The sequence below is a fragment of the Amia ocellicauda genome, chromosome 7, assembly GCF_036373705.1.
Source record: "Amia ocellicauda isolate fAmiCal2 chromosome 7, fAmiCal2.hap1, whole genome shotgun sequence".
NCBI classification, from domain to species: Eukaryota; Metazoa; Chordata; class Actinopteri; order Amiiformes; family Amiidae; genus Amia; species Amia ocellicauda.
In genome coordinates this window covers 2,706,234-2,847,968 of record NC_089856.1, presented here as the reverse complement: position 1 = coordinate 2,847,968, position 141,735 = coordinate 2,706,234, and the positions used below count along the sequence as shown (strand labels likewise).

At 48.7% G+C, this 141,735-nt stretch overlaps 6 protein-coding genes across 13 annotated transcripts; 4 read left to right on the top strand and 2 right to left on the bottom strand.

Moving 5' to 3' along the window:
- Positions 1–46: 46 nt before the first annotated feature.
- On the bottom strand, positions 47–4,868 carry ecsit (ECSIT signaling integrator). The gene is made up of 8 exons (XM_066707900.1): positions 4,738–4,868; positions 4,038–4,191; positions 3,352–3,757; positions 2,587–2,810; positions 2,444–2,501; positions 1,528–1,676; positions 1,313–1,418; positions 47–673 (listed from the first exon to the last, which is right to left on the bottom strand). Exons 2-8 carry the CDS (start codon positions 4,176–4,178, stop codon positions 462–464), a joined length of 1,296 nt encoding a protein of 431 aa, XP_066563997.1. The 5' UTR covers positions 4,179–4,191; positions 4,738–4,868; the 3' UTR covers positions 47–461.
- A 4,808-nt stretch (positions 4,869–9,676) lies between these two features.
- On the top strand, positions 9,677–11,422 carry foxd7 (forkhead box D7). Its single transcript, XM_066707901.1, has one exon. The coding sequence runs from the start codon at positions 10,103–10,105 to the stop codon at positions 11,150–11,152; it is 1,050 nt and encodes a 349-aa protein (XP_066563998.1). The 5' UTR covers positions 9,677–10,102; the 3' UTR covers positions 11,153–11,422.
- Positions 11,423–42,065: 30,643 nt separating this feature from the next.
- On the top strand, positions 42,066–52,169 carry lyl1 (LYL1 basic helix-loop-helix family member). 2 transcript variants are annotated; one of them, XM_066707898.1, is made up of 4 exons: positions 42,066–42,223; positions 47,005–48,587; positions 50,470–50,564; positions 51,154–52,169. In XM_066707898.1, exons 2-4 carry the CDS (start codon positions 48,013–48,015, stop codon positions 51,777–51,779), a joined length of 1,296 nt encoding a protein of 431 aa, XP_066563995.1. In that variant the 5' UTR covers positions 42,066–42,223; positions 47,005–48,012; the 3' UTR covers positions 51,780–52,169. The 2 variants fall into 2 exon arrangements, with proteins under 2 accessions (XP_066563995.1, XP_066563994.1); XM_066707897.1 differs by having other exon boundaries at positions 51,139–52,169.
- Positions 52,170–57,636: 5,467 nt separating this feature from the next.
- LOC136754010 (uncharacterized) lies at positions 57,637–59,890 on the top strand. The gene is made up of 3 exons (XM_066710377.1): positions 57,637–57,704; positions 58,004–59,351; positions 59,619–59,890. The coding sequence occupies exons 1-3, from the start codon at positions 57,678–57,680 to the stop codon at positions 59,735–59,737; spliced, it is 1,494 nt and encodes a 497-aa protein (XP_066566474.1). The 5' UTR covers positions 57,637–57,677; the 3' UTR covers positions 59,738–59,890.
- Positions 59,891–63,218: 3,328 nt separating this feature from the next.
- prkcsh (PRKCSH beta subunit of glucosidase II) lies at positions 63,219–83,770 on the top strand. Of its 2 annotated transcripts, none has more exons than XM_066707895.1 (18): positions 63,219–63,295; positions 64,170–64,279; positions 64,925–65,041; positions 65,817–65,912; positions 66,072–66,129; positions 66,212–66,329; positions 67,488–67,617; positions 67,772–67,856; positions 69,237–69,315; positions 69,747–69,833; positions 70,344–70,508; positions 70,598–70,688; positions 74,611–74,680; positions 76,061–76,150; positions 80,173–80,247; positions 80,361–80,460; positions 81,066–81,215; positions 81,941–83,770. In XM_066707895.1, the coding sequence occupies exons 2-17, from the start codon at positions 64,189–64,191 to the stop codon at positions 81,204–81,206; spliced, it is 1,593 nt and encodes a 530-aa protein (XP_066563992.1). In that variant the 5' UTR covers positions 63,219–63,295; positions 64,170–64,188; the 3' UTR covers positions 81,207–81,215; positions 81,941–83,770. The 2 variants fall into 2 exon arrangements, with proteins under 2 accessions (XP_066563992.1, XP_066563993.1); XM_066707896.1 differs by lacking the exon at positions 63,219–63,295 and adding an exon at positions 63,353–63,683.
- A 1,739-nt stretch (positions 83,771–85,509) lies between these two features.
- elavl3 (ELAV like neuron-specific RNA binding protein 3) lies at positions 85,510–122,812 on the bottom strand. 6 transcript variants are annotated; one of them, XM_066707889.1, is made up of 7 exons: positions 122,248–122,812; positions 104,443–104,662; positions 103,890–103,993; positions 99,732–99,885; positions 98,583–98,811; positions 95,665–95,703; positions 85,510–92,333 (listed from the first exon to the last, which is right to left on the bottom strand). In XM_066707889.1, the coding sequence occupies exons 1-7, from the start codon at positions 122,254–122,256 to the stop codon at positions 91,985–91,987; spliced, it is 1,104 nt and encodes a 367-aa protein (XP_066563986.1). In that variant the 5' UTR covers positions 122,257–122,812; the 3' UTR covers positions 85,510–91,984. The 6 variants fall into 6 exon arrangements, with proteins under 6 accessions (XP_066563986.1, XP_066563989.1, XP_066563988.1 ...); XM_066707892.1 differs by having other exon boundaries at positions 85,510–92,312; XM_066707891.1 differs by having other exon boundaries at positions 98,583–98,808.
- Positions 122,813–141,735: the final 18,923 nt, after the last annotated feature.

The window sequence follows — 141,735 nt, the reverse complement described above, 5'->3', positions numbered from 1 at the left end:
ACGGCACCGGCTTCTCAGATGGTCAAAGAGAGACACACACTACATGAACAGTAAAGACATTGTTTATTCCTCGAGGCGGAAATGCAGATGCTGACACGAGAGTCCTTGAGGTTTGGAGGGAGACTTAACTTCCAAATGCCGGCAGTTATTATTCTCTGGATTGGACCTGAAATACGGAGAAAATCCAGAGAAAATAAAGCCAACCGTCAGATTATTCGTTACTTATTGGCGATTAGTTCCAAATTGTTATCAAGGACAGCGGACAACATGCACTACAGAAACCGTTTTCTCGTGTGGATCTGAGATGGGGTTATTTTATTTACAGACCCCTTAACTGGGGGTGTGACAAGCTGCACAAATGACCGTTGTGATGCTGCCAACACACTTCTGGGCAAATCATCCTGCTCCTGCCGTGAGAGAAGCCAGGCGATGCGAGTCCAGCGCTGCTCGGTCCCGTGCTCTCACTGCTTCATGCCCTGGCTGCGGGGGTGCTCCTCCTCCACGGCAGCCTCGGCGGCGCTCTGGATCTCTCGCGGGACGGACTCCAGCCGGAACACCGTGGGGGTTCTGCCCAGCACCGGGTTGGTTTCCTGGAGGCCGGAGATCCACTTGAACAGCGTGGCCTGGTCCCCGGAGCCCGCCATGCACATCGCGAACACGGGGCCCTCCGCCACTGCCGAGCACACAACGACACGACACGGGGTTAGCTGCCCGGACTCGCACACGGGCCTCGTACAGGAGAACAGGGCCCGGGAATTCAACACCAGAATGCAATACAATTAAATACATATGTTGGGTAGTTCCGGAATGCCCTCGATGTAATATATAAATTAATAGCTTGTGTGAAGTGGGGTTCTTATTGGAGAAGAGATGTCACCTCATGCAGTTTGAAAGAGACTCTGGCTGCACAAACTGCACAAAATATACAATAAGAAACACGTGTCACACAATCGATTAACTAGTTATAAATCACAAGTAAGGGTTAGACATCTTTACAGTGAAAACATGTATAGATTTTTTATTTAAAATCAACCCCCTTTCTTTGTCTAATGGTGTTTTGGTCCAGATCCGCTGGTTCTGACCCACAGTAGGCGATCGGTGTTGTGGTTTCACGCCGGTTAATCGTAACGAAACCATTAAAAACACACGTACAATGTTCTCACTAGAATGCGGGGGAAAGAATGTTGAATTAGTCGCAGTTCTGGAATCGACCCGGGTTCTACGTTTATCATTTTCCCCTCCCGTCTCTCCTCCCCACGAGGATCGGCTCGCCGATAGTTCATCCCCGTCTGTCCGTGCCTCGGCGCCTCACCTTCGTCCACCTCGAAGCGGTCGTCGTCCCCCAGGTGTCGGTCCAAGTCCAGGTCCAGCACCAGGGGGTAGTAGAGGCTCCTCTCGGGGTCCAGGGGCTCCTCCACCTGCCAGGCGACACGACAGCCTCACACAGATGGCCGTGAAAACTAACCCTGGCGGACGTTATTCCTCTGAAAGGCCGGACGGCCGATCTACTCGGACGTCTCTCCCCACCTGTTCCTGGGGCGGCGGGGGGTCGGCCCGGAGGACGTAGTAAAACACGCAGGTCTTCCTCAGCCACAGCGGGAATGGGCCCTCCACGAACACGGGCCGGCTGGGGTTGTGCCTGGCCAGCAGGGAGCGCTGCTGCGGACTCTGAATGCCTGAGAGAGAGAAGGAGGAGAGGAGAGAGGCAGAGAGACAAGGAAAGGAGGAGGAGAGGAGCAGAAAGGGAGAGAAGGAGTAAAGAGAGAGTGGGAGAGGAAGGAGAGAATGGGAGAGAGACAGACAGGAAAGGGAGAGAGATGAGGAGAGAGGAAAGGGAGAGAAGTAGGAGATGAAAGGGGGAGAAAGGAGAGGAAAGAAGAGTAAAATGAGAAGGGGAAAGTGAGAAGGAGGAGAGACAGGAAAGGGAGAGATTAAGAAAAGGAGGAGAGAGGAAGGAGAAGGAGGAAAGGAAGAGGAGAGGAAGGAGAGAAGTAGGGGGAGAGGCGAAGAAGAAAGGAGAGGAAGGAAAAGCGTAAAGGGAGAGGAGGAGGGGAAAGTGAGAGAAGGAGAAGACATGGGAGAAGGAGGCGAGAGAGAAAAGGAAGAGAAATTAGGAAAAGGAGATGAAGGAGAGGAGGAGTGGAGAGGGGGAAAGGAGAGCAAAGAAAAGAGGAAAGGGAGAGAAGGAGGAGAAAGAGAGGGGAAAGTGAGAGGAGGAGGAGGAGAGAGAAAAGAGAGGGAGAGAGTGTCAGCTTTCGCACACTCTGAATTGCCTAACTGGGCCATGTTGGCCAAAGACCTGTATGAAGACGAGGCTGCCGGTGAGCCACTGGATCACTGGCCAGTAAACCTGCATCCAAGTGGCGCCTCTTGTCCCAAAGTTCAACCCAGACGCCCCACCCAGACACCCTGACCAAAACAACAGAAAAGCCATCGGCCGTACCTACGATGTGCGGCTGGGAGATTTCTTCTCCCGCGTCGGAGACGTCGCTGTAGGGCATCTGTGTGGACAGGAGGGAAGGGACACGTTAAGGGTGAACGGGCGGCAGGCTGGGCGTTGACCCGCGCTGTGACCATGGGCCCTACCTGGTACACCGTGACCTCGGCGTCCAGGTTGTCGGTTATGCGCGCCAGGCTGAGGCGCGCCAGGTCCAGGGGGTCCTGCGGGAGCTGCTCTGGGAGCGGGTAGGGGTTGATGTTCTTGAACCGTGGGAACCAGTACAGGAGGCGCTGGTATTTGCGTACGGGGTGGCCCTTCAGCCCGAAGATCTGGACGAGGAGGACTTTGGTCTCCACGTTGGGCATGATCCCTGTGTGAGAGAGAGAGAAATAAAACAGGCAAACGTATACCTTTCATTAGACAAAGCTGTAGGCTATAAAATGTCCTACAAGGATCGAGCAGCGTGTTAAACCGGCCGGACTTATTCCAGGTCTGAAGGGAATGTCCTACTGAGAGACTGAGGAACTGAACCTTTTCACCCTGGAACAGAGGAGACTACGTGGGGACTTGATCCAAGTCTTCAAAATCATGAAGGGCATCGACCACATCAAACCAGAGGAGCTTTTCCAGATCAGCAGGGACACACGCACCCGGGGACACAAATGGAAATTGGGCTTCAAGGCATTCAAGACAGAAAACAGGAGACACTTCTTCACACAGAGAGGCGTCACAATCTGAACAAACTCCCCAGCGATGTGGCTGAAGAGACAATTTGGGAACATTCAGAAACAGACTGGATAAGATCCTTGATCACTTATATATTAATGGACACCAAACGAGCACGATGGGGCGAATGGCCTCCTCTCGCTTGGACACTCTCTCATGTTCTTATATTAAGACGCAGGACGCACCGTAGTTCTCCATCTGCTCCAGCAGCTGGACGGCGCACTCCTGCTGCCGGGGGTAGTGGTTGAACATGCGCTGGATGAAGTTGTGCGGCACGAACACCTCTTTGGGGAAGACGTCCAGCAGCTTGTTGTAGACGGACAGGTCCCGCTCCACGCCGAACTCCGGCATCTTGCTCAGCGCCGCGTAGATGAACTCCACGTGGCCCCGCCGGCGGACGTCCCGCTTCACGAACGTGTCCAGCACCCGGTTGAACGTGGCCTTGGTCCTGGAGTCCCGGGCCAACCGCTCGAACAGGTCTTCAGGGGTGGCCAGGGATCTGCCCGTCTCAATTCCCGATTGCCCGCCGTCCGTACAGGTGGGTTTCATCTCCGCCAACCTGCTGCTCCTGTGGAAACATCTCAACGCCGACTGTGAAACACAACAAGGAGGTTTGAAACACCGGACACTGAGCGTTTACTATGAATTCACTGCAGATGCATCTTTTTGAGGTTTGGCTCTGACCCACCCGTCTAATTAACAACTCTTGGTTAGTTTAAATAACGGAGAGCCTGCCATCACAATCTAGAGACCGGGTGTCTCGCCGGGACCAGAGCCGGAGACCCTAGCAGTGTGTGCCTCTGCAGCGGTGCTCCCAAGATCGTGGAGCAGAAAGATGATAAACCAGGGGAGAAGGTGCGAGATCACTCACCGGGCCGTAGCGTGCGTTTCCTGTGTTGGGGAAGGCTGCTGTGGGAACTCGGTGTGGAGCTGCACTCAGAGCAGCCGCCCTGGCTCTGGGCACCAGGGTGCCGAGCTCCTGCGCCAGCGTCAGAAACCGTGCGCGGCTCATGGTTACACACTAACTGAACGACACAAAAACAACAACAAACAGAATGAAAAGCGTTTCAATTATCAATCAGCTATCGGTGTGACGCATGTGAACTAGAAACGAGGTTCTCAATGGTTGATTATGGCAGGTTGGCTCAGGTTGACCATATTGTTTATTTGGTTGTTCTGACAGTTCAGTAAAACACCTTCACTGTTTATTAACCTGTACTGGTCTTACCTGTACTAGGTTACTAATTAACCAGGTGTAACATTAAGGGAAGCTGATAGACTATATTCATAATTGTCTAAGTCACGGTGCCGGCATTGCAAGGGTAGTTAACAAATCACAAACCATATTCTGAATTGGTTAACTGGTGAATGCATTCCAGTGGCATGCAATGCTCTTGTCCTGTGGAGACCACGCAAGGACACCCGCCAGGCTCTGTCCGTCCCTGCAGGTGTCGCTCAGCCTCGTTGTTGCTGCACTTTTAAAGGGGGTCGCCAACTTAAACAACCCCACGTCGTCAAACGAATACCTCATTGCAACGCGGCGGCTGGTTTTCCACGAATGAAATACTCACATAGTCGCAGACATGTATCGGCCGCGATACCCGCTCTCCTTCAGACGCGCCTCACTGGGCGGCGCCATGTTGCTCGTTCTAGAACGCCGGCCGCTCTTCCGGGTCCCCCTCGACCGGCTCCGGACTCTTTCCGGGAAACGCCGCCCCGCTCTTTCGGTTCCGCCCGCACTGCGAGGCAAAGCGCACGGACGGGTTGCGGTAATACACAAGCTCGCCACGGGGTGCCGGAAAAGTTCCCAATTATTGTTTTATTTTCATTTAATTCGTGTTTGCTTCCAGATCTAGAAGGGCTGAAACTGAAACGCACAGCAGGATCCATCTCTGATCCCTTGCGACGTGGGTTTCGTGTCCCTGTTGGACTCTGGGTTAGCGGGCTCGTCCCGGTTCAGTTCTTGAAATGTCATATTTGGTGTTTGTTGGTGTTTTATTGGAAACCAGAGAATATGACACGCAGCGAGCAAACTGTGGTGCATTCAATATTACACACAATATGTAGACGTTTCCAAAAAGCGGCACTGCATTTCGTATGAACTGCTGCAAAATTACAATAATAATCGAGACAAATAAGTCAAAGCAGTAGATAACAAAGCAACACAAAGTCAACTTCACACATTAAAATAAGACGGTGATTTATACGTTTTATTATGTCTGTTCAAAGTTTTACTAAAATATAAATCAATATTATTAATAGTATTGTAGTGGTGCTGTAATATTAATTTGTCTACGTCGCTATTAAAATTTTTTAAGAAAAAACTTCAGCCAAATTACAAATATAGTTTATTATATGATGACCATATTACAACATATACATTAAATACTATATATACTATATAATTAGAATAATCATATTTAAATGAAGTATAAATATATAAAGTATACATTTAACGAATACAACTAAATTACAATTAAATGTGCCTATATCAGTCAGACACTAATACAAACAATATTTTGAAATAATAATACTGTTTAAATGAATAAAATATACACATTTCACAAAATGTAAATATTATTATTTCCAAATATTGCATGTATTAGTGTCTGATTGAGTGTCATAGTCTAATTTAATCAATGTCGTACTGTATTATTTTCTAGTCGCAAAACACAGACTTTCTGACTGAGCAGCAGAAAAGCAGAGAAAACAAACCCGAGGCTAAATATACATTGTGTGTCGCTGACTGCGGGACCCGCGATATTAATACAAATTCTATTATTATCCGTTTCATTATTGAAACCATGAACTCCTTTTTTCTCGCCCGGTGTTGGGGCTGTTTTCAATCAGGGAGACATGCGAGATACATTTGTGAAATCATCTGCAGACTGCCAGTGTCGCGGGCCACCCACCCACCTCTGTGCCCCCCGCTCTGGGGTAAAACACGATTAGAGTCAGGAAGTGCGGGGATCCCCGACAAAGAGCTTCATCAATGAATGCAAACAACCCTGGGCTCTTTCAGATGAATAATCCCCCCCACTCTCCTCCCTGGAAATGTGGAACAGAGTCGGTTTAATAAAGTCCACAGTGTTTTTTTTCCTAAAACAGAGGTTGTGGATTGCTTTGAGAAATTCAAAGTTTAAATATAAGACTGTACAGCCGATATATATATATATATATATATATATATATATATATATATATATATCGCTTGGCCAATAAATTAGAACGCCACTGTGACATTTTAATCCGAAACGGCATTGGCTGAAAAATTATATTTCCACTCGCGTCTTGATTATTTTTCGTTAATGTTGATATACATTTGCGTTATGGGGACCCCTCTATTAAAATGTGATGACAAACCAAAAACGCACATATAGAAAATTAAATCTCTCGAGTTATTTCCATTAGTTGTTGTAAAACTATTTTTCATAATTTAATAATTTTTATTATATAACAATTCACAGTTTTGCTGCACGACTTGAACCATTTAAACCTGACCAGGTTCTGCACCACAATGCTTTTCAGGTTCCTTCTGGGGTTAAAGTGATATATTCTGGTCAGTATATTTGTTCTTGTAAATAAAATTAAAAAATAATTAACTTATAGCTAACTACTTGATTGATGCATATTGTTTATGGGTCGTTTTAGAAAGTTATCATCCCAGGACTACACCTGCTAATGGCATATTGGGAGAAATAGCTTCATGAAATAAAACTTAAATTGCGTAAATTGCGACTGCATGCATGGCTCCTGACATTTTGATTTAATCCAGACTTTTACATGGAAATGAACCTGCCAGTGTCATCTCCAACGCAGGTCTCGCTATGTCGCCTGCTTTGCTCCAGGACTGTCCAGTTCGAGGGTCCGCTGATTTAGCGGATTGGGAAAGTGATGGACAGACAGACGGGTTTGAAATGAATTATTCAATCTACTGATCTCTCTACACAGAGAGAGAGAGAGAGAGAGAGAGAGATGTGTCAAGGATCCAGTTACACTTACAGGTTAATTCTAGGCTATATATTATTGCAGGTAGCTTATATACGCCAATTCCAAAGTATTAGAAAGAAGCGATATCCATTCTTTAAAGAAACTGATGCAAACAGTCTGGAGTATATTTTAATGCAAAACATCGATTTATTCATTTAAGCAGGATTACACAGACAGACTTCGCTAATTACAGACTTCAGAAAACTGTTTCCCATTTACAATTATTCCTGGGGTTCGTGCAATTAGAATGGCTTATCTTCCGTCGCTAGAGAAAAAGTGAACATCTGACAATGGGAGGAAAGAAGCGGATACGAGGCATATGCTATCGTACTTTCGTCTAGGAAAATATTAATTGCCACTTCTCTGGAGTGAATCAAACTTATATTGAGCATCGCAGTCGCCTCTCCTAATCCGTGTCTCTTTCCTCTAAAGCCCCCCTGTTATTGGCGCTGATTAAAACGGTTCTGGTTCGTTTCCCCGTGTTTATAATGACTGGGGTTAGTCCAGCGCAGGGAAGGGGGCTTTGGGGTAATTACAGCGCAAACAAGGAAGCGCAATCATTCCCAGTGATGCGCTTAAGAAGAAAATGAGTCGCCGCAGGTATAATGTTGCTCTGTTGCGGGCTGCGTCCACCGACATGTGCGGGGAGTGGGACTACATGTGCAAAATCTGTTTCTGAACCCCTGGGGTCTGATGTGAAAAGATAACTTATTGACTACGTGCATCAAGCTTTATAAGGGCCGAATTTAAAGCCAATTTACATCATCAAGACACCAAGTTTAAAGCATTAACGTAAACGGAGCAACGTGAGCAGGACAGAGTGTAAACTTTATGAACTCCACGTTAAATGCGTTAAGTTTAGCTTTGTGTGCAACTGGACAAAAAAAACTAAAATAAATAATACAAGTGCAAATATTTCCCAAATACAATCTTACATTACATTTCATATATTGTTTTGCTGTTTTTCTTAAATACCAAACTGTGTTCCTGTTTGAACAAAATCACACAAAAGTGGTTTATAGTTTACATGTATGTATTTATCATTTTACAAAAGCTCGTTAACTAACAAGAGAGGCGCAAAACCGCTCTGAATTAAAGTGTAAAGATGCTCATCGGGATTGAATCAAAGCCTGTTTATAAAGTCCCCGCTAGTGTCTCATTTCAAACTTGATGCAATTCATCTCGGGATATATTTAATAGGAAATGATCGTGTTCAACTGTAATAAATGTGCAGCTAATTCATTCAATTCGGGCAATATTGAAGCGTTTCAGTCAGAAGAAATTATTAAATTTAACGGCTTTCCCTCTAGTATCCACAGATTTTCTTTGTGACGATGGCGTCAGCGCTCCATGTGCCAATTTCCCCCCGATTAATTTAAAATATCTGGAGAGACTGGAGACCGTTACCCTACAAACGCACTTCATTATTATAACTATAATACAATAGTAAACCTCTTCCAAAAGGACGTGTCCAAGCTGTCAAAAAGCGCCCGAACAGCGGTTCCTGTCCAAATCATACATGATCTAAATCGACAAGGAAGGAATTACAATGATGTGGCAATTAAAGTAATATGGGATGAGTTTTTAAAATATGCATTGCACTTTGGTTCGTAAATTGCATTTATACCCAAAAATGCTTGTCCAGATTGTATCAAATGTCACACATATTTAATATTTATAAATAAACAAACCAACGGGAAAACAAAACTGTATTTACCTCTTTACAAATATATTTGTTCTCCAATATCTAAAATTTTTACGTCCAATATATGTTTTGGGTTAAAGAAGAAAAAAGGCGAATTTAATAAAGGCTAAGTGTCACGATCTGGACACAGGGAATGCAGTAAGATTCACGGACCAGAGTTATGTATATTAGTAATATAATAATAATAATAATAATAATAATAATAATAATAATAATAATAATTGTAATAATGTGTTGGAGTATATTTCAGTCTTCGTTATTTTTTTTTATCAAGTTAACGCGGTTGGCTATAAAAATACCGGGATCAGCTGCCTTTAATCCTTGCAATCCAACATATGAATACGATCTAATTCGCTCAAGTCTCCATGTACCGTTAATTAGTGTTAAAACATAGATAAACACGCCTGCATATTGCGCGCAGACCTTTTTAAAAAGAATAATAACCTGCAAATGTATATAATTCTAGCGCTTGTCAAATGAAGCAATGCAACAATTCTGGCGGGGAAATAACATACAATTATGTCCTAAAGTTAATGAATGCAATTAAACAAACGCCTGTCCGTGTTCATCTAATCTTATCACATGTAATGTGTTGTAACATTAAAAATCTTCTGAAAAGCCATATCGCCTAAGGGTTTCAATACTTTGCCTTTTTATGGGACAATTCGTATAATTAGTTGAAATCAAACACCCTGCAGCCGACCCACGCACGGCGGTGAAAGGTGTGTTATTTAGGGAGAGGGTCTGGGAGAGGAGCGGGAGGAGACACCACTTCTAATGCGATGTGTGACGTGATCTCATTGGTGAAGAGCCTGCAAACTTGTGCACAGCGCCCGGATCCACAGTGACATCACGGTCACCTGACCTCAGCCCGGTTACAATTACAAGAAAACATTTCTCCCCATCTGTGAGAGAGGGATGCTGCGGACGCCTTGGAACAGTATCGTGCGTTTTTCCCTTTGAAGTGTTTTTCCCCCCTTTTCGTTTTGATTTTCGTTTCATAGCCGTGTGAAAAAAAGACGTGTCTCTTTCTGTCCGGGAGAGAATGGTGGCTTTTACAGTATACATTTAGAAAAGTGCGTTTTTGTCTGGTTATGGTGTTCCGTGGGAGTGTACACTTGACCAGCTGAGATTTTTGTGAATGGAAATGTAAAGGCGGCGGCTACTTGTGAAGATTCAGTCCTGGTTTGGCTTATGTCCTTCCCGCCGGTTGGCGCAGGTGGCCCGGTTCCTCTCCTTGGATGATGACTTTGGACACAGAAAGCGCCTCGGAGCTCATGGAAGAACCCGACATTGACGTGGTTGGGGATGGCAACAGGGACGCCAAGAAGCAGCAGCTCTTCTCTTTACCTTTGGTGGTGGAAGCCACAGGCAGTGTGGACGGCGAACGGGAAGCCCAAGCTGCGTCCCCGACGTGCCAACGCGCGGCCGACGGGGACCCAGAGACGCCGTCTTCCAGCTGCAGCCCCGGGACGGGCAAAACCCTGGTGAAGCCCCCGTACTCCTACATCGCCCTGATCACCATGGCCATCCTGCAGAGCCCCAAGAAGAGGCTCACCCTGAGCGAGATCTGCGACTTCATCAGCCAGCGCTTCCCCTACTACCGGGAGAAGTTCCCCGCCTGGCAGAACTCCATCCGCCACAACCTGTCCCTCAACGACTGCTTCGTCAAGATGCCCCGGGAGCCGGGCAACCCGGGCAAGGGCAACTACTGGACCCTGGACCCCAATTCGTCCGACATGTTCGAGAATGGCAGCTTCCTGCGACGGAGGAAGCGCTTCAAACGGCAGCACTTCAGGTTCGGGCTGGTGAAGGAGCCGTGCGAGCCCGGGGCGCTGCCCAGCTTCACCTACGGCACCTACGGCCTGGGAGCGGCCTGCCTGCAGCTGCCGGGTCTGGAGCTGCACCCCGTGGGCTTCCACCCCCGGCCCTCGCACTGCCTGGCCCCCGGCAGCAGCAGCATCCTGCCGGCGCTGTCCACGCTGTTCTCCAGGACCTCTCTGGCGGCCGCTGGCAAGGCGTTCCTCCCTTCTCAGTCTGTCAAACCGGAGTGCGCCCTCCCGGTGCCCCCCTTCCCCTTCGAGAGCCTCGGCAGCTGCCCTGGCCTCGCCTCGGCTCTGGTGCCGGAGTCGCCGGGCGCGCCGTACCTCCCCGGCGCGGTGCTGCATCCCCCGGGCGCCCCGCACCTGCTCAGCCTGCAGCACGACTACCACAAACTGCGCGCCCTGCCCGGCGGTGCCAGCCTGGCCAACAAACTGCTGCAGCACCTGAGCAGCGCCGGCCACTGCTAGCTCTGCGCCTCCGCGGCTCGAACATGTGCCGGTTAAACTCAGGTAAAAGGAGCCGTGGAAACATCCAGTTCACTTGTTGGCGTTGGGTATTGATCGGTGTATAAAGACTTATTTCATGAATTATTTTTCTCTCTCTACATGTCTATGAAATTGTCGTTTTCCAGCTCTCCTCCTGATCGACAGTCATTTGACTGGATTGTATATCTTCGCTTATCATGAACCTTCCACCCTAAACTAAATAAATAATAAAGTGTTATTTTATCAAAGGAATCATTAATATTTTAAATATGACCTGTCGCCCGTGACGATTTTCTTACACATGTTTTGTAAGGAATGAAATGCTTTGTTTAAAATATATACTAATTAACAAGATCTTGGTACTCTTACTTGAACATCTCAATTATTTGATTTCCGTCGATTCTGAAAGAGAATGAAATGCATCCTTTAACCCATAGTGCAGGTTTTATATGCTGACAAACTAATCAAGGTTATGGGAAAAACTCAACTAAACTGCTACCATGGAGGGGTGTCTCAATATGAATACACCTATTGTTACCGATTACATATTTCATTATTATTACAGCGTTTTGCTTTTCTAATTAATGTAAATTATAGTAGAAAAATACTTGAAAAATGCCCAGGTGAAAGAAGCATATGCCTATATATATTTGATTTTATTTATAATATGGTACATATGTGACTTCATATGTTATGCGTTCACTTAATGAATCTCAATTCTGTCTATCTGACAGATGCTTATAAATACATATAATTTGTGTTTGTATCAAATTATAATTTAAGGAAGAGATTCAATACTTTTATTTTCGCGCGAAAGGTTGTCAGGTTCGTGCTAAACGCTGTTGCCTCCTAATTGAATGAAACGCTTGGATTAAATAAAAACTTCGACCCACCCTGGTCTGCTAATAGAAAACTGCAAAACTGTACTCAGTGACGACTTAAATTTCTGTAAGATGTTTCTTTCTTCTACCCACAGAAGTTGCCGCTATGCAAACATTGTTCTGAAAGATCCCAGAAATAAGCCCAGTGTAAAATCAAGGACCAGATCTTAAGAAAACGAAAGAAACACGAACGTGCCACGTCAATATGTTATGATTCATACAATTATTTTTCAAGGGAAGGACGACCGGGCTAACGCTGACTGTTGTCCACCTTATTTAACTTGCGAAAAATATTTTACATTTTGCAACAGAAACATCAATCGTTTGTAACATAGACTGTTGATGTGGAGTTTCACGTCTCCTGACTCCCAGAGTCTTTGCTATGGCTGCGTTAACGAGCCCGTTGAGGCGCTATATACATTACATTAGATTAAACATAATCCTAAACCACAGGGACAAAGAACGTACCGTGTTCTGTATGTATGTATGTATGTATGTATGTATGTATAATATATATATATATATATATATATATATATATATATATATATATATATATATATATATATATATATATTCGGACATTGTAATGTTTTAAAATCACTCAGGCGTTATCACCACCAGCGATGATATACTAAGCATATTAAGCATAAGCTATGCCATTATAGCACACACCTTTGGAAAAACACAGACCATCCCTAATTACAACTACAGTTCCCACAGGCTGTGCTTCTGTGTACAGAGCTGTCACACTCGTCGTCCCAGGAGGTGTGTGTGCTGTGCGGGTCTCAGGCAGGTCTTCATCGGTCACTACGAGTCGTGTGTCCAGTCGCACGATAACAATAACAGAGTAACAGCAGAGACGAGATGCCTGCTTTCACCGCGTCGCTCAAACATAAAACTACACAAAAACGAACGAACGGCAAAACACTAACGCACATCTCTGTATATATATAATTATTATACACAATTATTATAATATTCAGTTGTCTCAATCTTGTTTTGACGCACACACACATGCATATAAAATATTGCATAGTCGACAACTACATCAATTGTGTAGCCTATAGTAATAAATACTGCATTTTGTTTTAGTTTCTTCGGAATTTGTTTTCTTAAGGTTTGTTCAAATTGGTAACAAATTAAAGCACACATTTCTGTCAACAAAATTTTGTTAAAAAACAACAACAATTGTATTAATTAATTTTATATTAATATTATTTTATTTTGATACAGGATCATATATAAACCATGCATGGTACAGAGCGCCTTTAGGAAAACCAATAATTGTCAATTTCAACAAGCTGGCGGTACCACAACAACGAGTTCAACGTCAGGGGCATAAATACTACTAATACACCAATTTATACCATATTTAATACTGTGTTTTGTTATTTGCGTTTCCATGCATTATTTCTCGGGAATAACCCAATGGACCTAAAGGAGTGTTGTGACCGAGAAGTGTTTGGTGTTCGTTGGTTTTGTGTTAACTCTCCTCACACTCCCCTCACAAATGTTACCACTGTAACTCGGTTAAAATGCAAATTTATTGCAATGCTTTTGTGAGCCACGTAAAGTAACGGAAAAGTGCAGTTCAAGGTTAAAGTAACACATTTAGTCATTTATATTAATAATCACATACAGCCATGCATACACGCGTTTTTACTAATAAATAGAGCTGTCAGAAACCTATTGGTAAAATATGTATGTAAAAGGGTTTATATTATATATTTAATTGACATAGTTAATGGTTTAAATTCCAATTCTATTGGTGTTTCTGGTGTATTTATTTATGTAGTCGTTGACGATTTCCCATTTTCTATTAAGGGATTGTGTATTTATTTAATGTCTGTTTATACATTATCATTAAACACAAAATAACTTGTACTTATTATTTATAAACAAAAATACATAAATAACATCAATTACAATGCCAAACTGCTCCGGTATGAATCAGCAGACCTTCAGTAGAAATCGGCCAAATGATAAATGAATTTGTCAGGTCAGGAATTCAAATTATTTGCTTATAATAATAACCCACAAACACATCTGAACCTCGGAGGCAAGCCGGTGCCCCTGCGATCAGGCCACACACAGCCGCGCAGAGCTGGGCTGCAGATCTCAGGGGGCACGGAGGATAATACCCCCACAGCAGCAGGCGAAAGAAATCTGCAGCCAGATATGTTTGTGCATCTTGAAAAAGTCACATTTCATGACTTGCTCATTACAGGCGGACACGTTTGCTAACGACCCCATCTGTTATATATCTCACTTAAATGTGGTAATAGGCTAGTTTTAAAGAAAACGCGTCAAAAGACTTTTTTGGTAAAGCAAGCTCTCAGTAAAGTATCCATAGATCGGTGTTTTGTTAACAGGCCGTGTTGTTTCAGCATCTTTAGCGGTGTTTCAGTTCAGGCAATAGGCCCCATATTCAACCACGCTGCTTTGCCGACCGCAACATCACATTATTAGTCCCAGATATTTATTTTAAAAACAGTCTCACGTTCTCTACGAAAAATAAATGTAAGCCGGGGAAGGATTTTAAACTGAAACGATAAACTGCCAACTTCCATTCATTTAAATGATATTAAACATGGATAGTGCTGTCTGGCACAAGAGACAATCCCGGAAAGCGGTTAAAAGATTCCCAGTTTAATCTGAAAGCGAAACAGTGAATGGCAATGAGAGTGAAGTGTGCTTTCAGTTAGCAGGGCCCGGAGAGCAGGGAGCCAACAGGCAAACAGAATCGCCCTTCGTTTCAGATTAGTGTAATAGATGGTTTCTGTATTTCTTGTTAATGCAATATGGCCAAAAATATTAAACTCTTACTCAGTCCGTGTCCCGTGGAAATATCCATGTTTCAGGTTCTTAAACACATTTTATTAATTAATTGCTTTTGTCAAAAATTGCTTCCTCTGGCCTTTGTGCCAGAACACGTTTTATTAATTAATTAATTAATTAGTGTATTTATTTGAGCTCTCTTTGTTTATAGCACTTATTAAAATAATTTGAGAGAATAATTCTCTGGGGAAAAAAGGAACAAAAAATGTGAACATATCTGGCCCAATAAAGGCCTAATTGAAAGTGAAGGCCAGCGTGCAGACATGCACAAGGGCTGTACGTGTAGGGTGTTGTCGGCATTTGTTGACATTTATGACTGTTTTGGATGTTTTAAAGCAATATTCCAGTCTTTCAGGACTTTTGCCAAAGTCCTGTTTATTTTCCCCTGTTTCTTTTGGTTCTTTCGCCTTCTCTGTCCAAACTGTCCCGAGTGGATGTTGTGCACGGCAGGCTAACACAATCCAGTGCATATTAATGAGGTCTGTGCTTTTACATCTGCGAGGCAGTGCTGTGGACTGTTACTGAACAATATACTGGACAATATAGGCCTACCTATCTTTACATTATTATACAAGGATGATTCATAGCACTTCCTTATGATTATTTTGCTTGTTTATTTGTATTTTCTTAATGGGTAAAACACAGCAGACCTCGACTTTGTAGATCACTTCAAAAACAACAAACTATGGAAGGAAAAAAGAATGAGTATCAGTAATCAGTAGCATGGCTGAAATTCTCTTCTGGGTTAAAAGGGTATTTTAAGAAAACAAAACAAAGTGTCAGCATCTATCATTCTTTGCCAAACTCCTGGGAAAACGTCCCTCTGAATGATCACACAAGGTATTATGTATTATATCGAGACTCACGTAGGGACCAGAGACTGCTTGTCTTTAAATGCTCTTACTACATAGAGATACATTTATCCCATTCACTGCGGTGTTTAGTTAATTTGGTTCAGATGCCACTGAAACGCCTCCAATATCTAGAGGGAAAACTGAGAGACAATATATTCTACCAGCTACTGATGCTTAGGTGTCTAGTAGGTCCCTCTGTTCAGGTTATGTAGACCTGTTTCAATAGTGGCTGGTTTTAAAAGAACAGGTGTTGTCCGTAGTATAATGAGAGTATAAACATTTAGGGATTTACTATTCGCTTCGTTGGACTCATCCTTTCTTTCCCATTGTGGATCAAGAGGTGTAGGCTGTAACAATGTTTTTTAGTTTTTAAATCACTGGCTAGATTGTGGTTGAGTCACATTTCACACCCTGATTTCTTTTGTTTTGTGCTCAAAGAAAGATCCAGTTTCCCACCGTTTCCAGAACCTCCACGTCTCGTTCATCAAATTGCAAGTGTGAACTGGCCAGCTGGCGGATCGCTGGGGTGGGTTCGGCCTTTGAACGGGAGAGGCGCGTTGGGATCGGTGGGAGTGTCGGTGATCCCACGCGGGGAGACAACATGCGCCCAGTTTCAGCAAAGTTTACAATAGCGGAGGAGTGCCTAGTGGGACAGTCCACTGTAGTCAGCATGCGAGGGAGGCGCGGGTATCTGTCCTTCACCAGGCAAGATAGATAGATGGGGAGAGAGAGAGGGAGAGGGAGAGGGAGGGAGAGAGATGGATAGAGACCCTGCAGCTGACAAAACAAGAGCGGGTGCAGATCCTCGCGGGCCGTGTTTGTGTTCAGGGAGGTCCAGGAACAACAGGCTCTCCTCAGGCTGAGAAAGGGAGAGAGCCGAGTTGTCAAGCTGCGTGTAATTTATAACACTTGTCCAACTCCCATCTGAGGCAGGTTGTTTTGTTTCCCCCCCCCCTCCTTGTAAGAGGTAACTGTATTATTATTATTATTATTTATTTTTTCACCTGGCTTCCTCTGCTCTAGGTTAGTGTTTTCTCAGCGTCTCCACAATGAACTGCCTCATCTCAGAGTCCTTTTTTTAGCCGTAGCTTGGGAATCGGGGGAGTGCGCTGTCGTCATGGGATGTAATCCTGTTTTCTAAAGTCTTTAAGGCTACGGTTGGCCCTCTCAGTCTAGCACAATTAAAAACACACAAACATCCTGCATGTCTAAAAGACGATCTTATTTTTGGTCCTTAACATTGGAGAAAATAGTAATAATAACTGTGATTCTTCTTCAACAGACAGGTGATTGGATTTAATTTTAATCTCTACTGTGCACCCGTTCATTTGCACATCTGGAGGGAAAGCAGCCTTCTCTCCCAAGAATCATGGTCCCAAATCCACCGGCCCAAATTGCAAGCGTATTGTTTCAATTTGTGTGCGTTGGCTGTGTAACACTGCTTAGCAAGATGTGGTGTTTATTGATCGATCCTTTCATTCACACTGTGGAGTGTGTATCAACACAACGCCAAGCACAACAAGGAGCCGCCTCCAACTGATTCCCGTCCTGTCCTGAGCTTGTGTTTATTGCCCTGACCGGGAAGAATCTCTCCTACGGTGGGTTAGGCGGTACGGCCCGGTGTAGCGGCACCACACTCACTGGTAGGGACACGTTGGGACAGGAAGAGAGGGGTGTGATGATTGTGTTAGTCTGCGGGACGGTCCCACTGCCGCACACGGGTTTGTGTTTTCCGAGGCAACTTCCTTTGTGTAGCAGTTTGAGCGCATTGCAAAGCTGCCGGGTGACTTTTTATTTAAGGCAGCACCAGGTGCTCGTTGTTTAAGGCTTGTTATATAATTATGAGGAGATTTTCACAGACAGATGTGTGAAGTTAAAATAGGATTGGAGAGGATTTTTTCTTTCTATTCCTGGCTTGCCTCCAGCTTCTAACAACTGCAGTGTATCGCGTTTCTTTCCATGGGGAACTGATCCCTGAATTTGTTTATCTTCGCACACATGTAATTTGTATGTATCAAAACAGCACCGGAAACAGAATTGTATAGAGATCCCGATTTATCTAGTGGCCAATTTCCACTCCGAGTCCCCGGATCGGCAGCTTTTTCTTGTTATCGCTTTACTGTTTCCTTTGGCACTCGATCCCCTCATATTTTCGAATGATTCAATTATGAATCTCAATGAACATAATCTAAGTAAACAAGACACTCCTTTAATGCGTTCTCTAAAACAATAAAAACTTCTCTATCGGAGTGTGTAGTCGGAGAGCAGCGTGTTTCAGAGAGATGGGACCCCCCTCGCCGGCTGTGGATGACAGAGACGTACAGCAGGAAAGCCACCCTGAAGGAACATGAGGTCATCGCTGTGCCATTCAGAAAGAGTGTGAGAGATAGAGGGAGTGTGAGAGTGTGTGTGTAAAAAAGAGAGTGTGTTAGTGAGGGGGGGAGAGAGAGAGTGTATGTGAGAGAGAGACAGAGAGTGTGTGTGTGTGTAAGAGAGAGAGTGTGTACGTGTGTGAGAGAGAGTGTTAGGGGGGGAGAGAGTGCGTGTGTGTGAGGGAGAGCGAGAGTGTGTATGAAAGAGAGAGAGAGAGACAGTGTGTGTGTGTGTGTGTGTGTGTGTGTGTGTGTGAAAGAGAGAGATTGTGTATGAAAGAGAGAGAGAGAGAGACTGTGTGTGTGTGTGTGTGTGTGTGTGTGTGTGAGAGGGAGAGAGAGAGTGTGTGAGAGAGTTTGTATGTGAGAGAGAGAGAGAGAGCAGATATCCCCATTTCGGAAACCCCCGTGCCTCCCTTCCATGACACGTACAAAACCTCGTCAGGTCTCGGGGACCCCCTGCCTCCCTCACCCCTCTCCACCTCCTTCTCGTCTCAGAACCGAAACCAAGAACAAAAAAGAAGCAAAAACAAAACGAGGGGTTGTCTTCTCCTCCTCCTGTCCCCCAAGTGTGAAGCCAATATGTTTCCAATCCAGCCCAGGCATAAAAACAACAACAACAAGAGAAACATGCAGAGATAAATCATAAACCCCAAACAAAATAAAAAATGGCTCCCTTGCGAACCGCTGATGCAGACGGGGCTCGAGCCAACGAGTGCGAGGAACGCCGGCGCATCCGCGGAGAGGCGCTCCCATCCACACATCCTTGCATCATCGCACACTGTGTCCGTCTGCAGCGCAGTGACTGGCACATCCACGGGGACTTATCCAGCTTATCGAGCTATTGGGTGGCCACTCTCTCTCTCTCTTTCCTGCGGTCCTCTGCAGAAATGCCGTCCCGCGCTGTGGGATGGGACCGGCCTGATTAAAACTGACTGGACAGAAACATCGAGGCTTTGAAGTTCCCCAGGCATTGTGCAACATCCTCGCTTAATGGATCACATTTGGTTCTGATCGCTGGTCGGTAATGAGATTCCCCCTTCCTGCCTGTGCTCGGCACGGCATTCGCACGGGACGATTGTGTCCGGCAGGGACAGGGCGCCGCGTCCGAGCCAGCGCTGACATCTGTCCCGGCCCTTGTACGTGATAAACAAACAAAACAAACAAACAACAACAAGGAAAGGCCTGGGAGGACCTGTGCGGCGGCAGCCCTTGCTGGTTTAGTTAGCCGTAGCTGCAGGGGACCGTTGAGGAGGACGCACTCAACGGCTGCGAAATTAACCTGTTCCTGCCCAGCACTGCCGGTGTGGAACTGTGTCCTGTGTCCGTCTACACTTTCGTAACCAGACCTGCCCTTAGAGAGGGTTACTGTAGCACACCCTGGTCAAAGCACGGTAAAGCGGTGCGTAGGAAAACGTGCCATCGCGCTGAAGCGTGTCAACCGCGAAACAAACCGCGTAAAGCCCAGACGAGGGAAACTACACCCACGGGAAAAGTGCGTCAATGTACTGCGGTAGAAGACAAGGCCCAGATTAAGTAGAATACTCCGTTCCGTCCCGCCGACGGAGAAGTCCAGATTTTATGCGCGAGTAGCTCTGGCACCGTCAACGTTACGGGGGTTTGGAATTTGTGAGTCGCAGTTCTGATTCAGCCTGGGCCTGATCGGCGGCCGCCCGTCCAGACAGCTGCCTGTCTGCTCTTCCAGCGACAGACCGCGTGATCTGGTTCTGGTTCTGGTTGCGTCCCGTTACGAACGCGGACGCCTGTGCGTGAAGTTTTTCGGAGGAATCCCCATTTTCTGCTCTACCCCAGTGATGCACAGACGTTTTCTGAACCCTGCGAGTCGATTTTCTTCTCCACTAACCTTCGGCAAACTCAGACGCCGGCTAGTGAAGTTCACCGGCACGCACCGGGCGCGAATAGGTGGAAGGTGGGAGTTGGACGGGTTCAGAGTTCAATGAAACCGCAGAGTTTTGTGCGGCAGCAAGACTCTCAGTATTGTGTAGCGAAGAGCTTCCCTCCACATTCTCTCAGCTCTTAAATTCGGTTTCTTCACGAACGCACCCTGCCAATCCTCACAGCCACCCAAACTGTTATTGAATTTGCTGTATATCAACTCCCGCGTTGGTGGTCCCTGGTGTAAGCAACATTAATTTTATTTTATTCTCCTTCTTTTCTGTTTTTTTTTTTTTTTTTTTTTTTTTAAAGAGCAAAACACAAAATTGTTCCTAATGCTCTGCAGCCAGAGGGGGGTAATTTGTGGCTTTTGGCCTCGCAAACACAACTCCTAATTCAAAAAAGCTGCTCACTGTGTTTTTTACATCCAAGCCCAGAAAGAGGCTCCTAATTTTAGCCTATGCACGAAAGACACAAAAAAAAAATCTAAAAGAGAAGAATGAAACCCACTAATTTATTTAAATAGTAATTGAAATGATTTCACATTCTCTGGGATGGCATTGCATTTCCCCTCTTATCTATCTATGTCTCTCTCTCTCTCTCTTTCTCTCTGTATATCTCCCTCTATATATCTCTCTATCTTTATTCATCCATCTCTCCATCTAAAGAATATCTTTATCTCTTTATAATGCGTGGTGAACAAGTATTTGATGTTGTTCGTGTCACAGAGAGCAACAACACCACGTTTTTGATGTCGTTGACGCGATCTGCTGCGGAACACCCAGAAGTTTGACGTTCAGGGACGGACTGTAGCTCTGAACACGTGCAGAGCCCCGCCCCACTCAACATCTCCATCTCCAGATGTGGTGGAGCATCCCTTTCTTCCCCCACAGCTCTGTGTGATCCTCCGCCGGGGGCCCTGTGTGTGGTACAAGGCCAAAGCCTCCCAGATACAGATTTCGCTTCCGTCTGCTCTTGTTTGTGCCGGGTGTTGTGTCTCCCTGTTGTATAGCAGCTTGATTCAACCAATGAATGGGCAAATGTACCCTTCGATTAGACACACCAACGGCTTTGCTATATTTGAGTTGTTCTGATTGGCAGCTGTCCCCTCGTGTCTGGAGACCCCCGTCCCCTCCGCTCAGCCCCGGCTTTTCCCCCTCCGCTAGAACAGAGTGAAATTAAAGCCGCCTGTTTGGCCTTTCGCTGAGGAGGTGCCATCAGCCAAATGTTTAAACGTTTAAATATTGTCAGGCGCTGGTGTGTCAATATCCATCGGGCGCTAAGTGGGAGAGAAGATACAGAGAGCCGGGGAACCGCAGAAAGAAGAAACAACCCACACAGCTACACATTGTTATCGGACGGCGCGATTCGAACGTGGAAAGTATTAGCGCCGGTTACAAATGCAGCTCTGCACATGAATGGGAGTGAGTCATGCTTGCTCTAGGAGGGGAGCCCGGAGCGGCCAGTCTGTGTGTTTTCAGTATCCGTCCTCTCCCCCCTGACTGGGAGGAGGTCTGGGGCATCTCGGCATCTTGCAATAACCCCTGCATTGTCGCTCTGGCCTGGGATGCTCCCACGTGTGGTCGTTCCTCTGCGTCCGTTTCTGTCCACCTCCGTGATGTTAAAAGGTCTCCTGACCCATTACACTCAGCCCCATTTTCAACCCGCCTGTGGGTTGAGATATAGCTATTAATAACTCTGGCTTTATTATAGCATATTATAAACATTTTATATCACTAGAGACTTGTGGCTTTCAAATGATATCAAGATTGTTAAGATCTGATGTTGCTGTGAGGAGAGATTGACTGTGCAACGTAGGGAAAAAATATAACAGTGCTCAAACCCAATACATTTTGGGTCAGTTTTAAATAATTTATCATAAGTCCTTCAGTTTTTATCCAATTTTTATCTACCCAATTTGTCTTAAAAGTTGTATTAAAATTGTTGTTCATAAATTCCCAAAAAGTCACAATTCGTAATTCATAATCATGCTATTATTTATCTTGGAATAAAGGTGGTAGTGTTGTAATATAGTGTGTCTAATCATGATCAAATGCAGAAACCGATCTGGCCCTTATAATGGAGAAATGGCCCTCTTGCGAGTATTTTGTGGTACAACTTGTCAATAAACTTTTCTGCATAGGCTAGTTTTTTTCAAATGCACATTATTCCTTCATTTCTTATGCTATTTTCACCCAACAACATCTAAAAGTTTCACTTTGAGTCAAAAAGGTCCAAATTTCAAAAAACGCATGTTTGTTTTTGTGAAAAAACTTGGTATTACTGTAATATAGTCTGTCTAATCATGATCCACTATGCAGAATAGTATAGTACAGGTTGTCTAGTTTCATTTGATAGGTGTCTCAAACCTCTACTCGTTATAATGTCCATATTAAACACTTGCGCATCTAAGAAGTCCACCCAGGCGAGTGTAAAGGATTAATGTTCCAGCCCAGGGCAAAACCGTAGCAAAGAACACAGAAGCAAGCCCTCAAACAGGCCCTCTCGCTTTTTTAAAGGGATGTTTCCGAACTACCGAACGATCAGCTCCCCATCTCAAAGAGCTGATTGTCCGGTAGTTCGGAAACATCGCTTTGTATCCCCGTTGTCAGAGGATCGCCTCTGTTTTCCCGACACCCCCTCCTGCCTTCCCTTCCTGGAACAACTGTAACCTTTTCCACGGTGAGAAACAGCAGAGCAGCGCCTGGAGAAGCAGAGCGACCCGTGGAGCGAGTGTTGTTCTAGGCAGGCTTTGTGAGGGTGTGTATCGAGTGTGTGTGTGAATGTGTGTGTGAGTCTGAGTGCATCTGTGTTTGTGTCCGTGTGCTTGCATGTGTGTGTGTGTTTGACATTGTGTGTCTATGTCTGTGTGTGTGTCTGTTTGACATTGCGTGTCTGTGCACATGTGTCTATGTCTGTGTTTGACGTGTTGTGTGTGTGTGTTTGACAGTGTGTGCCTGTCTGAGTGTGTATGTGAGTATGTGTTTGTGTCTTGTGTGTGTTTTGTAACCACAGAGCAAAATGTAGTTAATCCATCGGATACAAGTTCACTCAAACAATATGCGACACACAAACAGAGACCAGCGAGTTCTATAATCATGATGCCCATATTTATTTATGTTAAATATATATATATATATATATATATATATATATAATCCTTATGCAACATTTGACAAAAATCCGAGGTTGTTCTCTGCGTGTTTTAAGACGCAACTGAAATGTGGGCAGTGGAGAGCTGGGCGGCCGTGAAGGGAAAGATGAATTTTCCACCTCATTTCTCTCAAACGGGAGCTGGGGGCGGGGGGGCTGATTTACTGACTGCTGAAACTGGACGGACTGCGCTCTCACCGTCTCTCCCCTCCGAGGGTCTTTTTCAATTTTCCCCCCATTCAGAAGCCGAGTCATGGGGGAGCCCGGGCCCTTAATAGCCGGGAAATGCTACATTTCCTGCCCCCATGACCCCGGCGGAACGTTGGCGGGTTGAAGGGATCAGAGCGCCATCCCCCATCCCCCCGGCTGGAATCCCTCCTGATTCATCCCGCGCTCCCGGCCAGAACGTGACTCCGACGGCATTCCGAGCCCCCCGGCCGCGGCCACGTCTCCCCGGAGCCCCATAAAATAGCGGCCCTGGCCCGCGCTCCCCTCGTGCTTCAGGAGGAGCTGAGCTCATAAAAGCCCGGGGGCAATCGGAGGTCTCCAGCAAGGAAAGGGAGAGAGAGAGAGAGAAAGAAATGAGAACAAGTACAGTATATCTTGGACACGGTAATGTGTAAAACATGGCCATCTTGGTCCATAAATTACCCCCATCGCAAAATCTTTTCAATCTGCGTTCTGCGCTCGTAAAAACGTGCGCTAGAGACCCGGAGCAGGAATTTAATTTAATGTGGATCTATTTCCATTGATGTTCTGTAGCTGTAGCTGTTTTTCTTTCGATACACCTGGCACCGAAGGAAGTCTTATTTATGGGACGATCCTTCCAGCGTGGACAAAATATTGCAGAGAGGAGACTACTGCTCAACCTCCCCACCAGCTCCTCCTTAAGACATGCCCTGGACGAATGAAATAAGTGGGAAGAAAGAATAAGAAAGAGGGTGACTAGATGGAGTGAGAGAGAGAGAGAGAGAGAGAGAGAGGAGAAGAGTGATTGATTTAAGAAGGGGAGGGAGGGATGAGAGGGAGAGAGAGGGTAATTTATAATCTGCTAATTGGAAACATGACATCTCCGCACCTGAACCGCATTCTGGTATCAGGCCGGGGGTCTACGAGGGGAGTGGGGGTCTCTCCGTCAGCGTCAAAGCGCTCTTTGTTTCCGAGGACGAGCTCCCCTTGGCCCGGTGGATCCTGTCCCCAGATGGGACGGGGCATCCCCTCACTCGTTAAGGACCCCCGGGGTCATGTTGACGATCCCACACATTCCCAGGACCACCCTGCTCCTCTGCCGGTTGAGACCCCCGGACTCGGGGACGTGAGAACATTTGTTTTAGAGACCAGAAGGATCGCGCCGCCCCCGCACTCGACACTGCGCTTGACATGGCGCTAACTGAAGGGCTGAGGGCCAAGTGTCAGAAGCTGATAGTTGGAGAGGCGTTCTCCAACGTCCACCTGGTGGACGTTGGAGAACGCCTCTCCAACTATCAGCTTCTGACACTTGGCTTGGCGGCTCGTCCCCCAAACCCCCGACACACACTCCCTGTGCGTCTCGAAATCCAAGACCTGCCCTCCGCTTCCGATATGCCTTAAGTAAATCCAAAACGAGAGGGAACAGAGATGGTATCGAGCGGTTTCTTTTCTCTTGTTCTGCAAGTCACTTTCCAGCTCGCTTGCGGGAAGACCCCAGGAAGAACGGGAACACGGGAAGCTGGAAATGAAAGGTGCCCAGTTCGGCCCTACTGGTCCGGCAGTTGACAGACGGCATTGAAGGACAGGGGGCCGTCCAGATGAATGAATGCAGCCCCCTGTCGAAGTTACAGCCCTTCGAGACCTGAGTAGCCCACGTCTCCTACGTTCGCAGGATCCAAAATGATCAAATAAAGCGTGTTATTATTCATTACTCAGTTATTTCTGTTTCAGTTCTTGTGTGTGTGTGTGTGTGTGTGTGTCTATGTTTCTTCTTCAGATGTGTCTGGCTCATATTGTATTTGTTTAAATGTCTCCCTGGGTTTGCGCTCAGGATATTTTGACAGTGAGTGCGTTTTCCAGCACTGTTCTTGCATTGTGCATTTGTGTGTGTGTGGAAAAAGGGAGTTGACCTTCACTGGTTATGAGGGGAGCTCAGTGTGTATTTAAACCCCAATCTTTCGAGCACAATGTTACAATAAAGCCCGCTGAAGCATTCCTGGCACACACGTGTTGTTTTCTTTCCTTTTCTTTTCGCTGCTGACTTTTGAATGGCCGCCTCCTCGGATCACAGATCACAAACCCAGTGAGCGCTTAATGGCGGATTTCCACCGTGCGAAGGGAAACCACCGTCATGTGACTTGTTTGGAATGCGTGATTGGTTGGTGGGTGGTGTGAATACTTTTTTTTGTAATTGGCAACAAAATGTATTTATTCTTCCTTATTATTCCTTATTATTTATTTATTACAGACACCCTAACCCCCAGGAAAACGATCCCAGTCTCTGAAGTCAACAGCGGGCTACTGTAGCTGCTATTTTAAGTCAGATTAGGAACTCGCTGATGTGCTGTCGACAGTCGAGCAAAGCCGGAATTAATTTTACAGAATAATATATATATATATATATACACACACACACACACACACACATATACTTATAAAGGCAGCATGCACAGAAAACCCAAATTCCTTAAAAAACAAAAACATGACCCGAGTTGAAAGACAAAAACTAAAGTTAGCCATATGGTGACCATATTTGTTGCAGATTCTGAAAACAAAAATATAACTCTCTTTCTTTCATTCTTCCTTTCTTCCTTTTTTTTCCTCCTAAAAGAGGAATAAATATGACAGAAATTACAATGCGGTGAGGGCTGTTTTCGGTGAACTGGAAGGGCACGGCGCTCGGCATCGAGGGCCGCCGGGGAAAGTGTCCTCCTGTGAACACCGAGGGGGCTGACTGACGGGCCGGGAGGATTTGTCGTGTGTGGATTAGGGTTTGACATGCACATGTAGTGCTGAGCAGGAGGGACGGCTTTCTTGTGTTTTCTTTTGGACGTCTGGTGTCTATTCATAGCCTCTCTGACAGCCTTGTCATGTTGGGCCTCAAACATGAATCGCGCTGCCTGCCTAAATCTCTGTCACTCTAACCTCTCTCTCTCTCTCTCTCCCCCCCTCTCCCTCCCTCTCTCTCTCCTGCTGTCTGTCTCTCTCTCTCTCTCTCTCCCGCTCCCTCTCCAAATTCAAATTCAGCTTCCCTCCCCCTTGTCTCTCTCTCCTTCTCTGCCTTTCTCTGTCCCTCTCTCTCTCTCTCCCTCTCCCTCTCTCTCTGTCCCTCTCTCTCTCTATCCCTCTCCCTCTGCCCCCCCTGATACTCCAGAACTGTCTCTGTAATTCTGTTACTCTCTGATTCTATCCTTCTCCCTCCCCCTCTCTCCCCACCGTTTCTCACTTTTCTCGCCCAGTTAAATTCAATTAAATGCAAGCCTTATTGGCATGACTTTTGTTTTGTGATATAAATGAAACATATAAACACTCTGCACTTTTCATATAGATACCTTTAAAATGCCGAAGGACACAGAAGGACACACGATGATTTAAATAGTATTTTTGGCCGATGTCTGGCAGCGCCCGTGCCGATGGTGACTCTTGGTTGAGGCCCGCAGTGGGGCGTTGTAGGCGGGTGTCAGGCATGGCTGGCGTCACAGTGGTACCTTCGCGCTCCTCGTCTCTCATTTTCTCATTCCTGGCCTCTGTGAGACGCCTCCGCACCGGGGGGCCGCACCAGGGGGGATGAGAGACTAATCCAGGGTGCGACACCAGCGCCGGGCCTTTGATGGAGACCGCAGATGAGCATCACTGGGGGGGTTTAAATGCTGAGACTCACTGACAGTTTAGATCCTCCTTGTTTGTCATTTTCCACTGTGGGCAGAGTTGGGGTGGCAGCTCGCCCGTGCTGCAAAACTGCTCCGGTGGCACCAGCCTCGCCAGGGATGCCCTGAATCGGGAGCAGATTTGTGTCGGCGTGGTTGGAGATCGTGGCGTTGGCTCGGGTTGGGACACAGGCCCTTGTTCTGGCGTAAAATGCAGGAGGTCACCTGTTGATATGACACAATTGCCTGCAGTGTCTCCATCGTTCGGCAGATGTTTTAATATGAAGCATTTTAATGAGGCGGTGGGAGGGTTAAAACAATGGCATCAACATGTGCTGCACAGTTACAACAGCCTCCCGGTTCAACATCTTGGCAGAGAGAGAGCCGAGGCCTTGTCACTGCACCCCTGCGCTGCCGCCAAGCCCTGGATTCTTGGTATCGGTGTGACGGTGAGAAAAACCCTGGCACTGTACTGCCTCCCTCTGGCCTCCATTTAAGTACTTATTTGCACCAATCTGCCACCCAGTTTATCAGGATTTAGGTGATCTGTGGACACACACCAGGCCTGGAGAGGGAAGTGAGACGCACGGGCCTGGCACCGGAGCAGTCGTGTCAGTGCCTGGCAGGGCCTGGGAACACAGCCACCGCCTCGTAGAGCGCTCAGGACTCCAGCCCGTGGCTTCCACTCACGGCAGGGAGGCGCGCGTCAATTATCTCCAGCCGCACAATTAATCAATTAAGGACAGCTTAGCCCCCTGGTGCTGTGGGGAGAGGGGGACTAATTAGTTTTCAAATTATGCCCTCTTTAAGTGTTCAAAGGGAGTCTGTGGAAGGAGGTACTCCATTGAACCGCAAGCCCCTTGGATTCGACACAAAAAGCCCTCGCCCCCCCACTCCTCACCGCAACACAGATAACTATTATTAAAATGTCTTTTTCCGAGGTCGAGCTATAAATCTGGGCTCTCCCATGTGCCTTTTATGATGGCTTGGCCCTGCCTCCCTCGTGTAATTGCCTTCCATCCGCTGCAAACCCCATCATACCATCTTAACACATAAAACACTATCAAGATTCCTCGCTGCCAATCCAGTGTGTAAAGGGAAAACATCCCTCTGCGAGCAACACGATCCAGAAACTCTCTCCCTCCCTCCCTCCCTCCCTCTCTCTCCTTCCTCTCGTTCGCTACCAATTTCCTCCCGTCCCCTTTTTCATCGAGTTCTCATCCTCTCTCTCTCTCTCTCTCTCTCTCTCTCTCTCTCTCTCGCTCGCGTCGCCCTCGTCGTCGCTGTGTTGTACTTCGGTTTCCGAGAAGCCGAGCCGCTCGGGGGGGCACAGATGCCAAAGACCACACAGGAGTCCTCTCCACACCCCCCGTCTCTCACAGCCTCGCTTTCAAACAACACAACAAAATAGACGACAGTGAAATTGCCTCACCCTTCTACTTTCCACTGGGCTGCACATCTGGGCCCCGGCTCTCTGATCGCTGCACGTTCCCGGCGTTGTCGTTTGCGTTACACAAATAAGCGGGACGGCCGGAGAGAGAGGTGGCTTTGTAATTGCAGGTCCCCGAAGAGCAGAGCTGAAACTGAAACGCGCTGTTATTCCAGACCTCAAAAGAGCCATTAGCGAGAGAAAGAGAGAGAGAGTGAGAGGGAGTTTGTGTGTCTGTGTGGGATTGCATGTTGTGTGTGGTTTCCAAACAGGCTCTCGAACAGGACAGGACTGTTCAACTTCGCTGCAGAGTCCTTGAAAGCAATTCATCTGCATTTATTTATTTAAAACATACTTCTTTTTATTAACTTCCTTACCCTGATTCATATAATTTGCTCACCTCTCTTTATTGATTGCCAATTTCCTCTCGATTGCTACGATCACCTGTTCAAGTGGGGGTGAGCTTTGATGAAAGGAAATGGAAAAGTAACATTTGAAGCACGGACGAATCTACACAAACCAAAAACGTTTTGGTGAAAAAAGTGATTAGGATTAAACCCCCCCAAAACTCACTTTTCTTGTTCTGTTTTTGACGACCACAATATTAGATTTTATTAAAATGCCTTCTAGAGCTTAACAAGCATCGAAATCACAGAGACCAGGGGGTGAAATTTGGCAGCGGCAGCAACAGCAGCTGCGGCGTAACGTACAACAGACCTCGGTGTCGGGGGATCTGTGCGTCGTGTTGTGTTGTGTTGTGTGGCTGTTGCCGTTCTAGATTCCCCGCTATGATCTGTTTCGCTCCGGTCACTAAAACATTCCCGGCAGCAGGCGTTTTTGCTGGAACATTCGGATGGCCCGCGGAAAGACGACCTGCGAGAAATGGTGGCCGAGGAAGAGCCGAGATTCGGAGGACGCCCGAGCGCGTAAACCTGTTCCCCTCGCGATGATTGACCGCGCTGCCCAGGCCAAACTGCCTCCTCGACGTGCAACCAGGTGCAGAGTTGTAAAACAACCCTATCACCCCTTTAAACGGCCTGGAATATGTCAGTCTTTCTCTAGCGCCGTGTGTGGGGGGCGAAAGATATGCAGCAGAAAAAATGTAGCATCCCTAATTTTTTCCTTTTCCAGCTTGTAAAACCTGATAATATACTGTCGAACAGTCAGCGTTTCTTCCCACCCCCCCATCCCGGTCTGGGATTAGGACTGACAAGCAACCTTGTGTGACCTCATGACGGTTTGGGGAGGTTGCGTAACTTATCTGTATGCGCGGCGGCCGGGGGGTCACAGCGGACGAGCCTCCCCCGAGCCGAGTCAGGTGAGGGGGCAGCAACCCCTACGGGACGGAAAAAGCTATTAATCCATTCGTTAAATTGGAAAACGAGGTCCAATTTGTGTTTGTTTGTTTGTTTGTTTCCTGTTTTCTATTTGTATCTGCTGCCCTTACAATCCGGTAGGAGCTGGTTTATTATCCTGCTGGGGCGCTTTTCCGAGCAGAGCTCCGCTGGTGGTCTCCTCTGAGCCGCTGCCAGTGCCACGTGCACGTCCAGGCCCGGCGAACGGCTCCACTTGATTTATTAATTTGTTTTCTATCCCGCTCAAAGGGCCGCCGCTGATGATGTAAAGGGTCCAGCGAAGCCGATGCGAATGAAACGCTTCTGGCATCTGGAAAACATAACTGTTTTGAATATGTAAATGGAAAGGTCAGCCCTGCCAGGCGTGTGGCTCCGTCCGAACCATCCCAAACGGGCCGCAGAACCAGAGGGAAATGCGTCTGTAAGTTAAGTATGTATGTATGTATGTATGTATGTATGTATGTATGTATTAATTTATTACAGTTCCTGGTTCTCTGTCCCCTCGCTCAGGAGGTTGAGGCCGGTATCCGTCTCAGCCCGGTGAGGTAACGCACACCCTCGGTCTCGGCGCTGTGTGTAATGTTTTCACATGTTGTCATAGAGGAGAAACCAACGAGGAATAATTAGGCGGTCGGTGGGGGGTCCGCCTCGCCGCTGCTGCTCTGACTGCACAGGCACAAGTCGCATTCGCCTGAGGAATGCGTGCCCCCCCCCCCCCCCCCCCCCTCCCAGGACTGATTTATGTGTTATATGATTTATTGCATTTTCATATGTTTGCTACATATATATATTTTCTGTAGCTGGAGTGTGTTTTCCTTCAGGAGGGTGAGAAAGACATTCATTCTCCTTTTACAAGGGGGGGGGGGCGGCGTTTCTGTGATTTATCTGTTGCGTTTTCTGCGAGTTTTCCTTTCACAGCTCCTGGCATTTCCCGAGCCCCTACTCCACCTCTCTCCTGTTACCTCCTCCCCCAGTTATTGCCCCACTGATCGGGTGAGGCGTTTGCACTTTTGTCTACTGTGGGGGCATCAATCAGGACCATCGTTCTGCACCAGTTGAATGAAATCTCTGTTTATATTGCACCTGTAGGAGATTCACAATTCCGCCTGCTTCGCCCACCCCTTACCCTTTCACAGAGAGCTTCAACCCCCCTCCCCCCCGTGTGGGACAGGTTGGCCTCGTGCATCCCGCAGGGGCTGAGGTGAAGTCCACAGGGCAAAAGGGTAACTGGGAATTTTAATTTTAATCCCGGGTGTTTGTTTTGGCAGGGTGCTCATTGTTATATGGCGTGTCTCTGCGCACATGAGACTTTGGGGATTCAGGACTTTTTCCATTTCCTGTTTAAATCATTTTCTCTCTGTACATGGGGCTCCTATCAGACCGGCCTCCCCCAGGCCTCGTTTGCCATTCGTGAAGAACTATAAAACGCATTAGAAAACCACAAACCACATAGGTGATTAAACTGCACTGCCCCCCCCCCGAACCCCGTCCCTGCCTTTAATCAGCCCCGAATCTGGGGTCAGTTCAGATACTGGGGGGAGTTTTTATTCCATGTTAATGATTATACTCCACCCCCCCCCCACGCTCACTACAGAGCGTATTTTCCATAAGGGAATTCCTCCCCCGGTGTGGTCCTCCGTCAGCGGCCGAGCTGAGTCGTTCTCGTCAGAGCATCGGCAATTAAAATCCTTAAGTGGTCTTAACGAGGGGCAGAAAGCGAGGGTCCGTCTCCCCGCCAGCGCACGCCCACTTAGACGGAACAATATTTGGACAGGTGCTCCTCTCCATATGTCATCTCGTGTGTGTGTGGGGCGGGGGAGCAGACGGGGCTTTGCCGGGAAAGTGCTGGAGGAGGTCCCGGCCCCCCGACCGGCGATGGGTCCAACGGTGTCCAACCATCACACTTGATCCACTGTCCAAGCCGACCCGTTGTGCATGCCTGTGTGTGTGTGTGTGTGTGTGTGTGTGTGTTTCCCCCTTCCTCTCTGCCTCTCCTTTCTTTTCTTGTCTCCTCTCTCGACCGAACAGTGGAGTCCACATCTGGACGACAGATGTGTGTCCCAGAGCGAGTTCTCTCTCTTTCTTTTTTTCGGAAACCCGAGCTCTGTGCTAATCCCCCCCTCCCTCCGCAGCGGACCACCCACAGTCGGAAACGCCTCGCTGTCAGACCAGCACGCTCAGCCATCACGGGTGCAACTTTGAAGAAGGCGAGTGAAGAAAACTGCAGCGAGAGAGAGAGAGAGAGAGCGAGAGAGTGAATGAGTGAAGTCATTTGATTATTTGTATAATAATCACACTATTTATTTTGTACCGGCCTGCAGCTTTATCTCAGAGGTCATCCCTTAAGCCAACAGAGCCACCTTCTCCAGTCAAGCAACATCTGGACCCTCATGTTTTCCTTGCCTCTCACTGCCTTGGCTTCTCACCCCCAGGCCTCCGGGACTGCCCCTCTCCTCGGAGCTTTAAATCATTAGCCCTGCGTCCTCCTCGCCTCCCCGTTCCCTCGGTCCAAACCAAGCAGCCCTCCTCGTCACCCCCAATTCCCAGCCTCTGTCCTGAGCTGGGAGACCTTTCCTTTTGCAGAGCCACTGACCAGGTCCGACCGCAGTCAGACCGCAGTCAGGGAGTGGTGAACACACAAGACACCGAGTTTCAGACAGAATTAGATCAGAGTTGAAGGACACGCCAAGCACGGGCCAACAGCCGCAAGTAGACCAGAGCATTTTGAATTTCTCACCTGAAGACCATGAACAGGAGGTAAAAGCAAATGTCCCAGTCTGTGGTGGTGAACCAATTAACCACCCCAATTTCCCTTACAAGACTGACAGAGACTGATAGTGGTCGGAAAAGCACATCAGAGGGCAAGGCGTCCTGAAGCCTCATGGGTCTAGGCAAGGATGCAATTTATTGGCACCGTCTTGCAATAAATAAAATAACAATATTGGATCGTCTATTAACATCAATACTAAACCATAAAAGATGCGAGAACATGGAACTTTTCCCAGATGATAATGCATTGTTTTATGTTTCTTTGCAGTTCTGCGGAAAGTATGTTTGCATTAGGAAGCGCAGGATGCTTTCCATTGTCGCATCTGCTTCCGCATGGGTCTCTGCGTTGAGGACACGCCGCCATCTTGTGGCCTGCCTGTGGTCCTGCAGCCAGAGATCTGCTGCATGCTTGAGGTCAGAGCAGATTCGCTTTCTCTCTTTCATTGGCCACCGCAAACAAAACAAGACAATAAACAAGAAAGCAAACAAAACAAAAGGCAACCGCCCAACCCAATAATAATGTGTTATGGGATTGCTCTGTTGTAAATATGGAGCAAACATCCAAAACACGCAAATGAAATCCCTTCTTAGTAGGCTTTATATGCACATTTGGTAAATCTCCATGTTTTTAATTTATCCTTTTTACTTTTTTTATCTTTGCTTTGGTTGTGATTCTCTTGGTTTGCTTGTTATGAGGCTGATGTTGATTTCGATATATATGTGGGTGTGTAAGGTATTTCTAAGCTGTCTGTTTTGTGCTAATGCGCGTGCTTCCTTTACTAGAAATGAGTTAATTAGTTAATTAGTTAATTCCAGACGTTTTCCCTTCCGTTACCATGGACAGGCAACATCTGGCACTCTCGGCCAATCAAAGCGGGGAATAAATCCGTAACAAAAACAGACGCGGAAAGATCTAACACACAGCAGCAGAGATGTCATTCATTATGACTGAGATGGAAAATATAGGTCTTTTACTGGTGTGTGTGGCTTGGATAGGGATAAGGAACTGCCTGAGCCACGGCAGGACTCTCATTCAATCAGGCCATGGGTGACTTAATACAAGAGCTTCTCCAACTGTGCTCCAGGGACCTCTGGCGGTCGGCAAATGCCTTTCAGGTGGTTGTGGGAAAGGTTACGTCATTAAGGGTTGAGAGATGCAGCCTCCAAGATCCCACCAAGGCAAACCTACATGTGAGACCTTGAAAAATACTAAAAAAGCAGAGTGGATCCTGAATGACAATCCCCAATTATGTTTTGCATGATATATTATTGAATATGTGTAGTTGTTATTATGGTAGAGTAGATGTTAATCCCAGTGATCGTTTGTAGTTGCAGTAGTTTTTGTATAATGTAGGTTAGGAGTAGTTTGCAGCAGTAATTGTATGTAAACCTAAGCTGTTGTATTATAAGCAGGTATGCCCATGTTCATGATCACATGTAATATAATATAAGTATATTGTATTATTATAATAATAATAATAATAATAATAATAATAATAATAATAATAATAATTATTATTATTATTATTATTATTATTATTGTTGTTATTATTATTGTTATTGTTATTGATCACACAAAGGAAATGGCCTCAAGAGTTGCTGGAGGCTGGGGTGGGTTTGGGATGGGGTTTCAGTATTACTGCTGATCCTTTTAAGCTCATCCCAGCTCAACACTGGCACCCAGGACTTGTCATATGTAACTCTAGACATCCAGTAATAACGACGGCCCCACAAACGAGGAAGGGCAATTTCCTGTTGCACGCTGACGGGCCTTGGAAAAGCTTCACGCAGCCCTGCCGGTGGAAAACAGATCCTCTTTCCTCTGGACTTCCCATCACCTCACTCCAGACTCTCAGAAATCTGTCATCGAGGGCTTTTTTCCTCTCATTGGCAACGGTCCCTCAAATGAGAAAACAAGATCTGCATAGCATGAGAGTACATGTTGATTCTTTGTGCCGACTTGAGCTCAGCTCTTGCCGAGATAATGAATACAGACCTTTACTGTAACCTAATGCGATCCATCTGCCTGTGAGTAACAAATCTGCATCTCCGACCTCTTATGTTTCCTTAAGTCGACTAGCTCACAGCACCTCAAGAGCAGTGCTTGATTTGAGGCTGTCTGCGCTCCGGCACCTCCCCGTGACATGAAAAGATATAACATGCGCTCTTACAATTTAACATAATTGTATAGACAGTATCCATTTTATCTCGTTGACCCTTCGCTTACACTTCCCCCAGAAACTTTGCTCACTAAAATGTGTGAAAGCCTTGACAGCCCCGCCCTGGTGTAATAGCCATCGCTGCGTCATGCCCTCAAACAGCTGACTTGGATCCTGTTTTGTTGAAAAGGACTAGAAGAGCTGATCCCCAAAGAAAAATAAATTACCGAGTGTAACTGGAGCGCCATCACACCATGATGCTGAAGAAAATTTTGCAATCCACGTTCAAGAGGAAAATAGGGCAGAACTGATTAACGCATGCAGAATCGTTTCCTTTCGGCATGAAGACTCTTGGTATGACCTGTTCTTCCCAGGCCACCTCCATCCATCCATCCACTCCCACAAGATCTCTGGTGCACTGTGTATGGAACTTCATTAAGCCCTGGAGATGATCTCTTGTTTCCCTATGCATCGATAAAATCCCCCGATTTATCCAATGCTGGTGTCCCTGAATGTCTTCACAAGCATCATCGCTAGTTGTATCAACGCAAGTTCTCCTCTGGTTTCTAACTAAGGAGATGCAAAATGGGATCGGATTAAAGAAAAGAGCATCACATCATCAAATTAAATAAGAAGCCGAGGGGAAATAAACAAACTACCTCTTTAAAAATAATGGTTTCACAAGGCAACAACGTGAAGCAAGCCTGCGTCTGAGCTGTAATTTAGTGATGGCCAAAGGTGATGCTTGATTAGCCAATAGCCGGTGTCATAATCTCTTATTAACGAGCCCGTCACTTAAACAGCGAGATAATAAAGCCTGGCCGTGTCCTGCGCTGTCAATCGGAAACCCAGGGCCTCCATCTTGTGTATAAAGAATGAGTTATGAATGATGAGCCCTCATTTGCTCACACCTGCGCCGTGTCAGATATCCTGTTTGGACTTGGCCTGGCCGCCAGGCAGCTCTCAGTGCTGCCCCCCAGCAGGAAGTCAGACAGGAAGCAGCTGTCCCCTGCATCCGCCCGGTCCCTCCAGGTGCATCCTGGGAACCCAGAGCTCCGCAACAGACGAAAAAATAAGTATTTTTAAAGCCGCATGCTGGGTATGGTCCCCTAGGGTCACTGATTTCCTTTTATTGTAGCGGCGAGGACGCTTTATGACAGACAGAGACACACATTGGACTTTAGTGCTGGTGTTGTCAGCCTGTCAGTCAGTCAGTGTTGCACCGGAGAAGACTGACAACTAACACACACATCTGAGCACTGTAGCGTGTTCCTCTCTCCGCTGCGTGCCGTACAGTGTGTGACATGGCCATTATGTGTAGAGGGTACTGTTCTCACACAGATGTGGCTGTTCCAGTCGATGGATTGGTGCCGCAGGCTGCCGTTCGATAACACAGGGCCCACGGCGTGCCAGTGTAAGTAGCTTACCTCGGCCCGTATCTGCTGTGAAGTACGGTTCTCTGCAGCTGTGCATACAAATCCATCCACCTCCCCCTTCCCACACGGCTACACAATTGAACACGACACAATATGCGCACAATACATCCTTTTACCTTCAGCACTGCTCCCCTGTCCTGCACTGGTCTATTCAGCCTGAAGTTGTAGATGCACTGGTCTCACTCTGCCGTGTAACGCACTGATATAAACTCTTGTCACCATGGATAAAGTCTGAAAGGCTCAGATATTGCGGGTCTGTGGGCTCAGTTGGCTCGCTGCTGAGCAGAGCCCGGTTCAACAGATACAGCGGGCCCTGGTCCAGCCGCTCGGCTCGGTGTGGTGTTTTTGGAAGCACAGCTCGCTGGGGATGGGTGGAGGACATCCAGGAGTCCCTTGTTCTGGGCTACGGCCCCTCTAGTCCGAGTCCCGTACCAGCCGGGGCCTTGGCACACATTCAAACTGAGAGAAAATCGCTTCTGGTGCTCAACAGGACTGCACAGAAGTCCAAATTCGTGAGTCTACCTCCTGAATGTCCCAAATTGATTGAAGTTCAACATAAAAGGACTCCCCCACCTCCTCTCCCTCCCCAAAAAAGAAATCCACATCTGTAGGGAATAGCAGAGCACGTCTGCTCCTGGGTTCCTATTGTTTGTCACTTTCTCCATGAAATTTACTGCTAATATTGCCTCAAACAATTAGCCCTGCAGATCGCTATCGGCCCAACACAATGGTGTTTATTGTCGGGGAGGAAGCTGCGTCCATGGAGCCCTGGATGCCGGGGGTGCGAGGCGGTGGGGGGAGCGCGGCTCGCAGCGCAGACTGCCTTCGGAGCAGACGGGCCTGGTGGGCCTGGCTGGGGAGGCAAGCAGAGGGGTGGGGTGGGATGCTGGGGAAAAAAGGAAAAGGTGGTTATAAGGGCGCATGTTGGAGCGATCTCTCAGGACTCGGGAGGGGCGAGTGGATCCCATTAGACTCTAATGTAAGTATAAGGTACAAAGTGTAAGATAATAGGAGTGTAATGTAATTGGTAAATGGTGTCTGTTGGGGCAGAGGGAGGGTCCCCAGCCCTGTCTCACTCCGGGACCCCCGCTGGTCGCTGATCGATCCAGGAATCTCATCAGGGTGTTTATCTGACCGCAGCCGGGCGCGTTTTGTGTGCCAAATGTCTTACTGTGTGTTAAGAACATAAGACCATGAGAAAGTGTCCAAACGAGAGGAGCCCATTCGCCCCATCGCGCTCGTTTGGTGTCCATTAATAACTAAGTGATCAAGGATCCTATCCAGTCTGTTTTTGAATGTTCCCACATTGTCTCTTCAGCCACATCGCTGGGGAGTTTGTTCAGATTGTGACGCCTCTCTGTGTGAAGAAGTGTCTCCTGTTTTCTGCCTCCAATGCCTTGAAGCCCAATTTCCATGTGTGTCCCGGGTGCGTGTGTCCCTGCTGATCTGGAAAAGCTCCTCTGGTTTTATGTGGTCGATGCTTTCATGATTTTGAAGACTTGGATCAAGTCCCCACGTAGTCTCCTCTGTTCCAGGGTGAAAAGGTTCAGGTCCTCAGTCTCTCAGTAGGACATTCCCTTCAGACCTGGAATAAGTCTGGTTGCCTCTGCCTCTAGAGCAGCGATATCCTTCTTGCTGTTGTCTTTCTCACATCCACCCTCTTGTTGTCCGTTCCTCCACATGTCCGCACGTCCAGGAAAAAAGAGGCCGGTGTTTGTGTGTCTGAGGTAAGGATCTCCACAGCAACCGCTACATATCCCCCCCCGCCCCCCGCGCGTCAGGGCTGCAGTCAGCACAGTTTGGGCCACATTTTGCTCATTACAAAAAAGTGCGGAGAGTGTTTGGGAAAGGGGGAGCGGGGCCGAGAGACACAGAGACAATGAAGAATAAAAGTTTAAAACACCTTTGTCATATTTTCCATTTCCCTCCCCTCACGCTGGCCCTGGCCGCCGGACGCTTCCCATGACTTGCCGTCCAAACACTGTGCTGGTGTTTACCAAACGGCCTCGCCGCTGATCCGGGGACTGAGGCTCTCATTTGAAGAGAGTCGCTAAACGCCAACAGAAACAATGAACAATCCCGGCCCTGGCCTTTCAACCGCTGTTTAGAGTCGGCAGGAAAATAAAACGGCCCAGACAGTAAAAACAACAACAATATTGTTACAATTTTCTCCTGCACCAAAGCAAACACAAATGCTTCCTTTCGTGTATTTATACTCCGTGGAGGAGAGGCTACTGTATCAAAAGAGCTTCCCCACACTTTAAACACTGTTCATTAAATAACGAATGCTAGTTTTATTATTTTCCCTTCCTCTTTATTCAGGTTAATTAAGGTGCCCAGGGTGGCTAACGCTACAGAGCACTTTCCACATGTGCCTTCAAATTTGCTCTCCGTCAGTGTCGCGGTCCATTTAGGTTACAGGCAAAAGACACATCGATGTATTGCGTCTTTAGCGGATGCTTTCACGGCACACATAGCAGGGCATGTCTTCACTGGTGTCCTCTCAGGAAGAGCTAACCGTGCCTAGCATATTACAGGTCCTTGTGTCGCATAAAAGCAAGCCGAGTGCATCCGTCCGAGACTGCAGCTGCTGATTTGCATTGGGGGGATGACATGTAAACATACGTGCACATATGTATAAACTGTACTGTGAGAAGTATTACTATTATAACATGATTGCGGCTTGTGACTGTAAAATGTAGTGGAGTGGATGAGAGCTAGTGAGCAACTCTGCAGTTTGGCAGAGCGGCACAGCTGCGTTCTACATCTAACTGGGGTTTCGGGCCCTGATTCAAACCCAGAGCTGCACCTGTGTGTTTTCACAGCCTGCCCGTGACTCAACGCACCGCCTGCGTGTGACGGGGGGGCACGGTCGTTTGAAACAGAAATCGCTCCGCTTCAGGGACTCGGACGCAGGAAGGGAGTCGATGCAAATGTGCAGTTATTTTAAAATCCGAGGTGCGAGAAAAATAAGCTCGTCCTGTCTGCGTCGGGCGGCGCTTGCTGAGCTCTACCTGCGAGCTTCGGCTGCATTTTTTGTGGGTGTGTTTCACAGCAACCTACAACAACCAACAAACAGACAAACAACAATAAATAAAGCACATGGCACAGAGCACACAGGACAGAGCACATGGCACAGAGCACACCGCATGCAACACAATATGCAACACAAGGCCCATGGCATGCACCAAGTGACACACAACACACAGAACAGAGCACAAAACACACAACACACAGCACAGAGCACATGGCAAATGAAGGCCAGCAGGAAGAGAACCTCCCCCCTTCAATTCCTTTTCTCTTCCCTTTCCCACTGAGCCCGTAACGGACCCGCCGGGCCGGTGTAGTGATTCAAGGTCAGTGAGAGAGACACACAGCTGGGCAGAGGAGGAGCCACTGAGGGTGGAGAGTGACGCGGACACGGTAGAGCCTCGGCCACCTGTCCCTCCACTTCGACCTCTGATGACAGCGTCTGGCACCGACTCATAAAGGTGTCCCTGTGCGGAGGAGGCAGAGATCCCATCATGCCAGGCTCAGGACGGAGTTGGGGGGCAGTGGGGGTCTCTGGGCAGGGTTTCAGGGAGCAATCTGAGGGGATCCCCTGTGGAGATGGGGAGCCTGTGTTCGAGTGAGTGAGGGGACGGGGGGACGGGACCGTCCTGACGCGCTCCGCTCTGTGTTCCTAGGCCCCAGCCCTGCCCGGACGGAGAGCCACAGAGACAGAGGAAGGAAGCAGGGGCTAGAGGAAGCTCTTGGGGAGGAAAGTTAATCAGATTGCCTGCTTATTGGACGCAGGCAGCGACACTGAATGACTGTAAACACATGGCCGCTGCACGGCGGGGCGGGACGCTCGCCTGACCATGAGCCACAGTATTATTTCCTATTGAATTCCAGAGACGTGTCCCTGGGCCCCGGACTGACTGGCCCTCTTGCGGCTCCTGGACTTTTAAGAAACGCAGGTGATAGACATGAACCCACGATGTGGGGCGATATGACGTATTCGGCACACAGGTAATGGAGGTCAACGTCCCAGTGTCCGTACACACAGTGAGATGAGGTTCTCTGCTATATTGGTGTATCTGAACCGGGTGGAGAAACGTGAAAATATAAATGTGAAATTATTTTTACAGCCTTGATAGAGGATTTATTTTCTCTCCAGGTGAGCTAAGGACAACCCCACACACAGACACACACACGCACACACATGCACACACACGCACACATGCACACACACAAACTGACACACACACAGAATCACACACACACACAAACTGACACAGACACTCTCACACACACACACAGACACACGCACACACGCGCACACACAGACACACACACACACATACACAGAACCACACACACACACAGACACACACACAGAACCACACACACACAAACTGACACACACACAGAATCACACACACACACAAACTGACACAGACACACGCACACACACACACAGACAGACACTCTCACACACACACACACACGCGCACACACAGACACTGACACAAACAGACACACACATACACACACACACACACACGCACACACACGCACACACAGACACACAGACACACACATACACAGACACACACACACAAACATTGACACACACAAATTTAAGGGTGGGCGCTATATTTGTCTAATTGTTGTGTGGTTGTGATTTATTAGGTTCACAATTAGCCTATGAGATCAGTGTCACCCTTGCCATATTACTCGTATAGGAGTCCCTGCGGGGCCCCAGTAGAGCCACCTCGGCCTTGTCCGAGCAAATGGGAAAACGCAGGAATCTTTCAACATTCATCAAAAGCCCGCCTGGTGAACTTTTAAAGAAATAAGAATAAAAAAGCATTCCAGTTATTTTATCTGTTTGAAAGTGCACTGTTTAAACCTTTCTATTTTGTTTTCCATCTCTGTTTCCATTGCCCTGTTGACAGGGGGAATGTAGAAACCTCGGAGCGAATGGTGTCATCCTTCAAATGTGGAAAAAGTCACACACACACACGCACACGCAAACACACACCCCCAGCATCCCCCTGTGGATTTGCCTTGAGCACCGTCTCTCTCTCGCAGTTCCACCGCCCGCTCGGATGGTGTCGCAGTGAGAGGGAGGCCATTCGCAGAGACCTGGAGGTACTCCACTCTTCTGTGTGTGTGTGTGTGTGTGTGTGCGTGTTTTGTGTTATTCCACTGTGATATAAGCCCGTTTCCTTTTGGGACCGGTCCAAGTCCCTGTTAGGCAGCGCTGACCGTGGGGGGTGGAGGGAGAGTGGTGGTTGTTGTGGAGGGAGGCGGGGGGGGGTGCTTCCTTATCTAACGGGTGCAGCAGCGTTTGAGTCGCTTATCAGCTCCCAGCACATTGCAACAGAGCATCCTCCTGTCCACTGAGCAGAGGAAATCTCCCTGCAACACGGGCCTGCGCCACAGAGCGCCAGCTCTCCGACAGGCAGCCAACGAGCGCACTGAGTCTACCTTGCAGGGAGAGAGGGAGAGAGGGAGGGAGGGAGAGAGAGAGAGAGAGGAGGGGGGTGGCAGCATCAGCCAGTAGTATTTTCTTTTTTTTTTTCCTTAGTTGACTGCAGTAGAAAGCCAGTGACAAGGGTGTGTGTTCTTCATCAAAACCCACTTGGATTTGTACACGTTACCGGGCTCTTGTTTGTTGTTTTCTTTTACCTTTCTCTCTCGCTCTCTCTCTCACTCTCTCTTTCTGTGTTCGAAAGCAGCAGGAGAGGCGTATGGCTTAAGCCGAGGAGCCCAATCAAGTCACAGGGTGCCACGCAGTCCGGCGCTGCTCTCCCCTCGGCGGCAACACTAGAACCGCACGTGCTTAAAGGACTGCCGGGCTTAAAGGCTACAGGACCGGGGGCCGGGGGGCCGGGGGGCGGGCGGGAGGGCTGGTGCGTTGGTTGTTGCGGGGGGGGGGCAGTCAAGAGAGAAGACCCTCAACTTATTGACGGAGGAGAAAAACACCAGGAACAAGTTACAGGAAAACAAGAACAACAGAAAAGGAACCTGTGATTTCAGACAGGGCCGCAGTGTGGGTCTGGGCTGGACATGGATTCACACAAGGTGAGACTCGGGGCCACAGGCGAGAGTGTGTGACGTGTGTCGTGTGTGTTTGTGTCCAGGTGTGCACGGGACACCCATGTGCTCACTGCCCGTGGTACACCAGGTCTTACACTGAATCCTGCACGGCTGTTATCACAGACAGTCGCTGTAGTTGTGGCAGTTCAGGGATAAATAGTTAAAATCTGCTTTGTTGTTCTGGTCTATTGCCATCATCTTTATTATTGTTATAAATGAAACAATGGTCACAGTTGTTACAAGCAATTGTATCAGCTGCATTTGAGTTAATTGAGCGTGTAGAGGTATATCCAAAAGACTTCTAAAGATGACACACTGTTTTGATTTAGTTATTTTTAAATTGTAACAATGGTTGTTTTCAATTAGACATTTAAAGCGTTTACTCTGTGGTTTGATTCAGTTTGACTGATTGTGAGCTGTTTGTCTCTGTGTTGTTGGCTGGGAGATGACAAATGGAATTCACATCATTCAAGATCAAACATGGCACTTACTGTGACATTTCGAAAAGCTAAAGTAGTAGCGAACTGTACGTATTATAGTGAGATAAATAATTAAATATTAAACAATATACCATCATGTGTAAATTTCGAAATCGATGCTATACGACTTACATATATCACTGCATGCGCGGGGTTGTAGATTATATTAATTTATAAAATCGAAATATTGTAGCCAGGTACCCGTGTGTCCATTAACTATTCATTCATTCATAAACACGGGCGGATTCGTGTTGAACATTGTGATACTGTACCAGTAAATGCGTCCATCCGAGCGCTTTTCATTGCCATTCACTTCTGTCCAGCACGTACACATCTTCATCGTTAACCGAGATCATGTGGATGTGCGTAATAAATAACGGCCAAAACTCACCCTTGTGTTATTGTGACGATTGTTGTTTCTGGACGGCTGTATATCTATTTATTTTTTATTCCAACACAAACATAAAATATAGTCTGACATTTTCTTTCAAGAAAAAACAAATTACATTATTTCATATAAACGAACATTCAATAACTACGTAAAGAATGTCTATACGATTATCACCAATTTTGTTATAATTGTGTAATGCAAGAGCAGCCGACATTTTCACCCTTTGTGCTTCAACTTGTCGTTTTTCGTTGTCGTTTGTTGACGTGATTTGATCGATTGCAGCTTCATCGAAAACAATCTCGCTCTCGGCTTAGCGATCTTGTCTTCAAAAGGCGAATTTCCCCTCGATTTGACGGTCTTTTTTAAACCCTGTTTTGACATCTCTTCGCCTTCTGTGGCGCAAGGATTGGGATATATATGGAAACAGATGTGTTGCAAGTGCTTATGAAACTGGGCCTGTGACAGGAGTTTAAACATGTTACTTTTTAAACAATGAATAACCCAGCAATTATTACAAACGGCTACAATTATAATAATAATAATTATTAGTTATTGAAAGGGAAAGTTAGACACGGGAATTTTAGTAAACGGTTTGACCTGTATTCTGTATTTAGATCTGTAGATCTGTATTTATTTAAATATTTGTGAATAATAATAATCATAATCATAAGAGTCATAATAATAACAGTAACACATAATTCTAAGAACTATATTCATGCATTTGTTTATTTATTTTGAAGGCTATAATTCAGTGAAAAAATACGAAATATATAACTGGATATTGTACCTTCAGAGGGAAATAGTCTCGGTTTAGCGATTTATTTCATTAATTAATTTAAACTTGATGAAAAAGTATATCCCTCTTAAAAGCAACTCAAATATTATATATATATATATAAATAAAACGAAACAATTACTATTAGGCCTATTGTTTTTGATTGTTAGTCTTGAGTGTTTTTGAAGAGACATATGCTACATGTAGCTTCAGTGGGGTGGAAACGACGCTACCTCTCAGCTCTGAACGAGTTTTCTTTCTTTTTCAGGGGTTTTAGAGGCTGTCGCGGTACAGGGGTCATCCGGGGCCAATTAGGCGTTTAATAGCGGCGCAGATATCAATCAGCCGCTTAATTGCGCATCATGTGACGGGGAAGGTTTTCCATCTGACATGCCAGAGAAGAGAGGAATATGTCGGTACTGAGAGAGGAAAAAAAAACATGAATCTTATATCAGGTGTTTGCAGTATCTCTACACTGTTGCGTCTATATTGCTTCTATAACCCAGACTTAGAGCGTTTTATTTAACATTTAATAATTTCAATTGTGGTAATAATAAAATGTTGTATAAATAATATTCGAATACATTTTATTTTAAAAACAAAAACAGACTTACTTTACATTAGACACATTAGACACGTCAATATTTAAATTTCATAGAATCACACAACTTGCGTATCTTAACAATGTTTATTAGTATTCGCTTGTATGGAAATCATTTATACGGTTGGTACAGTCATACAGCTGCACGAATCAAAGTCTCGTTGTTCTCTGTGATCGTTGTCATTAATTAATAAAACTCTTAGCTTAAGCGCTTTAATTGTTAATATAACAACGACTATCCCAGGCGTTTTATTTTAACCATAATCAGACAATCCTTCATTCTTTTCAAATGCATCGAAAAAAGAAAATACATGCATCGATGGGTTCTTTGTGCAGTTCTTAGCTCTGTTATTTTAAAATATTTGTTTAAGAGCTTTTGTTCAAAGTGTCACCCAAATTCACTACTGCACACCGAGATTCACACCAATTCTCACTGCATGGATGTTATTACACACACGGATATGTCACATGTGTGAAGAGCAGGGCTGTGAATGTGTACAATCTGGAAGTGATAGAGATAGTGAGTGTGAAGAGCTGGCGAGGAGGGGAAGTGCAGCCGGATGATCTGCAGCGAGTGCCGCTCTCAGATTCCCTCCGCGCTGCGCGCCTGTCCTCGGTGTCCAGCGGTCCAGCGGTCCACCGCCCCGCACTGACCCGCACCTCACCGCACCGCACTGCCCCGCACCTCACCGCACTGACCCGCACCTCACCGCACCGCACTGCCCCGCACCTCACCGCACCGCACTGCCCCGCACCTCACCGCACTAACCCGCACCTCACCGCACCGCACCGCCCCGCACTGACCCGCACCTCACCGCCCCGCACCGCACCGCCCCGCACTGACCCGCACCTCACCGCACCGCACCTCACCGCACCGCCCCGCACCGCCCCGCACCTCACCTCACCGCACCGCCCCGCACTGACCCGCACCTCACCGCACCGCACCTCACCGCACCGCCCCGCACTGACCCGCACCTCACCGCACCGCACCTCACCGCACCTCACCGCCCCGCACCGCACTGACCCGCACCTCACCGCACCGCACTAACCCGCACCTCACCGCACCGCACCTCACCGCCCCGCACTGACCCGCACCTCACCGCACCGCACTAACCCGCACCTCACCGCACCGCACCTCACCGCCCCGCACTGACCCGCACCTCACCGCACCGCACTAACCCGCACCTCACCGCACCGCACCTCACCGCCCCGCACTGACCCGCACCGCACCTCACCGCCCCGCACTGACCCGCACCTCACCGCACCGCACTAACCCGCACCTCACCGCACCGCACCTCACCGCCCCGCACTGACCCGCACCTCACCGCCCCGCACCGCACTGACCCGCACCTCACCGCCCCGCACTAACCCGCACCTCACCGCCCCGCACCGCACTGACCCGCACCTCACCGCCCCGCACTGACCCGCACCTCACCGCCCCGCACCTCACCGCCCCGGGCCGGGCTGTCTGACGCGACGCGGCGTGTGACTGGGTCAGTTCGTTCGGGCTCGCTAAGCTGCAGACAGTGGAGACACGACGGCCGATATAAAACCTCCCGAAGGCAGCTGATTGAATTGGTAGCTCACCCCTCATCCTGCCCCTGTTTAAACCGCAGTGATGATCGGATCACCTGGAGGTTAGCTGCGAGCTTCAGGGACCACGACAGACTTTCTGTGCGGCTGCTCATAGATCTCACACAGCACAACACCCTTGTCTTAATTACAGCAACCTGCGAAAAACTCCAGCTCTGTGATCTCCAGCCTGGCATTTATAATAGCACGCACTTTATAGCTATTGTTTGACATGTGCTCGTCTATGCAGTGATGCTGGGATTCACTTTAAAATTCAACTTTATTGCATATACATTTGTATTGTCCTTAATTCCATGCAGCATCATTGTTTTGTATGAGAGGCATTATTTTGCTACTGTCGTCTCCTCTGCAAACACTCCAGTAAAAAGACCACCTGCTCTGCTGGGGACATGTACTGTGACCGGTCAGCTGTCCTGCGCAGGGCACACACACGTACACGCACACGCACACGCACACAAACCCCAGCGGCTTCTGCAGTCTCCACCGCTGCTCTGGTGCACCGCGGCCTGCTCGTAATCTCGAGATGTTGCAAACCCCCAAGAAAGCAGACACTTGACAAAAAGGGAAACTTGTCTTGTGGAGGGAGATTGTGTGGGTTGTTTTGTCTATTTTTTTGTGGGGGGTTGTTGAGAAAGAGAAAGATACAGAGGGAGATGGGTGGGTGGAGGGGAGGGAGGGAGAAAAAGAAGAAGTTCAGTTTCATTTCAAAACATTGACGGTAACATGCAGGCTGTGAGTGTGGGGCTTTAAAGAGACTTTACTGTGAGGCATGATGGTGTATTGCATTAACGAACAGACTCCAATAATCTTAACAATGATAATAGTAAGGGGGGCAGCTGTGTGGTCCTGTAGATTCCTTCATTTCTGATGTGCATGTGCAGGTTGGCTGGTATTTCCTACTTGACTCCTGATGTGTTTGTTTGGCAGGTGCACGTGGGGAGAGCCTGCTCATCCTCCGAGTGTAATTTGTCGGTGAACTTTGCCCTTGGAGAACAGGTGATCCTATGAACCTGGAGAGACCCGGTGATATACAGCAAGCTACACAACACAGACACACACAGAAGAAAGGGACAGGCACCTACACGGAGGAAAAGGACTCTAGCCTTCTGGAGTGATGAGCGAGGGATATGCGCCCACGCAGGAGACGATCACAGCCGCGTTGTAGTGGGATCTCAAAACACTCCTCTCTCCTGTTTTCTGCCTTGAGTGCCTTGAAGCCCAATTTCCATTTGTGTCCCTGGGTGCGTGTGTCCCTCAGTCTCTCAGTAGGACATTCCCTTCAGACCTGGAATAAGTCTGGTTGCTCTCCTCTGAACTGCCTCTAGAGCAGCGATATCTTCTTGAAGTGTGGAGCCCAGAACTGTCCACAGTATTTGTAGACAGAGACACGAACGCCCGATACATCTATGTACCCGTGAGGCAAATGGTGCAGAAAGTGTGAGGGCAGATGTGAATTAAACAACACCCCTCATGTTACATATAGCATAAAACAGAATCGCACACATTCTCCCAGGAGGAGAGGAGAGGAGCAGAGACACGAGGCAGACGCTCGGGACAGCGGGGGGAGACGGCCATGTCTCAGAGGACGCGAGAGACCTGAGCCAGACAGGTTACAGGCCGAAGCCCGCGAGGGGGACACGGTGTCCGCTATCGCCCGCACACAGGGACGCCTGCACCCAGTCCGTGTCCCACGCGCTCTCGCCCGCCCACCCCTTCTCAGACACGACCAGACGACACTCAGAGAGAAACACGGGAAGGTAACGCCGAGGACGGGGTGGATTCACAGCCCGAGACCGAAGCGCACACCCCGACAACAAACCAAGTCACAAGACCGATGCACAAGCTGGCCCTCCAGATCTACAGACACATTTCCTTGGTATAAAATAATAATAATAATAATAATAAAAGGGCAAAGACAGAGACCAGCGACGCAAGATGATGGAAAAGCTGGAGCCCCCCAGCTCCCCCAGCCCCCCAGCGTCCGCTGACAGCGAGCGCCAGAGTCCCCTCCAGACTGCATCCCCGCCAATTAGTAGCCCGGCTCCTAACGAGCGGCAGAGCGAGGGCCGCACGTCTCTGGCCGCGGCTGGCAGCCCCCCCGGGGAGCCGCCCCCCCCCCGCCGCCGGGAAGCGGCAGCTGAGCCCGTTGCCGCGGAAACCGCCGGCCGAGGACGGACACCCCCTCCTCCCACCCCCCCGTCCTCCTCCTCCTCCTCTTCGGCGTCCACCCCCCTGCCGCCCAACGTGCCCGTCATCAGTCTCGGCCACAGCAAGCCCCCCATGCCCCCCCATCCCGGAGCGGTGGCCCTGGGGAGCCGAGGGGCGCCCACCACCGAGATGACCGCCCTGCACCCCATACCCTCGCTGGTCCAGTGCCCCGCGGACCCCCGCCTCGCCCAGCTGGCCTCCCTGAGCGCCGCCAACCCCGGGACCCCGATGCCCCCCATCCCCGCCCTGCCCAACGCCCTGCTGCCCCCCCAGTACCTGCCTGGACACCCCTTTCTGAACAGGTAACTGATCTTTCTTTGTTTCTTTTTCTTTGGCTGTTGTTGGAATCCGTCCTTACGCTACACCTACTCCCCGGACTCACCATCGAACCCCTGCCCAAATTTAAGGCCCTACTGTTCAGGGGGTTTGTGGGATTTGAGAAGAGCTAAGTCTGTGTAGATGCCTAGGCGATCAAAATCACATTTCACAGTAGGATACTGCTCACTATACATCTTAAAACCCTTTACCTCTGTTCCGCTCGGCAAGAGAACCGGGGATACAATATAACAGGGCGTAACACTGAATAAGTGGTGATGATCTGGCGACTTGCAGAGGTCGCTTTTAGATGTTCTGCTGAAGGCTGAATTTACTTCCCCATAGTACGGTAATAAAGGGCACAGGATGACTGGTCACTTCCGGCATGCAGTGGCTAAGACACAGAGAGGCCGCTGCACGTCTTAAACAGCATTTAACCCGTTCACCGCCACTCCCTGACAGAAATATATTCCCACCACGGGGCTCTTGAAGGCTTGGCTCTCCATCCTGTCTGTGCAATGCAGGACAATTGCTCTGAACCACGTGAACGGGACTGAAATATCCGAGTGTCAGAGCATGGTGGTGACTTCCTGACCTTGCGAGGGGTGGGGGGGGTGGGTTAACGTGGTTTAACTCGCCGATCCTCTCCTTTTTAAGACCGGCACACCCAGGCGTTTGGGACGCGGTCAGATCTTACTGCGCCTGAAGGACGGGTCCATGCTCCCTGTCAATAACGGCGCCTGGGGGAAAGTGCGCGATAATCCAGGGCAGGTCGGTCACGGGCCCTGCTTGTCCCACTGACCGCATGTGTGGGCGACGCCACGCGATACCACACGTTTCCTGACACTGTAGGGGCCGCTGCGTCGGGGGGGATACTGCGAAGCCAGGGCTGACACAGGCTGCGGCCCTTCCTTCCTCGCCGCTGGTCCGTCTGCTTGTGGCTTCCCTCGCTTGCGATTGCCCAATGAAACGCACCGCTTCTTCCAGTATTGCCCCGTGCCGTGGTTTTGAGTGCCGGAGCGTGGGGTGAGGGGGTCCTCTGCCAGTGGGGTGCGTCTTTGTAGCACCGGTAACAGCGTTGGCTGAGATGGACTGAGAAGTCACTGAATATCCAACAGTTGTGTCCAGGTTTGCCCTGATCTTATATTTGGTATGAAAATTACCCAGCTCTAAATAAAGACTGCTTTCCATTGTTTGGGATTTCTTTGGGAGAACAGGTTTCTTTTTCTTCATCTTTTTCCCAGTCACTTTCTCTTCCAACTGAAGATTGCTATTTTTTCACCCTGGCTATTCATGTGTTTTTAGAAATCAGACACAACAGAGCACAGCATTTCCAGAGGGAAAAACAGCCTCATGACCAATCCACAGATCCGGACTTATTTAAGACTCTGTTTTCTGTTGAGATTTCCAGCTCTGTTGATGAATGCATCCCCTGCCCGTCTTAATTATATCACCTGACACTCAGTGACCTAACTAACGAGCAACACTCCCGTTTCTGCATGTCTATATAATTAGTATGACTAGTAATACAGAGACATACAAAAAAATGACTTGCAGAGTCTGGGATAATGATGGTCTAAATTGTCAGGAATTAGAACGGGTTAAAATGGGGATTATTAAATGGTGATTTGAGTCTTGATATTTTCTGTATTTAACAGTTATTATTATTATTAATTGATTGTGCCCAGACCAGGCTGTGTTGTATAGGTTTAATCTTTCATGTCTGTCTGTCTGTCGAGGATCTTGTTAACACGTGGTGAACTGTAGCTCTTGATCTCAATGTTCACTTCCTGTTTCTCTCTCTCTCTCTCTCTCTCTCTCTCTCTCTCTGTCTTTCATCCTCTCTCCCTCCCTCCCTCCCGCGCTCAGTGCCTACCTGGGCCCCTCTGGGACCTTCGGCGTGTTCACCAGCAGCCGTGTGAAGAGGAGGCCCTCATCGCACTACGAGATGGACCTGTCTGAAGGTGACTCCACTCTCTTTGCGTCTCTCCTCTCTGCGTCTCTCCTCTTTGTGTCTCTCGGCCGCTGTGCTCTGTCCGTCCCGGCCGGCTGAGGGCGTAGTAAGAGCACCCAGGAACGCAAACACCTGAGCCAGAGGACCGGGACCCAAGTCTGACACCCCGTTCTGCTCATTGTGTTTCTTCACTTTGCGTGTGATTAGGTGTTTTTGTGTTTTGCCTGCTGATGTGTGTGTGTGTATCATTCACGTGTGTGTTGTGTATATTTGTGCACGTGTGTGTGGTGTGTGTGTGATTGTGTGAATGTTGTGTGCACTCGTGTGTGTGTGTACATGCCTGTTGTGTCCATGTGTGGTATGTGCAAGCGTCTTTTATTCACCTGTGTGTTGTGTATATTTGTGTGCATGCATGTCGTGTGTATGTCTGTCTCTTGCATGTGTGTGTGGCTGTCCATGCCCATGTAGTGTGTGTATGTGTATGCGTGTGAGGGTCTGTTTCTTGCATGTGTGCGTGTGTTTGTGTTTGCGTGTATGTGTGTGTAGTCCTCTGACCCCCACGTGCAGGCACTGACGAGAAACAGGCGTGTGTGTTGCAGGACCCCCCCAGAAGCTGGCGCGACGCGTGTTCACCAACAGCCGTGAGCGCTGGAGGCAGCAGAACGTCAACGGTGCCTTCTCCGAGCTGCGCAAGCTCATCCCCACGCACCCCCCCGACAAGAAGCTCAGCAAGAACGAGATCCTGCGGCTGGCCATGAAGTACATCAACTTCCTGGTCAAGCTGCTCAATGACCAGGCCAGCGACCGCGTGGGGGGGGGAGGCGGCGAGGGGCAGCGTGGGGAGGAAGAGGAGGATGAGGAAGAAGAGGAGAAGGAGGAGGAAGAGCTGGGGGATCGCAGGAGGGGCTGCGCTGGGACCGCGGAGTCCAAAAAGACCCGCATCAACTCGCTGGAGCACCATTCGGACCCCCCAGACGCCCCCACAACCACCGCACCGCCGCCTCCGCCGCCTCCACCGCCCCCCCCGCCCCGGCCGGCTCTGGCTACCGGCTTCCGAGGCAGAGACTCTACCGATTCCATGGTCACCGGCGGGACCTCGCCAGGATCCAGCTACGGCGACACAGGCAGCCCCGACAGCGAGGAGAGCGTGGAGCCCGGGCATCTCACCGGGCTGGCGCTGAAGGAACGGACGAGAATAGCGGCCACCGTCAGCGACCGGCGGTGACAGCGCAGTGGTGCCAAATCAGACTCCATGATTGAGGAGGCGGAGCCCTGAACGGAAGAGAGGCTCAGACACTGACCCTTGCTGATCCCCAGAAATTGTTTTCCTGTGATCTGACATTCTGAGATTTGTTTTGTTTGTTTGTTTGTTTGTTGGCAAAAGACGTGAATGTATCCGCTCTCTCGGTGTGGCTGCGCTTCAGGACTTCACAACGGATGCTGCGTTTTGCTTCTGCTTAGGAAACAACACACAGACACACTGAAGAAAACACGACCTGTTTCCTGATGGCCAAGAAAAAGAAAAAGAACTATCACCCAGAGTCTTAATATTATTCCTCCTTGTTGCTGTTCGTGTTTTATATCTGTTCCACTGGAGTAAAGGTGTAGTACAGTACCAAGCGCCCCGGTTTGTTTTCTCTCTGTTAGCATCCCTCGTAGTCTAATTTATTCCTTCACTACTGGTCTACAGCTTCTCCCCTGGGGAATCTCTGCGGTTAGAGTGGAACAACTCGGCTGTTCTTTTCTTATTGTTGTTGTTTTGTTGTTGTTGTTGTTCCAATTTTAAACAAAAAAGGGTCAAACAACATGTTCTGTGTACTTTGGAAAATATAATAGTTCAGATTTTAACCCCTTCCCCTACTTACACGCACACGCACACGCACATTCACTTCTTCCCCAGGGCAGCCTGTTTTCAATCTTTCCTTCTCTGCAATTCATCCCTATTTCCCAATCATAGGGCTGTTCAGCGGGCCCGGACTTCTGTATTTACCACTCGAGAAGCGGCGTGCGGATTCCCCCACGTATCACGCTGCCTGTCACGTCACCCCCGAGAAAATAGGCCTCCTTTCGCTTTGTGCTTCCCTTTTCAACATCCTCCTGTGATTCGAAGAAAGAAAGAAAGAAGTACCTTTCCGAGCAGCAGAGGAGCCGGTCTGGAGCGCAGAGGGCAGAGCGCGGCGCATGGAGAATTGAAAATTAACGGAAATCTGAAATCATTAAAAAGTTACTTGTGATTTCCCTGTTGAATTAGTCATGGCTGGCACAGGACAGCAGCAGGACGCTCTCCGCATGGGGGGCTTGTGTTCGCTACCTTGTAGGGCGACTGGGTGACACCCATTGCCAGGGTGGCGAAAACAAGGGCAGGCCGCCTGCTCTGGAGGAAGTGAAAGAGAGAACCTGTAAGGAAACGGCAGGATACAGGACATAAAACTACCCCTTGCGGCCGGCCGCTGTGCGGGGGGGCGGCAAGTTGTGCCAGGGCTTTGCGGCTGCTTGCCTCACCGCCTATCAGATGCCCGAGTCAGTAACAGTTACTGCTGTCTCATCGGCAGCCGGTTTCCTGTGGATCTTTTGGGTAACAGTTACAGTAGACGAGAAACACACACACACACACACACACGTGCGGACACACGCACACGCACACGCTGACACGACCAGAAAAGCAGGCTGCTAATGCCCGCTGCGCCCTCTCTCCCTGCACAACAGGAAAGGGCTCTTGCATAACGCCGGGCTGCTGCACAACTTCTCCTTAAAGCGCGGGGGAGGAGGCCCACACAGCTGGACGGGAGCGGGGGCTGCAGGTTCTGCCGAGGGGACCCCCGTTGTGAGACTCCGGGGAAGTTGCATGGCCAGACACAGCAGTCCGAGTCTCGTTCTCTCTGAAAGACTTGGCTCAGTTAATTGAACAATTGGTTCAATCGGAGATGAGATCGACTCTCAAAATGAGTTCTAAGTTCTAGGGTGCAGCTTGTGACTCTCAGTCTTGGGGTCAGTCAGGGTGGACAATCAGACTCGGCTCCAGACCTCACTGTCCACTGGAGTGTCCAGTCTCAAACGTGTGTAAATCAATGTGTGTTTCCTTCAGATCCTGCACAGCTGATGAGACAACCTGCAGAGACCTGGAACCGGCCGCCACATGACCGACGACAACTGACGGGCGGACGTTCTCCTTTTTCTAGGCTGTATTGCCAGGTTTGGGCTATTCCACACATAACTCCCCAGCCACGATGCTGAGGGCGACTCCCTGCATTCGCTCAGAGAGGGGGCGGACGTTGTTTTTGCCGAGTGACCTTCACTCAATGTCATCACAGCCTGGTATGGCCGCGCCTGTAGAAGGAGAGCTCAGCGAAAGCGAGGACGATTGCTGGTGCCCTGCAGTGAAAGTGCATAAGATGACCTAGCAGATTAACTGCGGCGGCCCTCCGTTCGGGAAGATCTGTGTGCGTTGTGTGTGCGTCTGTGGGTGGGAGGGGAGGGTGGCTTGACCCCCTGCCAGGCAGACCCGACCCCCTCTCACACCTTCTCCCTCCCAGCTGATAAAGGAGGCCCGAGACCTCAAGGGGGCCGCCTACATGCTGGAGATAAACACAACATTTTTGATATTGACGCCCACACCCACGTCCCTCAGGTCCCCAAGTCTTGCGTGTGAGGTCAACCTTCAGTAACTTGTGTCAAAAACCAACCCCAGCCTATAGCCTGCCCCCTCTCACTGCCCTAAGCCGTGCTCTACTCGTGTATGGCCCGGAAAACGCCCACTTCGAAAGGGTGTGACTCCCAGTTCATCTGCCTGTCAACTAGTCACAGAATCGCACTGCCTCCTCAAAGACGCACAGACAGTCTCCGGCAGAATGAAATAGTCTGTGCGCTACAAAACCAGCGCTGTATCCCCACCTAGCGGCGACTAAAATGCCTGCTCCCTGTTTAAGAGAAATATAAAGCTATGCATATGTATATGTGCGCCCCCCAGCTGTCACATCTGAAAACAGGATCTGAAAACAGCTGACAGGGTGGAAATGAAGACAGACGTCATTATTCCAATGAACGGTGCGATTAAGAGCTCGATTGGAATGACAAGCAGTAGAACCTCTGCATCAAAAGACTTCCTGGAATTGCTCACCTGGAGTCTAGAACCGACCCCTTCCCATAATGCCATCCTGTTTCTGGAAGGATCTCTTGAGTCGGTGATGTGTGCATTGTAGGACCCCCCCCCCCCACAACTCTTTGTGTAAAGAACTGTTCAGTAGCTTCACTAACTACCCCAGCTTGTGCTCGCTGATGCCATATGTGTTTTAGTTATTTAGGGTGCATAAGCTAGTGGTGAAATCCATTCCTTTCTGATCACAAACCAAGTACAATACGAATACGTCTCACCATATATTTCAAATTACAGTACGTGCCCTTAAGTACAATACAGAGCATAAGTCCTCCTTAAAGTCAACTAAAATCTGTACACAAGAGTGCAGTACAATAGCTACCGCAATGATTGATTTATTGATTATTATTGACAGAAGCAGTTGCAGTAAAGGGCAGGAATAAGTACATGCACTACTGTGCAAAAGTTTTAGGCAGGTTTGAAAAAGTGCTGTAAAATAAGAATGCTTTCAAAAACAGATGTTAATAGATGATATTTATCAATTAACTAAATGCAAAGTGAGTGAACAGAAGAAAAATCTACATCAAATCCATATTTGGTGTGAACACCCTTTGCCTTCAAAACAGCATCAATTCTTCTAGGTTCACTTTTACAAAGTCAGGGATTTTGTAGGCATACAGTCAGGTGTCTGATTAAACAATTATACCAAACAGGTGCTAATGATCATCAATTCAATATGTAGGTTGAATCACAATCATTAACTGAAACAGAAACAGTTGTGTAGGAGGAATAAAACTGGGTGAGGAACAGCCAAACTCAGCTGACAAGGTGAGGCTGCTGAAGACAGTTTACTGTCAAAAGTCACACACCATGGCAAGACTGAGCACAGCAACAAGACACAAGGTAATTATACTGCATCAGCAAGGTCTCTCCCAGGCAGACGGGGGTTTCCAGATGTGCTGTCCAAGCTCTTTTGAAGAAGCACAAAGAAACGGGCAACGTTGAGGACCGTAGACGCAGTGGTCGGCCACGGAAACTTACTGCAGCAGATGAAAGACACATCATGCTTACTTCCCTTCGCAATCGGGAGATGTCCAGCAGTGCCATCCGCTCAGAATTGGCAGAAAACCGTGGGACCCTGGTACACCCATCTACTGTCCGGAGAAGTCTGGTCAGAAGTGGCCTTCACGGAAGACATATGCGGCCAAAAAGCCATACCTACGACTTGGAAACAAGGCCAAGTGACTCAACTATGCAGGAAAACGCAGGAACTGGGGTGCAGAGAAATGGCAGCAGGTGCTCTGGACTGACAAGTCAAAATGCTGTAGCAGAAGGCAGTTTGATTGCCCAAGGGCTGGAGAGCGGTACATGAATGAGTGATCCAAGGATCCTATCCAGTCTGTTTTTGAATGTTTCCAAATTGTCTCTTCAGCCACATCGCTGGGGAGTTTGTTCAGATTGTGACGCCTCTCTCTGTGAAGAAGTGTCTCCTGTTTTCTGTCTTGAATGCCCTGAAGCCCAATTTCCATTTGTGTCCCCGGGTGCGTGTGTCCCTGCTGATCTGGAAAAGCTCCTCTGGTTTGATGTGGTTGATGCCTTTCATGATTTTGAAGACTTGGGTCAAGTCCCCACGTAGTCTCCTCTGTTCCAGGGTGAAAAGGTTCAGTTCCTCAGTCTCTCAGTAGGACTTTCCCTTCAGACCTGGAATAAGTCTGGTTGCTCTCCTCTGATATCTTTCTTGAAGTGTGGAGCCCAGAACTGTCCACAGTATCCAGATGAGCTCTAACTAGTGCATTGTACAGTCTGAACATCACTGCCCTTGTTTTAAATTCTACACTTTTGACAATATACCCTAGCATTGTGTTTGCCTTTTTTATTGCTTCCCCACATTGTCTGGATGGAGAAAGTGAGGAGTCCACATAAACTCCTAGGTCTTTCTCATGCGTTACTTCATCTGGTTCTATTCCTCCCATAGTGTAATTACAGTGGACATTTTTGTTACCTGCATGTAATACCTTGCACTTGTCCACATTGAATTTCGTCTGCCAGGTGTCGGCCCACAACTGAATATTATCTAAGTCCCTTTGAACCCTTTCACAATTGATTAGTTCTGATCAGCAAGGCAAAATACTGCAAGAAGACATGGGCGAGACACTTGTGGGAAACTCAATCTGTGTATTCTCTGATGAGCCACTGTCACACACAGGGTCTGATTTGTGTGCGGCCCAAGAAATAATAAGAAGCTGTGATAATAAACTACTAGGATTGTGTTCATAAAGGCCGTCAGTGGTTTTGATTGTGTGTCTGTGTGTCTGGAGTTGTACATCCAGGGTCCACAGCAGGCTTGTCCTGTAGGTGAATGGGAAAAGGTTCCTCCCTCTGAAAGAAGATTTGTTTTTTAATTATTATTAAGCTGTGTTTTTGATGATTTTCTCACTTCAGATGCACCCGTTTATTGCACATAAATGACTTTATTATATAATATATAATTATATTATTATGAATTATATATATATATATATATATATATATATATATATGAAAAGGTTGTATTTTCTCCGTTCTTTCTCTCTATAACTGCAATTAACCAGACTAGCGTTGTTCTAATGGATAGACATGTCAATTACCATCGATCGGCACAAGATGGCGATGCAGTCACATTTAAGTGATTTAAAATAGTCAATTCTTCTTTTTTTATCTTGACTGTTTTATTGTAAGAATATTTACCAAACAAAATCGCAAATAATAATAATAATAAATAATAACTTTAAATCTATTTGTTTAGACAGATTTAGACAGTTGCTTTTGTGTGAGATGTATTATTATTATTGTTATTATTATAATAATAATATCATTTAGCTGCGATCATCCACGCCACACTAGGCCCCGCCCACTCCTGTCCATACACACACGCACGGAAGCATTGTTGTGACGTCACAGAGCCCACAGCCCGTGTAACTGCAGTTGCAGAACTCAGCATCACTTGTTGCAGACGTCTGAAGCGGAAAGACTGAAATTCTAGCCAACAACATGCCGAAGAGAAGAGAGCAAGAGAGAGTGAGTTTTAACTATTTATCATTGGTTTCATATGTCCTTTTTCTCTTTTATATATTTATATATATATATATATATATATATATATATATATATATATATATATATATATATATAAAGTAATTGACATAGATACATTTAATATGATTCATGTGTCCAGGGCTGCCCATGATGGCTCCAATTAGTGTTTCATAGGAATATACAGGATTCATCTAACAACATATTCATTTTCATTAGGCCTAATCTTTACACTGTGTTTGTAATATGTTGAATAATTGTAAAATACATGTATTGATTTACAGAATGGTCCCAGCTCCGGCTCTGACGCCAGTCCCTCATCGCCCTACTCTTCTGTCGAGTGCGTCCTGCCCTCCGGATTGGTGGACGACATCATCAGGAGGGTCCTTCTTAAAATGCAGCCTTTCTTAATTGAGATCAGATACTGTCTGACCAAGGCTCACGTCAGCCGCGTTGCCCTGTTCATCATCCCAGATACCCTGACTGAGCTCAGCAAGATCCCAGGGGTGTCTGTGAGTGACGGAGTCGCTTACCCCCCTGCTGGCGGTGTGAAGCAAGCGGCTGGCTTTGTCCACAGCGACGTGGTGGAGATGTTCTCCCAGCTTCATGTCCAGAGAGCAGTGGCTACCAGTTGCCCCACTGTGATCCGTGAGATTCCCAAGCTGGTGGTCAGGGAAGCGCTCAAAATGTATGGTTTTGAGAGCTTCAGAGCATCTGCCAGCCCCCCTCTGTCTCTCGGGGTCATCCGCACAGCAGATCTGGAGAGAGACAGCATTGTGAAGCTGAACTCCACGCAGAATCACGACAGCAGAGACAGAGAGGACCTGGTCAAGCTGGACACTTCTGTGCAAATCATGCCAAAAGTGCACATGGTCAGAGATGCCTCCTTCCAAATGAATCTGGAAGCAGACGAGTTCATACTGGAAGTAATTCATGAGCTCTTGTTGAGACTGGACCCCATGTCCTACATTAGTGAGGAGCTGCTGATCCAGCGCATTGCTCTGGAAGATCAACTGGTCTTGTCTGTGTTGAAGCACATAATGGGCTCCAGCACTGATAATGGGCTCCAGTTCGGCCGCCTCCTGCAGAGACAACAAAGGTTCCTCTCAGATAGCGACCTGGTCAGGAACACGGTGGAGTCTGTGCACCTCCGGCTCTCCCAGACCCACACGGGGGATCTCAATGTGAAAGATGCCGACAGGAGCCAGTCCAGCCTGCGGCACATTTCAGACACAGTGGCCGAGACGCTGCTCTCAGGCTGTGGGACCTCTGCCTCGGGCACCTGGCCCTACAGAACTGAGGTCCATAGCTGGGTCATAGGAGACCTGGGGAAGAAGGTCCCTGAGGTGGTCCCCGTGGATGTGGATTGCCCGGTCTCTCTGCTGATTGACCTGGACGAGCTGTGCTGCATCTTCCCATGGCCGTCCAGCACCGGAGCAGCAGAGACAGAGGAGGAGGACACGGAAACAGAGGAGGAGACAGAGACAGAGGAGGAGGACACGGACACAAAGGGAGAGGAGGACATGGAGGCAGTGGAGGAGACAGAGGGAGAGGAGGAGGCACAGGACTTGGAGACGGCAGCACAAACAGCAGAGGGAGCTGCCGAGAGCGACTCTGTAGCCCTGCCTACAGGTACGGTCTGAGGACAATACAGAGTTATAGCTGAGGGAGGGGTGGATTCATGGAAAACACTGAGATCATCGCTGTGGTTCATACTGGGGGTTGAGGGGAATTCGATTCATACAAGACACTTATTTCGTACAAAGCCCATGGATGAATATTTCCTCAACAAGTATTTTTATTTCATGATACACTGTTAACTGCTTAGTCTTGAAAGAAGTCTCAGAGTGGAAGAGGAGAAGAAAGAGCAAACATGTCTTCTGTGTTTCTGTATTGCAGATGCAGTTCAGACGCCAGAGACCCTGAGAGAGAAGAGATCCATCCGGAATCGCATCCAGCATTTCTTCTCCAGGATCGGCTCGGGCTTGGCCAAGCTGTGCTGCTGTATTGCAGTTTAGCCCCGTGTCCACCTGAATCACTCAGTGAAGTGAAGTGTCCCCTCAGTTTTCCCCTAAAATGTCTCTAAGTGACACATACAGTGAGGTCCATAAACATTTAGACAGTGACACAATTGTCATCATTTTGGCTCTGTACGCCACCACAGTGGATTCGAGGAAAAAATCAATATGTGCTTTAAGTGCAGACTTTTATCTTTAATGTGAGGGTAGTTACATCCACATTGGGTGACCAGTGTAGGCATTACACCCATTTTTATATGTGGTCCCCCAAATTTAGAGGCTCAAAAGTAATTGGACAAACTAATAAACATGAATTAAATTGTGAGTTTCAATACTTGGTGGCAAATCCTTTGCAGTCAATGACTGCCTGAAGTCTGAACACATAGACATCAGCAGATGCTGGGTTTCTTCCCTGGTGATGCTCTGCCAGGCCTGCACTGCAGTGTCTTTAGTTCCTGCTTGTTCTTGGAGCGTTTTGCCTCCAGTTTTGCCTTCAGCAAGTGAAATGCTGCTCAATTGGATTCAGGTCAGGTGACTGACTTGGCCATTGCAGAACAGTCCACTTCTTCACCTTAAAACAGTCTTGGGTTGCTGTCGCAGTATGCCTCGGGTCATTGTCCATCTGCACTGTGAAGCGCCGTCCAGTGAGTTTTGAAGCATTTGACTGAATTTGAGCAGATAATATAGTCCTAAACACTTCAGAGTTCATCCTGCTGCTTTTGTCAGGAGTCACATCATCAGTAAATACAAGGGAACCGTGTTATGGCATGAGCATCTATGACTGCGAAAGGAACTGGTTCCCTTGTATTTACTGATGATGTGACTCCTGACAAAAGCAGCAGGATGAACTCTGAAGTGTTTAGGACTATATTATCTGCTCAAATTCAGTCAAATGCTTCAAAACTCACTGGACGGCGCTTCACAGTGCAGATGGACAATGACCCGAGGCATACTGCGACAGCAACCCAAGACTGTTTTAAGGTGAAGAAGTGGACTGTTCTGCAATGGCCAAGTCAGTCACCTGACCTGAATCCAATTGAGCAGCATTTCACTTGCTGAAGGCAAAACTGGAGGCAAAACGCTCCAAGAACAAGCAGGAACTAAAGACACTGCAGTGCAGGCCTGGCAGAGCATCACCAGGGAAGAAACCCAGCATCTGCTGATGTCTATGTGTTCAGACTTCAGGCAGTCATTGACTGCAAAGGATTTGCCACCAAGTATTGAAACTCACAATTTAATTCATGTTTATTAGTTTGTCCAATTACTTTTGAGCCTCTAAATTTGGGGGACCACATATAAAAATGGGTGTAATGCCTACACTGGTCACCCAATGTGGATGTAACTACCCTCACATTAAAGATAAAAGTCTGCACTTAAAGCACATATTGATTTTTTCCTCGAATCCACTGTGGTGGCGTACAGAGCCTAACTGTATATTGTAAAAAACCTGTTGGACTTTTAAATAAGACAATACAGAAAACACAATTCTTATTATTAAAAATTCTTTTGGAAGCTTGTAGTTTCAGAAACTTCTCGTTTGTGTAGCAATGAAACATGAATCTATATATCTATATATGTGTGTGTGTGCATTACAGAAGCACAGCTCATATAACAAGCTGAAGGAATTCCCTCTGAAGACGGTGAACAGATTGTGACTCGGGGGCCGTGCAAGTCTCAGTGACAGAGATTGCTGGGTCGGTGTAAGGAGTGATCTGGAGGACACTAAACATGAGGAGGAGCTATAAACAATAATCACAATCAATAAACAATCAATCCAGAAATGGACTGACAGTACTGTATTGGTTGTCCTGCTGTACTGACTACACTAGTTTGTAGTAAGGCCCCCGTGGATTGGCGCTGTGCAATGGGCGTCTGATTCCCGTCCCTGAGTCAGTGAGGCTGACACTGCAGCCAGAGGACGCAGAGCAGAGCGTTAAGAGACAGAACGGTACAACAGCGGTTCTTCTCAGCGCCGGTCCTGGAGCCACACTGCCCCACCGGATTTTGTTCTCCACTGAGCTGTCAGGTACTTTATTGAGCCACTGAACGCATAACGCAGCCAAATCTGAGCTTCTTAAATTAATATACACAGCTGGGAAATTTAAATTAATTGGGAATACGATTGTATGTCCCGTCATATCTTATCTGCCAGTCAGCTCAAATGGGGTTTATCACCCTGCTGTGCTGCCCATTACCATTACCTCAGCTTTGGCACCGGACTCTCGCAGGGTGATTGGCTACGCCACTTCCAGTTAATTGCAGATTAGGCGCTATATAGTCTATATCTGAACCATTATGAATCATTGCTAACCTAAGGTACCATTCATAAAACTTGTACTTCAGTGCTTGTGCTGTTAATAGCAGCTCCCTGTATGACAAGTTGTCTGAATAAAGCCCAGCATCATATGGACAGCCAAGACACCACAATTCTGTGCCAGCTCAGATTTAAAATGGCCGTTGAGAATCTCTGTGGCGCCTGATCTCCGTGATGTCGCCTACCTCCAAGACAGCGATAGAGGGAGAGAGAGAGAAATAAAGAGAAGAAAAAGTTATAATACAACAAAGTAGAGGAGGAAAAGGAGCACACGTGTCAATAGAAGGAGAGAGATACCTACAGTAACATGCTGAATACATAAAAACAAGAGCAGGAGAAAAATAAAAAGCAGAAGAAAGTAAAGAAAAATGATCCACAGCATAAGCATAAAACTAAGAAAAGCAAATACTGTTGAAAAGAGGATCAGATAATAACAGAAGGTGAAAGAGAAGGAAGCGGGGACAGGTATGAGTGACGGAGGGCGAGTCGATTAGGGAGTCCCGAGACTTCGGCGATGCCAGCAGTACAGGGATCATTCTTGCAGGGAGTCAGTTCACAAGCTGGGAGCCAGTGAAGTCTGTGTAGTCAAAGAATCCACAGCACTTGAACTAGAGGAGTGGAGAAGAAAGAGGCTACCTGGGAAATGCATCAGGGAATATGCAGACACTGAGAACGTGCTAATCGGTGCACAATCCCACCAGAGGAGTCTGAGCACGGGAGCGCCAGTAAAAGTCATCCACTCCTGTTTAATTGTTTTACTGTCCCTATGTCTCTAATACACCGTTTACTAGAGAACTGTGAGGGCCTGGCAGAAGGATCTGCGGTGTTGTTGAATAGCCCCATAAACAGATCACAGATATCGATGTACAGCCTGGTAAGATTCCTGCACACGATGCCACAGAACACCTCTGGGAGGAACTGACACAGAATCAGAGAGAGCGCCACACACAGCACACCGCAGAGGGAGCAGGACAGAATCCAGTTTCTCAGCAGGGAGACCAGGCGAGGACCCCCACCGCTGAGTAAATGTTACCGGCTCATCCAGCTGCAGGCGAATCCAGGTTCCACAGACACGGCTGGTGCTCAGCGCTTGTATCGACAGTACCAAGTTTTAAAAACCACAACTACCAGCATGCACTGCGCTACTCTGAACGCCATTTCCGGCCGCGGTTTAAACCAATCAGAGTGAGCCAAACCAGTGGTTCAGACGTCTCTTCCTGGATACGGACGGTGAGCGGACGAGGGTAAATGAGATTGAGTTTTATTTCATTTCAGTGCTTTAAATCTATTTTCAGCTGCACTATATAGTGGACAGAAACGTTAATTTAGCGAGCAGTGTTGCTGCGACAGGAAAGCGGGCACGTTTGAATGTAATATCGCGACACTGCGGCTGCCGGCGGTCGGGCCGGATCTCGACAGGGATGTTCAAAGATCGCTTGGGTTTTCTTCCTGCAGTCGGATTGCATTCAAATTATTCTGGATGATAACACGTTTCATCGACGTGAAGAGCCTTTCCGCACGTTTTTTGGCCTTCCTGCGCATCAGCTGACTTAGAACCAAGTCAAGCCGATTAGTCGTGATTTGGAATTTGGAATTTGGAACGGCCGATTAATCGGTGGCGTTCTAAATCGGGTCAGTACGAATCGGTTCTAAAGCAGAGCATGTAACATGTCGGTTACATTCACAGCTACACCACCAATACTGTACACAAAGTATAAATATATATATAAGTATATAAATAAGTAATTAATTTACAAACCTACCCTACTTTACTTACAAAACACTCGCCTCCTGTCCTTTATTTTGTTCGCTATTAGGACTAGGATATTGACCTTGTCCTTTATATGAACTGTGTATTTCACCTGTGCACTGATTTGCAGTTTCGCACTGTATTATTGCACGTTGTTTGGCCCGTTTCCTGTACAAGGGCGACTGCCAACAGCTTCTATTTCAAAATCTCTTAAGACTCGAGTACAGTGGGACTGTGGATCTCGAAATACACAATGAAGTGCTGCTCAGTTGAAGTTAATCTAAATATTGGGATTATAAAAGGACACGTTCAGGGGGTGGGTTGTGTGTGCGCGCGCTCTCCTTGAGTGCCCTGTGTGTGTGTTGCAGGTGCTGCAGAGCCTGAGAGATGTCCTGCCTTCAGCTTGCGTTGTTCCTGCCCCTGTGCTTCTGGGCTGCGGCCGTGGAGATCCAGAGACCCCGGGGGGTTCCTCTCTACAGTGAGTGCAGAGCCGGCCCCGGAGCGGCACCCAAAACGCACCCTCTGTCTCGTTCCTGGTCTGCTTTTGAGATCTTAAATTGACTTCCTGTGCAAATGCAGTAGGTTTTGAATGGACTTCTGATCTCGAATTGACCAGGAAGTCCATTCAAAACATGCTGCATTTGCACAGGAAGTCAATTTGAAGTCCACTCAAAACACTTGGGGTTCATTTGAGATCTGAAGATCTGAAACTGCAGATCTCTAAACGGCCACATCATTTACGACGTCCTGCTTAGATGTGAGTTCGTCTGTCACTCCGCGCTGGAGAAGAACGTGTTGGTTGGTCGGTCAATGGAGAGTGTGGGTGCTTTTTTTTCCTCTTAGATCTTCTTATATAGTTTTTTATTTCTAAATGTTGGCATTCTGAGTGCTGGGGTCAGAGGGCAGCGGAGACACCAGAGAGGGTCTTACGTTAGTCCAGAAAAATTCTTCCACGGCCCCCCCTGACCCTGACCTGTACAGACTGACAGCGACCCTTTTGGTATTTCTCATCCTGCTGCAAATAGTCTCAATGTGGAAATACACGCAGGCCATTTTCTCTGGGGTTTTGGGATCCAGGTTTCTGTTGTCCTTGTGTAACCCCCCCCCCCCTTCTCCTCTGCAGACCGTCACTTCTATGAGGAGGCCAAGCCGTTCACGTGTCTGGACGGCTCCCGGACCATCGCCTTCGACCGGGTCAACGACGACTACTGCGACTGCAAGGACGGCTCCGATGAGCCAGGTATGGGGGTCGGGGGCGGAGCGGTGCATGAAGGGATTGATAAACTGTTGTGTCTGAAGGCTGGTCTCCTGCAAATCCTGTCCGATCCAAACCATGTTTTAGCAAAGGATGTGGAGTCCTAAGGGCTGGTGCGAAACGTTCCTTGGAGGGGGAGGATCGGTCAGAACCAGGCTCGGTTCTGCAGGGCTCTGTGTCTGACTGTAATGAGCCGTTGTCTGAACCGTGGGATCGGCAGAGTGGGTCCTTTCCTCCTTTGTAATGTTTTACAGGGTTTCTAGCCAAAGCTACTTTGCAACCTCTGTCTATGGTCAGGCTGAAGTCTTAAGACTTATTCCAGGTCTGAAGGGAATGTCCTACTGAGGAACTGAACCTTTTCACCCTGGAACAGAGGAGACTACGTGGGGACTTGATCCAAGTCTTCAATATCATGAAGGGCATCGACCACATCAAACCAGAGGAGCTTTTCCAGATCAGCAGGGACACACGCACCCGGGACACAAATGGAAATTGGGCTTCAAGGCATTCAAGACAGAAAACAGGAGACACTTCTTCACACAGAGAGGCGTCACAATCTGAACAAACTCCCCAGCGATGTGGCTGAAGAGACAATTTGGGAACATTCAAAAACAGACTGGATAGGATCCTTGATCACTTAGTTATTAATGGACACCAAACGAGCACGATGGGGCGAATGGTCTCCTCTCGACTGGACACTGTCTTATGTTCTTAAGAGTTCATCAGTACAAATCATCATATCCATGCGTCTCTCCCCCAGGAACGTCCGCCTGTCCCAATGGGAACTTCCACTGCTCCAACGCCGGCTACCGGGAGCACTTCATCCCCTCCTCGCGGGTCAACGACGGTATCTGCGGTAAGAAACGTTGGGGATCTCCGAGGCTTGCGGGTCGCAGAGTCGGCAAACTGCTGTCGGTTCTCTCCGATGGGGTGCTTCTCCGTCTCTGGGTGACGGGTTTGGTGTCCCTGCACTCTCGCTCTCTGGGTGACCTCTGACCCCCCGTTTCCCCCGCAGACTGCTGTGACACCACGGACGAGTACAACAGCGGCGCCGTGTGCGAGAACACCTGCAGGTGAGTGGAGCGTGCGAGCGGGTAGCGGTGCTTCAGAGTGTTTTTCGGTGTGTCCGGCTGTCCTGACCACTCGTCTCTTCAGGGAGATGGGCCGCAGGGAGAAGGAGAGTCTGCAGAAGATGGCCGAGGTGACGCGCGAGGGCTTCCTCCTCAAACAGCAGCTCATAGATGAGGCCAAGAAGGGCCAGGAGGAGAAACAGGTGAGGGAGGGACATGGCAAGGGCGTGTGCAGTGTCTGTGTGTCTGTGCGTGTAGTGTCTGCGTGCTGTGTACAGTGTGTGTGTACATTGTGCAGTATGTGTGCAGTGTCTGTGTGTTAAGGTACAAGGCTTCAGTTGAAGCAACCCTTCGGATCCCAGTGAATCAGGCAGTCAGGCCAGTCAGCATTTCGGCAAAAGCCGAGACCTTTCAGCAGGAGACGACCACTCGGGAAGAAAAAGGCACAGACACCGAAGTAGTCCGTTCGTTTATCTTCTGTTTATTGGAAGTTTCACACAGCCTTATACAGTCTAACAAACAACTTCTGCATCAGTTACGGGGCAGTCCCGATACGTAGTTACACAACATAATAGTAATGATTCATTGGCTAATGCGTTTGGGAAAGAAAACGTTTTGCAGTGTTCCCACAAGCAGGTGCACGTCATGCCTCGTGGGAATGCTATTGTCCGAGGATGTGCAACACATAGTATATTTGTGTTTCGGGGGTGGCAGGGTAGGGGAAGATAGTTTAGCACATACTGTACGAATAACATGTTTTGTGTCTGCCACAGCTGCAGGGATTACAAGCAGTTCTGTGGATTATTTCAAAAGTATGCATAAGACACAGATAATAATAAGTAAAAATATGAAAGCTAAAAACAGGCAGTAAACAAGAACAAACCTTAAACTAGATTTATTTATACTTACAGATTCACTGTACATCAGAAGCTGCAAGTCAACACAGTTTACATAAAAATATTAAACAAAAAAGCCCTCACACCGTGTGTCTGTCTGCGCGGAGTGTGCGTGCGTGCAATGTGTGCGTCTGTGCAGTGTCTGCGCAGTGTCTTGTGTGTATGTGCAGTGTCTGTTTAGTGTCTGTCTGTGCGCAGTGTGTGTCCAGTGTCTGTCTGTGTGTATGTGCAGTGTCTGTGTGGTGTGTGTGTGTGTGCGCGCGCAGTGTACAGTGCGTCTGTGTGTGCAATGTGTGTGTACAGTGTGTGCAGTGTCTGTCTGTCTGTGTGCAGTGCGTGTGTGCACAGTGTGGTGTGTGCAGCGTCTGTGTGTGTGTGTGCGCACAGTGTGCCGTGTGTATGTGCAGTGTCTGTGCGTTGCAGTGTGTGTGCATGCGTGTGTTTTGACGGTGCGCGTCTCTGCAGAGGAAGCTGGGGGAGCTGCAGGACAGCCGCGCGGGCCGCGAGGAGCAGGTGGAGAGTCTGCGCTCGGTGAAGGAGGCGGCCGAGCTGCCCGAGAAGGAGGCCAAGGAGCAGCACCTCAAGGCCTGGGAGGGTCAGTGCAGCAGGAGGGGCACACACAAGCACACGCACACAGCTCCCCACGCTTTCCTCAGGGTAGTCCAACCTCTTACCTTGGGATTTTTTCTTTATAAATTCTTCTCATCTGGTGGTCTCTGTTCTGTGCCCCCCGCCCCCCCCATCTGCAGAACAAAAGGCCGCCCTGGACCGGGAGAAGGACAAGGCCCGCATGGTGGAGGTCTTCTTGGAGCTGGACGATGACGCGGACGGAGTGTGGGTGTCTTAGCTTGGTGTCACTTGGCCTTCCTGGGGTCAGGGGGCCGGCCTGGTCCAGAGATGGTGGGGGCCCTGGTCCAGACAACAGCCTCTTCAGAGTCGGGAATAGGGCCTTCATATCTGTAGATCCACGAATGGTAGCAGCCATTGTTAACACCCCCATTTTCCCTGTTTTTATTGAAATGTAAGCAGTTCAAGTCTAGTGAATCACCTGAAATGGTACGAAGGTAAGCGGTAAACTGTCAGTTTAGGTACCCAAAAAATGAGAAATAATGTACATTTCAGAGTTATATGCTGTGTTACTACACCCTTTTAAGCATTATTTGGCAGTTACATAGTTCCTGTGCATAGAAGTCACACTGTATTCCTACAATGCACACATCGTTTGAGAGCTTATTCTCTTGGCTACCAGTGCGTTTCATTCTCAAACACATCCGATTCACAGTGTCCGTGTCACCACCGTCATTCAGAGCCCGGGGGGGGAGAACACGCAGTCTGCTCCGGGTTGGGGAGGGTTCTCTTTCAGACGGTCACAGATCACTCAATTTCAATTGGATTTCTTTGCAAATGGACTTGTTTTGTTCAGAACAACCTAACAATTAATCCATTATATATTTTTTGATGTTCTAGTTCAGATCCAATGATGTAAAATCGTTGTGTATTAGTACACTGTAAACAGTTTTCCATCTTGACATGTTGAGCTTTCTACGGGTGTGTGTTGCTTCTACCAAAACGTGGATGCTCTTGTTTTGATCAGTAGACTGTCTGGTTCCAGAATGTCATAATTGTCAATAATTTCTTAGATGTTGTATTCCTACTCAGACCAAGTATCCCCCCACCCCCCCATTTCAGAATGCGGGGGGGTATAAAAAGTCTCAGCTTTCATGGGATACCAAACACTTGGCAATCAACACAGCAGTGAAGAGTACACATGGGATTAGAGAGAACAACACGGAATTGGTGCCTTTTAAGGGTACAGAGCGGTTTGTCAGCTTAAGGGGTTACATCTCCAATTGTTTATCTGTTCTAGAGACATTAAACTGCGTACATTTCAATACAAACGAACAATGGAGGTGCTCTAAAGCTTTTGACCGGTAGTGTAGTTAGATTTTATATCGTGTTCTCATCGGTGTCCCAGTAATAGTGGTGTTGGATGCATGTTAAATACTTCTGAATCTCTGAACAGTTCATCCAGACTGGATTGTTATAGTTTTAAAAGTTCTCCATTACATTCAGTTTTAGTACTGTGTGTGGATGTTTGTTCCATTTCAATTGTTAAATTCATTTTTTTTTTTTATAATACTGTAGAATAATTTTAAAAAAGCCTCTCAACCTCCTACTGAACACACCCCGCCCTGCCCTTTTCCCTTCTGGCAGCATCTCTGCATCTGAGCTGCAGACCCACCCTGAGCTGGACCCCGACTCGGACGGCACCCTGTCGGACACCGAAGCTCAGGTATGCCCGTCTGCTGCCCCGCCTCCGTGCCCGTGTCCGTCGCTGCTGCACATCTATTCTCTGCGTACAGACGCCCCCGCTGCGTCGACGCAATGCTGTCACGTGCGGCTCGTCTCCCTCAGAGAGGCGTCGGTTTGATGCAGTAGGAACATCGCGGCGTGGCTCTGCCTGTGTGCTGGGTGTGCGGATCTGTGAGCGTTTGTCCCGTGCATTAATGGAAGGCAGACTGACTGTCCTGCCGCATGACGGCAGCGCAGAGTCTTTGTGAAGAAAGACATTTTACGTTTGTGCGTAAAGCTTTGCGGACTACTCTGACTCATCATAGAAGCACAAACTCTAGTCCTGGGTGGGGGGGACGTGCAATCCAAAGGTGCAAAGGCTTCTGGGATGCGTCTCCAGTGGACTGATGGCCTCCTTTGCCTTCTTCACAGGAGCTGCTGGGGGGGGCCGGGAAGGTGGACACGGCCGCGTTCCAGAGCTCGGTGTGGAAAAACATCAAAGACAAGTATCACTCTGAGGTGAGCCGGGCCGGGCCGCCTAGAACATCCCCGCGTCCAGAGTAATGGGCTTACTGTGCCTCTTCGAAGCAGTGGTCCTCAACCCCGGTCCAGGAGGAGCCCCACCCTGCTGGGCTTTGTTCTAACAGAGCTCTCAATTACTTAATTGAACCTTAATTGAAGTAACAATCTGCTTAGATTGGCTTTTGTAATTGTGTAATAAGAGCTGGTTCTTTAATAAGCTCTTTAGACATTCTATACTTAACTTAAACCCCCTACTGTTTACAATCATTAAAGGGCTCTGGTTTAGGAAATTATTAGTTCAATTAAGGGTGCAATTAAGTATTTGAGAGCTCAGTTGGAGCAAAACCCAGCAGGACCTTCAAGACCAGGGCTGGGAACACCTGCCTTGAGAGAGAGAGAGAGAGAGAGAGAGAGAGAGAGAGAGGGGGGTCCATCCTGTTTGATAGGAAATTACTGTCCTGTCAGGCAGAGACGGGCAGTCATTGACATCTGTGTGTATGCGATCAGGTCCAGCCCCCCACCCCCTCCTCCATCCCCGCCGAGCCGCTGGACACTACGGACCCCCCTCACGACAGCGACTTGGACTCCCACTATCCCGAGGAGGAGGAGGGCGGCGAGGAGGAGGATGAAGAAGAGGACGAGGAGGACGATGATCGTGAGGATGACGACAAGGTGCTTTTAAAAGGGTTGTGTATAATTGTTATTCTTCTCAGACGATGGCTGTGCCCAGGCTGACGTGACCGCACCCCTCTCTCCCCCAGAGCCCGCCCATCGGACGCCCCTCGGACAAGACGGAGGATGACGGGGAGGCCATGCCGCCATATGACGACGAGACCCAGGCCCTGATCGACGGTGAGTGTGTGCGGCGCTCCCTGAACTCCGCCGGGCAAGGTCGTGGGTAAAGTGTCGGGCAGGTCTGCACCGCTCGGCTAATGGCTCCGTTGGGAGAGAGAGAGGTTACGCGGCAGCGAGTGCCGTGCTAGTGTCATTAGCTGGTGGAGGACAATGGAAACAGCACAGCGTGGTGCTATTAGAGGCAATTTCCCTGCTCTTCATGTGCTCACTATTTTTAAACCACAACAGGGAGGAGGGGTGGGGACATTCTTCGGTCTGAGGCTGGTGCCGCTGTTTAATAACAAATACAAGTGTGTCTGTGTGTGTGTAGTGATGAAGCTCGTTTATAGTCACTCTCGCTGTCGATCGCTCAGTCATGGCAGCCCCCGCGGCGTCTTTGAAGGCTGGCGGAGTGGGCGGGAGTGATTATATGGCGTTGGTGGCCAGAGCGCAGGTGTGGTGTGTGTGTGTGTGTGTGGTGGCAGCCTGTCTCGGTGCCTCACACCGCAGTGAGCAGCAGGTGGCGGCAGAGTCTTTCCCAGCAGAGAAGCGGCCGTCTCCACCAGATGGCGCCCGGCTGAGCACCAGCCCGGCAGTGGAAGGCAGGACGGGGGGGGGTCTCAGTGCTCCAGGGCCGGCCGGTTCCTCTGCTGCTCCGGTCCGTGCAGTGAACTCTGGATCGGCCGCTCGTTTACGGACTCTGGATCATGGGGGGCTGCGGGGGGGAGCAGTTAGCCTTTGCCTGCACACCTTTATATTTATATTTTGGTTGAAATGCGTTTGCCTGTGCGTTAATTAATGCCACACATCAGAGCCTCCCCCTCTCCCCCCAAGCTGGCAGTTGCTCTAGGAGAAGTTTTTAAATAAACATCCCAGGAGGAATAAATCAAAGCAGTTTTGATTTAAGGAAATGGAGAGGGGGGATGGGGGGGAGCTGCTTGAAAGGGAGAAACCCTGCCGTCGGCTCAGCGCTGCCACGGCGGTGCTGTTCTCGCCTGCGGTCTCTTCCCGCGGTGGAGGTGAGGAGAACTAGGCGCTCCGCCATGCTTTGGCCTCCTTGGCGTCGTCGTTTTCCCTTCTCTCTGTCCTTCGCCCCCTGATTAACGCCGATTCCGTGTCGGCGATCGGCCGCATGTGAAGCCTGGCCCGATCAGGGGATTGGACTGCGGCAGAAAGCGACGTCGTGCCGCTTGCGATTTCGGCAGAGGGGGCCAGACGTAGCCGGTCTGGCGCAGGGTCTGTGGGGCGATTGTCCCCTGCCTGTCGGGATCCTCTCTGGACTTGTACGATCTTGTGGAGAAAGCAGGAGATCGGAAACCCGGCAACGTCTGGAAGTGCCGGTTCTGTTCTGCGGGCCCCGTCTCCTGTCTCTGGGAAGATCAAGAAAAACTATATCCGGATCACCTCGATGTCCCCAGAAGCTCCAATATCGGCACCCAAGCCGCGTTCAGGTCGAGATCCCCGGCCGCTATCTCGGTATACGAAATATCCGGCAAATTCAATTTTTTTAAATAATATAAAAAAATTATTTCTCTGTTAAACAAGGACAGGCGTCGGCTCGGTCAAGTACTGTTAACTTGAACGCAACGGTGACTAACCAGAAAGTTAGGCCTGCGGTGAACTGGAGCCACAGACGGGTGGGCTAGGAGTCGTTCAAATGCTTGCCACCCTGTCCGTTTTAACCACGGCATCAGAATGCATGTCGCGCTGGGAAATGCCGTATCCTCAGTCGTCCGGAGGCCGGCCGAGCGATCGCGCCTTCTTTGCCCAAACTGGTGACGTGCAGCTCGGTGCGGAGTGACCCGATTTTCTTCCGGAGTTCACACTTCCTCCCTGCAGATCTGTGGCGGGAGGGATGGGGGCGGGACTGCAGAGCGAGTGCTTTTGATGTTCGAAGCTTAAAGCTAAAAGAGACAGAGAGGGTGGTTTGGGGGGGTTGTTGAAGAGATTAGAACTTGTTTTTATTCATTCGTTAAAAAAGAATTACTCTGACGGAGCTGAGCTGGAGGCCAGAGGGGAGATGGGAGCAGGACGCCATGTTGTAGTGCACGACAACAACAACAAAAGTGTTCAGTCTTTCGGAGCTCTGGCACAGGTCAGGGTTCAGTGATGCTTGCTTTACAACAACACACACACACACACTCTTATGTTGTATACTGGTAAATTGAAAATGTGCTTTATTGTTTTTTTGCACTGAATATCCATCACCAGGGATCTACAGTCCCCCGTCTTAAGAAAATAAGCGGAAAAAGGTCATAGTTGGAATAAACGAGTGACATTTTACCGGCTAATTTACAAAAGCTCTTCCCTGCACGCTTCAAAAGGCTCGAGCATCGGAGTGACAGCTCTCCCACCCGTCCGATCGCTATCGGGGCCTCTGACGGACGGGCTGCTCCTTATCGCACGCCGGTTTCCCCCCCCCCCCCCCGACCCCTAAATTGCGCAGCCGTCTTTGCCGCACGCCACAAAAGGTGACTTTTTTTTCTCTTTCTCGTGCGTTTCCTTTGCGATGCATATGGAGGCTGCAGATAAAGAAACGTCGGCTTTACTGCCTCGGAACAAAAGACGCTGGCAGTCCTTTGATTTTGAGTTCCTCAGTCCCCCGTCGCCTGCACACACACGAACACGCACACACACACACACTCCCTGATCATTTTAAAATCTGCAAAGCTGCATTTTCTTTCTATATAGGCCTCCCTTGCCGTTCAGAAGCATTCAGTTGCACTGCACAGGTATCGCGCCACAGCAGAAGCGGTCGGGGGCCTCGTCCCGTCTGTGTGATGATCTCCAGTGCTCAGATCTGCGGCGTTCGTGGCCTTTTACCGGGGTAACAGCAGCCTGTTCCCAATGTTAGCGGTGCGCCGAAGTGCCGCATTAACAAAGGATGTGTTTTTGACCTTCGGTGCGAAAGGAGAAGCTGTCTCCTGACGCTGGGAAAAATCAACAAAGGCACCGTTTTAAATATCTTCTGAGAGGCGAGAGCGACTTGGAATCGCACCTCGTTTTTATGAAGTCTACCCGACCGATCAGAATTTACGGTCTTGAATGAGTACTGGATAACGGACCGGTTGAGCACCACCAGGATACCCCTTCCTGTGGGATCTCTTGAGCATCCTGAACGGTTTGTGTGTGCCATTGCCACCATTTTGATCAAGGTCTTGGGCTGTTAATACGCTTCCCGTTTTCGCAGCTTCCAGGCTTGCAAGATGGTTGTGTACTGTAAAGATGATGGGACACACACACACACACACACACACACACACACGTGCCGTAGTGGTTTGCGCGGAGCCTCTCGTGTGTCGTGCCGCTGATGAGATGCAGCCGTAATGCAGCGTTCCCTCGTGGCCCAGATCTCGGGCGCCGATAAGGGTTTGCGTCAGCGCGACATCGGGCAGATCTGATCAGAGGGGCGAGAGCCCATTATGGATCGCTGAGGGGAGGGGAGGGTTGGGGGGGTTACATTGTTCAATATCCCTGCTTACATCTAGTGCATTCGTCAAAGCTGGAGCCAGGTCCCACTCTTCTCCTGGCCTAGATTTCCAGGTGCTGCTGCTGCTGCTGCTGCTGCAAAACAACAGCTCTCTGCTCCGGGACGAGGGGGAGAGGGAGCTCTGTGCAAATCTACAGAGAGATGGGAGGGTTTAGAGAGACCAGGGCGATTTGTTTCCTGTCGGGCTGTTCAGATTCGTGTGACTACAGGGGTGTCAGTAAACATGGCAGTAAGGAGAACTCGCCACGGCCTCAGTCTAGCACCCAGGGGAGGCTCGGTTCTTGTTTGTGGTCGTTCCCTGTCACCCAGCCCTCACAAATAAAAAAACTGTTTCCTGTTCCTGGTAGAAGTGAGCGTCTGTCTCCAACTGATGATGTCTGTACACTGATGATAAAAGAAAATAATTCTGGTCTTGATGCCAGTTTCTTCTGCCCCCTCTCTCCCCACCAGCTGCCCAGAAGGCCCGGTCTGAATTCGAAGATGCCGAGAAAGCTCTCCGGGAAGTGGAGGATCAGATCAAGTAAGTGGATCCATCGATGTCTCTGTCTGTGCGCCGCCCTGGCTGTCGTGGGCTTCCAACAAACCCGTTTGGCTAATGGGGTTCAGGGCACAGTGATCGAGGCCGAGATGTCGGGCTAATGGGGTTCATAATGGGAAGCGCTGCCAGTCCACGTGACTCCCTGTTGAAGCGAAGTTGAGAAACAGAGACGGAAAAAACTAAATAAAAACGAGCCCCAGGGAGCCTCATAAAAAAACAAAGCGTTTCCCTCAGCCTGATTCACCGCTTGTCATCAGAATTCCAGATCGACTTTCTGCGCTCGGTGTGAGCCGCGCCGGCATACCTGCCTTTGAAATCTGCAATCAACAGCAATTAAACCCCCCCGCCCAGCTCCGAACCTGCGTAGGGAAGTCTATTAATAGCAGGGAGGAGTGGAAGTATTTTTGGAACGCCGCTTAATCTGTTTTTAGTCTTTTGCACAGTGCCTGCTTGACAAAACATTACAAAGACATATTCCCGCGTGTCTCAGCGCTGCTAGATAAATGAGTGACGCACAAAAGGGCGATTGCACAGATGGCCCGGTTAGGACGGGCACGACTACTTCGCCAACACCTGAACTGGATGTCTTTTTGGATTTTTAAATGACTTTTATATTAAACACACTGCTGAAGTTGGGATCTTCTCTGTGTCTCTGCTTGGGCCTGTCTCTCGCTCTGTATGTATCAGAACATAAGACCGTGTCCAGTCGAGAGGAGGCCATTCGCCCCATCGTGCTCGTTTGGTGTCCGTTAATAACTAAGTGATCAAGGATCCTATCCAGTCTGTTTTTGAATGTTCCCAAATTGTCTCTTCAGCCACATCGCTGGGGAGTTTGTTCAGATTGTGACGCCTCTCTGTGTGAAGAAGTGTCTCCTGTTTTCTGTCTTGAATGGCTTGAAGCCCAATTTCCATTTGTGTCCCCGGGTGCGTGTGTCCCTGCTGATCTGGAAAAGCTCCTCTGGTTTGATGTGGTCGATGCCCTTCATGATTTTGAAGACTTGGGTCAAGTCCCCACGTAGTCTCCTCTGTTCCAGGGTGAAAAGGTTCAGGTCCTCAGTCTCTCAGTAGGACATTCCCTTCAGACCTGGAATAAGTCTGGTTGCTCTCCTCTGAACTGCCTCTAGAGCAGCGATATCTTTCTTGAAATGTGGAGCCCAGAACTGTCCACAGTATCCAGATGAGCTCTAACTAGTGCATTGTACAGTCAGAACATCACTGCCCTTGTTCTCAATTCACACTTTTGCCGAGATTGTATCTGCTGGGCCGCCTTTGTAATCCCTGCCCTGTGGATATCGGGTCATCACTCGCTCTCTTCTCGTCTCCCTCACTCTTGCTCCCCTGTCTCCCTCTCTCCCCCTGCAGGAGTCTGGAGAAGGAGATCTCCTTCGATTTCGGCCCGAGCGCCGAGTTCTCCTACCTCTACAGCCAGTGCTACGAGCTCACCACCAACGAGTACGTATCCCCCGCCTCTGCCAGCGATGTCACCCGGTCTCTTGTGTGGTGTGTGTTTATTGTGTGTGAGAGTGCCTTTGTTGTGGTTGTTTTTTTTGTTGTGTTCCCGGCTTCTTTGTATTCGCACTCTCCCGGCATTGAGTCTTGACACCGCCTGAGCTGAGATTCGCTCGGAGGACAATATGCCGGCGAAGGAGTCGTGCCGATCGCAGAACAAAAGGGCTGATGATAAAGACGTTAACTAGCTTATTGAAAAGGATGGAAATTACGGGTGACAGCTGAAAGGTTATGAATTAAAGTTGTTTAACAAGTTAGGAAGACCGCGGAGACTTCAAAAGAAACTCCCAGTTTGTTTATTTATTGAGAAAATAAGGTGTAGGTGGGCACAGTGTCCTTGTGATCAGGCCAGTGCGGACATCATGTCTTTGGGCTTCTGGGAAATGGAGAAGGCCCGGATCTGTGCACGGCCAGGGAGTGGCGGAGATGTCGATGGAGAGGTGTGTGTGTGTGTGGGTGGGTGGGTATGCATGTGTATATATTGTGCATCGCTGTGCGTACAGTGTGCTGCAGATATTGTGGTTGTTTATTGTGCAGCTGTGTAGACGGTGCCTCACTGTGGGTAGCTGTCGTGTATGTGTGTGTGTGTGCAGCGGAGGTGTGCGTGCATTGTGTGTGTGTGCTGGGGAGGTGTGTGTGTGTGTAGCGGAGGTGTGTGTGCTGGGGAAGTGTGTGTGTGTGTGTGTGTGCTGGGGAAGTGTGTGTGTGTGTGTGTGTGCTGGGGAAGTGTGTGTGTGTGTGTGTGTGTGTGTGTGTGTGCTGGGGAAGTGTGTGTGTGTGTGCTGGGGAAGTGTGTGTGTGTGTGTGTGTGTGCTGGGGAAGTGTGTGTGTGTGTGTGTGTGTGTGCTGGGGAAGTGTGTGTGTGTGTGTGTGCTGGGGAAGTGTGTGTGTGTGTGTGTGTGTGTGCTGGGGAAGTGTGTGTGTGTGCTGGGGAAGTGTGTGTGTGTGCTGGGGAAGTGTGTGTGTGTGCTGGGGAAGTGTGTGTGTGTGCTGGGGAAGTGTGTGTGTGTGTGTGTGCTGGGGAAGTGTGTGTGTGTGTGTGTGTGCTGGGGAAGTGTGTGTGTGTGTGCTGGGGAAGTGTGTGTGTGTGTGCGTGTGCTGGGGAAGTGTGTGTGTGTGTGTGCTGGGGAAGTGTGTGTGTGTGTGTGTGTGTGTGTGTGTGTGTGTGCTGGGGAAGTGTTTGTGTGTGTGTGTGCTGGGGAAGTGTGTGTGTGTGTGTGTGTGTGTGTGTGTGTGTGTGTGTGTGTGTGCTGGGGAAGTGTGTGTGTGTGTGTGTGTGCTGGGGAAGTGTGTGTGTGTGTGTGTGTGCTGGGGAAGTGTGTGTGTGTGTGTGTGTGTGTGTGTGCTGGGGAAGTGTGTGTGTGTGTGTGTGTGTGTGTGTGCTGGGGAAGTGTGTGTGTGTGTGTGTGTGTGCTGGGGAAGTGTGTGTGTGTGTGTGTGTGTGCTGGGGAAGTGTGTGTGTGTGTGTGTGTGTGCTGGGGAAGTGTGTGTGTGTGTGTGTGTGTGTGTGTGCTGGGGAAGTGTGTGTGTGTGTGTGTGTGTGTGTGTGTGCTGGGGAAGTGTGTGTGTGTGTGTGTGTGTGCTGGGGAAGTGTGTGTGTGTGTGTGTGTGTGTGTGCTGGGGAAGTGTGTGTGTGTGTGTGTGTGTGTGTGTGTGTGTGTGTGCTGGGGAAGTGTGTGTGTGTGTGTGTGCTGGGGAAGTGTGTGTGTGTGTGTGTGCTGGGGAAGTGTGTGTGTGTGTGTGTGCTGGGGAAGTGTGTGTGTGTGTGTGTGCTGGGGAAGTGTGTGTGTGTGTGTGTGCTGGGGAAGTGTGTGTGTGTGTGTGTGCTGGGGAAGTGTGTGTGTGTGTGCTGGGGAAGTGTGTGTGTGTGTGCTGGGGAAGTGTGTGTGTGTGTGTGTGTGCTGGGGAAGTGTGTGTGTGTGTGTGTGCTGGGGAAGTGTGTGTGTGTGTGTGTGTGTGTGTGCTGGGGAAGTGTGTGTGTGTGTGTGTGTGTGTGCTGGGGAAGTGTGTGTGTGTGTGTGTGTGTGTGCTGGGGAAGTGTGTGTGTGTGTGTGTGTGTGTGTGTGTGTGTGCTGGGGAAGTGTGTGTGTGTGTGTGTGTGTGTGTGTGTGTGTGTGTGTGTGCTGGGGAAGTGTGTGTGTGTGTGTGTGTGTGCTGGGGAAGTGTGTGTGTGTGTGTGTGCTGGGGAAGTGTGTGTGTGTGTGCTGGGGAAGTGTGTGTGTGTGTGTGTGTGTGTGCTGGGGAAGTGTGTGTGTGTGTGTGTGTGTGTGCTGGGGAAGTGTGTGTGTGTGTGTGTGTGTGTGCTGGGGAAGTGTGTGTGTGTGTGCTGGGGAAGTGTGTGTGTGTGTGTGTGTGTGTGTGCTGGGGAAGTGTGTGTGTGTGTGTGCTGGGGAAGTGTGTGTGTGTGCTGGGGAAGTGTGTGTGTGTGTGCTGGGGAAGTGTGTGTGTGTGTGCTGGGGAAGTGTGTGTGTGTGTGTGTGCTGGGGAAGTGTGTGTGTGTGTGCGTGTGCTGGGGAAGTGTGTGTGTGTGTGTGCTGGGGAAGTGTGTGTGTGCGTGTGCTGGGGAAGTGTGTGTATTTATGTGTGTGTGCTGGTGAGGTGTGCGTGTATTATGTGTGTGTGTGCTGGAGAGGTGTGTGTGTGCTGGGGAGGTGTGTGTGTGAGTGTGTGCGCGCGTGTGTGTGCTGGGGAGGTGCGTGTGTGTGCTGGGGAGGTGCGTGTGTGCGCGTGTGTGTGCTGGGGAGGTGTGTGTGTGTGTGTGCGCGTGTGTGTGCTGGGGAGGTGTGTGTGTGTGTGTGTGTGTGCTGGGGAGGTGTGTGTGTGTGTGTGCTGGGGAGGGGTGTGTGTGTGTGTGTGCTGGGGAGGGGTGTGTGTGTGTGTGTGTGTGTGTGTGTGTGTGTGTGTGTGTGTGTGCTGGGGAGGTGTGTGTGTGCGTGTGCGTGTGTGTGCTGGGGAGGTGTGTGTGTGTGTGTGCGTGTATGTGCTGTGGAGGTGTGTGCGTGTGTGTGCTGGGGAGGTGTGTGTGTTGAGTGAGGCGCAGTGCTGGGCTCTGACTCTCAATCAGGTCCCTGCTGGCTGCTGGAGGCTGGTTGCTAGGCTGCCAGTCTCTGGAGGCCCACTGTCACGCTGCGCCTTACCGTGCGTGTGTGTGTGTGCGTGTGTGTGCGTGTGTGTGCGTGTGTGTGCATGTGCATGTCTGTATGTATGTGTGTGCATGTCTATGTGTGCATATGCGTGTCTGTGTCTGTGTCTGTGTCTGTGTGTGTGTGTGCATGTCTGCGTGTGTGTGTGTGTCTGTGTGTGTGATTGTCGAAGCAGGGGTTGTGTCTCGGTTTCCTACCTCCAGTCCTAAAGCCGGCCTCTCTTTGTGTGAACAACCATCCCATGTTTCCCCTCACAGTCCTGCCACGCAATGCATTGTGTTGTTGTTGTTACTATGTGTGATTGTTTGCAACGATCCTAGCGCACACGGCACTGTGTGTGTGCTGAGCTGAGGTGTGTGTGTGTGTGTGTGTGTGTGTGTGTGTGTGTGTGTGTGTGTGTGTGTGTGTGTGTGTGTCTTTTTTTAAAAGCGAGGGATTTCCCTGGTTTGGAGGGGATTTGCACACGATTGGCTCCAGTGGAATTCTCCGAAATGTTTGTCTCTCTCTCCCCTCCGCCTATGTGACGTCTCGATTAAAAAAACAACAACAAATGAAAGCGCTGAGACACGGGAGCCCTGGCACCGGATCGGTTCCCGGTCTCCCGGAGAGCGCCAGCCACAGATGAGCTCCTAATCCATGCTTTGTTTCGTCCGAGTTAACAAATCGTAAACGTAAATGCGGGACGTTATTGTGGCACATAAATCGTCCACCCCTTCAGAATCGACATCCAGGTTTGTGTTTTTCCTCCCTTTCTTCTCTGTTGCGATGAATCTATGAAATCAAAGTCAATCGTGTTCGTTCATACGGGCTCTCCTCCCTCAGGTACATCTACAGACTCTGCCCATTCAACCGTGTGTCGCAGAAGTCCAAATTCGGTGGATCGGAAACCAACCTGGGGTGAGAGTTTGTTTGTTTCCCCTCGGGGGACATGGGTTAGAAGTTTCGGTTACCGCAAAGACCGTCTCCCTGTCTGAATCTCTCTCTCTCTCTCTCTCTCTCTCCGTCTGCAGGTCGTGGGGCTCGTGGTTCGGCCCAGAGGACGACAAATACTCCATCATGAAGTACGAGCACGGCACGGGCTGCTGGCAGGGGCCCAGCCGGTCCACCACGGTGAGTGAATCCGTACCGGCGCCGAACACACAGCCACTCCGGCTGAATCATTCAAATTACACAATTTGCGCGTTACGGCTCTTTGGCATCAAATATAAATATTGAATTCACCAAGAACAGACGCAGATGCTTTTGAACAGCTTTTACTGTGCGTGTGGCGCGGAGCCACTGCCAGACGGAGGCTGTTGACATCGGGGTCACAACCTCTCTGGTGTCAGGCTCCAGTCCTGGGGGGCCGCAGTGTCTGCTGGGGTTCTTCCAGCCTGGCTCTGGGCTCCTTAATCGGTCCAATTAAACAATGAAGTGGATGAATGGAACATTGTCGGGTATCGGCTACAAACATCAAATATGACGGCTTTACAGGACGACTACCTCACTCGATAATGCCGTTAATTGGACAAGGACAAGGGCGTCTGCTGAGGCTGGAGTCCGACACCCCTGCCCTGTCGACGCGCACAGCACATCGGTTTAGCAGTCACTGTGATGATCTCTCATGGGTTCTGGGTTCTAAGTGTGTTGTCTCTCTCCCCCTCTCTCTCTCCATCCCTCCCTCCCTCCCTCTCTCTCTGTCCCTCTCTCTCCCTCTCTCTATCTCTGTCCGGCAGGTGAAGCTCAGCTGTGGAAAGGACACCACTGTTGTGTCCGCCACCGAGCCCAGCCGCTGTGAGTACCTCATGGAGTTCACCACCCCCGCCATCTGCAAGGAGCCCCCGCCCTCCGACCCATCCCCCCACGACGAGTTCTAGGCCCGATTGGTGAGCGGCGCACACGCTCACACACTCACACACTCGCACGTACGCTTGTTTGTTTTGTTCGTATCGGACCCTGGGGTGATTGGCTGAGCCACCGGTCCCAGCGGTCACCTCTGTCCTTGCACTGAGTTTTGACCAGTTCTCCTCTCGAGTGTGTTGACGCGGCCGTGATCGGAGTGTTTATTGATGACGGTGCTGTAGGTTGTGATTATAAAAGGTCTGTCCCTCAAAAAGCCTGGCTCTATACCGGGGGGGGGGGGGGGGCAAATACTGGACCTCCTGCCAAGTACTAACACATTGGATAAGGATTTGAAACTGTGTGCTGTGAGTGTGTAAGCATCTCATGCCAATAAAGCTTGTTTTGAATTTGAGAGAGAGAGGAGAGATGGAGAGCGAGCGAGGGAGAGGAGATGGAGAGAGCGAGAGATGAGAGAGAGGGAGAGAAGACAGGAAGAGAGAGGGGGGAGAGAGAGGAGATGGAGAGAGCGAGCGAGGGAGAGGAGATGGAGAGAGTGAGGGAGAGAAGACAGGAAGAGAGAGGGGGGAGAGGAGACGGGGAGAGAGAGTGAGCAAGGGCAGAGAGAGGAGACCTAGAGAGAAGGAGTGCGAGGGTGTAACGTGGACATTTATCTCTACCGAGTCTGAATTTGAGAGAGGAGACACGGACACACAGGTCTATTGTTCTTGAAAACACTTTGCAAGCAGAACGTATTTCTCTCTCCACACAGGGTCTGGAAAACTGGGAACACACGTACACTGAAGAAGACGCGAAGATGCTTCAACCTTTCTCCTCTTGAAAAGAAAAAACAAAGAAAAGAAATAAGGACAAAAAAAAAAAGCAACAAGAAGAAAAATAACCCCAGTAGTGAGAGGCTGTCGCTCCCTGCTTCCCCCCCGAGCCGACCTCTGACCCCGGGATCTGGGCAGCTCGCGGTCTGGGAGGGTTTTTGTTTTTACTGTAGAGAAATCAAGAATCACAAAAGATGCTTTGAGCCGCGCCGGCGGGCGTGTGACTGGCAGTGCGCTGAAGGAGCGTTTGTTCTGCCCGCGGCCCCGGTGACTCTCGCGCCGCACACGGATTCTTCCTCTCCATTTGTCACTTCGTTTCTTTTTCCTTCCTCCCTCCCAACACAACTCTTATTTTCCAGTCGCTTTGCTTTTACTAATTATTTTTATTTCCTTATCTTAGCGTTTATTGATGTGATGGCACTACTGGGCGGAGGTGAACTCTCGGGGTTGACCTCTTCGGGGCTTGTGTGACCCTTGACCTTTGCTACTGTTCTCTGCGGGGGGGCAGCCAGGTTCGGGATGTTTACACACTAAAAGCGTAGGAGATTTATTTGCAGCACATCGTGTACCTGCCTCCTCGAGTCGTCAATGGCTCGGCTTGGAAACCGTATTGAGATATTGGGTGTAAACACTGGGATCAGACCTGTTTAGTGAAGAATGCAGAATTGTCTCTTCCGTGTTTTTTAGCATTTTAGTTTTTCCAGTTAAGCCAGTCAAGTCGCACACACTGCTCCGTTTAATTGCCTCCTGTGCTTTCGCTAACATCGCGATGTGAACGATGATGTTTAATTTAAAAGGCATTTTCTCCTCATTTGCCTGCCTGCTTAGCTCTCTGTCTCCCGGTTCGGCGTCGGGGACGGCACTTCCTGTCTGTCCATTCTGTGTCTTCTGTAACAGACATCACTTCCTGTCTCTCTCTCTCGGTACGTCTGCCTCTGAATCCAGCTAGATATCACCTAGACGTGGCCAGAAACTCTGATTTGCGAACGAATTAAAGAATTAACGAATGCATACTGTGATGGGGGTATTAGAGATGAATCAATGGCAAATACACATCAGTTTTGAGAGCTGAAAGTGAATTTATTTATGATTTTGAATGCATATCGTCACACAACGGTCTAACATGTTTGTATCCTGCTGTGGGGGGGGGGTGCATGTTCCTCAGGATCTCCTGTATGAGACTTCAGCAGCACCACGACTCGCACGACCCTAAAATGCTTGTTCTGGGTTTTTTTTGGAGTTTGATTTCTGAAATTAATCATTCCACCGTACTCCCGTCCCTTCGGATCTCGCCGGAGTCATCCCTATCACGCCTCTTCCTATCTGTGCACTTGGTGGATGAACAGCCTCCCTCCCTCCTGTGCGGCTCCCGCTGATATCAAGCATCTCATTGTTACCTCTGCGAACGTCAGCCCCGCTTTGATGTGCGACGCTTCTCTAGTGCTGCTTTAAGTGTGTCAAAGGCTCTTTTGTGCGTCTGTCACCGTCTTTATTAGCCTGTGTTAAAACTTTGTAATTGCCATCATGATTGGCTGTTAATGTAAAAAAAGAAGAGAAGAAACGACATTGATCGGGCAACGGTGGCGCTGTCTGGCAGCGGCGCGGTGCGGCTCTCCTCCTGCGAGGGAGACGCGGTGGCTTCGGTCTCAGACGGGGACTTCAGACTGCGGGCCAATTTCTAAGTTTGTTTTTCTTTCCCCTTCTTTTTCTTTTGTGCTCCTTTGGTATTTGAATGTGTGATTCTGAATTAAAAAGCTCCCGTCTCCAGACGCCTCTCTCTGTGTACCCTTGTTAACCGAGTATGTTCTTGTGGGCGTGGGAAGAGGGAGGGCGGGGGACAAACTAGCGGCTCTGTCCCTGTGGGCTTGTGGGGTTCGTGTTCGGATCTGTCGCGGGGAGGGTGAGAGATGATGGCTTTGTGATCTCCCGTGCTGGTCCTGTTTGCGCCTGGGGAGTACATTCTGAGTCCGGCAATCCACGGTAAGCTACTCCTCAACTGCAGTGATGTGTAGAAAACGGAAAAAAACCTTTACAAACACAGACTATACTTCACCAGAAAGACACAAGCAGAGTGCGTGGTTCGACATGAAACTATTTATTTCTAAATAAAGGGAGTCATTTTTAATGCACATCAAATCCAATCAAACTCCATTCGATTTCAAAATGGGCGCGTCGCATTCAAACGACAATTGCGGACTCTGTGTCCGAGGTGGGACGGGGAGGAGCACGCACGCTTGTCTCTCTTCAGGCACGTGCAAGTTGGCTGTATCTTCAGATTGTAAAGGCACAGATGAAACCTGAAAACCAAATGACTTCCTGTACAAGGGCGGCTGGGGACCGAGCCCATGTGGTCCCTGCACGCCTGTCCTCACCCCTGTCCTGTGCCAGTCCCCCTGTGAGTCCCCTGGGGCAGAATGGAGGATCTGGATGGCTTAGATTGATGTCTGGATTGAAGTGACCCAATCTTACCAGGACCCGTTGTGTAGCCCGTCTACTGTTCTACTATAAACTTGAATTGACATCCAAGAGCAGCACGTAGGTGTGGAAGAAAGATTCGACTTCCTGGCCAGGCCTGATGTGTCTGAAGTGGCACAGGACTGGGAGGTTCGATGACACCAGGAACACGTACATTGGATGAGCTTTCCGCTTCATGAGATCCCTTACAGCCCAGCGAGAGCTCATGTCGTTCGGGGACGAGAGGATGTGAAACATTTATTAACTTCTCGTGCTTTTCTCCTTAGTGTTGTGCGTTTTAGAAGTTTCTCTGTGTGAATCAGACGGCATGAGGAAACCCGGGTACAGAGTGAATATTCAATGCCGCGGCTTCCAATCCCCGAGTCCCAGCGCCATGGTGGTACGACTGACAGGGCCTGGAACGTGAGGGAACACACTTTGTGGGTTTTTTTTCTGGGGACACCTCTCGGTTCAACCTCAAATGAGCTGGGGAGTTTCTAGTGGAACTAAAAAAAACCTCCCAAGATGCACTTGGTGTAAGCAGGTACACTGGTGTGGCAGACAAGCTGTCATGGTTTAATTAAACAATTACACAATTACGCCTGACCCCAGACCATTGTGGAAGATGACCCATCGCCTGTGTCTTCAGCCTTTTGTGCACTTGGGGGGGAGGGACGTCCTTCGTCCGTGTGTCTTTGTGCATCTCTGTGAGTCTCTCTGTGTCTTGTGTGTGGCACGATCTGATGTTGCTGTGTGGTTGTTCATGGGACAGTAAAAACTGGACCCAACCCATCTCTGTAATGTTCTAAGACAGTGGTTTTCAAACCGGTTCTGGAGTACCCCCTGCCCTGCTGGTTTTTGTTCCAAATCAGGTCTTAATTGCTCCATTCAATTAAGTAATTAAGATCTAGGTTGGAACAAAAACCAGCAGGGCAGGGGGTACTCCAGGACCGGTTTGAAAACCCCTGTTCTAGGAGTAACGGCAACGCAATGTGTGTGTGTCAAGGACATAAAGAGAGAGAAGAGCACAAAGGAGACCGTTAAGATTCGTAACTTTTATTTTTTTTCTGGCATGAAAAGTACAAATAATTAAACAATTCCATGAAAAAGTCTTAAAGCGTCCTCGGCTGAAATCCCAGTAATAAATATCCTAAACTAAACCGCAAGTTTTGTTCTTTTTTTTTGTTGTCTTTAATTGGTTTGATCTTTGTTGTATTTGATAGTTTGAAATGTTTCTTTTTGTTGTTTTATTTTTTCCCAGTTCTCTGACATTGACTCCATCTTGTTTTTCTTAGTTTTTTTTTTACCATCCAAAGAAATGTTAAAAGTTAACACAGCAAAGGAATGTAGAGTACCTCCCCCAACTAAATACACCAGAAAACAGAACTGGTGGGAAAAATAAAAGGAAAATATAAATGCTATCCCCACTAATGCTTTTAACGTGCAAAGGGTTCTCTTTACCTTTCTCGGAGAACCTTTTTTGTTCTTTGTTACACTTGGGTACAGAATTGTGCCACACTAGAGAAAGAAGACCGCAATGCAATGCCAACTCAACTCTAGTCTGAGTTGAGCTAGTTCTGTCTTAAGTGTTTCTGTCCAAGATCTCAACGCCTGGAAAACCATGGCTTTGATCAGGGTTTTCATTTCGAATCTCCAAAAGGTAATTTCCCTTATTCTCCTGCAAAGCAATTAGTGGGTCAGCCAGGTTTCCACAGTCCGTGTTATTGCAAGCATTTCAAAGACCCGGGCCCAGGGGACGGCTGCCCTCTAGTGTGGGCTACGGATCACGGTGGATTTGTGTTTTTGTGAACATCCCATCTGAGGAACGCTGCTCCGGTGTATATAAATACACATCACAAGTTAAGGAAATGTGAACAGAATGATTTTGCACCTTAAAATTTGTTGAATCTCCACGATAAACACATCCGTTGGGTAAACATTTGGATCAACGGAAAAGCTCCTTGTTGGATATATAGAGTTCAGGAACCACCAGAACCAAATGCAGTACCAACTTGTATTTTGGTATCGTCTCTTCCCTTTTTATTGATTACCAATCTGATCCAATTTAAAGTTAATCCAAATCAGAAATGTTAAACAAAAACGGAAGCTCCACCGTGCTTTGACCTGAATTTGATCAGCCAATTGTTGCGATTATGTTTTTGGATAGTTGTTTGTCGTACTAAAGGGTTATTTTCGTGGGGCGAAGGGGCGGGACTTAAAATGCTTGGAAAACAGGTCCGGGAACTGAATAAATAATCCTGTTTTATACAACAATGAAAGATGAAAGAATTAAAAAGGCTTTGTTTAACAAGACAGACAGAACACGGGTAGTTAAGTCATATAACATCTAGCACACAAAGAATGTTTCTAAATATTTGTTGACTACACACTTCAGTATTTTTTTTTAACGTTTTTTTTTTTAATCAGTGCACTCTTGTCTATGGAGAACTTTTCTCAAGCGTAATTTTTAATTTGTTTTTTTTCTTTTCCCTTTTAAGAAAAAAAATTGGCGTAACCACATATCAGCAAAAATTAAATTAATAAGTTGTTTAAACTTGCAAATATAATTAAATAAACCATAAATATACACAAAACATACTTTTATACGAGGCAATAATAATAATAATAATAATCATAATAAATAGATTTTAAGTTAACAAGAATAAGTTAAAACTACAAGCTTAAAATCGCCCAGATAATTACAGGTTTGATGGCGCTATCCTTTGTTGTATTTTTCCCCTTGTATTTTTTGTTGCAACGAAAGCTACCACAGACTTTTACAAACACAATTGAACACATTTTGATTTTCAAATCAAGAGTCTAAACTAATTCTAAAATCTGCAAACAACCGAAAAACTGCAACTAAGTTCTGAAAACAAAAAATCATTTAAAAAGTTTGTTCCAAACGAAAAGCTACATCTTAGACCCATGTGTGTTTTCTACAATTATATTAAACGACACAAAGAAACGCTAAATTAAACTCGTGAAATTGATATGTAAAACTCAATAAATAAAGACAAAATAAGAACTCAAAGCATAGGTATTTCTATTCTTTGAAACCGACATGGGCTAAAACCGAAGAAAATGATTGAAAAATACAGTATCCCTTGTAGTTCTTTTTTATTATTTTACGTCTCTGTACTCAAACGATTTTAAACTTAACCAAAAAGGTTACGTCACAATTTTCTTGTCATGCGTCACAGGTACCTAATTGCGCAATTTGTACTTCAGAATACAATGTCTCGGGTTTCGTGGGAAGGGATATTGTAGATTTCGAGGTATCAGAGCTTTAGTGCTTGGTTTAGGTTTTTTTCTTTAATTTATTCGTTCATTAATGTGAACACCTATTTTCTTTTTTACATTTGTTCCTATCGCATTCCGCAATCGATTTCAGTTCGACGTTTTCGTTTCTTTTTTAAAAAATATATATGTTCTCAAGTCAATATAAAATCGAAGCGCATTGCACTGGCTGCTCCATACTAAGGAAGAACACACGTTATTATCATCAAGCGGTGCAGTACATTGGTCTCTCATGATTTGAATGTTAGTTTACGGGACTTTAGATGCATACACACGGGTATTCGGCGTGGGATCTTTTAAGAAAGGAAGAAGGAACACATGTCCCGTAGATGAGATCTGTAAATGTGGAAACCCAAGTTGGAGGTGCGGTCGTGTTCTCGTGGCGCAGATTCCCGTAGTTCTGCACAGATCTGCGCTTTATTTCTAATATAATTGGTTCAAAACCACCGAAATCCACGCTACGGGAATGCGACCTGTGTATGAACATTTCTTTGCACTTTTCCCTCTTTTTTAAACATCTTTGTTAAAAGATCTTTAAGCCAAACACCTGAAACAAAATGGCGGCGGAATTTCTCCCCAATGTAGAAGAGCGCTTCTCAGATTTGGTTGAAAGATGTTGCAGGGGCCCCTATGGACAGTCACACACTGGCGGAGAGCTGGCGCAAGATTCCCGGAGGCCGAGGCCTGTTGCAGTTTTGCACGGATCCCGTCACATGTGCGTTGAAGGTGCTTTTTCTAAACAACACTACAACATTGTGTTTTTTGAAGTCTGTTGTTGTTGGTTTTACCTGCGGCAGTTTTCTTCACCCTTAGTAAGTAACCGTCGAAAAATAAAACACATAACTGATAGTATATAGTCTCCCCTTCAAAATAACACCATAAGATGTGTTCTAGCTCAGGGAGGCCCAAACTGTAATGCCTGGAGGGCCAATCACCAGGCTAGACTCGAGCAGGAGGGCCAAAATAATGTCCAGCTGACCGAACTAACGCAGTATTACCAGACAAGGCCTTTTTATTTGGGAGTGTGTTGAGGTGTTTTTTAAACAAATATAAAGCAAATGGCTTTTTCTTTAACTTCAGTAAAAAAAATGCTTTCACTCTATTTTTCTTGAAATTATCTGCTCCACTTTCCATTGTTGGTCCCTCAAACCCCCAAACACGTGGCAACAGCCTCCTATCAGGGATAATCTGTTTGCAACTTTACACAACAGACACATTTTAAATATTATCTCTTTGTCGCCAAATTTTATCGTGACCTTTAAAAATCTAAAAAAATTTTTTTTTGGGTTATATGATTAAAAAACTAGTGATTAAAGGATTGATTTTGTGTGTTTTATTCATAGGTTATTTATGTCACACCCTTCTGCGGGACAGATTGGGCCCCCGGGCCATAGTTTGGGCATCCCTGTTCTAGTGACACTTGCACGGCTGAACTTGCGGCCAGGTTTAACAATATCCATAAGGGCCTGGACCCCTTCCTCGTGGACACTAGGGGTTGGGGGGGGGAGTTTAAAGGAAATTAAAATAAACTAAAATCGGTAAATTTCAAACATGGAGGTTCACAACAACTCCTCAAAAAAGAGACACGCTATATTATTACGTTTTTTGTTTTTTTAACCGTAAAAAGCTTTTTTTTCTTTTTTTTGTATTTTGTATTTAACAATCAAGATCGCACGCGACACAAAACATTCCTTGCCCCCCCCATTTTTATCGTGTTTTTTTTAAGTAACCCCCAAAAATGAAACAATGTAGCCTGTCAAAATATTTTCTTTTTAAGCTCAAGAATGAGTAAAAATTCTCAACAAGGTCTTTTTCCTTTTTTATAAAAATAGATTTATTTCTAAAGTAACCCTCTCACATCAAAGAGATAGTACTCTTTGGCTTGTTTTGCGTTATTTAGAAAAACAAAAAGTCATTTTAACACAGTTAACGTTATTGTTTGTTTTTTTGTATTTTTTATTGTTTTTTTGTTTTTGTTTTTTTATCTGTCCTCCTCGAGTCCCTCCCGTACCCTATCCCAAACGTGGAAAATATTCTGCTTTATCTTTCTAACTCTTAATCGTTCTTCATGAACCTTTTCTCTTTTCAGTAGAAGTCAAAAAGAACAAGGAAGATCTTTGTGGTGGACAGACTGGTAGTCTAGATGCATATACAGCTATTTCTGTTTCTCTCATCCTCATTGGGTCAGTCAAATAAATTAATATCTTTAAAAATATTTTTTTAAACAGGGCGGATTGTGGAATTTTAAACAGATCTGTACAATGAGCTTCGGTTTTCGACATCCGCATGTCTTTTGTGTGCGTTTTCTCTCGCACTTTGAAGCCGTCCGCAAAAGACTGAGATGAGAAAATAGGTCAGCGAGCGTTTGAAAGCCTTGAGAGTGAAAATAAGCGGAGAGCCAAGTCGTCTTACTCAGCAGGCTGAAATAAAAGCCTTCGAAATGCGGAAACTTCCCTCCCGATGGCATTTTCTCCCGTGAAAATCGCTGTATTCCTAGTTAACCTTTATTTTTATCCCTGCTTTCCGAGAACATCACAGGGATGTGATTTTAGTTTTCTGACATTTCACTTTGGAAACAAGGACAAGGCTGTTTAATGTATCGTAGTGGATTAGAAAGAAATCTTTCAACACACTATTGAAGGTCCCCCAGAGAAGTAGATTCAATTAAAGCAGTATTTTGGAAATCTTCAATTGAAATAATGTGGTTTCCATCTGGGGCAAAGATGGGAAAACTGGGAAACTTTACAGTCGTACTGGGAGGTAATCTTAGCAGTTGACTTCCCTCTCAGTTAGAGATTTTAGAGAGTTGAACTTTAGTTACAAAAGCCAAGAGGATGGGGTCCTACAGCAGAGCCTCTCCGGGTCAGATACGGATTCATGCGAGATCTTCAGGGAGACGTTACAATGCAAAGAGCTGGCTTAGAATTCCACAATCGGCCCGTGTTTGAAGACCAAAGAAAATCATGATTATAATTAAAGATAAAACTGAAAAGAAAACTTCGGGAGCTGCTTCTTGCGTGTCACCTAACTTAATGAAACTGCCGCAACCTCGGTCGACAAAGTTCGTTCATTTTGTTTGTTTAGTTTTCGGTCTGCCTGTCTGAGTGTGAGTGAGTGTGTGTGAGAGAGTGAGCGACTGTGTTTTAAATCCATGTTCCCCTTGAATATCAGATCTGAACCAGTAACGATTTGATAAAATGTCTCTCGGTGGGATCCCACTTCGGTGTCTGTTTCTGTGTGTGTGTCTCTGTAGGTGTGTGTGTGTTTCATTTCCCTCCTTTTATACAACGTTGAATGGGCTAGAAAACCCTCCACAACTGGGAAACGCTATGTAGTTTTGCACCATAAAGTAGAGCTAGGAAACAGTAGTCAAAGTTCGTTTTATAAAATTGCTTACTTACTTGGCTGTTATAACCGCGATAAATATTGATATATATTTATATATTTATAATATATATAAGCTAACACTGGCTTTTCAGTTTTTTTCTTTTTTTTTTCTTTTTCTTTTAATAAAAATTTTCGATTGGAAACACCCAGGTGTGGGAATCGGTTTTTTTCATTCTTTGAGATTTTTCTTCCCTTTATCCTTTTTTTAGTTTTTTGTTTGATTCTTTTTCCAGGAGGGGATGAGGTGGGGGTGTCGGGGCGGAATTGCACATTTGTTTTCAAATTCTCTTAATTTGCCTGAATTCAATTAAAACTGCACGGCACTGACCCGTGCGCTCCTGTGTCACAGGCACACGGCCGATGCGAACCAGTCACTGCCGGTATCACATGCGTGGCAACACCGTGCCGATTCGACCACAGACAACAGCCTGCGTGTTGACAAATAAATAAACCAAGCGTACAACGTGTACCTTTGCTAGATCCTTCCAAGTCCTGCAGGTGCTAAACTCTACGCACACCAACATGGCTGCCGAAGCTACACGCTCTATAATTCAATACAGGCAAACCCTCAGGTTCTAGTATATTGTGAAACAGCTACTGGTGTGTGTGACTCGTTTCAATCCACGCCAATGCAGAGTTAATCAAACAGAATCAAAAGGGGCTCCTTTGCTTTTTTCCTGTACAGAATTTGTCTAATTTCCCCTAGCGTTTTTTGTGTTCGTTTATTTTTTGTATACTTTTTGTTTTCATTATTATTATTATTATTATTCGATTTTAGTTTTCTCCGTGTCGTGTCGTCGTCGTTTTTCGTTCTTCCGCGAGTTCTCCCCCCCGCCCCCTCCTCACGCCTTGTGCTGCTTGCTGGTCTTGAAGGACACCTGCAGCACGCGGTCGCCCAGCCGGTAGCCGTTCAGGCTGGCGATGGCCATGGCCGCCTCGTCGTAGTTCGTCATGGTCACGAAGCCGAAGCCCTTGCACTTGTTGGTGGTGAAGTCGCGGATGACCTTGACGTTGGTGACGGCGCCGAAGGGCCCGAACAGCTGCCATAACACGCTCTCGTCCGCCTCGGGAGACAGGTTGTACACGAAGATGCACCATCCGGCCCCCGTGGGCCCCGTCAGGTTCACCCCCGCCAGGCTGGTCATGCTGTCGATGGTGATGGGCGAGAACCTGGGGAGAAGGGAGGGAGAGCTACTTTGGGTGTGATTCTGAAGTTCTCCACCTGACCGCACTCTACGCGACTGTGGGGGGGTGGGGGAGGTGTCTTTTTATTCATTAATGATGTCTGTTTACAAATGGCTAACCTACTGTGCAAACACCAACCAAAATGAGAAACAAGGGAAAGAATAAGGCTCTCAAAAGGAAAATGAAACCTGCATCTGTAACAAAAAACAAAACGCCAAACAAAACATAAGGTGTCGGCCGATGCAGGGTCTCTGCATCAGCAGACGCTGTGAGGTGGGAGTTGGTTCTGCTCTAGAAAGTAAAATAATAATAATTAAATTAAATTAAATAAACCCAAAATAAAACCACGCCGCCTCCTTGGTTTGCACAGCACGGAAAGCTGTGAGCTGAGCGTTCGGCGAAGGCTAGAGGGGGTCAGTTGTGTCGTTGGTCACAGGTTCCTCACTCAACGCTACACAGATTCACAAGTCTGTTGCACTTGGTGCGAAAGAGAAAGGGCTTCTCATCTGGATTTCAGATTGTGTGATCGGCTTTACCGCTGGGAAACGGCACCGGCAGCAAACCGCAGCTCATTGGGAGGACTTCTGAAGGGCTGTCGCCGGCTGTCATATCGAGCGGCAGATCTGTCAAATCGCGTCAGTCTGCTCCCCACTAAATGCCGTTTTCTCTACCTGCATGTTCAGACAGCTGGGTGCCAGCGTGTCGGAGAGGGACTGAGGCAATCGAGTCTTGTATAACACAGACTTAATAATTAAAACTTTGAAGACTAAAAATAGGGGAAGAATCTTAGGCTGCGGATGAGTCATGCTTCTTGGGAATTGGAAAGCATTGTGCGAGTTGTTGTATTAAGGTCAAACAAATTAATGAATAAGAATGGCTTTTTATGAGACTCATTCTCCCCTTAAAGAGGTTTTCCTTTGTAAGTGGCCCACAGACGAAACAAAGTGTTTGCGATTTAAAGAAGGTGCCATTTTGCAGATGCATGACTTCCTTTGCATTTGTTTCTCTCTTTTGGTGTTATAAGAGCTGGGTGTCTGTTTGTTTTGGTCATGAGGACCCTATTGTCTATGATCCTGTGTCCGATATTGAAATGGACATAATGCTTAATTTCAGTCAATGTTAGAGATTCTGTGCCAAATTACACGTTCTTTTTAATTGTCAACGAAGCCCTTTCTCTCCTTGGTCTCCACAGAGAGCCAACACACAGAAACTGAGATTTCTAGATCATCTCGAAGTCTTGACCCACAGTGCAGGGAAAAAAAATGAAAGAAAATTAAAAAATATCCGTCCTGTACGTAAGTCCATTTCTCGAATGCGTGCGATCGTAATTTTAGCCAGCATCTTTTACGTACGTACGTATGGCAGCGGGGATCGCATGCTTACAAGAAACCTTATGTACAAGAGATGCTTTTAGATTTTCTTTCCTTCATTTATTTTTTCTATCTCACTGCAGTTCACGGCTTCTGCCAATTTAAGACACAACCACATGATATTGGACGAGACACAAATAAACCTAGAACAAAAAAACCCAACGAAAAATCAACTCAAAATTAGAAATATGCCCAAGAGAAGAAGAAGAAAGACACACAAACTGAACTTCGAAGGGAACAAAATCTTTTTTCATTTTTTTTTTTTTAAATCCATGCTGGTGGAAAGAAAGCAAATAAAGAAAAAACAAAAGTTAGTTGAATAAAGGAGCAAAATGAAAGAAAACCGTAGCAATGTCGGAATTTAATGCTGAAACCAGTAATCGTGCTCTGTTACGGCTCACCCACGGTAAGTTTTCGGCTGCCTGAAATTCAAGTGGCCGAAACCTGTTCATCAAACTATGAAGGCCTTTGTGTTGAGATCCTTTCAAAACAAGGCAAAACTGAATTGAAAACGTGTGAAAGTGATGTTAACAATCGCCTCGTTTCAGAGAAAAATTTGGCGGAATTCTGATTGTACGGTTTTTTTAAATTTTTGATTACAATCCTTAATGATCCTTTTTTTTTTGTGGGTCGGGGGCAGGATGGAATTAAATCCATGGGAGAATTTCTGGAGGACAAAATGGATCTAAATATCCCAGTAGGGGCCCTGTTGCTCGCTTGGCAGATGAAACTAAAACCCCTTACGTCGGGCTTCAGAATTCCTGTGCTCGGGGCCCATCTGCCGTCAGACCTCTTTTGGCGAAAAGCACTTGTTTTGTTGGAGCGTTTAATTAAAGTCTCTTCCTTTTTAGTCGCAATTAAAAATTCATGGGTGAATATTTGAGGCGCTAAATAATTTAGTGTGAAACCTTGATTGGTAAAAGCTGGCGAGCCGTCAGAGTCTATCGGGTCTGTTTGTCGGGGACGGATAGCTTATCCATGTGTGTTTACTCTCCTTTACAGGGACGGCTGCCCATCTTCCAGAAAGGGGCATTTTTGTTACCACACCGCCAGTAAGAGGTGTTTTCCCAACCTCCTGCCGCAGTTTTAACACAGCGCACTAAATATTAATACGTCGAGAGTGATGCGCTTTTACATCTCTAGCAAAAGGAAGTCGGCGAAGGTTGAGGACTGTCGGGTTTGTCCGCCGCTTCTGTTTTCTGATGTGTGTGTTTGTCTTTCGGTGCGGGTCAGAGGTGTGCTGTGGGCGGCACTGTGGGCGGACTGTGCGTCTTCAGGGACATTGCCTGTAAACGCGAAGGTACCAATCGAAGAGGACGCTTTAGTATCGTGGTCTATCAGTAAAGCCCTGTTGTGCAGCAAGTGGGGCCTCATTGTTGGGATTAGGTAGTAGAGTACTGCTACAAGGAAGGATTAGCCCCCCTTAAGCTACTGACATTGACACTGAGTCGGGTTCGAACCCAGAACGTGACAGGTTTAATTGTTTAATTGATTTGCCCCTCCCAGGTCACTACTTCCTCTCTTGCGTTTAAAGCAGCACCTCCATCCTCTCAAATACCCTCAATACAGGCCACAGTAGTGCCCACCGAAGAGATGCGAAGTCAGAGTCCGACCTTTAGTAATGTTAGGCACACGCTTGACACCGGCACTTCCTGATGAAATGAACAGTATATTCTATATTTACATATGGTGATTTTTTTAATAATAATTCTGTGACCCTCGCTATGTGTATTTTTAAAACATCGTATGTTAACAGCCTTGGATTAAAGCAGCTAAATGACTTCATATCATAATAATAAATTAATTATATTACGCTGCGGAAAGGCATCGATTACTGGTTCAGACAGCAGTTAAATTCTAGCGTCATCGCTGAGTTTTTTTTTAACTGTTAATGTTTGTTTTTTTGTATAGCTTTTTTTGGTATAGATTGACAAGGCGAGCCAGACAGGTCTTGGAACGTTCATTACCTCTTGACTCCGTAGTTCATGTTAAGTAAATTGTCGAGTCTGCAATGGAAAAGGGGAGAATGGAGGGGATGGAGACATTAGTAAGAGATCTGAGTGACAGCAAGCCCTTTCGTTTTTTAAGTGTGCATCGCCTCCTTCCTGCCACCCCGGGGGCTCTAGCCCTACAGTGGCCACAGTCAGCGGCCTGAATCCCAGTGCTGTTTCCTTAACTGCTAAATGTGTTGATGGTCTTCTACTGGTCCGTCTGCTGTTCGTATTTCCATTCCAGCATCATCTCAATCCCAGTTAAGCCCCACCCCCCACTATCCCTCTATGTCAATGGCACTTCCTGATGAATATAATAATCCTGATTTTAATAATAATTCTGTGACTCTCGCTATGTGTATTTTTAAAACATCATATATTAGCAGCCTAGGTAGTTATTGCAAGCAGTGAAATGTCGGTTCTGTGCGCTATAATACTCAGTGGGGTGCAGTGGGGATATTTCATTTCCTGCAGGCCTGGGGACAGAGTTATCACCCTGCATGGAGGAGATAACATCAATGTAACCCCCCCCCTCCCCGGCTGCCTGCCTTCTGTGTTGTTTTCAGTCCAGATAACGCCGAGCGCAGCGGCTGTTGGGTGTCATCGCGCCTCCCTCGGCGAGAGCACGTCTGACTGCCGCGTCGGCTCTCGTTCACGGTCCGGCCGCTCAAGTGACGGTGCGGGGCGGGGAGGCTTCATGAACGTTATTTTACTGCCCCCCCACCTTCTTTTAAAGCCTCATTCACTTCAGCCAGCCTGGGATGAGGTTTTTCCAGCACCCATGTGAGAGGAGCAGCAAAAAGCAATCTGTCCAATCTGGCTGGTGAAATGAGTTAAAAACCGTTCTACGGGGGGCCGATCTCACCGACGCCCCGTTGTTGTTGCCGTTATTATAAAGGCATTTATCCGTCATCTCTGCCTCAGGTGGCTGACATTCAATGGAGAACTATTACAACTGTTATAACCGAGGCTCGCCACCCTGCCAGTTACTGTAGTCCCACACCCTACAACTCCCGCTGTAACCCCCACCCCAGACAGCTCTGTCTAGCTAGCCCTGCAGAAATCCTCTCTGCTTTTTGGCGTCACTTTGACTTTTCGTTAATGTTGTCCCTAGCTTGGTGGCAGTTTGCCATCTGATGCAGTTCGCTCTCACCGACAGCCCGCAGGGTGCAGAGAGTGAGAGTGCAGTTTAAAGGAAAGAGACAGAGAGAGAGAGAGAAAAGAGTCTTGACTGTTCACTGTTGCCAGCAGTCAGAGGGACCAGCAGTGAAGGCAAGAGGGGTAGAGAGGTCCCTTGGCCACTAGTGGACTTGATCCACTGCAGGGGAGTCTGTACAGCATTACTGATTGCTCCTTGTATAAGTTAGGGAGCAGGTGAGGGATTGGTTTGCATTTAAAAGAAGGGAAGTTGCAGCCTGTGCTCGTCAACGTCATTCTCGGCCTGACATGGTGATTCTCTGAACACATTTCTCACGTACTGTTCAGGAGCAGCTGGGTTCAGAGCACTTGAGACTGGTGACCAGGTCCTTCTGATCTCAACAACAGAGAGAGATCTCTATTCCCCAACGAAGGCCCTTTCAGTTCTAACTGCGGTGCTTCTGGGGGTAAAAACTCCAGTGTCTGATAACAAATCGCACACAAGCAGACGTCTGTGGCTGAGGGGAAGCCGGCAGACTGCGGGGCGAGAGATGGTTTGTTTGTGCCCGTGTTTAATGACCATTGTTCGTATTCTAAGCCGAGCAACGTAGAATAAAAGAACTACGTAAATAAAGAAAACGCTGCAAATAAAATTGCACTTTTTAAAGCTGGGGAAAAGAGGAAAAAGAAAGCATGGAATAGTGTTTGTATGGTGCGCACAGTGGAGCAGGTGCTTGGATACAATAGTCCTTGCTAATCAGCCCTCTTGGTGAATTTTGCTCCAGTTATAAAACAAGCCGGTCAGAATTCGCTCGAGAGCTAAAACCGCTCAATTGGTGGTAATAGCCGGGTCGAGTGGGTTTAAACGCTATCTTACATATCCGATTTGATCCACCGTTGTTTCCGTTTAATTAAATTGAAAAGTTTCCGTGTTCTTGAGTCATAGACGCCGATGAAGAGTTAAGCATCGACGGGTTAGGCGCGTGGCGGGGAGTCACACTTCATTCTCGATCTATAACACACGTGTGTGGCGGTTTGTAATTCTGTCTTTCTGTTGTTGTTTTTTTTCCCCTCTGCACCTCAGCTGTGTATTTTTTCCCGCCGTATTTCTCACTATAACATGACTAACACACACCAGTGCGCCAAGGTGTCAAACGTGAAACCCTGACCTTTATGTCACGCTGCGTTACCTGCAGTGTCTTGTCACACGTCTGCGCCGCACCTTCGCGCTTGTGTCTCCCGGCGCTGTGTTACCCACAGATCAATCTGTCAGGGTTATCAGACGCACTAAGAGCTTATCAAACTGTGACCTTTCTGTGGCGCCGTGCTAACTGCGGCGAATAGGAAGCGGTTGCGAGGCAGACGGCATTCAAACCCTCGCTGCTTTCCTCCCCGTTTGCTCCTCGGGAAGAAGGCTTTTGTGCGTAAATGTCAAAAACCTTTGAGATCCACTGACAGTAACATGAAAAACATCTCGGGGGGTGGGGAGGGGGAACAAAACAAAAAACAACAACAACTAATAAAGCACCGGGGATAACCGCGGCGGCTTTGGTGCACTTGGTTATAGTTTGGGATTGCAGGAAAGCCTCCACTGGGGTGGGGGTTGGATCTGTTGGAATAGAGTGCACTAATCTATTAATTTTTAATGCGTTACCCCCACCTCTGCAACTCTCTAATACCTGGGGAGACATCAGTCACAATAATCCTCCTCCCACCTATTGTCCACCCCCCCCGGCGTGGTGTCAGCGGGTCTGTACCTGAATCTCTGCGTCTGGTGATGCAGGGGTCCAGTGTAGCGGCGCGCTGCCGTCTGGTACAGCTGTGTGAGCAGGGCCTGGCCGGTCTTCTGGCTGGGGTTGTTGGCGAATTTCACGGTGATGGGCTCGGCGGCGCCCAGTGGCTTCTGCCCATTGAGCCCCTTGATCGCCTCCTCCGCCTCGTTGCGCTTGTCGAACCGGATGAATCCCACTCCTCGCGATATGCCTGCTCCGGGGCACAAACAGTAATGTTAGGACCTGGTGGGGTACGGGCCGACCTCTCGCCCCTCTGCGGGACCCTCCTCCCCGCTTTTTGAAGCGTATCAAAATCCCCAGAAGCAGAAGATTATTGAGGGGAATCCTCGAAATGTTTCTAGTTTTCTGAAAGGAAACCGGATTCAAAACAAAACAAAAGCACACGAGGATTCCACTGTTCAAATCAAACTGTTGGAAAGAAAAAGGCATTTGTGTTTTTCTTACTGAGGAGAAGCTGCTACAGAAGTCGGGCGTAGTTACACACGAATCTCTGCTCCGTTTTATTCGAGTGGCAGCTCTTGCCTCTGTACGTACAGGCAGACAACTGCAGACAAAGTTGAAGCGACTTTGCAGCATAACCACCTCAGGACTGGCAAGCGTTCCCGGCAGAAGGAGTCAGAATCTCTCCACCATGGAGACGCGTGCCAATTCAGCTCCCAATCTGGGAGAACAAACGTTTGAAGTGGATATCTGCCAGTCTGTCTGCTACCATTAGTCTGTCGTGCATTTACTGTGTGTGGGGAAGGGCCAGTTCTTCAGTACACATGCTTTTAAACAGTCTTTGGGATTCAAATTCTGGCTACATGTCCTTCCTGACTTCCCACACAGGTTATCATTCATTCGTTCAGTCATTTCCAGAGAAATGTGATGTTTCTATCAGTATTGAAAAGGGAGTCCCTTAAACAAGCAGCCTGGAGAAAAACTGCAGATCCCTAGTGGCGCACATACGAGCGCTGGAGGGAATGAATCTTATCTGCTGGCTGCTTAGCTTCCTGGCCAATTTCAGTCTCGGCCAGTCTGTCCACAGGCGGACCCCCGAGGGCCGCGAGTGAGCGAGCCGGCCAGCCGCACGGGAAGTGCCCGAGCGGGAGGAGGAGTGAGTCAAGGCTGTACCTGTGACCTGGTCCACCAGGATGCGCGAGGTGATGATCCGGCCGTACTGTGAGAACAGCTGCTCCATTTCCTTCTGGCTCATGGTCTTGGGAAGCCCGCTGACGTACAGGTTGGCGTCACGGATGGAAGCTGAGCTGGGCCGGGCATAGGACACCTGCGGAGGCGCGGGGGCGTTAGGGCTTGGATTGTATCATCATCGTTCAGTGTAAAGATAGGTCTGTAACTCAACATACTTGCGGGTCAACAGTGAGAGAGAGAGACGCCACTTGATTTTTAATCTCCAAGACTGGCTGACACAACACACGATTGAAAACAGCACCTGATGTCAGTCGCACAAGAGCCCAGCTGTCAGATGCTGCCGTCCCGTGAGACGCTGCAAGGGCAGGGGAGTATGGGGTGGGCTGGGCGTGGCCGTGACCTTTTTATTCACTGTACATAAGGTGAGTTGCGTTATTCAGCATTTGCTCGCTGCAAGGTCTCCCTCCCTCTATCTGTCTCCCTCCTCACCTCTACCCTCAGCTTTATCACCTCCGGCACAACCCCAACCCCTGCCACAGCACCACTACCGACCAGCGATTCGTTTCAAGTGCTTGAAACACTGGGATAACAACATTATTCTGCCTTCCCTTTGATGTGTTTTTTCTTCCTGCTGCAACACGTGTCTCTTCCATTAAAGTCGACACTGTGCTGCTCCTGCAGTAGATGGGACTAAGGAGTTATGTATAGTTTCCTTGTGTCATCGTCATGTAACTTGTGTTGAAATGGCTACAAATGTGCATTGTTTGAAACTAAGAGGAATAGGTTTATCTACAGTCAGTCTATGAACAGATGTTCTCTAGAAAGGGCTCTGCACTGTGGGTTGGAAGGAGGAGGACTCAGTGGGGTTTGCAGGATACAATCGGATACCAAGCAGAAATAAAAACAAATTGCCTTCGTCGTGGGTCTTCTGGTTGTAAGGCTTTGCTAGGAGGGTTCATAGCATGATGGAAGAGAGGCGGAGTGGTGTCTGAGAGCTGAGCCATTGCTTTAGGCAGCTATTCTTGCTGCTTTCTATATTCCTCATCTCTCAAGCCAGTATGTTTTTTTTCTTTTCCCTTTCCTATCCTCGCCTCGCTCTATTCCTTTCACGCTGGCTACCTCGTAATTTTCCATTACAGATGCTGGCTCCCTCACACACACGCAAACACACACACACACACACAGACACACACACACGCACACACACGCATGCCCGCACTCAACACACACACACGCACACACACGCACACACATGCCCACACTCAACACACACACAGCTCAGCGTTGCACGGCTGCTCTATCCCACAATGCACTGGGGGGGAACTACTCGCTGCACACAAACACCTCAGTCCCATGAGCCTCTTCCCATCCCTGCCGTCGCCACGGCAACCCCCGGCCTACGCATCTGTCGGTGTGCGCTACATTCGAAGGCTGCCGATAACCCTCCCTCCTCCTCCTAACGCTCCACTCCCCACCTCCTGGGGGGGGGTGGCACTGCTCGAGCTCAGACTTTGGAGATCAAAACCGATCACCGAATAAGATGAGATTGACGTGGCCGAGAAGACGAAATGCCAACAAACGAGTGTGTCTGTGTGCCGGGGCTGCATGTTGCGCTGCGGCGCCCCCCAGCTCCCTCGGCCGCAGTGTCTCCGTGCTCAGCAGCACTTAGAGTGGCAGCGAGGATCTGTCAAGGGCAGTAGTTCAATATGGGTCCATCTTAAAAGTGATGTTACTTGTACTGCAGGGGGATGTGGCCAACTCTACTCATCAGAGGCGGGTGGATTGTGTTCATTTCTCTGCCGCTCGGCGTGCAGCTTTGTAGCTCTACTTCTCGGCAGGTGTGGCAGCCGGAGCTGAGCATTAATAAATCACCCCAGTTCTGTGGGAAATTGGTGCGCGTGAACCGACGCGAAATCCACAGGTGTTCTCACAGGGGAGCTCTGCGGTTCCAGAGCCTTCCCTTCATTAAATCGAGCTTAACTAGCTCCCCCTCGGTCCCCACACCTCTCGTCCCGCACCCGGGGGAGGCTGGGGGCTTTTGGCGGCGCAGTGCGGAAGGTGGAAAACCGAGACAACACAGCCTGCACAGACGCTCAGTCGGGACACACCCGCCCACCGCATGCACACTTCCCCCCCCCCCCCCCACACACACACACACAAACACGGCCTGACTACTTCCTTAAGGTGCTCTGTTGGGAGTCTTCGGTAACCATGTTGAGAGAGTAAACAGCATCTGCCCAGACTTGAGGCAAAATCGCAACCTAGCAACGGCCTGCTCTGCCTTTCTCCTGCCTTCGTCTCTCCCCGGAGCAGGGCCAGATCGGTCGGCTCTGGGCGAGTAAAAACCCAGCCCGGACATCCCGCCCGCCCGAGGTGATGGCACCATGATCCGATTGGATTCGTGGGCTGCTGGTACCCGTGTGCGTTCTCCCAACACAGTCACTAGCTGTCTGGCAGTTTTGCAGTCTAACCTGGTCAGGGACATGGGCCGACACCTTCACAGGCGCCGGCTGTTGCACAGTGAAGTGGAGATGGACGATGGACCTGTACTGACTCTTCTGCCCTGTCCCCGACAGTCCAGCTGGGGGCCTCCTCACTATACTGGCAAACACTGCACCCACAGAGGTGCCAGGGTGGTATTTATCAGCTGGTAAGGCTTACCAGGTGAGAATGAGTAAAGACCCATCTCAGGATTTGTGCCGTGTTCTGTAAATCCGTCAGTAAAGACCAGAGTTTCCAAATGAAATAGAAAGACTGGGCCATCCCGCTGCGTGTCTCCTTTGGAGGGTGGGGTTTAGGGGGGGGGTTTGGGTACTTTTTGGGGGGTCAGGCATCAGTAGAACTGTAGCTTGGCTTGAACCTACTGGACCTCCAGTGCCCGGTGTAGCCAAGCAGGGGGATTTCCGTTAGGGTTTCCTTGTGCAGGCGTCACTAGTGCGTGAGACACAGAGGCAGGTATGTCTGAGCTGCCACAGTGCGGAGGGAACCTGCATTCTTCCTTTGGCTCGTTCTTTTTGTTCTGGCACAGGGGAGGGATGAGGGGAGGTTGTGTCAGCAGGCCTGTTTGATTGAGGTGGGTTGTGATTATAGAAAAAACAAAAACGGCAGCTGTCTGCTCGGCATTGTTGAGGTCGGGTTTCGGGAGGGAGGGAGAGAGTAGAGACGGAGTTGGGGATGGGTAGTGGTGGGAGAGGTTAAAGGGGGTAGCTGTGAGGTTTTGGGGTGTGGAGGGGTGGGGGGGCGATTATAAAAGAACCAGCTTATTAACCTTGCCCCCCCTTTCCCTTCCCTCCCCTCCCACAGTACAGATGGTCTTCCTCAGTTTTGGAGAGGCCATATGGCTGCTAATCCTATAATTGGCATTCTGGGCTCATTTTTTCATTCCTTTTTCTCTCTCTCTCTTTCTCTCTCTCTGCTGTCGCCCTGCCGTTGAGGTCTGGAGGTGTGATCTTCAGATGCTCTGTGTGTGTGTGTGTGTGTGTGTGTGTGTGTAGGGGGGGTACATTTAATCGTCCTGTCTGATTTTTCTTTCTCTCACTCTCACTCTCTTTTCATTTCTTTTCTCTTTCTTTCTTTCTTTCTTTCTTTCTTTCTTTCTTTCTTTCTTTCTTTCTCTAAATCTCTTACCCCAGGGGGAAGTGCTACCACAGCCACAGCCCCCCACCCCCCATCCCAGCTCCAACAATGGGACAAAGGAGGTCTAATTAACTAGGATGTGAGGCAGATGGGGCCTAGCCTAGACTGACCCCCTCACCCCCTCGGAGTCAGGCGGCCTTCATTACATTTCCATCACAATGGGCTCTGCATGCTGGCACCCCTTGCCTTCTGACCCTCTCTCTTTCTTCCTCTCTCACTTTCTCTCTCTCTCTCTCGTCCTGAAGCTCTTTGTTTCTTTTTACCCCTCCGCCTTGCCCCTTCCCCTCCCTCCTCTTCTTCTCTCCTTTCTGATGCAGTCTGTCCCCCTGTCATTCTGTCCTTCTCCACTTTCCTCCCCTTTGGCTTTTCTTGACTGCATCTGTTCCTCTCTCTGACTCCCTCCTTCCCCAAGCCTTCCCCCCATTCTCAGCCCCTCTCTAGCCCTTCAATCCGAGTGGGTTGGAGTCCCGGCCGTTTGTCCAGAACGGGACGTGGAGTTCGTACCTTGATCGTTTTGGTCTGCAGTTTGAGTCCGTTTAGCGTGTTGATCGCCTTGTCTGCGTCATTGGGGTCCACGTAATTTACAAATCCGTAGCCTAAACTCTGACCTGCAACACAAAACAAAGTGGAGGGATTTGTATTCAGTCGTGTAGGTGTTGACAGCACTGGGATATGAATGTGGCCAAGGTGATGTGTTGGGGTCTCTTTCACACGCTTTCTCCCGTAGCTGAGTGAGAGACCAAAGGGCGTCCGAGATAACACACCTTTCAATACCAACCCCAGATACAGTTGGCCAGCCCACAACAGCTTCTATACTACTGCTAGCGACACCACGTAGGGAGAATTATCCACGCCTACAGGTGGAAGACTGAGCAGATTTAGGCCCAATCAAAAGTTGGACCTGCCTGCAAATCGCAATTTTCATCTCACCCACAGCAGCCACTGTCTACTATCTGTAAGTCGAGACGTGATCGTTTGCAGGTTTGTACTTTTTGCGATTTGCGATTCGGCGGACGCTGCGATTTCTCCGCATCGCGAGGGACTCGGGGGGGCTTACCTGTGATCTTGTCTCGGACCAGTTTGCACGACTCGATCTCCCCGATGCTGCCGAACAGGCTCTTGAACTCCTCCTGGGTCATGTTCTGTGGCAGGTAGTTGACGATCAGGTTCGTCTTGCTGTCGTCCGTCGAGCCGTTGGTGCTGATGACAGGGCCGTTGGGGATGCTGTTAGAAGTCGGACCGTTGGACACCTGAGTTTCCATTGTACTGATTATCTGCTGAAGAGAAGGACAGTCCGTTTAGAGGCCTGGGTTACACGCTCTGTGGAATCATTATTGTCACAAACATCTTTCCATGGTCAACCTGTTTCTCTGGGCTGTGTTGTAAGACGGAGGTGAATGTCTTTTTTGGGAAGGATAGGGTAGGACAAAACAAAACAAAACAGACCTAGAACAGATTATTTGAAGAAATGTTGTGTTGATGAGCTGCACAGTATTAAAACTGCATCTATGCCTGGACAACAACATGAGCTACCTAGCGTTTTGGGCCAGGGCTCAACTTGGATGATGTGAGCCTTTGTTTTTACATGACCAGTGAAGAAAAACATTTGGGTTTGTTGTCATGTAACCTGTGCCAAGTAACTGACTGACCCCTTCTGAAATAGACCTAAAAACAAACCAATAAACCCCTAACAATGCCATTGTGATGACTGAGACTTTATATATTCAGTCGTGGCATATTTAAAAGATGACTGACCATCTCGGTAGAAGAAGAATGCTTTTGCATGTCCTGAGAAAACGCAGTGACGGAGGGAACAATGCGGCTTTAAATAGAAACCTCTGGAAGATTCCTTTACAGAAGAAATAAAGATAAAAAGGAAAAAAAAATACTGCAGCAGTTGGAAACGTTGTTCCCAGCTACCTCGGTGCCCCTGGCCACTGTGCCGCTCACCAGATGCCACTGTTTCAGTTTCAGTGTGACTGCTGTAGCCTGTACACCCCCCCCACCTCCTACCCCAGCGAATATAGCCATTGACTGTCAAAATCCATTACATCAGCCAGTCTCTGACACTGATGGATGGTTACAGGGAGAAGACTAGCGCAGAGGAGGGAGAGAGAGAGACGGAGAGAAAATGCAGTCGCTGGTGCATTTGATTTATTTATTTATTTCCCCCATTTTTTTTCCTTTTCCTATTAGGAAATGTGCTGACTGCGGCAAAGAGGGTTTTTAGCTGAGCTGAAAAAAAATCCCATCAGCTTGTGTTCTTTATCTCACCATTTATTCCGCCTGACCCCTCCGCCTCCCTTTCTCCGGCACTTAGCCACACCCAGCAGACCTGGTCTTGTTGCATATTTGATCGCCCGTTTCTTTGCCCCTCGGGCAGGCGGCGCTAACATCTGTGCACAGCTGGTCTTTACGAAAGCAAGGAGAATCCAGGGAGAAACTGACTTCATTGATCATATTCACCCTGCTGAGGCGATCCACCTTGACGTAGCGGTGGCAAGACACAGAGCACCAAACGGAGCAGGCTCAAACCTTGCCTAAACCATCGCCTTGGAATTGCATGCAGACAGAAGTGCACAAGGGTGTTGATACCGTGGGCGAGGAAGGGACGATGCACTACTTTGATGAATGATTGTTTTAATATGCTAGGGCACAGGTTTAATTATAAGGTCAATAAAAATAATAATAATAATATCTATAACTGACACAAAGCACGTTTGTAAGCGTTTGATGCACCGATTCTCTGCACACAGGGTATTCTGCCGGGCTTGTCCGTCTCTGTGCCGTATCCCTAATATGACAGCTAAGCAGCCGACGGCTGCGGCAACATCAGTGCGTCTCTGACTTGCAGGTGTCCCCCTCTCTGTGTCTAGAAGCTGTGAGGACGTGGAATAAATTGACATGGACAGTACAAAAACTGTGCGCTTAATTCTTCTCATGTATATTATTGTTCATTGAGACCTCCCGGATCCTCAGGGCCGTACGTTGCTACTAAAGCTGGAGGGATGCAATTCTATGTTTTAAATAAATACAGGACAGAGAGACAGGTCTGTGGCTGCTCTTGTAAGAGACGCGGCTTTCAATCTTTTTTGGGGGCGGATTAGTTGCAGGAATCAACAGGAGAGGGTTATCTGCTGCAGGGATTGAAAACCTGGGCGCTTTTTATCCCACAACCGTCCTCCACAAACCCTGTTCTCCGACACAGCCCCACTTCCTTCAGTAGCCTCATGGAAAACCTCTCTCTCTCCGGTTGTCGCGTTTCACTTTCTATTACACATCCTCCACCGCTCTGCTCTCGATCCTCTCCTGCCCCCGAAACGCAACCCCCCTGGTTTCCTGTGATTAACCTCCGGGAGGCCCGTTCCTAATCCAATAACTGGGGGGCTGTTTGGATGCTCTAAACCACTCCTCGGCAGGATCCGCAGGATCTTGGTGGGATAACTTAATCACGGCTTAAAAACGCCTGGGACGGAGATGTCCCCTCTCTCTTTTGGCATCGTGTCGACACGCCTGACTGCGCGTTAAAGATGCATCATCGCAAGGAAACGATACTCTGCAACTGGGGGGAGTTGCTTAGTTCCCGGGGGGTTCCAGGAGTAGTCTGGGAACTAATCAACACCTGAGCTTGTACTTTAATATTACTATAAACCCCCTTCCCCCCCAAAAAAAGAGGAAGCTTCAAAAATCCCGTGATGGGGCCGTCCTCCCCAGCTTCCCTTTTAATCCCTGCCCCCCGCCCCGTCACCACCTGGCTCTCTCTCTCGGTCCCCTCGCCCTCAGGGGCCCGGACCCCCCAGCTCTGTCACCAAGGGGACCGCGCTCCACCCCCCCGCACCCCCTGGCTCCAATTGTCTTGCTCAGCTGCGTGCTCCCGGTCCGAGGCCTCTGCGAACAGGCATCTGTCACAACCCATCCAGCTTCAAAAAGCCCCGGGGGGTGGCGTGGGGGGTGGGGTGGGGTATTTATTTATACGCCGTGCTCTGCGGGGTCACAGCGTGGAGAGGGTGGAGGGGTCGCCTCCTGCCACTCGTGGTGCCGTGTTGTGTGTGCCAGGAACATGCAACATGCAGCCTTGATTTAAAGAATTACCGCATGTCATGTCTGTCCCTGACGTGTGTGTGTGTGTGCTCTGTCTCTCTCTCTCTCGGCCCCCTCATCTGTTTCACCCCTGGATGGGATGGTAGGGTGCCAGTTCGCCTACGAGAGGCGTGAGGCAAGATGAATTGTGGGTTGTGATTGGAAATTGGACTAGAAACTAACGACACAGAAACTCTTTCCATCTCTCTCTCTCTCTCTCCCTCTGTATGTGTATTATTTATCTCTTGTACTCCCCACTCCTCACTCTAACGCTGCTAATATCTCCTTGCATTGGCTCTTCCACCATTACCGCGAGACACTAAGAGCACTTGACAGGAGCCCTGTGGAAGTCGGTCCCCTGGTTGTGCGGGGTTGCGTGTGTGTGTGTCCGTGTGTGCGTGCGTGTTTTCTGTGGCCTGTTTCTTGCATGTACACGGCACGCTCACTGCTTTTCTCCCGTGTGGAGTTTTGTAATTGCACCATCATGGGTAAACAAACGCAATGGGGAGGCAGGGTGACCTGGCACGAGAAGTGGTTTGAAGACGGGGGGAGGGAATAAAGAATTTGAAAAAGCAGCGGCAGGGAAGTGGAGCGAGCCCCCGGGCGTCTCCCAACTTTTTGAGAGTTTATCTTCTCTTATCCAAACGCTGGCTGGGTTACAAACGCAGTAGCGCTGTCAGGGGTGGGGGTGTGGGTGGGGGGAGATGGGAGGCCATTTTGTAGTCGACACTAGTTGTGGTGATTTCGCTCCGGGCCGCAGTGGTGCGCGTGTGTGCGTGTGAGTGTGTTAAAGTGTGTTGGTGAATTTTCATTTACTGCCGAGGAACAACCATTCGCAATAAAGAAATGCCAGACTGGAGGCCCTTTCAACCAGCCGAACTTGTGCCGCTCTCCTGATAAACCTGCCAGGTCTCTCCATCATCTGGTTTCGGTACAGCGGTAGGTAGAGATGAGTTTTGCTGCCAACCCAGAGCTCCTTGCCAAGTGTTCGCTGCGTTGTTGAGTGGAGTTCTGCATTCGAGAGCCTGTGCTCTCGTACAGGGCGTAGTGGCCCTCGCTTTCACTCAATCACTCTGTCTTTGGGGTCAACCATCTCCTTAATTAACCGCCAGACGCTGATGGCATTAACGACAGCCCGAATTCCGCAGTGAGCTGGATCTGGAGGTGTACTGAATTTCCTAGTCAAAACACAGAAACAGACATGTTTGCGTTCACGGCGTCAGCCAGCAAAATGGCTCCTAGAAGTGATGCCAGCACCCATGACGTGACAAGAGGGCGAGCGGCGATGTGGGTGAGGATGTTTGTGTGTGTGTGCGGACCCCGCAGGCCTGTCCTGACATTTGGACGGCCCCCCGACTGCAGCACGGGGCGAACGAGCGAGGCTTTGACTCGGGCGCCCCAGGAACAGTCGAGTGTTGTTTCTTTCCCAAGCAACCGGAGAGACGGAGAGCCGAGCTCCCGGTGCCGCTGTTTGCGAGTGAGTGACACTACAAAGCCGGCGCGCTGACACAGCCGGCGGAGAGAGAACGCCGGGAAAGCGGCAGCCATTAAGTGTGTGCCGAAGAAAGAGAGAGAGTGAAAGAAAAAAGAAAACGCTATGAACTCCACTGCAAAAAAATAAAAACGGAAAAACAACACAAGACTTTGCCATCATTGTTGCCGTTCGGTTACTTCACCAGCCCGGGGAATGCGGTCGTGAACTATGGGGGGATGGGAGTGTGTTCTTGTGCGTGTTGTGTGGCGATACTTCGGTTAAGTTATTGTAAACGATCTGTAATTATTTTACTCATTATCCAATTAACAGATATGGAACATGATTCAATAATAGTTGTTTTAGCAGAGAGACCAGGGGGCAAAGTACGCGTCCCGTCGCAAAGTCACACAGTGAGGCCGAACGTGGGTTTAAGTGCAACTCAAGGTGACGATCACTTTACCTTCATGGTTTGTTATTAAAGATTGGGAAATATAAATAAACGATGGGACAAAGGCTGTTACTCTGCAGAAGTAGATCACTCCACGTTGCTCAGACAAAGCGTTTCTGGATTTTCTGAACATCGTCGTCATAAAATCTTTTTTCTCGTGTGTATAAACAAATGCACACGTTAAACCATTTTAAAAAGCCACGCTCTCCACTGCAGAGCACTCAGGAATCGCCTGCGACTTCCAGTGCTCACTGCCCCCCTCCCCCCATCCCCAGCCCTGTCCCGGGATAAATCCGCCTCTTTGTGTGGAGGTCTGGCCGCGCTGCGTGTGTGTCTGGGTGTGTGCGCGCCGAGCGACGAAAACAAACAGCAAAGGCTGGGACAAAGGAGCGCCCGGCAGCGGGAACAATCGGCTGAGAGAGTGGCATTGTGTCGCGGACGCCCTCGTTGCCAGACACGGATCAGGACGATTCTTAAACATCCGCCCGAGGCTAACAATTGCCCCCTGCACACCCTGCGGATTCCCATGAAGGGGGCCTTTTACAGCGGGGGCACAATCACTCAGGGCCTGTCAGTCAGGCCCCCCACACTCCCTTCCCTCTCGAGAGAGCGAGGGGCCCATCGCGTTTTGCCTGCTGCCCTGTCCCTCCCGGCCTGCAGGTCCCAGACAGCGGACCACAATCACGGTTTTGTCCCGCTTGGCACGGCACCTGCAATTTGTTTAATAATAATAAACGGACACTCACCATCCATTTTTCAGAGTGTATGAACAAGCACACGTCTATTCCCCATCCCGTGGCTGGTTCTGGTTATTATACGCCGTTGTTACTGTGCACGCCGTTCTCACAAAAGCTGCCAGTGTCTGTCAACCAGGATTTCTTCCTCTTCCACTGCGCCGCACTCCCCTTCCCCTCGCCATGCGACAGAGGAGTCGCATGTTTGCCCGAGAACCGGGAAAACTGAACACCCCCCATTTCGTTCTCTGTCACTGAAGCAGCGGAAGGATCAACACCGCTCCGATGCAGAACGGGCTTCGGATCACATGTTCGGGGAGCCCGTTCTGCATCACAGTGACGTTCCGGAACGCGGAGCGGGACGGAATTAGACCTCGCAGGGTTCCGCTAACCGATGACACGGGAACAGAACCCCTGTGTAAAGTGAGAACTGAGCTGCGTCTGTCGGAGGGATTTGACTCTCTGTATCTCCATGCTTCAAACAAACCAGAAATCAAGTAAACCCCGCCGGCCCTGTGTTTCTCCTCCGCCTCCCAGGTTCCCCTCTCAGTACTAGACGCGGTGTGCTCCCCATGTTCCCCTTGTCACACACACGCTATCTCCCCAAGACAGTCCTTTCTTTCGCTGGTCTCTACCGCCGTGCCAGCTGTGCCGGCTGATGGCATTGATTTGGGCGTTTGGGCGTCGCTTTGACTCTAGTGCCTTGACACTCTTTTACGTTGGGCGAATTTCCAGACGATGGATTGGTCCCAGAGATGGTCCAGGAGGTGCTGATCTCCTCTAGAATGGCCCGAGATCCGTCTCCTAGTTCCCTGTCGCATCCGCGCTCTCGCTGTGTGCAGCCGGTGAACTTTAAGGCCAGCCAGCAGCCGGTGGGGTGGGGGGGAGGGGATCTCGGCTGCTGAGGTTTCGCCGCAAGGTAATCGATCGCGCTCGAGATCTGGCCTGATCCCAAGGCCGGCGGGCCGCTTGCTGCGAACTGCGCCGAGACCAGGGAAAGGTCAGGGGAGACGGCGGAGTCCTGCCATGATGAAACGGGTGCTGCGTGGTGCGTCTGACACCGAGGCGATGCTGCCGTGACGCGGCACCCTCGTGTCAGAGAGGGAGACTATTGCCTCCTTTCCTTTTGAGTTCCCTCTCTCGCTCTCGCTCTCTCACTCTAATTGTCTCCCGGCGAGGTGTGTTGCCGCCCGCCCCCCCCTCCCGGTGCTGCAGAAGTGTGCCGACGTGCCGCTGCGTCTCATCTGTTAGTGCGTCCTTGAGAGAGAGAGGGGCGTCCTCGGGGGCTTTGTGTTTGTGAGTCAAGACTTCACAGATAAATAGAATAAGCCCCACATATTATACACACACACACACATACACATTTGCATCTTCTATGTTTGTAGTGCAAGAAGAGAGATTTCCACTTTTCTCTTTGTCTTTTTTCCGCTTGGCTAAAGCAGTCTCTCCGGTGCTGGTAACAGACTTTGCAATATGAAGGGGGGAGAAAAAGAAAATGGAGGGGGAAGCCTTTGCTAAATGTCATTCCTCCTCCGGAAACAGAAACGTTTTCTTTTCTTCTTTAGGCAGTAAGAAAAGGCAACGTTTTCCTAGCAATGAGGTTTTAAAGCTTATCACATTAACCAGGAGAATGCTTTTGTGCGCATGGCTACATGTGGGATGATTGTTGTCTTTGCCTTTTAACGGTTTTGTGGTTTTAAATGTATGTGGAGGTATTGATTTATTGGTGACTTTCAAGTATCTGTGCCGTTTAGTGAAACGATGATTAGAGTATAATACGATTATTATTATGTAAACGTGTCGGGACAGATCAGGGCCAGGTGGTGCCAAACATGTCACGTTCTCTGAGGTTGATTATATTAATGCCGAGCGCGCTTCCCCTCGAGAGACCGCGGCGCTTCTACCCGTTCAACATCCTCGCAGCCCTTTGAAGTCCACGATGCATCTTTGCTTAAAATAGGCCACGAAATTCCCTCGGATAACAGTGGAGTGCCGAGTTTGCTCCAGGCGGACTTGAACGATTTTTTAAAAATACGGCCAAAAAAAAACAACAACAACAACAAGCGGATCGGGGAGCGCGGCTCTTTCCCCTCCTGCCAGGTGTCTGCAGCTGCGGCCCTCATGGAGCAGGCAGGCGCCAGCCCTGTGTGCCCGTCTCTCTTTTTTATTCTCTCTGGCACACCGCGCTGTTTACTTCAAACACAGATACAGCGCAGGCATGGAGAACCTCTTCACAAACTGAGACCTGTCCATCTCTAATAGAGTAATATACAGCGCCGGCTCTCTAATCTCGATCAATCTGTAGACCGAGCAATAACCCACCGAGGGTCCCGGACTTCTGCCTCTTTACCACCGAGGTCCTCCCGTTCTCCTCCGTGTTACCAACGCTTTTCGGGGAGGAATTGAAAAGGGAAATCAAATCTCAGCAGTTTTTTATTCTGTTATTTTTTTTATGTTCCCGAGCTGAAATGCACATGCTAGCGGCTATTTACGGGCCTCCAGAACGGCGCCACTAACAGCTCCACCTCAATATTTAATGCCGTGCGCCAGTGCTTACTTCGGTTTTATTTTGATTCAGCGGCTGTCCTCCGGGACCAGGCAGCGCGGGCCCCCCTCGGCTGGCACGCGAACATGGCTGACAGCAGCTCTCCATCCCCATAAAGCTCAGCCCGGCGTGCACACACATGCACACACACACGCACACACACACACTCACACACGCACTGCTGCACTCCATACATCTCCCGACGCCACGCTCGGTACGCGCTCGGTGAATCTGAAGAAGCAAACGGACCGGCTGTACAGGTACCGCTAGTGCAGCCGTGTTTATACTGTTTACTTGAACTCTAACTCCTTGGCTGCGTGATTACAGGCATACAGACGTGAGCCACTGTACTCAGCCTGTAGTAGTTTTCTTCCTTACTAGTAGTAGTAGTAGACTTACAGGCTAGAGCTTTGTTAGCGAATATAAGGATGATGTAACTCCTATACAGGGACATCGTTTTGCATGTGTCACACAATAGGAAAGGGACAATAAGTCAAAATCCTTCCAGTCTAGTTTTTTAAGTATTTCCATTATGACTGGATGTAAATAATACAAATCCCCTCGCTGCCCACCATCATATAGCTGATATATGTGATGCATCCCCCTTTCCTGACCCAGTATCATATTTCTGGAGAGAGAGGGGCTCGTATCTGGTGCCGCTGGAGGGTCTTTCTTGTCACAGGTGCAGCGCGGCCGTATTTCCACAAGAGATCCACTCGAACCTCTCCGTGCGCCGCCGGGACGAGTCGAGGGCTCTTGTGCAGCTGGGGACGCACTCTGGCCCCCTGCGCTGTGGCGAGGGGCTCGAGGAGGGAGAACATCTGGTGGTGGGAGCTCCTCGGCCTCGTACAGGTGCTCGCTCAGGAGTGTGGGGGGCGCGATGCTCTCTCGGTGTGCCGGAGCGGGGGGGGTGCTCTCGGGATGGAGAAGAAGCCGCACTTCCGGAGCGCAGAGTCTACCGTAATAGTGAGATCTCGGGGGAGACGCTGGAAGAATCGGAGGTCAGCGAGACGGGAACGGACAAGTCCCCGCGGAAATGGGGAGACGGAGACAGAAACGGAGAGAGAGATGGACACAGAGAGAGGGGGGTACACAGGGAGTTAGAGGGAGAGACGGAGAGAGAAACTGGGAGACAGAGAGAGAGAGGGAGACGGAGAGAGGGAGAGACAGATAAAGAGAGAAGCAGAGGAAGACCGAGAGAGGGAGACAGACAGGGACAGAAAGATACACAGAGAAACTGACTGACAGAGAGAAGGAGAGGGGGTGAGACAGAGAGAGACTGAGAAAGAGAAACAGGAAGACAGAGAGACAGAGAAGAGGAGAGAGAAACAGAGAGAGGAAGACTGAGAGAGAGACGGAGTAAAACGGAGACAGAGAAACTGAGAAAGCCGGACAGACAGAGAGAGAGGGAGACAGAGACAGATACACAAAGAAACAGACAGAGAAAGAGACGGAGACAAACACAGAGAGAAGGAGAGAGAGAGACAGAGAGAGGGAGAGACTGAGAGAGAGAGAGGGGGCAGGGCCGCCTTTCAACCGTCATTCAACAGCCTCCTATTCAAGACGAGGATCGTGGCGTGTCCACCGCAGTGCTCTCACTCCAGCGCCGTCACCCCCTCACACCCGCGTCAGAGGCCCGTCTCACCTCTCAGACTCGGCCCTCGACCGGCCCACCACGCCGGCAGAGAGGCCGCTCGAGACGGCCGGGGCACGGGCACACCTCCGCCTTTAATCCTCTCAAGACGAGCCACCCTTCTTTTATGCAAACAGGTGCTTAATTGCACTCTGCGTCAAGGAGCAAATTGGTCACAGATTTCCTAAAGAGCACTCCTCTCCGTGTGAAGTAGAGTGAAAAACGCTTAACGCACACGGGTGCACGCACACTAAACAGTTGTTGCGTTGTGGGATGCGTTGTTTGTTATTTTAACTCCGTGCATCGATGTCTTCCCAGATGCAGAGATACACAAAACACACAACTAGGTTTTGACCAGATTCCCCCGTCTCTCAAGGAAAAGACCACACGCGCGCACACACACAAATCTATATCTGTGTGTATCTGTTCTGATAACCAAACAACAAATTTAAATCATTCATAACAGGAGCCAACATCCCGCGGTGCCGTATTTGTCCGAGGCCAGCCCCTGTGTAACGACAGAACAGTCTTTATTAATAGAAGCCCGCGGGCATTGTGAGGCTCGATCGAATATTTAACTTGACATAACTTGGCTTTCCAGCTCCACCGTCCCCGAGACGCTCGCTAATTAAACGAGTCTGTCCTTGAATTATGCTTCGGTTTACCATCCCTTTCAGTGCACTTGCCCTGTTCTGCTGTCTTTCGGTCTGTAAATACATTACAGCTCCACAAACTCGATCAGTAAACAAATACAGAAAACAGAAATGCAGATTGTCCCGGTGAACTGGGCAAGGTGGAAACCTTCCTGCTGGCCGCGCTCGCTCTTCGGAGATCAGCTACGGAAGTTAACAAACAAATGGGCTCCAATTAAGAGAACGAGTGTGTCCATTGCCTGCGTAGTAGAAGTTAACGAGGACGTGGGGAAAACAGGAAGTAGTAAAATCAGATGCTCGGTTGTCCACTCGGGTTATGTATGGAGTCAAAGATGAGCAGTACTATTTCTCTACTGCCTTCTCCTCAATTATTATGTTGTCCCATGTAAGATACAGGGTTTATTTATTCAGATATCGTGCTGCATTACAAATGCAAGCAGCGCTCGACGTAGCTGACAGATCAAACTTTTCTTCCTTTCATGTGCTGTGACAGATCAGCAACCTTCGTTTTCTTTCCAAACTGGCAAAAAAATAATAACTGCATATCATGTGGGAAGGGTGACAGCCGTACTGTCGTGCACTTCCTTCCGTGATTTCGGCATGTAATATAGCAACGATCATGTTAACCACTACGTGTTTGTCAAGCGGCACGTTGCACTTTCCGGAAGGATGCAAGAAGCGCTTTACCGGTCTGAAGGAGGGCTTGCTTTCTCCGCAAACACGGCAGCCCTCTCTGCGGCAGCCATTTTGCATCAGAAGCTAAACTACACAGCAAAGAGGGTGGAGACGTTAGGGACGGGTCCCCTAAGGGCCCCACAGAGACAGAAGCACAGTCACACGTCTCCTGTTCAGGACAGAAGCGTTGCAAAAAGTGCCAGAGCAAAAACCAACTATTAAACGTAAACAGTAAAAGTCCAAAGTATTTGTCGCCAACTAACCTGATTTTGTTTTCCGTGGACGACACAGCGGAGGGATTGTAGTTATGAATACAATCAGGACAAAAACTTTGCGATGGAGGAGCTCCTCTTATTATAATTCTCGTTCTAATGAAGTCCAGTTTAGGACAGTCCCGGTATCAGAGGGAAGTCTAGGTCGGGCTTTCGTGTTCTGAGACATAGTATTTCGCGATAATCAGCTCAGTTTACAGTCCTAATTGCATATCTGGCCAGTGCACTCCCTTAACTATGAAATGAAGAACCTTGTCTGTCCTGTTCACAATCCCGCCCCCCGTCTTTTACAACACAATTACAATGCAGGCATCTTTTGATGTTGGTTATTAAACAATAAACATGTTGGTTATTATTTTGTCTATCGAAGATCAAAACATACCTCTTGTTAAAAGCTATTAATTTGTGTGTTAAAATATCCCGTTCTTTCAGAATCCTTTCCAATCCTTTATCGTTGCTTCTGTGTTGGGCTTGATCTTTAATGTCACCCAGTGATGATCTGGTACTGGGACGGGAGTCGATCAGAATTTGCTTCCAACGACAGAGGAGGCGTGATGAGCAGATATCTCCTATTTCAGCAACCTCCCAAAAACAGGCTGCTGAAACAAGTAGGAGAGATCTGCTCACCGTCTCCTCTGTCTGTCTCTGATTGGCATGAAGAACAGCGGTGCAATCAGAGACTGGGAAAGGTCATGCACTTGAGCCGGGATATACGCAGCCGCATTACCGATATTCGACCCGCCTCTGCTGCAGTGTTGTCCTGCGATGCTCGCATGGAAAGAGCTAGATACGCAATATATATCTGATCCAGAGCGCTGGCCCCCACACAGAGGACTGCGGAGGTGAGGGGGCGCCCTCAGACTCGGAGATACTGTTGAACACCAGCCTGGATGCATCACTGTTGATTCGGCTCGTGTCCTTGTTGGGAGGCATGGAGTTTCTTGGGCGGCAGCAGTTAAACATTGCCTCCCCGCCCCGTAATCTCTTTAATTCACGTTTGGGGTGGTAGAAAATCAAAACAGCCCTCGGTGTAAGGAAGTTAACCGGCTTATTTACGAGGGAAAGGGGGTAATTCTGAGGTGAGGACACACCAAACCGCATGGGCCACTGCTCCACTGCGTCTGTCTCTGTCCCTACCGGTCGGTCTACCGCTGACAGGCTTCACACCAAGACGATACAACTGCAGCACAATGCCAGGCTCCAACACAGCAGCGTCTGATCGCATCGGCAGTGCGCCTGAAGCGGGCCCTGGTGCACACGCCTTAAACTGGCATTCATACCCGCTGCACAGCTGCATTGTGGGAAAACTGGACAATTGCACTAATTTGTATTTATTTACTGGAGATCCCCATCCTAGGCCTTGAAATCCACACACTCAGGAACTCAACAAAACCCTGAATCGACTCTGATTTGTGCTATAATTGCCCCTTTTTGGATTATGTCCAGACCATCAATGCAGGGCAGTTTCAGGGGACTTAGAAAACTGCATAGGTGGTCCGAAATCTCCAGCTTTTGGGGAACAATCACGAGGATGGTCTGATGAAGCAGCTCGTTAGGTACAGAATGTCGATCTCGGCAGAAACCCGTGCATCTGAGGCGCCGACCGACTCGGCCCATCTGTGCAGTGTCGGCGCCGCAGCACGTGGACAGAGGTTTACTGGTTTGTAACGCAGCGGCTGCCTCACTGCAGGCGGCACTACACGGGTGACGGTGTCCCGGGTGGGCCGCAGCACCATTCTGCCGCAGAACATCTAACCAAAGCTACACCAAGTGGGAACTGGTCGACAAACCAGACACCACCACACCACCACATGTAGACATTGTTTTAAGCACAGGCTTCCAAGAGTATATCGGTATCTAAGCAATCTTATTTTATACATCTTATATGAATATATATGATTGATAGACAGGAATTCAGAAACAGGCATAAAACGTCAACTGAAATCCTAATATGTGGAATAATTGGAGAGCGAGAGGAGTATCTCATCAATGTCTTGGGGTATTGGGATCCTCAAGGCTTGAGTGAAAGATGAAAGGCCAGGGAAGCAGAGATATTCTCATCTTGTACATTAATTAGCAGTAATAAAAAATCCAACTGGCAATTGACTACGGTGAGCATTCAGGCTGGTAACGGCGTGTTAAAACCCAAATGCGCGCGTAGAAATAGATATTTCCCTGATCTGGTGTGAAAATGCGTTACCTGAGCCTTCGGGCTAATTAAGGACTCTGCACAAGCAGCCGGTGACCTTGACTCGGCTCCTCCACAGAGAGATGGCGCCTGGCAAGGCTTGTATAATCCGCAAAACCTTTGAAACCACCTCGTTTTACTTACGATGGTTTTCATAGTAATTTATCGCTTTTGTAAAAATGTACATTATTAAATAATAATATGAATCATGATACATGGCACCCTTTGCTTTTGTTGTCATTTTTAAATTGTAAGACAGTGTGATATTCATTTCTTGTATAACTTTTGCATGTATTTAGTTTTGCTCTGTACTTTAGCGTGATCTTTTGTGTGCAAATGATTGCAGGACTACTCCGACAGCAGGGCGTGTCTTGCCGGAGCCCGTTAATGCGAGCGGACCGGCGCGGCGCTGGATGACACGCAGCCTATTGATGGAGCTGATTTTCTCTGATGCGGTTCTGATCTGCTTCTGTACCGGAGCTATAACTTGAGCAGTAAATATAATCTTATCAATTTGCGGGGAGAACAAAAAAGGCAGCTCAATATCGCCCTGCGGCGCTCAGCCTATTGTCTGCCGTCTGCGAGCATCAGAAACCCAGGGCTGCCTGGCTGTCTTTCGTGCTGAATAATAAAATGTGACTTGATCAGGGCTGCATCAGAAACCGTTACACCAACAGTCGTACGCGGTTGCTTTTTCAATAATCATCATCAATTATCTGATTAAAACGCCTCAAACAATGCTGTTGTGTAATTATGGCAATGCGCGGTGCATGCGGGTTTAGTTTGCTTAATAGGAGGCCTAAATGGCATGGGTAGAGGGTTAAAACAATGCTTTCTTTCAATATGTATCGATCTGTAATTGCATATTCTCATCCTATGCATAATATGACCCTAATGGCACCGCGGATATAGTGTTTCAATATGCAGGCGCTGAAGGTGTCTACTTTATGCTGTGATCTGCCTCCTTAAAAGGCATTTTTGCATTCCCTATATCGCTATTTGTGCCCGATCGACGTTGCTGTTCTCGTTTTTGTATCCTCTGAAGTCTAATACCTCTCCGTTTCAGCGGAGTCCCCGACACAAAGCCCCCGATTCGTCTGCCACATTTGCACAAAACAGAATAGAAAATGTGTTTGATCTCTAGCTTACGTAACTTTATGGGGGTGGGGGGGTTGCAGAAGTCGAGAAGGAAAACGATAGTAATCCATCCTTGTTTATAGTTAAACCTATCAGCATATACGTGTTAAATGTAATATCAGTTTTAATAGGCCTAATTGATATTCAAATTAACCGGATATTGATTTGTCGTGATTGATCTCCTTTACGCACGTCCTGCATGTGCATAATAATCAGAATAGAAACAGTTTCGAAATCAGTTCCTCGCAATAACGTTTATTATGATTATTCGTTATTATTTACCTAATGATAAAAACAATACAATACAATAATAATAATAATAATAATAATAATATCAAAGAGAAAGGGAGAGCTCATCATGTGCCCTTGGTTGTGTAAGAGCCGGGGAAGGATGTCTGACTCGTCTGTTTGAGACTGCGTGGCGCGCTGCCCTCTGCATTGTCCGGCACCAATTCACCGCCGAATTGGACTGGACTGCTCTGTTCCCGTCGTTTTTTTCTTTTTCTTTTCCATTTCGTCTCAAGTCATGTTTAAATCGCTATGTAAACCGAAATTGCGCAGAACGCAATAGCAGTAATAGTAGTATCAGCATCCTACCCACTGGATATTTACATGTCAATTAACAGACGTGTATTTTAATTGGACCTTTTGCTTCTCTCGCGTTCACGCGTGTTCATTTTTGATCTTTCTGTGTGTGTGTTGGGGGGGATAAGAATCGCAGGCGATTATAAATAGCTGCTTTTTGCTCTTCGCCTATAATCCTAGCCATGTGACACAGAGGGAAATGTATGCAAATAACTTCCAATCCATATTTTTCTCCTTTCATTGATTTGGAAAACAACTCCTATGCTGCAGCTGGATAAGAAAAGCCATTCCGAATTCATAGTACGAGTGCCCCGATCCAAAAACACGTTCGTTCAAACCCTCCTGCGATACCGCTGGGCTTTGTATCAATGCGGGGAGGGGGTTATTTGCGTTGCCATCACATTGTTTGCCATCTCAGACTCAGGCCTACCCGCCCGCGCGTTAAACGCACTGTATCCAGCGGCGCGGTTACGCACCGGCGCCTCCATTTTACAATCCGATGGACAAAATGCGAGTTTTGACGTCTGTAAGCGCAGGCCAGGTCTTTGACCTTCGTCACTAATATTGACGGTCATAAGAGCGGAGGAGACGTGTGTAGGTGCCGGGAGGTGTTTGTCCTGCTCACGGTGATGGATCCGGATCCATCCAGGAGCCGAGAATGGTCTCTGAGCGCAGATTTGAGAAATGCGCCTCTTTGAGATTTGTTTTACAGCGACGGCGTGCCCGGTCATGTGTGAGCTCTGGACTAAAGAACTCAATTACTCAATTATTCTACCTGCCGACTCTCTCTCTCTCTCCCCCCCGGCAGTGATGGATGTGTGGACCTCGGCTCGGCTCGGCTCGGCTCGGCTCGGCTCGGCCGCTAGAGGCGCCCGCTGGCGTGTGTCCTCCAGAGGTAAGGAGGGTCAAGGACAAAGTGGCGGCACGCCCAAACCGCCTCGTAGCATGAGGCCCCTCAGTGCACCTCTCTGAGTCTGTAATTTTAAAGATGCCCTTCCAACTAAATAACCTGCCTCTGGGTGTCTCACAGGTAGGGGAATGTGCCCTTCCACGAGCGCATAGTCTACTGTCATACATGTGTGTGTATATCTATAAAACATAACACACACATACACACACGCATCAGGCTCCACAATATCCCAGCAGCCTTGTGAAATTTCCAGCCCATTTACTCAGTTGCATCGCGAACAAAAACCCCGAGGAATTGTGCCTTGCTAGGTTTAGTGCAAAGGCAGGGATGCGTAATTTGCCATCCTCTCTCTCTCTCTCTCTCTCTCTCTCTCTCTCTCTCTCTCATGCAGCGGTGCGCCTTGAGCCTCTCCGCCACCCTCCCAGGCTTTGAGCCTCCGAGGCATCTTGTTTTGTCATTACATGAACAATAATAATAATAATAATAATAATAATAATAATAATAATAATAATAATAAAGGACACACATATTCCGGCATCCATCCAAGACAGTACAAAAAAGCGAGTAATCCTCACCGATGCCCGCCTCCCCCTCTACAGCACAGTAATGAAAGATAACGGCGTTGCCTCCCGATTCCCAACCGCTCGACATTTTCTGCCCCGGTCCTCCACACACACACACACACACACACTCACACACACTCACACACACACACACACACACTCACACACACACACACACACTCACACACTCACACACACTCACACACACACACACACACTCACACACTCACACACACGTAGATGGAGGAGAAGCTCGCGTTTTGTTCTTCGCGCAATGGAGGCGAGGGCTCTGCGGCGCTGAGCGCAGTAACGCGTGTCTGTATCATGCGGGACCCGCCGCCCTCCCCGTTGACCGTCCAGCCGAAGCGCTTTAATTGCATCCATGTTGTCGATCCACTGCAATTCCCGAGGAAACGGCACCCCCAGCCCAGGCATCGATTGAAACAGCACAGCGCTGCTGCAGTGCTATGTATCGCATTACTAATGCCCCGTCTAATCGTTAAATCCAATCAGTGGGATCTCAGTCGTGCCAGTGAGTGCCACAGCTTAGCGGCGTGTTATTCTGGTTGTATGTGTGGATGAAGCTTTTGTATACAACTATCTCAACACCTGTATGTATGTATATGATTCATATACATACATGCACATACATAGTTGCTGTCTGTATGTATGTACGCACACACACACACAAACTTGTCGAATATCTGACTCAGCTACTCTGCTCATCCCAGTAGGATGTTGCCCTTGTGTTGATGTAAGTCGGTGTATCGATAAGATATGGATTTACACACAACCATTCCTTTATCTGTCCATAGGCAAGGCATCACAAGAACCGCAACAAACTAGGATACAGGGCTCAGCTTCGTGTAATCCATCATGTCGACATCGCTATGATAAACCAATCTACAATCATGCAAGGGGGAAGGAAAAAACAAGCAACGGAGAAATAAAAGAGAGATACGTACAGTAACCATTCTTAATGTGCAAAGGAAGTTGGAATTTAGCTCCTTCGATTGTTGGGGGTGGCGAAGCGTTTGCCTGGTTTCTGCTGATGCGGTCGGGGTGTCGCTTTGCTGGGTGTTTTTTTTTTGTTGTGCTGCCGCCGCTGCTGTTCGTGGCGAAACAAAAAAAGAAAAGGCAAAAAAAAAAAAAAAAAACTGGGAACCGAAAAAAAACAAACAAACACACACAAAAAAAATCCCCCACAGGCAAGTCTTCTTGGAGAATCTAGGTCCTCTACAGTGCGGTCTGATCTCTCACACCCAGAGCGGTCGTGGAGCAGGAGAAAAACAAGGCAAGGAAACGGCCTCTTCTGTAGGAGGATGGCAGATATCGGTGTGCGCCGCTCTCGGAGTGAAGGAGACGATGAGGAGAAGAGCAGGATTCTCTCGTTTGTAGGTCTCCCCTCGGTGGGTGTTTATATAATATATATAGATTTATATAGATGTCTGTTGCGGCTCAGCCTACAGTGTGAGTGTGTTCTGTCTTTTGAAAGCCAGCTCCCACGGTCGGTCTCCCGGCTTCCTGAAGGACTCGGCTGCTTGTGTGTCTGTACTGCAATGCAATTCTTCTTTTATGGGTCCATCTGCCGGAGAGAGGCCCCGGCTGATTGGCTAATTGCACGAGGAGGGTGTAGTGACATTGCAGGCATTAGAATCCGCTCTCTCCTATCCTCGTCGGGAGGAAGCGGCACGGGCCACCCCCTCCGCTCGAGCAGAGACCCCCCCCTCCCCCCTCCACTCCCACACGCCCCCCTCCCTCTCCTCCGCTGCATCCCTCCTTCCCCCGAAGAGGAAGGGAGATGCGCAGATTAATGGATCTCCACCTGCACTCTGAGAACAGAGGAGTAGTATTGGAGGTGGGGGTCTTTAAACTACCACCACCATTGCCTTGCAGCGTTGGTTTTGTTGTTGTTGTTGTTGGTGTTGTTGTTATCGTCGCCTTTTTTTAATTGCAGTTGTTTTTGTTTTGCTTTGCGTGTCAAACGAACGCCGGCTCTAATTGTGCGCCTTGATTAACTTGAATTCGGCCTTTTGTTCAACGCTCGTGTCTTGTGGTACTTTGGGACAATAACTTCCCACGGTTCTTTGTTTCGTTGCAGGGAGGGAGGCATTGGGAGAAAGTAGTTTTAGTAATTACAGCGACAACAAGAACGTGTGATTGTGTTTAGGGAAAGTTGTCTTCAGTTTCGTGGTTTTCTGTGTTTACTCAGTGAGTGTAGTGGCTTCAATAAGCATAAAAACATCCTTTTTGGAGTCACTGGCGCCTCGATTTTACCTGATCTTGAAAATATATAGATGCTCGACTGTTTTTTTGCTCTAGATCTAGAAACAAAATCATCAATTTGATCTCAAACGCCCTGTAGCTGGGTAATTCACAATGATCCTCTCTTTTATTTTCTCTCTCTCTTCACAAGTTTTGTGAAGGTCGGCACGTTTCAGCATTATTTATCAGATATTTGGAAAGAAATAGATTCAAGAGCTGAGTAGAGGATGGCCGAGTCGGCATCTGTTCTCTCTCTAAAGTTCTCTCAGGATCCAAATGGATTGTGTCTGTTTAACTGGCAGCCCATTCCAGCCGAGCAGAGGCCTCAGTTTTGTGGTTGAGAGGTGCAGAAATGAATATTTTCGTGGTGTTCGACCCATTGTCAGTGACAGGAAAAGGTGGGAGATTACCCCCCTATAATGAGAAACGTTTGTTTACAATTTTAGTTATCAGTCTATTTCTCTGATTTCAGACGGGGACATATTTCAGTGGTTGGTTTAAAAACAAAAAAAACCATGAAGATAGATCCCAAGAACTCTGAACTTCCATCATCGCAACGTGCCTCCTTCAAACTTCTGTTTTTTTTCCATATTTCTTCACCCACGAGTGTGACTTGCCCGGTTCTGCGGGGAACGGGTCCAAAGCAGCGCCGCGGGGTGGACCTGTGTGGTGCCAGGGGGTACCCGGCTCTTGGGCTTCGCCGACAGCCATGGAGAGCGTTCGGTAACTTCCGACTGAGCCACAGTGACCCGTGTTGATGAATGGGGCTGGACAGAGACTCGCTGCTTTAGGGAGAGCAGCCGGAAGCCCTGCCCGATCCCCGTCACTAGGCGTCAGGATGATTAGTGTAATCGTCTTTGCTCCTCAGTCCTCCTCGCTCGCGTTGGCAGGGCAGGGGAGGGAAACCTCTGGGGTCCTGCTGAAGTCTGGCTTGTGAGAAGAGCCACACGAAGGAATCACGCTACCCAATTACTCGACCAGTGGCACCTTAGCAACCTGGAGGCTTGGCGTCTGTGGCTCTGCGAAGCCAAGGTCTGTAGGTGATTAGACGAGAGCATCTCACACAGACCCTGTTGCACTTTTAGCTTTTTTCCAATATATTAGCAATCATCCCCCCCAAAAAAATCCAGTTATTAACTGAAGAGACCCAGAGAGTCCCCTTCATTGTCATCACATGACAGCTGCTACACACCCCCCACACCTGGACAACTGTCTCCTTTTTCCATCTCTCAAACACACCTGCTCTTACTTTCCACCAGTGACTTCTGGTTCGCCTTTGTGGCTGCCGTTTGGTAGACTCCGAATACCGGAGACCGTGAACACTCCCCTCAAACGCTCCTTCATCTCGGAATTGCCTCGGAAGAGACGCGGCTCCAGTCGAATTTGCTGCGCGTCAGCCGTGCTGTACGCATCGCACGCCTCCGCCCCGGGGACGAGCCGCGGCTGTCAGTTACTCAGCGCTTCTGCTGTACGAGTGATTGACAGCGTCTGGCGTGCCGCGCGGAGCCTGGCTTTATTAGGAAAACGAGCAGCCGGGACGCCGAGTGAATGCACGGGCTAAAACCACGCCAGGCACGAAATGGAGACGGCACCAGCACCCCTGTGATGAGGGGTCTGCTGCAGGCGGTCGTGCGGACGGCCGGGTCAGGGCTGTCTGGCGGACGACTGGACCGTCCTGCTGTTCTGGGAAGTTGCTTGTGTTTGAACCTGGCTGCGGCAGATTTAAATCATACTAATCAAGCAATCATGCAGCGTAAATTCACTCTGTTACAAACAACACACACTTTAATATTTACTCTACGAGCTCTGTTACCCTGTCATTCTCTCTCTCTCTCTCCCTCTCCTTCTCCTTCTCCCAGTGTTTAGTTTATCTTTGCAGACACGGGCTGTTTCATTTATAATTTATCGCCGGCCCGAGGACGAGATGCGTGACAAATGACCTATTTTTCGAGATCTTGCGCAGCTCTGTTGACCCGGGCTGGGGAGCAGGGGCCAGTGTGAGAGATTGTGTGCGTGTGGGGGGGACGGGTTGAATGAGAGTGGACACAGTGATTGATAGGAGAGACCCCCCGCTGATTCATCAGGAAGACGAGTGAGGAGGAGAAGGAGGGGAGGTCGAGTATAATTCGACTTGTCCTGTCTGTTGAGTCGGATCCAACGTACGTGACCCCCTCGCTGCCTGTGTGTGTGTCATGTGCTCCAGATTTACAACAGTAAAGCATGGTCTTATCAAGGAGTACAGTGTAGTGTAGTGTGGTAAAGCGTAGTAAAAGCACAGTAGCACATAGGAGTCTACAGTGACATCTATGCAAAGTTTACGGCGCAGGTTCACTATCGTAAATGTTTACACAGGGAAATCAGAGGTTTTAGTAAGGTGTGAGTAGCAGAACTGCGCTGTAAGAGACATATACATTTAAAACATCACTTAAATTATATTTATTACTGGCCTGTGTGCCGTATACATCACTGGGGACGTGTTTAACCACGGATTGTACTCTAACCAATGTCATCCCTGCAACGTTTTTAAAATTAGCGACTTTCTCATCGGCGTTTAATTCCGTAGACTGATCTTAGTGGTGGGAGGCTGTAACGACGCAGCGGAGAGAGATCCGGCTAAAATCAGAGCCGGGTTCACAGCAAATCATGATCCGAGTGGCGTGACACCCGTCGGTATAAATAGAGGTTGCAGTCTCTGCGTTGGGGAAGTTTGCTGTGATTTAAAATTAAAACCGGCTGAAAACGTTGCGTTTCAAAAATAGCTGCTTCTGTCTTATTTTACCCTTCTGCGCAGTGTGGGAGTTGACAGGAGAAAACTTCAAAGCTGTCGGCTTCGCAGAATAAACAAGTTGCAAACTGTTTTCTAAAGGTCACTGGAGAAGTTTAACAGCTACCTGAAGAAGGTAGGTGGGGGGGGCGGATCTACTTGTCAATAGTACTAATATGGAAAATAAGCTGTGGAGGATGAGAAGGTGTAGAAAATACAAAAGCTGTAAAAAAGCTAGGAGATGTTATTCTCCTTCTCTAAAAGTGTAACGTGACTCCGCCCCCTGCTCTGATGTCACAAAGGGACCACTTGCTCTACCACATACAGGGACACACTTTCAATTGATCAGCACACCAATCTCTCTGTCTGTTTTTCCTCTCTCTCTTCATTCTCCTCCCTCTTGTCTCCGGCGTGTCCCCCCGTGTCCCCCGTGCCAGCCTGGCGCTCTCGCCATTACCCTACATACCCCCCGCCCCGTCTGCTGCAAGAGACCACCATGCGTTTTGCTCGGCCCGGTACTCGCCTTGCATCAGCGCGTTACCATTTTGCCTCTCTCACCGTGAGGCATGCTTTTCTAATTACTTATTTATCACACACCGCCGCAGATCAGGCGGGGGTGGGAGCGCAGAGTACCCCTCACGGTCCTCCCCCCTCAGACCCATCTCTCTCGGGGCTCGTCTCGGCTGTCATTCAGCCTCATCTATCCTGACATCCTCTTCGGTGGCGTCTTGGAGGCCCGGCGAAGCGCGGCCCAGACGTGGAGGCCGTGGCCCGGGTAGGCTGACGATATCGCGCTGACGTGGCTCGGTCCCAGATCGGCTGAGACACACCAGGGCCGCTCGGAGGTCCTCTCCACTGAAGCTTGCCGTGTGTGGATGCGGTGGCTTACTTATTTAACGCACCGGATTAGTATTCATGCATGCACGCACACACGCCATCCCCGCCCCCACACGGACACATGTAGATAAGAGAGTCTGTCGTTCCCTCTGTACGTCTGTCACCGATCTGTTCCTCTGTGTCTCCGGCAGCCCTTTTTTCCTCCCTGCCGACAATAATCATTTAAAATCACGATGGGTAACATGAGAGGCTATTAATAATTAATCCCAAATTACCCTTCTGTCTGGAAATCGCTGATTTGGATGGTAGCTCGATTACTGTATCAAAGGGGGACGCAAGACTTTATATCGCAATTTAAAATCTATATATTTTTAATGTTCCCCTAATCCTCGCCCCCTGCTCCCAAAACTGGGCCGTAATTCCCCCTCTGGAAGACCGAAGCAACACAATTCTTTCAAACGGGAGTCCCAGCGTTGCCCTCTCTCTCGGTTCTCTCTCGGACTCTCTACCTCAACCATAATATTGCGTTATTCAATTCTCAAGTCGCCACAATAAGAAGTCAGAATAAAAGACTAAGAAAAGACTCCTCTCGCTTTGCAAAGAAGGGCACCGAAATGTCAGCATTCATCTCTGGGTTTCTTTAAGATGGAAGCGGCAGAAAAGTGAGTGAGCTGCTCATCACCAGTCGAGTGTCTCCTCGCATTGTGCGCGTCGTGCAATTAGTGCGTTTGAGATTCTTCTGAACAGAACACAACATGGCCCTTCTGTCGCCCCGGCTCCGCGGTGGCCGCCCTCAGCGTGCGGAGCGTTTGAGAACGCATCGAGTGTTCGCAACGGCGGCAATTCAGCAAACAAGGGCTGACATCTGTGCGTAAATGCTATCAATGGAGCTAATTTGCCATTTTGCCATCGCGGAGCTCTTGAGAGCCAGGTGTCGGGAGCGTGTGCTCAGGAAAATTCCCATCCCTGTCCGGGGTCGGCCACGGTTTTTTTTCCATCCCGAAGAAACAACAACAACAATTAAAAGGCTTTTGAGAGAGATCTATTTTTGTGTTCAATGCAGCTGATCCGCTAAGCCTTTCATTTTCCATTCATTAGCATTAATGTTTTATTAGGCAAAAGACACCTTTAAAAGCTTTTCACAGCTGAAGATGCACTCGTGAAACTCTTAAGAGCTCCTCGTCTCGGGTTCGATCTGGGTGTCGGAGTCGAAGTGTGAGCTGGAGACGGAGGGAGATTCTAGAAATGGTCTTTTAACTTTTCTCTTAATTTTTCTTGCATTCGTTCAGTCATTCCTCAGCATCATTATATCCTGTTCTCTCATTCGCTTACTCTATTCTCTGGAGCATGCATGTCCTTCAGAGGAAGTGTGAGACTGAGACAGGAAGCTGAAAAAGACGATCCCGGGTTCCAGGCTTCAGGCTGGATTGGTGATCGTTGGAAAAACAGGAAAATATGGTTGTTTTCGTTGTGCTTCATGGCTTCCTGTTTCTAATTATTTTTCGGAGGCCATGAAAGTGAGTTTGATTGCTCTGTGTGATTAATTACAAACACAACGCTGCCCTTGAGGTGAAAGGTTAGGGGGGCGTTAAAAGGACCATCTGCCCTAATCCGCCACTGCTCTACCCCCGTCCTTCTCCCACCGGCACCTACCCGGTAACACTGCTTTTGCACGGTGCCGCCATCTCCCCCTCGCTGGTAAAGTTGTGCTCTTCTGGTGCCGTGTTGGAGAGCAGTAATACCTCAGTGGCTGAGGACTAATCGCCCAAGGCAGCGCATCAGTGATACGTTTACATTGACTCTGGTGAGACAACCGCAACGAGCCGCGGGTACCAGGGGACCCAATCGCGGCCCGCCTTGCCACATTAATGCTAATTGTTGCTAAATCACAGAGCGCCGTTCCTCGCGTGCCACGCAGGGCCACGCATCCGATTAATTATTCAGCGCCGCCTGTATGTCTCGGACGGTGTGTTGAGTATTACGAGAAGAGGTTTGAGACCGTTCTGAGCCCGGTATGGAAGGAGAAACTGGAGTCGCAGTATTCGGGAGGTATTCGGTATTGTGAGCAGATGTTTGTCGTTTTCCTTTGGCTACGTGTTTACTAGCATTCAAAATGTACAGGTAACAACATACTTTAGAATCTACAATGGTCTGCCTACCACCAAAACGCAAAGCATAAATAAGGAGTAAAGCAACCCAAGAATACTGTGCCTCAGCTGTCTGGGGACCCTCAGCATTTAGACTTAAAGCAACAGCAGGTCTCTGGTGCTGCTTTCAATATGAAACTCGAGACATCTCGTATTTTAATTAATTTAAAAAGAAATCACTCTCACTCTCTCTCTCTCTCTCTCTCTCACACACACACACACGCACACATACATGTACTGTAGCGTGCCGCTCACAGAAGGAGGGGAACCAGGTTGATTTATTATTAATCACAATCATATATTTTTATCCTGCTCCCAGTCACCGTGGCCGGTATTTACGTTTAAGCTGGGCCTGATAATCGGAGTCCGTTTCCTCCCGTGCCGCCCGAACGCCCGCCCCTCTCCCCTAATGAGGATCTTTACCGGGAAGTCTTGGGCTGGGCTGCCTGCGAAGATCAAAAGCTGGCTCCCTCTCTGAAATCACTGTGATTCTGCCGTTTTAATGCCAGCACGTCAGCGGGCGGACGCACGGGAGCGCACATTTGTTTCTTATTTCTGTCCTCCCTAGAACATGGCGGCTTCGGGGGAGATCTGTGATGTTACAGGGAAAAGCCGAAGGTACAGAGCGCAATATCAGTCGATACCTAGAAGGTGCTCCAAACTCAGATACGGTACAAAAGCTTTGGCTGAGTCCGGTGAACTCATTTCTAGGAAAACACGACAGTTGCACAAGTCCCCCTCGCATTATTGCGTATTAGCGCTGGGGTACACATCCCTTAGTACTGTGTTTATCCTAATTTGTGCATCACCCACAAAACCTGCAGATGCTATAGCACATTATACCAGTTAGAGAAGAGCATTTTTGTTTTTCTTTCCGTCTCACACTTCGGTATCGTGCGCTCAGACGTGAGTGACTCTGCGGAGTCGTAGCTCTCTCCGATTGGTGGGCATCGACACCTCGAAACGTGACCTGGTCTCGGGGATCAGTTTCAGACGGGCGTGTGGCCGGAGCGATCGCTGCTTATTGATCGATCGGCTGAAAGCACAACCGGACGATCCCTCTTGGAATGATAAGGCGCCGTAGAAGTTATTGTTTGAGGTGTTTACTACCAAATACTTGTTGGTCACACCATCGCAATGGTTAAATAGCAGGTCAGTGTTCGGTGTTCGATCGGTTTAGATCTCCATCTGTACATTTACACCTCATATAAGTTGCTTATTTTCACAGTATTTACTGTGATCCAGTCCGATCCAAATCCAGTCTTTTTCACATCTGATTCCTAATGCACTACTACTCGACAAAGAGGCAGCAATCCATGTTTTTAAACCGTGGTTCCTGCCCGTTTATCTTGCAGTGTGTGTGTCATTTCACTCGCTCTGGTTCTGATCCAGCGCTCGCTCTCGTTTCTCCACGAAGGAGCAGCCAGACCCTGCAGGACCAATTGGGCCGATGGCTACCAGGTGGAAGAGTTGCATCCCCACACTGCATAATTACCCTCTAATTAGTTAATGACCTGGTAGGGGTAAAGTCCACGCCGCCCCACTCTTGCCCCTTTTGTGCCGCCGGTGTTTGTGGGCCAGGCATCGCCTGCCCTCCCTTCAGAAGCAGCTCTCCGGGCCGAGGAGTCCGCCACACGCCTCCTGTGCCACACCTGTGTCCTGACCGCGCTGATCGCACCTCGTTAGCGGCGTCACGCGCTGGGCAGAGACCGGGTGAAGCCGCACTCCTCTCTGCTGGCAGCGTTCGGGCCTCTGAGTGTCTTGTGTTGCGTCTCTTGCTTATTGTATTGTAGAGTCGTCTCTGGGGAGGTCCTGGTAAACAGATATCGCTTCCACCTGTTTTGTGTTTGGTTTTGTTTCTTTACGGCTGTAGCCAAAGCACCGCACCGACCCCGACCGCGATAACAGTCCAAAGAACAGTGACCCGACCCGACCCGACCCCCGGCGCTCATTGCCCCTCATTGCCCCTCATTGCCCCCGATCGCCCCTGCCTTTTCACTGCATTGTAGCCGGAGATAGGATTCCTTTCTCTTTTTCACCCCCCCCCACCCAGAGAGATCTATTCAGTCCCAGCAGCTCCTGCCAGCCCCCCCCCCCCCCCCCGCAGCCTTTGTGATGGTGATCGCGGCGGTGACCCTTGTCTCCATTGAGGGGCTGCGTGGTGAGATTATAGGAGAGGAGGATGTGAAAGGAAGGGAGAATACCTCTTCACAGCCATCTGACCCTTCTGCTGTCAGCCTGGACAACTAAATCAGCACAGCTGCCCTGTCCCTCCACCTGCACACACACTGACACACACACACATACACTCTCAAACTGACACACTCACATAGAGACATACACACACACTGTCTCTCACACTGACACATCCTCACACACACACACACTGACACGCTCTCACACAACCTCACACCCTTTCACACACACACACACACACACACACACACTCACACAAACCTCACCTGCTCTTACAAACCCCCCCGCCCCCTCAGCTCTGGCTCAGCAAGTCAAGTGCCTTGATCGAGGGTCCTCAGACCGCCACAGCGCACTCCCCGGTGCCGGCGGCCCCTCTCTCCTCTACCTCCCTCCCTCTCGCTCATGTCTTTTTAACTGCCATGGCGGCTGTGTTTCTTGGCGTCCTGATTTGACTGCTCTCTGCGCGGGCGTGTGTATCCCGCATGCTCCCCCGCTCTGAGCCTCGCACTGTGGCTTATTATTATTATTGTCCCTCCTCTGCACAGCACCTTAAACTCAGTAGCTATATGTTTTTCAACTTCATGAAGCATGGCTTCAGGGAGGGGGTCCACTTTTCTGCCTGTTTACTCCCATCTCCTCAGTGTGCTGTGTGTCAGCCAGGCGGGCCAGATTGGGCTGCACTGGGCTGCATTGGGCTGCATTGGGCTAGATTGAGACATGGACCTTCAGCAGACTGGACCATCTCTCCCCAAATTGCTTTCTATCCTCTTCTGTTTCTCCCTGATAGCGGCAATGTGCCCTCATGTTCACCACAGCACAAAACACACTGACACTGACACACACTGACACGCACACACTGACACGCACACACTGACACACGCACACACTGACACACACACAGACACACACACTGACACACTCTCACACGCTCACACTGACACACACACACACACACACACACACACACACACACACACACACACAGACCCACTGCTATATCCAGTGGTACTCTGAGGTAGCGCTGCTGCAGTAGATGGGGGTGAATGAGCTGCGATCTATTGATCCGGCCCGTCCTTCGCCTGCCCTTGCCGGATCCCTCTCTGGAGCCAAGTGCGAGACGCGGGAGGAGCAGCGGCCCTCGTTCGCCGGCATTCACCGGAGAGCTTCTCCGCCGTGGAGTTGGATCGGCCCGTGCTGACCCTGAGATCCCAGCCCCTTCAATAAGCCCTCCTCCAAGTCGATGCCCTCCTCTATCGATGTCTCTCTCTCTCCTTTTATTTCTAGGGTCTAATTGCGTGACTTGGTTAAAGACCCTCACAACGGACGACGAGGCACTCGGACACAATTACCCCGTCTCTCTGAGGTGCCGACGATCAAGAGCCCTTGCCCGTCTCCACCGGGATCTGGTAAAACAGGGCGTCGGAAGATTTCTGTCACAAACAGTCCTAGAATCCTTGGGAATGTCTCCTCGCTGGTCTTACTGCCACTTTCTTGTGCTTTTTCTTCTCCACACTTTCTCTAAGTGTCGTAGGTGTGGGGGATTTGTGTAATAACCTCTCTTCATGTATGTGCATCGCCCCTCCCCCCTGCTTTACCGTGTTGCAAACGTGTTCTGAACCCCCATGGCCCCCTCGCCTCGCCGTATATATGAGCTTGGTTCCCCGTCCGCAGAGGAAGGGGTGTTTGGGCCTCTTATATCGGTCGTACGTTGATGTTCCCGCACTCTAATCATTGCGACGAGAGGCTGATTAATTTGATACACTCGGCCGCAGCTCGTGTGACGTTGATGCTGTTGTTTTTGTTGTTTTGTTTTTTTCTAAATGTGACATCAAATATAAATGCCCTCGATTCCCTCCTTGAGGCGGCCGTTAGCTGGTGGTGTTTTGCTTCCCTTTGTTTGTAATCAATCGCAAGCGGCACTTATCTCGGTAAACGGCTCCCTTTTCTGTCCTGCGTTATCAGCCCGCACTGAAAGGGACAAGACCATGAATAAACATGGGGAATTAAGGGCTCTCTTCACCACATCAGAGCGCTCTCTTTTCTTGGAGGTATGCAACATTAATGGGCTCCCCCCCCCATCGATAAACAATAGAGCTAATAACACTTCAAGGTAAATAGCCGACTAGATTGGGCCTATTATATTGATCGTCCTTGGTGGAGAATTGAAAGAGTCCCCAGATGTGGGCCTGTTTTGGGAGAAGAGAAAATTAAAGCTACATATTTAACTCCTGTAAACACTCAGAGGAAATCCACCGTGGTTCAGGAAGTAATAAAAATAAAAATAATCAACCAATAAGTGACCAAAGATCTGTTGTTTTCCCCTGCCTCTTTTCAAGCAGCCATTAAACACGTCTAACAGATTCGCCGTGCCCGTGCTGTGGATCTCAGGGATGGCGTTCTCCGTGTGCCCCCGCCAGGTGCAGGTGGGTATGATGATGGGTATGAAACCCTCTCCGGCGGGGTAAAAGGCAGAGCACGGGGGCGAGCATTAAAGCGCCTAAGCTTCCCGCTCATCTCTCATGGTTTAAGGGGGCCCTGAACACGGAGATGAAATATTTCCTTGTCAGCCTGGTTTTCTGAATGTGTCAGAGTCTTGACTCAAGCTCTTGCTGGTCCACACGCTGCACACTGCACACACGCACACACACAACGCACCCTCACACACACAACGCACCCTCACACACACACACACGCACACACACATGCACACACACATGCACACACACACGCACTCACGCACACACACACGCACACACCCCTCTCCCTGCTCCCTCCCAGTGTTGCGCAGGGTATTCAGTAGGCCTGTGCGTTTTCATGTAGCCTGCTTTGCATTTGAAACGGCCCCCCTATTGTTCCGCCTGTGGGACTGAGGGCACTCCTCGAACCGGAGCAGGTGTCCCAAACACTGAGAGGCTTTCTGTGGTCAGACTGGGGGTGGAGAGGCGGACTGGGGGAGTTGGAGGAGATGGGGGAGGGGAGTTGGGGGGCCGCAGGGAAGTGTCATTAGTGTATGAAATTGCCCCGTTTAACTCACAGAGAGGTACCCAGGCAGCGATTTCTTCATTTTCTGCCGCCTCGGGCTCGAATGTTTCAAAGGTTTGAGGCCAAGATGGATCCCGCAGAAGCTCGCTTTTTGAACCCCAGGTCCACGAGGGGTGGCTGCGTCCCGGTGCTTTTCCTGCCGCTGCAAGCAGAGCCGAGCAGTAGGGAGGGATAGGCCCGAGCCACCGGCGGGCACAGCTTCCCCACATGGATGCCAGGGATGCTCTGAACAAGAGAGGGAAGGCTAAGGCCTCACTACCATATCTGGGCCTCCTCCAGTCCAGAGACGCCAAGCTGATAACTGGGACTCTTCTCACTGCGGTCCTCGTCCGTGGCCATGTTCCAGAATCCCCGCTATGTTGTTCTCGGAGGTCTTCTCCGTGGTCGTTGATTGTATCTACAATCCCACGGCTGACACCACCTCATGTCAAGCGTTAGGGGGGCACGTGGCAGTCCTGTTCCCGGGGGTCCGCAATCCTGCAGGTTTTAAAGGTCTCTCTAGATCTTGAACACATGGACTTCAGGACTAATTAAGACCCAATTAAGTGACTCAACGAAGCAGTTAACAATGTGGATGAAACGAAAACCAGACGGAATCATGGAATCATTCAGGCACAGATTCTGAAAGCCATTTCTTATACATGACACATTATTATATATGTATTTATCTATCCATCCGTCCATTTTTATTTTTTACTGGATGTCTTTGTCCCAGGCCACACCTAATCAACAAGAAATCGTCAAAGGTTTCTGATGTTCTGCCGAATGGGACGGTGAAGTTATTGTTTGTAAAGATTAGACTTATATAACAGTCCCAAAACAATTCCCAATCTTATACTTCAACGCATTACGAGATACGGGAAACATAACCGCCGAGGTGCGGGGATGAATCGTACTGCGGCGAAGGAAATGAAGCGATGATTCCAACAACAAGGCGAAGGCGGTGGTGACGGATCCATCCGTGACTAAACTAGCGCCGTCATAAAAGCTTTTTATTTTTATTTCTCCAACTTCCGTGTCTCCAAATGCTGAGCATCATTGTCATGTTCTACAACTCCTCCATCACCACCACTGTCCGCATCGTTTACAGCCACAGAGCCACAGTCGTGCCGCACCGGCGAGCCAGGTGTCCGACCGCGAAACACCTTGACTGAGGCAACTGCGCTTTAGGCACTTCCTCCCACCACCCTTATCCATTGTCTCTCACGTCTCCATAATGGTATATTATTATCAACACCCTCAGTCTTGTTATTGTGACAGCGCTGCCAGGGCCGTCTTCTGTGACAACAAATACTCGAAAAACACGCCGACTATTAATGATACCGGTGATTTCATTACGGCTCTGTCATCCCTGGGAGATAACAGCGGGATAATGACGCATAATAATAATTAAAACCGCTATGAAAGCGACAACACCGGCACGACCAGGAGTGCCACGCGGTAACGCCGTCGTTCGCTATTCTGCCCTTCAGATCAGGTGATGGAAAACATCATTAGGAGAGGCTTTCTGCGGCATCTGATCCGGCATCGCGGCGCGCGGTGTCTTTGGGCGAGAGTGAGAGAGAGAGTGCAGCCCGCCTCCTCCGAGCGGCTGTGGGGGGTCAGGGAGCAGCGTAAACTCATTCTTCATAGCTTGTCACGCATGGCATTCTTCGAAAGTCACCTTCCTCCTTTGCCGCCCCCTCCCCCACTGTGTCTACACCCCCCCCACATGCACACACACGCACACGCACACACACACGCCTCTCCAACCTGGGCTCTCGGAGAGCAGAGCAACCTGTCTCTATTTATAGCTCAGACACAGGGGCTGCAACAGCATGGTGCTTTGGCAGCAGTTCTGCTCTTTACTTATTTATGTATGCATGTATGTGCATCGGTATGTATGTATGTATGTTTGTATTTCCCCTCCCTGCGTTTATTCGATTTCCCAGTCCCGCTGTAGGCAAACCGTCTCTTCTCTGCGTCTCTGTCTTTCTCATAAACATCCCTTTTTTGCGTCCTGATCCGTTGTCGAGAGTACAAAGCCGCCGAAAAGTGTTCCCGTTCCCGCGCCGTACTGTCGCCTCGTAGACATTAAAATAATAAAGAGATCCGTGAAGGAGAGAGCGCTCTTTTCTTTCCCTTTCTTTCAACCTTGAAGTCTTCAAAGCGTAGAATCTGCAGGTAGATTTTAAATGGGATTCTAAAGATCGGGAAACTCAAAGATGCATCCGTGTCTCGTTCGTAGGAAAAAAGGCCTGTCAATCCGGTCCAGTACAGGACAGGACAGCGCTGGTTATAGGTGTAGATAGTGTAGTAGAGTATAGTATAGTATAGTATAGTGTAGTTAGTGTCTCTCTCACTACCTTATCATCCTGCTTTTCTTAATCATGCATTAAGAGCTTTCAAATTGTGTTTATTTGCGAGTGAAATACTCCTCACTGTTTTCACCCGGATGGATTAAATAGATGCCCCCGGAACTAAGAGAAATTGACTTTAGCATTTCCGTTTGGCCCACAGAAAAAGCTACAAGGCTGTCGTGTTACGTGGGGGGGTGTGTGTTTGTGAGTGCTCTGTTCTGTGCTCGACCTTTTCTCACCTTGATGTTCACCCCGTGTGAAGGCTGCCCGTGCTGCAACAGGGCCCTGTGTGTGTGTGTGTGTCATGTGTCGAACCTCAACGAGTGTGAGACATTAACATAAGGAAGTGACTGCGCTTTCCGCCGCGCTGCCGCCTGTTCCCCTCGCAGACGCGCTCACGGCGAACCCATTATCATCCTCTAAAACAAAGCCGCCGCGTTTGCCAAAACCGAGGGCCGTCTCGGGCCCAGAGAGAGCCTCTGATTGAAATTCCTCCGGGAGGTCCGTGCCGCCGCCGCTGCTGCCTTCCCCCCCTTATCTCTGTCACAGGGGTGGCGGAGCTGCGTCCCGCCCCCTCGAGGGTCTCCCCGCCCCTCGCCCCTGTAATCATTATTTATTTATCTGATCGATTGATTGATTTGTTTTCAAACGGGGACCGCGGTCACTGGCGTGCGGGATGACCTTGTTTAGCTGTCGAACGGAGTGTGTGAGTCAAGCTCCGTCTCTTCAATGCAACACGCATGCTGCTGCATACTAAATACCTCTCCCTCGTTCCCTCTCCCTCCCTCCCTTCTTCTCCCTCACACCCCCTCTCTCAATCTGTTCCTCTCGCTGTCAACCCACCCCCCCACCTCCTCCTCCTCTTCTCGTTTCGCCATCTCTCTCTCCACAATGTACAGCCCTGTCTCTCTATCTGTCTGTGTGTCGTCCCCCCTCCCTCCCTCTTCTCTCTCTCTCTCTCTCTCTCTAGCTCTCTCTTTCAGTCCTGTAATATGAAGAAGACACTTGATAATACTGGGAATAATAGACAAGCCTCGGGAGTCGGCGCTCTGTGATCGGGCGGGGGGTGTGCAGACATTAGCTCCCTCTTCACTGCGCGCTCGCTGTGTCAAGTGTAGGTGTTTCCACGCGGTGCAGAGAAAGGCTCCGGCCTCTGTCTTCCGTGTGGAGATATAATACAACCCCCCCCACTCCCCACGCTCCCTTTCATAATGGATTCATGCCAAGCTGGGATTGTGTGTTTGTGTGTGAATACATTTGCCGTGGACTGGGGCAGCGCATGAGGAGAAAATGCGCACGTTTCCACACTGGGGACTGGGGGGCTGTTTGCTTGTCCTTTAGCTGCGGTCGGGCATTGTGGCTCAGGAAGCGTTCAGCCGCGCAGTAGTTTGTAAAGATTGTAAAGATGAGGGGGTTGAGAGAGAGGGGGACGTGTGATTGGTTAGTTCAGCAGTAACACAAGACGTAGGGCAGAGGTGGGATGGGGTGTGTACCTATTGGAGCAAGAGATAACGGATCCGTCTTCATAAACCCTTGAAGCCCAGCTCATTTTTAAAAGATGGGGGAGGGGTGGGCACTCCGAAATAAAGGAATCTTAAAAAGAAACCTTTCATTTTCATTTTGATAACTAGCCTGGAAGATCTGCTCCATTCCCCCCACGTCTGTGTGTGTCTCGGGAGGAAGACAACCTCAATCTCGCACCTGCCTGCCGCCTCACCAAACATAAGCATCCGGCGACAAATACACTTTCCCAGCAATCATTGTCTTTGGTCTCTCCTCCGCACCACAAAATCCTCCTTTGCAGAAGCATCCTTGTCTCATTTCAGCTTGTGTGTGTGTGTGGTGGGGTTCCTATGGCCTTGTCTCTTCCCTTACTCAAATAAGACTAGGCCAAAATAAGCTCCGTTTACCTGCTATATACGTCTGCTGGGGCTGTCCAAACTCCTGAACCCTTCTTGGGAAAAACAAGGCAGTAAAATGTGTATAAACTTGGCACCAGCTGCCTCAGTCCAGCCCCTGTTGGACTAATTAAACAGGGACAATTAGTTTCGATTAGGTACATCCGTTTCAACTCAAAGGATGGAAGAAGAAGTCGTTCAGTTAGTTGTACAGGGAAGAAAAGCCAGTGCAGTAGTGGCACTTCGGAGGACCAGAGAGTCAGGCTTGGTTGGCATGACTGACCTGCCCACTCACCCCTGACACTGAAGTCATGCACGGACAGGGTGACATCACCAAGCTGAAATCAATGTAAAGTCCTGCCCATCTCAAAATGTGCTTATTGTGCAAATGTTTTGGCTTGTCATTTACATGCTGCTCATTGGTTAACCTGGAATAAAGTGAATATGATTTATTTGATCTAGTTTTAAGACTTTAAACTATTACTTTACACTGTTCTAGCCCAGTGCCATCAGTGTGGCTGGCAGGCCAGCGAAGACCCCTTGATGAGTCAGTGAGGTGAGGTAAACCCGACCAGCTGACCTCATGGTGGGGGGGTATCATGCCAGCGGGGCACTCCGGCTCCTGCCACAGCATCTGATCCGCATATGAGCTCGTCCTCTGCCGGGAAATACAATATCAGTGTGCTGAAGCAGTAGATGGCTTTTATTATCTCCTTATCATTTTCTGCCGCTAACAAAGCAAAACCGCGTCTCGGGGAAGAAATAACGTGTTGTGGAGGTCAACTTGGTTTGCGGATCTGATCGTGGTTGATGCTTCTGCTTCTCCTAATCATTTCACCCCGAGTAATTAGAAAAATAGTGCAATACGGAGTCAATATACCTGTAGAAGAGAGACTTTAAACTAGTTAGAGATGTGCGGTCCCCAGCTGTCGGTTTACCATAGTGTACAATGCATGCTGTACTGAATGTCGGAGCTCTCCATGGTTATGAAGTGCTGTCCTGTAATACCCAGTGTACAGGCACATCCCAAATAAAACCCCTTATTAAATAGATGGCACAGCGCAGATTCCCACAGTTCTGCACGGATCTGCACCTTTGAACCAATGAAATGACGGGCAAAGTGCAGATCTGCGCAGAACTCCGGGAATCTGCGCTACAAGAACGCCACTCGTCCGGCTTATAAACCAGAGCGTTAACAAAAACAACAGAAATAATGAAAATGAGACGGATCCCACTGGAGAGGAAAACATGCTAACACCGGCATCCCTATTGCATCTTGTTTATATTCATGTTTTAATTAAAATCACAGACTTGCCTTATTAACAAGATATATTTATATATGCGCCCACGGGAGACACCTCAATATAGGATGCGTATATTCTAGCATGACGAGATTGTCTGATATCCATAAATACAGGTACGGATTGTGCACCTTATATTATATTGGCAAAAGATGAGCTTGTTGGCATATTTTAACCATTATTACACTTTTGGCCCATATGCCACTAAAGTGCAGTGTTGTGTAACCGTGTAGTAATATGGTAGAATGTAGTATAGCCTGGTATACTGTGGTAAAAACATGTTAAAGTGTATGTAAATGTGCCGTTCTGTTGTAAAACACAGTTTAGTATGGTGTGTTAAAATGTGCTAAAGTGTATGTTGTACCATGGTAAAAACACAGTGTAGTGTGGTATACTGTGGTAAAAACATGTTAAAGTGTATGTAAATGTGCCGTTCTGTTGTAAAACACAGTTTAGTATGGTGTGTTAAAATGTGCTAAAGTGTATGTTGTACCATGGTAAAAACACAGTGTAGTGTGGTATACTGTGGTAAAAACATGTTAAAGTGTATGTAAATGTGCCGTTCTGTTGTAAAACACAGTTTAGTATGGTGTGTTAAAATGTGCTAAAGTGTATGTTGTACCATGGTAAAAACACAGTGTAGTGTGGTATACTGTGGTAAAAACATGGTAAAGTGTAGTGTGGTGTGCTGTGGTATAACGTGTCACGTGGTGTATTTTTTATTGTCGACTTCTGCTTCAGATTCCATAATAATCAGCCCAGTCTGTACTGCAACACAACAAAGCGATCGAACACCTTTATTTGTTTTACAGGGTAATGGTCCTATACAGCGCCTCTGTCTGATCCCTATACAGTGAAGCTCGTCTTGCGTTCCTCCTCCTCCTGCTGCTGCAGCAGCGCTGGCGCCGTGCGTGGGATTCGTGACTGGGAAGCCACAGTAATGGGGACAGGACCCCGTTCTCGCCGCCGTGGTCACTGTATTCTGGCGAGGCGGAGGTGTGATAATGTGTATATGTAATGAAGCCAGCACGCACACACACACACACACACTGACTGACAAACACATACACACAGACCAGTAGGGCGGTGGGAAAATTATAAACGTGTACTGCATGGGCCGGAAATGAGGCCCCATAATGTTTGTGTCAACTGTTGTGCCCTATGACTCTTTTCTGACTGACTGACACACTGACTGAGTGAGACACTAACTGACTGACTGAGTAACTGATTGACACACTTACTGACTGACTGACACACTGACTGAATGACTAACACAATGACTGAATGACTAACACAATGACTGACTGACACACTGACTGATACACTGACACACTGACTAACACAATGACTGAGTGACACACTAACTGACTGACTGAGTTACTGACTGACACACTGACTGATACACTGACACACTGACGAACACAATGACTGAGTGACACACTAACTGACTGACTGAGTTACTGACTGACACACTGACTGATACAATGACTGAGTGACACACTAACTGACTGACACACTTACTGACTGACCGACACACTGACTGAATGACTAACACAATGACTGACTGACACACTGACTGATACACTGACACACTGACTAACACAATGACTGAGTGACACACTAACTGACTGACTGAGTTACTGACTGACACACTGACTGATACA

Coding starts and splice junctions, on each gene's coding strand:
- ecsit (XM_066707900.1), bottom strand. CDS start 4,178: ATGAGCCGCGCACGGTTTCTGACGCTGGCGCAGGAGCTCGGCACCCTG. Junction 1,677..2,443: donor CTCCCAGCCGCACATCGTAG/GTACGGCCGATG, acceptor TCTCTCTCTCAG/GCATTCAGAGTCCGCAGCAG. Junction 674..1,312: donor CCGCTTCGAGGTGGACGAAG/GTGAGGCGCCGA, acceptor TGTGCTCGGCAG/TGGCGGAGGGCCCCGTGTTC.
- foxd7 (XM_066707901.1), top strand. CDS start 10,103: ATGATGACTTTGGACACAGAAAGCGCCTCGGAGCTCATGGAAGAACCC.
- lyl1 (XM_066707897.1), top strand. CDS start 48,013: ATGATGGAAAAGCTGGAGCCCCCCAGCTCCCCCAGCCCCCCAGCGTCC. Junction 48,588..50,469: donor GGACACCCCTTTCTGAACAG/GTAACTGATCTT, acceptor TCCCGCGCTCAG/TGCCTACCTGGGCCCCTCTG. Junction 50,565..51,138: donor CGAGATGGACCTGTCTGAAG/GTGACTCCACTC, acceptor GACGAGAAACAG/GCGTGTGTGTTGCAGGACCC.
- LOC136754010 (XM_066710377.1), top strand. CDS start 57,678: ATGCCGAAGAGAAGAGAGCAAGAGAGA. Junction 57,705..58,003: donor AGAGAAGAGAGCAAGAGAGA/GTGAGTTTTAAC, acceptor ATTGATTTACAG/AATGGTCCCAGCTCCGGCTC. Junction 59,352..59,618: donor CTCTGTAGCCCTGCCTACAG/GTACGGTCTGAG, acceptor TCTGTATTGCAG/ATGCAGTTCAGACGCCAGAG.
- prkcsh (XM_066707895.1), top strand. CDS start 64,189: ATGTCCTGCCTTCAGCTTGCGTTGTTCCTGCCCCTGTGCTTCTGGGCT. Junction 66,330..67,487: donor AGGGCCAGGAGGAGAAACAG/GTGAGGGAGGGA, acceptor GCGTCTCTGCAG/AGGAAGCTGGGGGAGCTGCA. Junction 76,151..80,172: donor TACGAGCTCACCACCAACGA/GTACGTATCCCC, acceptor CTCCTCCCTCAG/GTACATCTACAGACTCTGCC.
- elavl3 (XM_066707889.1), bottom strand. Junction 103,994..104,442: donor GGTCCGAGACAAGATCACAG/GTAAGCCCCCCC, acceptor TTTGTGTTGCAG/GTCAGAGTTTAGGCTACGGA. Junction 98,812..99,731: donor CCTGGTGGACCAGGTCACAG/GTACAGCCTTGA, acceptor TGTGCCCCGGAG/CAGGCATATCGCGAGGAGTG.